Source organism: Seriola aureovittata, chromosome 6, assembly GCF_021018895.1.
Source record: "Seriola aureovittata isolate HTS-2021-v1 ecotype China chromosome 6, ASM2101889v1, whole genome shotgun sequence".
Taxonomy (NCBI): Eukaryota; Metazoa; Chordata; class Actinopteri; order Carangiformes; family Carangidae; genus Seriola; species Seriola aureovittata.
In genome coordinates, this window is record NC_079369.1 from 15153734 (window position 1) to 15292927 (window position 139194).

Below are 139194 nucleotides of genomic sequence, written 5' to 3' on the forward strand. Positions count from 1 at the left end.
TGTCACACCGTTATGCCTGATACTAATCTATATGTTTACATTGAGTATAAGAGTAGAATAAGCTTTTATTCTAAGTTGGTCAATATTAAAAGCAGCCAACAGGAAAGCGGTGAAGTGTCAGAGCCACAGCTGCCTGGCAGGGTGTGAGGTTACTGAAGTTATTAGTCTGCAGTCCATATTTTAACCCGGACCCTGCAGGAGGCTCTGCTTTGTCTTTCATAGCTGGAACACAATTCAGGCCATTTTGTTCACCTCAATTGGACAAAATTATTAATTCATGACCCCAGTTCACCCTTAATCTTGCATTGCAGTAGAAGAAATAGACCTATTTTTAATTTAAACAGATAGAGGCTCTCAGAGGTTGATATGCTTTGGTGTATTTTTAATAAGATGTATCACTAAATAAATGTATTTCTTTGACACGTGACTAGGGATGGGAAATCTGGATTCCGTTCCTTTCTGGATGGGCTTGGGTGCAGTGAATTAAATATTGAGCAGCAGCAGGTAGGGAAGGTGGAGCAGTGGAGCTGCTCTGTTCCAAGAAAATATCTCTTCTCTGCTCGCCAGGTCCTGGGTCTGTCACCCACAAAGGAAATCAATAGTAGCCAAGCCGCGGGGGAAACAAAGGATGCACACGTCCTCACCATTTGAGAGATACAGTATATTTGACAGATGATTTATCAGAAGCAGTTTCATTGGTTCTTTTCAAAACACATGTGATGGGTTTCCCTTCAAGAATCTTCATGAATGACATTTACTCAACGAGGTCAGGGCAGAGCTGGAAAAATACCATTATCGTTCAATAACATATCTCTTGTCCATATCAACTGGGGATAAAACATGTGACAATCAGCTTGCATGGCTACAGCAACCTTTGCCCCCTGAGAAAGGTCAGCATGGGAGATCAAAGGTGGTCCATCTGCACGGCCATTCAGTCTGCATGTGTTAGTCACAGCAGGACACACAATGAGGCAGTCTTTTCAGAGGCGTGTACCCCCCATCTGTGGAATTGATCAACGCTGCCATTGATCATGATTTCAACATGTAAATGTCACACACATGCAAATTAACTCTGAAAAGCACACACTCACACACATTTTTTCATATGAATACACGCGTAATATGGGAGGTATGCAAACACATAGTTATGACACACACACGCCTACACACATGTGTGCGCGTACACAGACATACACAAACAAGGTGAGCTTATGTAAACTGTTGATGGCAGTGGGTTAGTTTGCATTTGAATAGCGATGATGCGGCCAGATGAAGGGAGGAAGAAACAATACCAATAAGAAACCAGTTACCTCCTCTTCTGGCTTACTTGTTTACAATGATAATAAGAAGGGTATCTCAATGGATTTGATAATGATATATTTATTTGTTTTTAAAATACTGAGCTGCACTTTCAAAAGATTAATTAAATTCAGTTGAGTATGTGTCCAGAAATGTGTAGTAAAAGCTCTTCCTAAGTGACTCACCTACACTGGTATGGAACCCTGCCTGCCTTGTTGTTTCCTGTTCGTCCTTTTGGTTTGTAAACCTCCTTTTTCGCTTACTCTTTCCATAAAATGTGTGAGGAATGTCGATCATTCAACACCCACAATTTGTTTTTCTTAGAGAAGGTCAGTTACAGTAAAAAGACAAAAAAGTTCCTTTGATTTTATCTGCATTTATTCCCTTTAATTCTCTAAAGACCTTTCACTGTGCACTTTATTAATATATTTAACAGGGATCAACTTTTTGGGGGTAAAATCTGCATATTTAGTCTGTCCGGAAGGACAGCAACAAGCTACTCTACATGCAGTCCTGCTTACACTTGTAGCGTCGTATGATAATGTACAGAGTGGATATAAAGCCCCACTGTTCTTCACAGATGAATAGTCATGATTCATAGTGAAGGATGAAGTGAGTCTTACTCTGGACGATCATTTTCATGGCAGGATCAGTTTCACTCAAAGTCTCACTTAACGTTTTTTCTACTTTAAGATGTTTCTTAACATGATCTTAACTTTGTATAGGGTGTTTGATTCAGTATATTTGAATACAGGTAAAACATGTCTGTGTTTCTTATTGACAGAGCCATACAGGAAGACACACACACAAATAGTGAATTGAATAAAGAGGGGTGGTGTGTTTCACATGAGGCCTGTAAATGGAGATTTTTTTTCCATGTGCACAAAACACAAAATATGGCTAAAGTACCATTATACTTCCATGTAGCACAGCTTTCCCTGAAATGTTTAGATTCATGCCAACGGCCTGACTGTAACTTGTAGTGCAAACATACTGTATAACCTTGGAATCTACAGTGTGGTAGTGTGTATGTGGTCTAAATTCTTCTGGTTTTGTCTTGTTGCTTTGCATTGCGCTACAATGGAATCACCTGTCACTCGGTGTCTCTCAGCCAAACGGTGTGTTGTTGAAATTTCTGTTCTGATGAGTGGTGAGTTTCAGTAGGTGATACTGGTCTCTTTGTCTTTTGTGTTAACTACATGTATTCAAAAGAGTTTGGAAATATAAACTGCGTGACTTACAGGTTGAATCACTATTGTGCTGTGTCTGTCAGTGTTGAAGAAGCAAATGGGTGAAAATACACACCAAAAATATACTGCTGTGTTTGACTGTACATGAAACCTGAGATAAGAGATGAGTAAAATAAAATGAGATGGCCCTTTAAAGCCAATATGTGTGTAGCAAAATAAGTTTTGTTGTTGTTGTTTTCCAGTACATTCATCTCAGTTTCCCCAGGTTGGATCCAAGGGGTACAACTAAGAGACAGTCTGGCGCATTTGCTTTGTACAATCTGTGTAATCTGAAATATTTTGCACTGACAAGCAGCTAAACAACACTTCACAAACCTGTGTGCCTTCAGTGCTCAGAGGTTGGTAATGACACTTCTTTTACACTTTTTACTTCCCACATCTGACTGTAAAGGAACACAGTGAAATTCGCTGTTGCAGTTGTTGAAAATCAACCACTTAAAATGAAAAAAAAAAGACCTTTTAATATCAGTGAACTTCAGGGCAGCTCTTCAGCATTTTTTCCAGATGGTGAAAAAGAGAACCAGTTATGGGAAAAATCCTGGAAACCAAAACTGAGAGGCACCACTGCTGAGCCTTTGCCTTGTTTATTTTACTGCTCATTTGATTACCCTGGCAGTAAACATGCATCCGAATGCCTCCAGTCAAGTGTACATGACTCTGAAGGCGACCACTTGTGACAGGATAGCGCCCATCACGCCACTAGGCCAACGCTGTGGGTTTTTTTTTTTCCATTTACTACCCTCTGATGAACTCACTCATTAGGTGTGAGTCAACAGTTCAGCACCTGGTTGGACCTTTGACCACCACACCTACTGATATGGACACGTGTCTCCAGGTCATAAATGAAACCCAGTTAGAAAGTTCACACACACCCACTTGCCAACCGCCATCTCAGCACACACATATCTCGCAGCCATCACGAAAGTCTCAAAAGAGCATCTGTCATTTGCAAGTCAAAGGAATAATAAATTGGAAGTACAACTCCAATATACAGCAATTTGTGTGCTTGTGTCACCATTACATTGAACTGCTAAACTATATCTCATCTGATCATATATACTATATAATATATCATCATTTATTTATCATAGTGTTCTTTGTAGCAATGTGAATATCAGTTGTTTCTTAAAAAATGACTATACTTTGTAAACCTTGAACAGCTTAGATAGATAGATAGATAGATAGATAAATAGATAGATAGATAGATAGATAGATAGATAGATAGATAGATAGATAGATAGATAAATAGATAGATAGATAGATAGATAGATAGATAGATAGATATAGATAGATAGATAGATAGATAGATAGATAGATAGATAGATAGATAGATAGATAGATAGATAGATAGATAGATAGATAGATAGATAGATAGATAGATATCTGAAGTATTGTTTCACCGCTCAGTGACGACATCTTGTGGCTGTGATTGGTTACTGCAACTTTGATTTATGAGCTGGAGATGTACTGATTGGAGTCATGAGCACAGTGTGTGAACACAGATGGTGCACTACAGCCGCTGGTTAGTAAAAACTTGGCAGGTCAACACAATAACTCCTCAGGCAAGAGAAAAAAAAGGCTCAAAGCCTGATAGTTTTATGTCAGATCATATCAATGGATTCTTCAGAAGCTCATAACCTGGCAGGTTAAGGAAGTTCACTCAAAACTGTGTCAAGTACCTTTTGAGTGTTTCACTCGCAAGAGCAGTTCACAAATGACATAGCCATTCCGCCTTCATTTACCTATAAGATACCTCTCTCCTCTCAGCCTTAACAGACTTTCCTAAGTGAATTCACATCTACAATTAAAGTGCTGGTACTTGCTCTCTTCTTTTCACCAGCTTTGAAAGTCTTCTAGACCTTTTAAAGACATGGAAATGCATTAACACTGATACTGACTGAGAAGTATCATCATTTGACACTCAGTGTAATAGAGAAACAAACCAGTGGAATTAATGCTGGCAACAGGCAAATGTGGACGCATATTATTTTCTACAAGATTAATGCTTAGATTTCAATACTGGGATCTAAAGTCTATAAAGGAAGATTAAAAGATGTTATTTATAAAATGGACAATTTTCTAAACTTTCACTAAGCTCCTCAAACAAATTAGGATCTTTATACTAAATCTACCTAACAGCTTTTAAAGCGCTGTTTACAAAGCAAGTGTAAAAGAAAGCATCACAACAAAGACCAACATTTTCGCTTAAGAGATCATTTTCAAAAAGCTGAGTCAGCTTTTGCCCTTCAAAACATAATGCGGATGAAAAAATGGAACAATAAATTATGTGATTTCAAATTTTGTTTTATAAGTATGTGTATGGCTTCACATGGTGCATTTCACTGATGCCATGGGATAGCCTACATTTTTAATGGGAAACTCCAGCCGGTTAAAGAGGATTTGAAACAGAAGAGGCAGATTTATACTGATTTTGGGCCAAGCTCCAAAAATGCTAGATTATAACTTCTGTCATCACCATGTGTGTAGATGCACTCTGGTAACTAAAAATACTTTCTCCAAAGGTTAAAGACAAAGAGTTGGCCTTCAAAGTTTTTACTGCAGTGGTTCCCAACCTTTTCCAACTCATGGCCCACTTGAAAATCTCAAAAATGTTGGCAGCCCACATCCAACCCTGTAACAATATGGAGGCCAAATAATTACCTAAAGCACTTTTTATTTCAATGATGATGATGAAACATTCAGGATTGAACTGAGAGTGGGGGAAGCTGAATTTTCTTTTTTGTTATACAGGGTAGAGGTCACTAGTCAAATTCACCATCTGTCTCTTGACTCTCTTTCCTTTTAATTCTTCCTGTTGCTAACCAGCTATCCATTTTGATACACCTGCTCTTGCCATGCAATCTTTCAGCGCGCAATCAGACTGGTAGCAAACAAATATGTTGTCCAACGGCAAAGTGGTCCGGCCGTTGACAACACAAAACTTACCATTGGCTTAACACAGGGGTAGGTCTTAATACAAGAGAAAAAAAGCAATCTGGGGGGGGGGGGGGGGGATTCAACATTCTCTTTTTAAAACATTCAAAAACATTATTTATATTTTGAATTTTTAAAAAATAATTACATCTTTTCACATAAGCAAATGATTTGTCGGCCCACTTGCAATACCTTTGTGGCCCACCAGTGGGCCCTGGCTCACAAGTTGGGAACCACTGTTTTACTGGAAGCACTTGTGAAACTATGAGAACAGCACTGAACAACAAATCTAATGCTAATGATTAAAAATCAGAAAATTAGGAGATTCTATAAACAAGAGTAATACTAAAGGCAAAGCAAACTGCATTCATAAACGTGTGTGTGGTGTGGTGTAGAGCTGTCTTCGCATGAAGAAACGAAGCATAACCAGTGAAAACTCAACATTAAGCTCTCAGAGGAAGAACAAAACAGTACTTAGTCTAGTAAACATACACATCAAGTCAACAAAAGGAAAGGTCAAAAGACCAAAATACAGTTACCAACAGTGATTTAAATGTTGTATTAGCAACACATTAGCCTCAGACAGCAAGTACAATAGCTAGCTTGCTTAGCAGTCACAGGAAAACTAAATTCTACCAGGCAGGTGGGAAGAAAAGAATATATAGAAAAACATAGGGAATACTTATAATTCCCATAATTACACAAGTATAGTCTTTTCATGTTTTGCTGCATTTACACAATGTAGGCAGAATGGGAAGAACAAGAAAAACACCTGTTAGTCTGACTTGGGAGCGTTCACACACCATTCCAACGTACCTGTAGACACATGGGATAAATAGTCTAAATTAGCGCCTTTTTTGTGTTATGTATTTGTAATAATTTGTTACCAAGTGAAACAAGATACAAACAAAGAATGGGATGTAGTTCCTATAAAATTATCTGAATCACCTGTATTAGTGTTAACATTGAATTTTATTTTGATGTAACTGCCAGCGATTGTGCATTTGCAGCCATTCTGACGACAGTTTGTTGACATTTCTCTAGTTCTTTATGTGTAGTGGGAGATATTACTGGAGTCAGAAATGTAGTCAGATATCTCTGACCTGGAATTAATCAACATTTTTTTAAAGGTGATTATTTTTTTCAGACTTTGGAAAGCTCCTACAGAGCCACAAATGGCATTTTACAACTATTTTCACAGGCTGAGGGTACACCTGGTACATACTGTGCCCTTTGATCTAAAGATAGCCTAACTATAAACTGCAACAAATTTTAGGCCTCACATTCAGTTTAAATTGTGTTCTTCTTTCAATCAGCCTTTCTCTCTCTGCTCACCGGCCTTATGGACCCACAATACTTATGCCATTTGTTCATGCCCAGTGTCAGTTGGTCACTTTGACACACCCACCCACCTCTCAACCCACATTAAGCCTCCTCATGGCCCTTCTGGCCTCTGAGACTCCCATAAGAAATCATAATCCCCTCCAAGTCTGGCAATTAAGAAAATAAGTCGCTCAGGATTTGCAATAAGATGAGAAGATTAAAAGATGGAAGCACACCTGCTTGTATAAACAGTAAAAGATATTATGGTCTGTCAGGTTAAAGGTCATAGGAAGGAGTTAGATTCATAAGGCTGGTGGGAGGAAAGGGAGAGGGAAGGACAGGTGGATAACACAGTGAAGATGTAAGGATCTATTTCTGACATTGATGTAATTATATTTTGTGGTTTTAGGTCTATGAACTTAATCATAAGGACTGAGGTCATATATGGCTAAGTTATCAGTAACTGTTAGGGTGTACTGTCTTCAGTCATCATACACAGTCATTCAGGAGCAACAGCTATATTTACCACACACATTTCTTTATTTAGACCTGTTTTCTTTTTTGTCCTGCCTTTAAAGCAGAAATATTTTTTAATCTAGACTTTCTCATGCAAACCACTTTGTAACTTTGTTTTAAAAGGTGCTATTTAAGTTAGTAAATTTCAACAATATTATTCAATGTGCCAAATTAAAATTTTACTAAATGCACAGTAGAAATAAAATAATGCTGAAACTTATTCTACTGTAGCCGAACAGTAGTTAAATATCCTTAACCTACATCTTATTCTGAAAACTAGCTTTCAGAGACATATAAGCATTGTGTTTGAGGCAGAGCTTTGAGTCACCATGGGTGGTGATGACCCACATATCAACTGTAGGCATTTTTACGAGCAAACGATCAAGGTGGAATGAAATGAGCTGGAACGCATACTGCTTTGCTAGACTGCTTATTTTGGCAAACACTGTTACTATGGCTGCTGGCAAATACAGCTGAAAGTATTGATGCCAATTAAAAGAAATTAAATGACACTACAGTTTGCTGCTGCACAAATGACGATGAATAGTGGCAGCAACTCTGCAGCCATTTAGTCATTCAGAGTGTGTGTATACATTTTCTTTAGAAGGATAATAAAGCCAAATTACTTTCAATTATTTTTATAACACATAGCCGAAGTCAATAAACCACAAAGTTAATTTGACAATTTTTCATTTCAAATTTTAATTTGTGTTCTGAATCATCTGAATCAATAATGATCATATTAATGGTGCCAATTCATCCGACAGTTGTTGAGATACTTCAGTCTGGTAGACTGAACAGCTGACAGTCCAACATTGCCATGAAGCTTTGCTGCCACTGTGGCTAAAAATTCATGACTAAATATAAGTAACATGTTTTCTGTCACAGTATCGAATATTTGATGTTTTTTGTCAATCAGTCAATCAGACAAAGTAAACAAATATGAAAAATAACTTAAGGCTCCTGTAACTTATGATGGGGATTCTTATTTTTGCCATTTTTTATGTTAATAATGTGAACAACTAAAATAAAACAGATTAAAGGACCAGTGTGTAGGATTCAGTGGCATTTAGCGGTGAGGTTGCACATTGCAACAATGATGCCCCTCCCCTTATGCCTCCCTTTCCAAGTGTGTAGGAGAACCTGCGGTGGCCTTCAGGTTACATAAATATGCCAGTATTTGGTTTGTCCATTCTGGGCCACTGTAAAAACATGGTTGTGCAACATGTATCATTTGTAGAAGAGGACCTGCTCCCTATGTAGATATGAAGGGCTCATTCTAAGCTGATGAAAACACAATATTTTTTTGTTTCAAGTGATTACACACTAATGAAAATATAATTATGAAGATGACATTTCATTTCAATAGATCCCCCTGAATCCTACTAACTGGCCCATTAATTAACAATAAAAGTATTGTTGGTTACAGTTACAACCAGAGGATTCTGGTTGTGACACAGCCTCCAGTCTTGAATGGGATGACTTCAGACTTGAGTTGACAAAAACAAAAAAGACTCTTCTGACGTGCTTCTGAATGAATGATTGTAATTTCACAGCGGTGTTAATTTTGGACTTCATGGGGTCTGTAAATAGAGACTGCTTACAGTGAGATGAGGGCTTGAATTAAACATATTGCATAATATAATATTTTCTTAATAGAGAAATCCCAGTTTATCGATGTCTTATGGACCTGTGGTACATTGATTTCTTCTCGCATCATGCAAATCAGTGACCTGGTTCCAACCTTAGCTGCAGCCCTGCAGCATGTGCATCATATGAACACAATCACTGAGTTCTTTGGAGTCTGTGCTTGGGGGGGTAAAGGAGAAGATTAGTTACTGTTTCTACTGTCAGTGGAGTTATTAAAGTTCACCTTTTGACATTTAACAGTAAGTTGACCTGAGCCACTTAAAACCTTCCTGTTTCGCTGGAGACAAAGATGTTAGAAAACATATACACTGTTGCTAATAAAAGGTGGAATAAAACATTTTTTACCTCTTTCCATGAAATGAACCAATGTGATTTATTTCATTTCACCTGGTTAATTGGGACACATAATGTAATCATTGCACCTGGTTAAAAGTGATTACTGATGCATGTAAATAGGAATAAACAGAGGATTGTGTCTGAAAACAAAATTATTCCAACTTTATGGGCAACAGTATATATATTGGGTGCAAACATGCAGTGCCAGGTGAGGTGATCACAAACATTCATACACCAACATAAACACAGATAAATCTATTGCTTGGCCTATTTTGCATTTACTGCAGTTTGAGATTTGTTTGTACAGATATGAGGTGTTGCGAATGTGTGTACAGAGACATAATGACGCCCTTGTATGAAACATCACGCAGATGGACATGCACACACACACACACACACACACACACTCACTCAGGTAAAATGTGTCCATATGGGTGTTTTGTTTAGACGTCAAGGCTGTTTTTTTTTTGATGCAAATCATTTTCTTGGAACAAGATACTTTTGTCAAAACAAGTTACGCAAAATGAGTCTGCTCATTGATCAAGATAAACGGACGCAGAGTGGGAGTTAATCACGACAAATTCCACTGAAAATATTTCTTCCTCTCCACACCAATGCTTGTTTATACCCGCTCTGCTTGGGCAATAAGACCTCCTGCATTACGTCATGGAGCAGCTTCAATAAAATGCCAGAAATCCAAAGAGGAAACAGTTCAAGTGGATTTGATATTTGTTCTGTTATTGTTTCACCCTGGCTCTGAACCTTTCACATTCCTGCAAAAATATACACATTCAGTTATATTTGGGTGTGTAATCGTGCAGTATTGTTTCCATGCTTAGCAACACGTATCCACATTTATGAGTAACTACATTTCTGTCACACACCTACTCTGTGAAATAATCCTTTAGGCCAAGTGCTTGAATACGGGAAAATCTCCCTGTTGTTTTCTACTGTTGTTGCTAGTTTTACACAATGAAGCAATGACCCTGTCTCATACAGGATTATAGCTCAGATTCTGTCCTCTGCAGGAATGTTGTTTTACCTTCACTGTATTTATTTTCCCCAGTTTTCAGGGTAATAATTGGCATTATTCTTTGTGCTGTGAGGGTTTTAATGCTCCAAGGCTCTGAACTTTGAACTCCTTGTTTTTGGCAGCTTGTGATTTTGGTGATTTGGAAAATTTTTAACAAATCCTAATTTTGCCCTCATTAAAAATGGTCCAGAATAAGATTGCGCAGTGAAGTGTATGAAATGTAAAAGCAACATGTGATTTTGAGAAAATCACATTTCATACACTTGAATTTTTAATTTTAAAGAAAATTTTATCTGTGTTTAAAAAAGGGCAGATAAATCAAATAAAAGATCTAAATAAACAAGAAAATAAATACATGTACACATGTTAATATGTAAATAAGTAACAAAGTCATTAAATAAATTTCTTTATAGCTGCTGTCAAAACGGGGTTTATTTGGTGCACTAAAATACAAAATATGTAAAAAAATTTAGCAAAAGCCATTGGTTTTTGATGAACTAAATAATGCTTGTCATGAAATTTTCATATTTGCACGGATCAGATTGGCTGAGATGGTGGGGCTGTGTCGTTTGCCAGTTTCCAAAGTACATTGCTCTGTACGACTTAAAAGCTGTCTGAAGAAGTGCTTCAGACTAGCTGTCCAGGCCTTCTTTGTGTCTTTATGCTATTAAATGGCTGTTATTATGCAGATATTGATATTAATATTGCATTTTAATGCAATCACTCTTTTCTGTTTTCAGCAGCCTCCGCCTCTCTCCTTTTTTCTTTGTGTCAGTCTAAAATCTAAAATGACTAAATCAAAACGATAAATGGTGTCTTGAATCACTGTTTTCCCTCGTAATGCCAACAGTGCAACAGTGTTATACCGAAACTGTCTTTGTCTCTGAAGGCAAATTGAATAGAGCAGCACAAGCAGGTGTATCAGAAATGATGCACATCTGACGTTTACACGCCTGTTGACACATTATTAGTCAGAGTGTTCTCTGTTAGTCTCAACTGCAGTGCCATAAGTTTCAAAGGGAAAGAATGATACTTTGGTGGTCTTACATTCCTCTTTTAGTAATTATGTATCTTATATAATTGTAATATTATATAGACTGAGAATGTAAAAAGATGTTGCTGAGCATTCAAATATTTGTGTCTTTGTTGCAACAGTCTTTTCTCACTGTTAAATACAGGCAGACATTCTGTACATTACTGTACATTTTTTGGTTTAAACTTATGTTTAACTCACACATTCTGTTATGTAATCACAGGATATTGTGTAATAAGTGAAGCATGAATCCCCCAAAAGGCCACCGCTGTAGGTATTCATGGGGTAGTGAAAAATGTCAGGATGAACATGCATACCTCAACAGAAAAATACACCCAATGACCTCCAAGAATACACCAGACTTTAACTTTGAGTTTGCTCTGTGAACTGTGTATATTTTGAACTCACAGAGGCTTATGTGGACGAAAAGGAACAGAGCTGCACGTGACGGTAATTTAACTTTATTTAACACTTACTTTTATTAGCAGTCACACACTGAGAAATAAATGGTCCAGGTCAACACAAACTAGCCAATGTGTGTTTCTGTGGAAAAGCAGCCCAATAAACTCGAAAACATGCACAAGGTTCGCATGCATATTTCATTATGTCAGTTTCAGACTGGTCCATTTGCCCTGAACCAACCCCTTGTACCCTTTTCTCTGGGGAAGCCCTTTTTTTAGCAAGTGCTGAGTGATGTTTGGTCAGTCTGTTTGTTGATCGTGCACTCTCGGACCCCACATTGCTTTGCTAAAGGCCAGAGGGCTCCCAGGTTGGGCTGCTGAAAGTGACCACTGACCAGGACCCCAGGCCCCAAAATACAGACGACACAAGGCACATCTTGTTACTGCGGTGGTACACTGAAAGTGGACCCAGCACGTTGCACTGTGACGCGCCACAGCACAGCCTGGTAGTCTTCGCCCTCAGACCAGAGTAAATAAACACAACCAGCTACACAAACACTTTGGCTGGGGCTGGGAAAGCCCACGAACAGCTCGCTACTAAAGAGGGGCGTCTAAGTATAGCGGGCTTGTCGGGGCCGATGTTGCGACATTGTTTTTAGTGTGGGTTGTTTCTAGGTCCATTTAGAGAGGAGTAAGAATTACTGTTTGCCCAATAAAAAACACATCTAATCCTGAAACAATTTGAAGTCCACAGCTGTGTGCCTCTCAAACTCAAATTACATGTACTCTCATTACAGTAATGAATTCACACTGTGCTACTTTTTTGAATACATCCTCAAACTCATAAATAAGTTATTTTCCACAAAAGTACTGTTTCTCCTGCTTGTATGTTTATGTAAATCAAGTCATTATCCTTTTCTTTGACATTTCCACCTCTTATGAAATGCAGCAAGAAAAAAAACAAAAAGACAAATTGTGTATTTTATTACTGTGTGTCAACTCATATATTGAGTTGTTTTCCATCTCCTCTGTCTTATCTGAGGACTGCATGAAATTGTTTTTGTCAGACAGACCTTGTGAGCCGGCACCCGGACATTATGTAACCGTGTAATTCAATGATTAGTCAGTCGTGTCAGGGGAATAATATAGCAAAGCTATTTTCAACCTCACTGTTCATCACCCATGTAATAAACTTTATGAACAAAATACTATGGTTAGTGGTGTTGCCCTTTCTCACACACATACGTAGTTTTTGATGGGCAATAAAACTGCAATAAACAGAAGACAGGCAGTGGGAAAGTGACCTGTTGATCTAAGAGACGAGGGAGAGAGGTCACAGGTTTGATCCCTGGAGTCTCTGATCCTGACAAAGTGTCCTTGAGCAACACACTGAACCTAATATTACCACATCCTCCTTGGCACAGTTTGTATGGCCATTGTCCACACCTGCAAGTCTGTGTTTTGCTATGCAGGTCTTAAGGATGGAGGTGGTTTTTGTGAGTTGTGAAATTTTTTGGCAAATATGTGATTTTAAGCAATAAATTAAAATTTGACTTGACTTGACTGTATGTTGCCTTCAAAACCTGGCCACACTGTAGTTTTTACATTGTGATGTTACTGTTACTTAAGTCAAAAACCTTCCACTGCCGGTTTGAAATGTAACAGAATCCTTTTGCTGAAGTCAAACTGGATCCACAACTCCTCCGGTGAATTTCTAAGACCTCTGCTCCCAGTGTAACGGCAGGACAACGTGCCTGTACACTTTCCTCTGTATCTGGAGGTTAATTTGCATCCCAATTACATGCTCTTTAACACCAAGAGCACCAGGATGCCCTATAAAGTGAATGTGTTTTGGTTGAATCCAGAGCCACACTAAGAACTAATCATTCAGTTTTGACTCTTGGTCCAACTTTACATTACTTTTACTGCTAGCTAGCATGCTACCAGCTAGCACGTAGACAGACCTGAGACAGTAAAAACAAGGATCATATCTTTGTGATCAGAAATTGTGTCACTCAAACGTAGGACAACATCATGAGCCATTTATTTTTCCTTATGACATGTGTTGATCCTGTGACAGACTGTCCTGTAGTCAACCACAAGCCTCTGATGGCCTTTATTGTTGCAATACCCTCTAGTCATCAGTTCATCGCAAATGAGTCACTATCAGGGAATGATGTCAGTGACACAAATTGGATGAAATCAGGTAAGCAAGCAACTTTTGTGTCAAAATGTGATAAGTTGACTGCAGTTTATTGATGAAAACATCTCCTCTTATCCAAAAGGTTTCTCCTCCTGATAAGAGCTGCGTAACAGGCCACATCCACCTTTTTTTATTTTATTTCAAATGTCTGTTGTTTATGTCCAAAATGTGAAGATTACTCCCCTCAGAGGAGTAACCCCTGCCCTTTAAGGGGCGCTCTCAGACTATAACCTCAGCTTTAGTGTGTTAGTGTGTGTGCTGCTATTACCGGACCTTATTATTAAACAGCTACCATTCTTTCAGAATCTGATGGAAAAGCATGGTCACAGCGTAATGTGACCATCTATTAGGGATCTATTCCTCCCCCCTGTTGCCAAGTGCTTGCTCTTTGTGGCAACTTTTGGGTTTCTCCCTATAATAAAGTAAGGCCTTGCCCTTACATTGTAAAGCCAAAATGTGTATTATGATTTGTCACTATACAAATAAAACTGAATTGAATTTCCACTCTTCCAAAGCAGCACTGGGGGTGGACAGATGTCAAACGAAGAAATTCATTTGATAGAAGGTGCAGTAACCTTACAGGTTTGGTCTTTGGAGCAAGTCATTCTATTTATTGGGATGTACTTGGGAAATCAGAGCCATTTCTCAACAACACATTTGCTTCTCAGGAACATATTACAGTTTTGTGTTGTGTACACTGGCCTCTAATGGCAAAAGACATGCAAGAATGAAATATAATAATACAATCCGAATACAGTCCAAATTCTGAAATGCTGTAAATACTAAAACAGGGATAAGAGTGTATTTCTCTTAATCACTGAATGTGTTTGGTTTTGTGCTTTACCCTGAAGGGTCAACATAGTCATGGACCATATGCATGAAGAATTTCCTGCTTCTGGGACGTGACTGGATGCGAACACTGGCCACCAGCCAAATACTGGTATGCTTTACTGGAAAATGTGTCTATACTGGTGGTTGGTTTGGGAGATGACAGGCCTATGCTGAATCAAAGCTTGTTTGATAATGTCTTTCAGCCCCTTCAGGCTGAGTGCGCTGGTGACTACCATGCAGCTGAGAGGTGAAGTTGACTTTCACACAAAAGAATAGAGTTAAGTCTTTTTAAACATGGCAAATACTAAGTGTGTCAAGTCAATGTGTCATGCGTAAGGTTTAGACATTAGATTTTAATTTTCAAGAAACAGTAATGTGAGGTGCTTTTCTCTATTTCATATGATTTGGCTTAAAATTATAGCTTAGTTCATTTTCAATTAAAGATTGTTTTTATTATACTTTTTGTTATTTTAATTCTCATCTACCTTCTTGAGCATCCTTATGAGGTTTGTTTTATGATTAATGTGACTTGGTGATAAAATAATTTGTTACTAGTGTTAATGAACTAGGCCACCCATCTGTCTATATACAGTTATATCCAAAAGTTTAACAACCCCTGCCGCAAACAGGCATCGATAAATTAGAATTTCCATTAACTGTTTTTTATAGTGTCTAATATATATAGTACTAAGTCAGTACTTCATAAACACCCCTTTGCCCACTGTTTGGCATGGATGTGGAAATATTCTGCTCTGGGGTTGTGTGGTAACGAGTGGCACAGGAAACATTGCACAAATGGAGGGATGAATGGATTCCACTAAATATCAGTAATTTCTGGATGTAAATGTCAAGAAAGTAAAACTGAAAAGGAAGACTGGTCGCTACAACAGGACAATGGTCCACTATGAACTACTATAAGAAACACAAGCTGTGGTTTTGGAACGGCCTTCACTTGAATATTATTATAAATCTGTGAGTGGATCTAAAAGATGCTGTGTGTGCGAGACAGTCTAAAAATACCTTAGAATTTGAAATGATCTGCAGAATAATCAATGACTCAGGTGATATGAGTCACTGCGCTTTTATTACATGAATGTTTCAGACTTTAATCCCGGATAGAAACTGAATTTAGCAACAGAAGTCAGTTAAAAATATGCTTCTAAAATGGACAGCAGTTTCTGTCCGCAGTTTCTATTCATACGGTTTAAAAGGGCGTTGTTTCTTGTCATGGCTGTGGTGTGAATAACAGTCAATACATTTGTAGCCAATATTTGTTAAACTATATTTATAATTCGCGATCTTTCTCGAATGTATAATTGGCAAATTATTACCGAAATTAACATCTGTCAACAGCTGGTGAACTCTGTTCTGCTTTACCGGGTGGGACGTTAACCGGAAGTGATGTCGATGACGACGACAGCTTTTTTTTTTGTTGTTGCTTAAAAAAAAAATTTAATACCGAAATAGTGTCTAGCTACTGCCATCGGTCAGATCTGTTTTGCTACACAACTAATGAACAATATAGTCTGTATTTCACATGTTAATATTTTAAACTGGAAAGATCTGGAGCTAACCACATAAGTAGGCCTATCTAATAACTAATAAAGTAAATCTCTTTCAAGTTTTACACAATGTTTTCCACTCTGATCTACATTTAATAAGATTTAAAAGTGACACTGACGATAATTGTACCTTTTGTGCTTTGGTTACTGAATATGTTTTTCACTTGTTTTGAAAATACTCTCATGTTTAGGTCTAATATTAGTGCTTTAATTGTCGATCATGTCCCTCCTGATGTACATGTGCTGTTTGGTTTAATTGTTATTTTGGCTAAATTCCTTTGCAAGTGCAAATGTAATAAGGTTATGCCCCGTTTAAAAAAAACAAACCAAAAACTCAACAATACAGGCTTTTATTTATTTCAAATTTAATTTGAGGATAAACCCTTGTGATGCATCATCTCATTTTCAAGGGGGTTCATAGACACAAAAATATAGTAATAGTAACAAGCACATGTATAATAGTAACGATGATAAAGGTGCACAAAATAATCAACATAATAACAACAAATACATACACACAAGTGCTCTCCCACAACCCCAAACCACACGTACTACGTTACGAGCGGCATCAGCACATAACTAACAAGATATTAAATAAAAGAACACTACCAAACAACCTAATATTCTGTAGTAGTAGTGAGACTACCTCCTAAAAAGGAGGGTAAATTTAATCAAAAACAAGAGCAAGTACAATTGACTCAAACAAGTAAAGAAGTTTTGGTGCACCTTACTAAAGATAATGCAATCTAATCTTACTTACAATTTATAGAGAGATATTGCATTATACCGACAGGTGTTTTTTTTTTTTTTTTTTTTTTTTTTTGCCAACAGGCTAAATAACAGATCTGTATAATGCACTACAGTTCAACAGCATCAGAGACTACATCCTACAGAATGACCACAGTTAAATCGACACATCTCTAAAACTATTCAATAAACACGATATATAAACCTTAATAAAGGTAGGATTATTATTATTATTATTATTATTATTATTATTATTATTATTATTATTATTATTATTATTATTATACTATTTAAAAAATGTTGTCGGTTTTTCAAACAGTGTAGAACGTAAAAGTTTTTGGTTGTTTTTTAATTCATTTATTTATTTAACTAGTTTGACCTCCATACCCAGCATGCACTTCGCTCTTGCCATCTTGTCGGGTGGTAGAGGAGGAGAGTTAGCTGCCTGTTAGCTTACTGCCGCTGTGGTAAACTGGTTATCTGTCAGCTAGCTGCTAGTAGCAGCTGCCAAAAGTGAGCTGTCCATACGGCTGAGAGGCAAAACTTGACCGACTTTGAGACATTTTCTCTTTCTGCTGCTCGATTATATATTCTTTTTGAAACGCCGATGGATTTGTTTACATCATAATGCAGCACATGCTGGTACCGAGGCAGGGAAAACTAGCTAACATCAGCTAACTTAGCTAGTCGGCGAGATATACACATATATAGCAGAGAGAGAGGAGTGGGCTGAGAGACCGGGCCCGCCTCAGACTAAAGTGCCGGTGGCAGCTGCAGAGCAAGAAGTTTGACAAGGGCCTGTTTGCTACTCCGCTGCCGGGACACAAAAAGGCCGACCGGGTGTTAGAGAGGCCGGAGGAGGAGAGCAGCAGTGTGCTGTTACCGGAGACAGCGGAACGCATCGGGAGTTTCGGAGTATCTGGCCTCGGTTGTGACACTTTTCTCCGACAAGAGAGAGGAAGAGGAACGGTATGGAAATGAACTGTGACGGTACGTGTCTGTGTCATATCCCCCAGCTGTGAATTACTTCGTGAGACATTAGTCCAGCACTTAGTTTTATCTGGGAGCAGACAGGCTTGACGCAGATAGTCAACATGTCGAAAATGCCAGCAAAGAAGAAAAGTTGTTTCCAGATCACTAGTGTAACGCAGGCTCAGGTGGCGGCCAGCAGCATCACCGACGACACCGAGAGCCTGGACGATCCGGACGAGTCCCGCACAGAGGACGTGTCGTCGGAAATATTTGACGTTTCTCGGGCCGATCTGGGGGTGTGTGACAGGAGTTCATCCGAGGAAACCTTGAACAATGTTGGGGAGACGCAGGAGGGCCAGCCGCCCACCACGGGTCCTGTCAACGGGGGACTCTCTTATAAAAGTTTAGGCACTGGTCGTGTCACCCCACATAATTTAGGAGGAAGTGTGCCTGTGCCAGCTACAGCTCAACCCTTTGTTCCAAGCTCAGCCACCCATCCCTTGACAGTCATCAATACGGTCCCTGCTGCCACCATATCTACCAGTGTGGCTCCCACAGCTCCTGTTAATAGCTGTAGTTCCCGTTTCAGGGTCATTAAACTTGACCATGGTACCGGAGAGCCCTTCAGACGGGGCAGGTGGACATGCACTGACTTCTATGAGAGAGATTCAGATTCAAATGTTAATCGGACTGTGGATAGCATAAGACCATCTGTAACCCTTGATCACAGTATAGACAGGGACAGTGGGCTAGGGGCCACCAGTAACTCTGTAGTCACTAGTAGTGCTTTTTCCGCACATGCTTCAGAGAACACCGCTGATAGTGGCTACTCTGCCGGGCACACCGCCCATGCCCACCCTTCAGAGCTTCAGCAGCAAGGCTACAGCTTGGCTCCTCAGATAGGGAGTGGAGCAAGTGCCTTCCAGCCCACAGGGTACACAACTACAGCGTCACAGCAACCACAACAGGCTCAGGTCAATATGCAGCCTGTTGCTCCCCAAACCTTCCTCTCCAACAGCCTCAATGGTGTGCACCCAGGTGCCATGCAGAAGTCCCCCATTATGCCTCCTGCCACGCAGCCCCAGCAGTTTGCCTATTCTACTCATCCCACTGGCCTCTCAGCTGGCCAGCCGGACTATCGTCAGCAGCACTTTGGCTCAAGCACTCAGAACCTTCCCATGACAACCCTCCCTGTGGTGCCAAGCAGCCAGGTACCCCCGCCACTAATCACCCCCGCTGGTCCAGGAGTCCAGGGGCTGGGCGGAGAGGCAGCCTCAGCCCAGGGCCTCCTGCTACAAGTGAGCAATGCACAAGCCATTGCCTCCATCCATCCAACAAGTGGCCAACAGCAGCCTGTCAGCCAGACTCAGCCTTCAGGAGGGATAGGCATTGCCCCCGCACCTTCCGTCACCAACACAACCTCCCACAGCGGTGTTCAGAACGTGCCTGCCACAGTGCCCAGTACCACCAACACCCCTCCGGGTGTGCCAAGTCAGGCGCCTGGCACAGGAGGACTTGTCCACCCCCAGGGAGCCCATGGAGGAGCCACAACAGGCTTCAGTAACCAGGCAGAGGATGGTATCCAGAAGTCTGATGCCCTGCCTCAGCCCAGTGCTGGTGTGGTGCCAGGGAAAGATGGTGTAAAGCCTTTCATCAGTGATGGCCTCAACCTGCCCACTCCTGCTGTCAACAATCTATTTGGCATCCATATTACCATGGATGTGGATGAGGACAGGTAAGAGGGTATAATACTGAAAGGCTTATGTGAAATGAGTCCACTGCCCTTAAATATTGCTTACTGCTATGTGTGTTTAGCTGTGGGCAATCAGCAATGCAATATTATGATTACAGTGGATATCAGTTTGCCGGAATCTATGAAGAAAAAAAGCTAAGGTATATACCTGGTGTAGAACTGATAGATTGTCGGAGTTAGTATGTGTGTATCTGGAACTCTTCCCGCATATTAAACATTCTTGTGGCATTCTACAGCAGTGTGGTCATACTCTACACTGTGGAGAACGCCTCTCCCTTCACCAGTACCAAAATTAAACGCGCTCTAACTCGAAGGGTTTGCTTGTACTTAAAGAACAATAAAACAAAACACACATTTTTCTCAGTTCTATTTGTAACTGTAAAGTTGTAGATTTGGAGGAAGGAGGGATTAGAGGGGTAGTGAGCCAATGAAAACTGGCACAGACAGAAGGAATTTTCTGTCTTTGTCATTAATAGGCAACCCACAAAATGCTGGATGGTAACTTGCTTCTTTAGACATCCACAGCCCCCTCCCTCAAGCCTCCATTTAACCATTCAGACTTTTTGTTTGGTTTAGGGGGCGTTAACAAGCACTTGGATAAGTTACAACACACGCAGTAGCTGTGTTTTGTAGTTGAGAAGGGAATAACTCCCAAAACGTAGGCGGCTGGTTTTTATTCTCCTGTCTGTCTAGGAGAGATGGTTAGCATACTTGCCCTGGGCAGTGATCCCAGCCTCCCAACTTTAAATCTTGTAAATACTGGCTCTTCATGTTCCTACAGTACTCTCACAGTACTCCTCTAATGTACACACTGTAGCTATTTTGGGGGTCTGTCTGATGGCCCTCACACAGCTTGAGCTGTAGTGTTGCCACTCTTTGCCATTCCACGCAAGCAGAGGAGAGCTTGAGAGATGATGTCTGAGCCAAGAATGACCTAGTGTAGAGTCCACACACACACACACACACACACACACACACACACGCGCATAGTCTGTCCTGTATTTATGTAGGCCTCAGTGTTTATCTGTGTGCTCTGTTCTGTTCTTCAGTGCTTATTATGAATGGTACGGCCAGAGGAGGAGGTGTGTGTGTGTTTTTAGGAGGTTGTGGCTTGATTTTTATCATCCACAGTCCAGATATTCCTGAAGCTAATCATTGTTTACCAAGAGACTTAATCATAGCAGCATCACCCATGGGTTGATAATGTGCAGAGCGCAGAAACTGTGTGTGTTGTCCCTGATTTCATGAGAAAAACAGCTTGTGACCGCTTCCTCGTCATTTGTGTGTGTGTGTGTGTGTGTGTGTGTGTGTGTTTGTGAGAGAGAGAGACAGAGAGAAAAGAGGGGTGACATCAGTGGCTGGCTGAGTAGCTATGGTGATGTTGGCAGCAGGACAGGACAGAACATGTCAGGGAGGTGGAGGGGACAGACAGACGGCACACAGACACACCTGTGGCAATGATAGCAGGCACGTAAACCTCTGTCTGTGGTAGCGATGACTTGGACAGACTGAATCAGCAGGATGATGGCTGCTTACTGCTCTAGCTGTCAGACTCAAGTCCTCGTCAGGCGTGTCCATGTTGACACATCATCTTAACTAAGTGTTGACTTGTTGCTGACCTGTTAGGGGTTTAAGCTCCTTTTGTTCTTTTCTCACATTTCCTCATGTTCCCATGAGACTGTAGATTGACTTTACTTAAAATTGCCCACTTGTCATAATTTGAAAAAAAAATTAAAATGGGGTCTCACTTAACCACATAGGGCTCCTATGATAAAATGTTGAGTAAATAAAATCACATCTGACTGAACTGAACTGAAGTCCAGACAAACCACAATTTATTGGGACAGAGCTGAAGCATATTCAACACAACCATTAGGGGTCACTGCTTCTTCTAATCCTGTGGATTAGGATAATATATTACGCACAATTTCAGTTAATCTCCGGATTGTTATGGGATATGATATAATAACCATCTAAAGGCTTGTAATACACCTGCTTTTAGACAATAAGTATCAAATGCTGCAGACTTCTCTAGATAGGCAGTTTGGAAGTTTAATGTAATTTCAGCAATAGTGGCAATTTAAAAACTTTTTATCCATGACGCTTTGACTCGGGCATATAACACTATCACAGTCATACAAACAAAGTGTTGACCTTTTGTTCAGTTTTCACATACTTTTTGATAGTTATTTAGATTATAATTCAAAACGCACGATGAAAGATTTCATGTAGAATGTGACTGTTTTCACTAAAGATGTTTTTCTTATGTTCAATATGCACCACACCTGTTACATTTTATACCAGAGAATATGTAACAAATCTCAGCGCAAATGATTCACATTTTTTCAATCCTAGTGGACCACATGCAATACAACAAATACCGACTTAAATCCCCTTTGTGGCTGCTAGCACATGTATTCCTGTCGCTACTGTTGCTTTTCACAAATCGTTCTACATGGACCCTGCTTGCTTCATTTGTGCACATATATGCACACACGTTGAATTTTGGTTAACCTCAAAACTTGTGCAGTTTGCTGAGTGAGGCCCAAAGGCAAGTTGGCATCCAGAGGCATAATTTTAACTACAATCAGATGTAATTAAAATACCTTGTTAACTCATAACTCTCTTGTTAATCTCAGGGAGGACCAAAAAAGACATATTTCAAGGAACACACCCCAGTATAACGGGACACAGATTTCCAAACTTTCTCCTCTTGTCAGAGGTGCATTGTTCTGTGCACGAGATCAGCCTTGTAGAGGAATCTGTTCCAAGTTTCATTGTTTGGTTCTGTTTTGAATTAGAGTGCATCACAAAAGTGGAACAAAGCATTGTGGGGGTGGAGTTGTGAGATGAGAATGATTTCCCCTCAGCTTGGGATGGTTAGCGTCCCCACTCAGTAGGTTGCATCTCTGCCAAATAAAGTGATGAAGCTGCCCCTGGGACAAATTGGTTTCCTTCAGTAAGAGCACTTGGCCTTTAACTCAGTTACTCCTCCCAGGACAGACCACAAGACTCTTGTACTGTACTCTCTCAATTAGGAATGTTAATTATTAATCCATAATTGATTACATTTTTCTCCAGCAGAAAAACGATGGTAGCTTAAGTTCATAGAAGATGCAGTCTGAAGTAAGTTCTGTTACACAATTTACAGTTTATTATTTCATTTTAAAAACAAGGGAGCACAATAACTCCTTGAAATCAAATGGATTATTCTGATTGATAATGTGAATAGAGCTTAGGTATCTGTGTTCATCCCAAATACCTAAGCTTTTTGCAGGAAAGATTTAGGTCATGGGTCACAGGAGGGATATGTTATGTATTCATCTGTGTATATTGAGTCATGCTGCTCTTTTGATATCAGCACAAGTCACTCGAAGCTCCATTCACAAGTCCAGTCATGAGGTCTGGCAAAGGTGCACTTCAGAAGTAAAAGCCCTTTTGTCATAAATTGTGATATTGGTGGTAAGATTCCCCTTTTTGCTACCATACCATATACCTTTTACTGACACATTCTTGCTTTCATTTGGCTCTTCCTCTGCTGGTTTCTCCGACACACTCCTCTAAACTTTGCAAAACAGCCTGACACTGTTGGTTGTTATTTTTCTTGTGGCAGTCTCAGTGGCTCAGTCTTACTGAAAAACTGTTTGACATTTTTCCAGGGCTAAATATGTTGGTTCTTCCCAGAAGAAGCCTGCAAAATGTCATTTGGTGACAGATTAATTACAGTTTTTGTGTACTTTTGACATGGTCTGTTGTGTTGGTGTTGTAGCAGGTGACTGGCAAGTGTGAAATACAAGTGGCTGAGTGAAGGTTATTGCCAGTCAGTATGGGGATTTGAACCTGGCGCAATCTAGTTGCAAGCATGGTTTTTGTAAACTTTAGTTTGTTTCCTCCTGATTAAAAGACTGCCACTCATATCAGCAAACAAGCCGATGAACTTGGCCCAACAAAAGAAAAGTAAACCAGCTGCCAAACCTCCTCAACTTGTCTGATAGCCGACATGATGTCACTGAGCAATTTGTGGAAACTCAGATACACACAAGATTAATTTCTCCTCATACACACTAAATGTCACATAAGGTTATAATCTGATTGGAAGCTTTATGAAAGGTTATCTGCAAAGTGTGTATGAGTTCAACTTGATGGAAAATGTGAGTCGTCCACCTTCAGCTGTGGTGAGTGCAGCCTGTATGGCAGTCGGGAAATCTCTTCAATCAATGCTGGTTATAATGTGGGAAAATGTATATCTTTGCTGCTGCTACCGCCGGCAGTCTTTAAAGCAGCTGCCAGCTAATGTATGTTAACACAGGATTGATTTGGGAGTTTAGTAGGAGCTAAGCAGGTATCTTAATGATTAGCTCTTAATGGTTCTCAGCTGACTATGTTGTGAAAATATTGTTATACCTGTCACTCGGTCAAAAGTGGATGGCTCTGAGGTATAAAGATTAATCTTTCTGTGTATTTTGCTCTAAGTAAAACTCCTTTTCTGCAGCAAATATCTGCATTCTGAGTAGAGCAGCAAGATGCATTGACATTACATTGACAATGTAATTAGAGACTTAAGTGATTAATATAGAGCCATTTGTTATTGCCTTCATTATCCAGCCTTAAATTCAAGATGAATGTAGACAGTGTATTATGTTAAATTCATTTAAGGGTTAATTGTTATTTATACTTTCTCCTCATCTTCTTATTTTGTTTTTTTTTGCTGGCTCTCTTATCTATTTTCCTCAGAGGTAAGCAGAATGTCAAAACTTTTGTTAAAAAGTAAAATCTTTTAAGTTAATAACACATTTTATACAGTGTATAAGTGGTTACGACCTGCTCAGGGTGTATGTATATGTACCATTTTCTCATCATTTTATCGTTTTTATTTATTTTGACTTACTTGGAGCATGTGAGAAGCAGTTTTACTCTCAATGTAATTTAGTGTTGAATCATGGTGAAGGAATTAGAGTGTTTCCCCCATGGTTGCTCATGGCATTGAAAATTACAGCGTATTGTCAAAGGTCTTTGTTGTTAACTGGTACTTTTCAACAGCCACCAACACATGGCATTGTTTGGATAGAAATATATTAGGTTTTTAATAAGCTCTCCATAGAGGTTAGGAGAGAATTAACTTCTTCCCAGTTGTTCCACAGATCTACATGGGGACACTGAAAGCCTAAATGCGAGCATGTTCAGTACTTGTACGGTGGCACCTCCCTCCATTTTACCTCTTGGCAGTTTGACAGTTTAACACAAAGGGGGAGTGAGTGAGGACAGGGTGGGATGAAGAGTCAGGTTTGGGATGGGGCGTGTGTGTGTGTTCGGGGTTGTAGTTTGGTTGCCACGGTGCCTGGAAACAAGGCCGCAGCTTATTTTCCACAGATAGCTGACCTGCCTGAACTTCCAGGGGACACATTCCAGGAGCCCTGAATGGCAGTGGTTGTCGGACGCCCCGGGCTGCAGCCTGAGCGGATGGGTCTGCCCTCGCTCTGTTTTTGGGATGGGTGACCGGCCTGCCTCCTGTCTCCCTCTAATGTGGCTGCTCTGTCACTTTTTTTTTTTTTTTTTTTTGGCTCTATCCCTAACTGACCTGTTAACAAACTCTCTGTCTCTGCTTCCAAAGGGGGCTGTACCTTTCACCAGAAGCCTCATTTCATACTTTTTTACTTTTAAATTAGTGTGGAAGTCTTGGTGTTGAGCAATCATCAACAATTTTAACAAGCATAGTAACTGGCAATAGTTGCCTTTTAATGATGTCTCCTTGAACTTCTGTCATAGTGCTCATTAAGGATTTCATCTAATTTGGTCCTGCTTCCAAAGATAATAATCCTTTTGTGAAGCAGAGCAAACAATTCTCTCATTTTGCCATGGTACAGTGAATTGTGTTTGATTTTAAAACATGTAAAGTTTGTTATATTTTTTTCTAAAATGTAAGATCTAAAGGGGCCAGTGGTGTGAGGCAAAGTGGTTGAACAAGTTAGCATAGCAGGACCCACCCTGTTATCTCAGCAAGATGTGGTCAGGGGATCACTTCCAATTAGAGTGGACCTGCCAAAGCAAGTAAACAACCACGCTGCTGGCGGCGTACCATAACTAACTCAGTTTGTGCTGGAAGCAAGGCCATTGAATCAGCCGCAGAGTGTGTTGCAGGCTGTTCTAGGAATGAGGACAGTGTGTGCAAACTGTTTGTGTTTGTTGTCTTTTTCAGAATGGTCTCAGAAAAGAACAGGTTAGACCCCTCTTTCGAATGGTTTCAGTATGTTAAGTATGCACCCTAACCAAGGAGAACACCTGTTGACAAGTCCTTGTTACCTCTCTGTATTTCCTATGTGGAGAACAGGGCCATGTTGGGCTGAGGGATTGTGTAATAATCCAGTGTATGTGTCGTAACTTCTGGGATGGATGTTGACAATTTGTCAGTGATCGATCAACTTTTGAGAACATATTAACCATAAATATGCAAAGTTAGAGTGTCCGTATTGTACACACTTGCTCCATTAATTGCACAAAACATGGTTGCTCGGTCAACTATGTTTTGTAATTTGAAAAAAAATCTTCAATTACCCAGAATTCACAGAAAGTCAAGAACTAGACAGCTTTGTGCAGTAGGTGAAATACAGACATCTGTCTGTTAGTTTGATATAAGCCATAGTCAAAGTCTGCCTTAGTTATACCAACCTGTGTAGAGCTGCAACGATAAGTAGATAAATCATTTAGTGGACTTGCAGAAAATTCTTATCACTATTAACTATTTATATAATTAATTAATTGTTTAAGTAATCTTTCAAGCAAATATGCAAAATGTTTCCTTGTTCCAGCTTCTCAAGTGTAAGAATTTGCTACTGTTCGCTGTTTCACGTGAGTATCTTTGGGTTTTGGATTGTTGGCCAGAAAAAAACAAAACACAAGCAATCAAGAAAGATGCCATCTTGGTGTCGAGGATCTTCCAATGGGCGTAATGAATTATTATCTGACATTTTGTAGATAAAACATTCTGCAAATGAATCCATAATGAAAATAATCGTTAGCTGCAGACTGAGTGTGCAACAAGAATAACAGCAATGCAAGTTGTTTACGTACTACAAAACAGCACATTACTTACATCTTATTACTTGATGAAGTTCACCTAAACTCAGCACCTGTAGCCAGCAGCTCTTCATCTTACCAGCTCACTGTGCAGCTTTTTGTGACATTGACATATGGTTACTGCTGTTTCTGCTGACCTAAAACTGCAGAATAGTACACACCATGGTGGGTGATCTGTTCAAGGACTCGGGGCAATTTTACATCTTGTATGTATTTCAGCAATGGGAAGTGAAAAGCCATTCACCCACTGGACAACTTTGGTGCCTCGGAGTTTCCTCAGAGGTCATCTCATGCGTTTCCGATTTTGTTGTGTTTCACCCTGTTGGTTTACAGTAAAGTTAGATATGCATAGACAAAACTGGGAAGTGAAAGAGAGAAAAGTTTAGAGTCTATAAATGGGACCATTTCTTTGCAAGTGTCAGATGGTACAATTTCCAGACAGCTACCATGCACAACTAGCCACATACCAGAGTTTCTTGTTCCTGTTGTCTCCCTGATTTGTTCTAATGATAATGCATTAATGATAAGCAGTAACAAATTTCAAAGTGCAGGGGTGAAAAAAAAAAAGAAGATATTTCAGAGCAAGTAAAGCACGATAGGAAAAGGGGAGAAGAAAGAAAATGCAAATCAGTTGGGGTTAATGCAGTGGTTAGGTGATTCAGCAGTTCTAGGACAATGACTTTCTGTTGAGGAGAGCTTTTAAAGTCGACCACAGATCGTCTTTAGGCATGGAGTCGAAGATTTGACTGGATGTCTGTGGGATATAAATGTCTTCAGCTCTAAAAAAGCTAACTAGTTGCTGTAGAAAATGTGAAGCTATGTATTGCAGTCATTCATTCTCCCAGAGTGGGAAGCAAGGGCTGAACAACGAGGTTTCAGTGCTTAGGGCCTCCCAGAGCCCAAGATGTCTGAATAGTGAGTAATGAGGATGTGTGGAAAACATGGCAGGCAGCTGCATTTGAGTCATCCATCCTCTCTCTGTGTGCTCGCCTGCTTTCAATGGGTGTCGTCGACTGATCTGGTTCACTGGTGCCTGTGACTGTTCATCTGTTCTTTAGTCCTGTGTGTGTCTGTCTGTGTGTGTGTGTCTGTCTGTCTGTGTGTGTGACAGTATAGGATTGGCTGAGAGAGTTGAAGGAGAGATTTTAGAGGGTGCTCATGTTTGGCCTCTTCTCTGCGTCTCCAGGGTCAGGAAGCTTTTTTTTTTTTTTTTTTAATCTCCTTTTCAATAGCCAATCACTGCCTGTGTTGTTTTCCTCCAGACCCTTCAAGTCTTCTTCTGAAAGGGGTGAAAGTCTGTCTGTGGAAACAAGAGTCCACACACAGTGAAACAAATCACTGCTAAGACAAAATGCTAATTTGAAGCTGGTTTGGCCTGGCCTGTTTTGGCAGAGAGAATATTAAAGTTTAAGATTCCTCAATCACGACTAAAGAATAGTCCTTGAATTTGGTTTTTAAAGTTTTGAATTTATGGATGCCACATTTGTCGGTTGAAGACCTTTCTCAACTGATGAGCCAAGTGTATTGGATTGAGCCTAAGTGATATGTTTTTGAGGCTCATATTAATGTTTTATATTTGCTATATGGTAACAAAATACCTACAAATATTAATTTTTAACATAAACACATAACGTAAGTAAACATATTTGACAAGGATGCAAAATTTTGTACCAATCAGGACATTTTATGGTTGAAAATAAACTTGTCAGTCATGAATTTAAAATTCTCTCTTACCACGATATGTAACCTTGTCCCCCGAGGCAACAGGTCATTGCCCTGGTTTTTGCTTGTAAAGCTAAAAGATTTTGTATACTAGCATCTTGACAAAATATTCAAGCATTTCATGTGACAGCCAATGCCTGATGGAGCAGAAAATAGTCAACATATTGGTCTATGAAGTAAAATGGGCAACTGGTGATAATTTTCATTGTTGATTCATCTTAAGTATTTTCTTGGCGAATAGATTATCTATTAGTTTGTTTACTCGTTAATATTACAAATTTCTATCGCAGCCTCCTAAAACCCAAGGTGATGTCTTCAGATGACCATAGGGCGATTAAACGATGACGATGAAGACCTATGTTCTTATAGTTATACCCCCACTAAATGAATCAGTCTTGTCAAGTTGTGTAGGTTCAGCAGTGGATTCACTCTTGAGTGTTTTTTTCAAGTGAACATGAGCACAAACTGCTCTGAAGGCCAACTAAGGTCATATCTGTTCTGCAAGCTGAATCTAACATCCATGCAGGCAATGCAATTGTTTCAGGGTACAATCTTTTTTTCTGTCTTCAGCTGAGAAAGGCGAAGGTTTTGTAAGAACCTCAGTTTCCTGCTTTGCTTTGATGTCCGCTTTCATATTCTGTCAAACGCTTCCTCTGTTGTCTTCTTCCTCTCCTTTTTCTCAAGTCAACTTCGTCTCATGTGTCACCTCTCGTAAGCATTGAACCACTTTCTGCCCCCCCACCTCACCTCCTCCAGTGTCTTACAATGAGCAGGCTTCTGCAAGGAAACGGACGTGAGTCATTGTGACTGGGTAGACTGATAACGGTTTATTCACTCATTTGAAGCGACAGTGTTGAACAGATGGTACCTTGGTTTATCGCTGAATCAGAGTGGTTTTTTCATAGATGCCTAAACTTGTCCTATTTTTTTCTCCCAGTGAGACCATCCAGATGATAGCGTTTATCTCCTCGCTACCAACACAAAACTTCCTGTAATTATGTGATTATGTTTAGGTGTGCGTGTGTGTGTGTGTGTGTGTGTGTGTGTCAATGTGCCCCTTATGAAGTAATTATTTTCATAACACTTTGTTGAAATTATTGTGTCATGCTGTAGTGAATCAGACTCTTTTCACTTGATTTCATCATTAAAAAATGCTGATGCGTGTAAAAACCCAAACTCTCACTGTGATAATCACATGCCTCCTATCATCTTTGTTGCTGTACCGTTGTTTGTCTTTTTTTAGTCTCAAAGCATTTGAGAAGTATTTAACCAACACAACCCCTGTTGAACCTCCTGGTCAGCAGCATGGTGAGATGTGATAACTGGTTCATGCTGAACTTTCACACTATCATGCCTCTGTATTCTTCATCTGAGTCAGCCTCTAAGTTTAACATGTTACAACATTTCACCCTCCTTCTCATCTACCTTAGAGCTGTGAAACATGAACATGGGTTAAAAGTAACAACACATGTTCAGTGGAGTACTGCACTTAAAGGTCTAGCAATCATCATTTGATTTATACATTTAGTACTGCTGCTTTTTTCTTGTGCTGCTGTGCAATGCTCTGTCTGTCTGCCACTTTGCCACCATCAGAATGAGGTCAGCCAAAAAAACTCCATACCAAACAACGGAAAATATGCTGCTGCCACTTCCTGTGCTGTCAGTGAGTTAACCTCAGCTGACGGACAGCAGCTGAAATCAGGAAGGGCAGTGCATTGGCATTTTATCACTGAACTAGGATTGCAACAAATACATTTGACAGTGTGACAGTGTCCCTGAAAAGTTCGTTTCATGGGTGTTAGGTCACCAGAGACACTAAAACATAGGTCTGGTGTTATATTTGTTTGGATAGCTCTCGACAGTCAGCATCAGGGGATCTGCTCAGAAACTCCACAGAATAACTTTAGTACAGTTTTGAGGTGCTGGAACTTTCCATAGTCCGCTTGTGTGAATCACAGATAAACCTACAAGTAGATACAGGACACTTCTTGACCTCACGTTTGTACTGAAAGCTGATGTTTGTTGCTGTGACTTAAAATGTTGCAGTTTAACAGAGCTACAGCACTAGTACCTTGACCAAAGTTAGCAAACTTTGGTTTCGTTTTGCCAAGTCGCAGCGGTGACCTATTGCAAGTGTTATGTCACAAGGTACAATTCATTTATTTTCCTTTTTTCTTTTTCATTTGCCAAAGGTGTCACAGGGTTCTAAGGCCTAGATCATTGATATAAGAAAAACATTTACAGTAGAATCATATCTATTTTACAGACACTATTAAGGATTATATCTAGAAAGGTATACAATACCTTACAATGCGAACTATGATAGCTTTGTACTACATTTAGTATCAGCCTCTCTCAGCATGATTCCTTTTATTCTATACAAAGACCTGTAACAGGAACCTTAGCACTATGCTCTCTGTACTAGAGAAACCTTTAGATTGAGGAAAGTTTACCTTAGGGCAGCCAATGTAATGCCCACAAGACACACCCACTGTACGGTATGTAAAAGGAGTCGGTTGTGATTTGTCACAGGAATCTGCTAGTGCTTCGTCTGCATGGAGATATGAATGCCCAGGCGACCAGCAATACAACAGCTGAGGGGACTTTGCATCAAAGCCAGAGTATGGTACTGAACAGTTGCAATAACACTTGAATGGTTAGACGGGAAAACTCCTTATGGGACCATGCATAATAAATTGAAGGAGTGCATGGTAATGTTAGGTAGTTTGGATAAAAAGTATAAAAGGAGAACACCTGCACTGCCAAAAGTTACTAAGAAACCTGCCCATTCTCCCAGTCAGGCCAGTCATAAAATAAAAAATAATAAAAAACATATGTCATGTACTGTAACTTGTTTAGTGTTTACCAAATGGCTGTTTACTCTGTTACAGTTGCAGGTCAACAAAATTAGTTTATTCAAAAGTTCAACTAGAATAAATAAAACAGTGTTTTTCATCTGAAGCTTTGGCTATGCGCCCAGACCATAAGTAAACTATTAAGACTTAAAAACATTATTATTAACGACATTCAGAACATTTTGTGACCAGCTTTTTTTCTTCATCAAGAATTGTCATGACCGGTTGTCATGCTTCCTGTCCCACTGTATACATCCTTTGTACTTCTTTTCAGATCTGTGCTCCTCAGTTGCCTGGCCCTACCGCTTGTCCTCAGACAAAGTCACTGGAGAGTGACAGGCCAGTGTTGTTACAGAGCAGCCGACAAGCTGAGACAGAAACAGACCTGAAGACCAATATGGCAGAGTTCACTGGGCCAGTGTCACGCTTCAGGAACCAATTCTACACTTTATTTAACTGACTGAGTCAATGAACTTGAGCCCTGCTAAGTGAAATTGAGCAGATAGGGTGGCTTTGTAGCTCCAGGCTGATACGATGTGCTCCCTCCTAGCTGAATGAGCCAACCCAGATCCTGAATTATACTGACTCATCTGTACTCATGGTAACAATTATGTGTAACCTGAGCAGAAATTAGCACCCTCTGCTTACCAGAATGCTCATATCAGTGTGACATATTTTCACTCATCTTTCACTGACTTTACATATTTGCCAGTTTTTCGCTGATGTGTTGCAGTTTGCATTTAACATCACTAATGCTCGAGTTGTGATCTTACCTACTGAGGTTTTTCTAAACTTGAGTCACAAATACCCCAGACCTTATTCTCATTCCTATTGGCTGTATCCTCCCATAGGAGAGTGGGTGGGGTTGTGTTGTCAGCGTCGGTTAGCTGCACAGCTGGGACTAGCCTGACCCTGGTGTGGCTTCAGGCTTGGCCCCATGCAGAGGGTCACATCCCTGTTTGCCATGGAGCCTTTTCCTCTCTCTCCCACGGCATCTCCTAATCACTGCATTATGAGAGGAACTCCTCTGGTCACATCACATCCCACCCCACCATCCAGTTTATTCAGCCTCCCTCTGTGTCAGGCCTCAGCCAAAAAACAGTCTTGTGCTATATGAACAGGGCGAGAGTTTTGTATGCATGACATGAAACTAAATCTGTGTATGGATAAAGGCTGCTCAGTTCTGTGTGCATGCATAAACATCAAAGGGACAGCTTCAGGAAAACAACCTGCAGTTCAAAACCCAGTGTCAGAATGGTCCTTATGTTTGTTGACTGTATGGACTGAGGCCATCTTGTTTTTTATTTTGCAGGAAGGGAATTCAATTTTTGTGCTTTCTATTGAAAGCAGCAGCTTTCCTCAAGTGACCTGAGGGAGTATGTGTTCATTCAGGCCCATGCAGCAGCCTTTTCTGAGGCAGCTTAAGGATGGGGTTTACAGACAGAATCCCACTTGAGACTATTCTTCATCCTGTGTATGTTGTGCCATGATTCTTAACCTGTCAGAGCACAGGAATTTTTATGGGCATACTTGTTTTTTTATAAGTTCCTGTGCCACAGCGGGGAGTTGGAACACCATCAAACCATTATGGTTATGTAATTGTAATTATATCACATACAGTATTTGATTGACCTTTTTTTGTTCAAAGAAGACTCTCATCACTCATCAAAGCATGTAAGGTCCTAAAACTTGGATACTGCAAATACAGATGAGTGACAAATTAAAGGAAAACTTCAATATAAAGTGTCTTGGGCCAGCACAGTCCTCCAGAACAGCTTCTTTGGCAAAAACTTTGCAAGTCTTAGACTCTACTGCAGGGTTGAACACCATTATTCTAAAAGGTATTTACTCAATTGGTGTTTAGTGAGGAATACTGACTAACACGCTGGTCTAAAATCTCCCATAGGTGTTCAGCTGATTTGAGATCTGGGGACAAGCATAGGATTTACATCGTGGTCACACTCAAACTGTTTATCAACCCTCATGCTCTGTTTGAAAGCATCTGCATTCGTTATGTTTCTCCACTCATTAAGACAGGCTTTTCCTTTAACTTGTAACTCGTCTGCAGTTCTGTCTGTTTGAGTTGACAGATCCGTCATGTGAGATACAGAGCTTCTTTATTGACAGAAGTGCTGGCTGCTAAATCCCTTGTCAAGCACACATCATGAGACCAGGGAACAGTCTCTCTCATCTGACAGTATTGTGTGACTTTGCTTCAAGAATCTTGCCCAACCCATTTTTTTTGTAGGAACTCATAATGTCTTTAACCGCAAAGACATGTTTTTCAAATGAAGTAAAAACTACACTCCATAAAAGTACAGAATTAAGTATATCCTGGACACATAGTGGTATTTAATAATGCAAATACTGGGTTTATTAATTAAATTATAATAAAATTAAAATCACTGACCAGAACAGGTAATGTTAAAACCTAGAGAATTAAATCCAGCCTGAATGGGGCTTCTTACATCCATTTTACTGGCCTGTGTTTGCTTAAAATGATAGCCTAGTTCTGTAAACAGGCTGCAAGAGTATCATAATGTTTTGTTCCTGCATATGCTGTACTGTAATTTTTGGGACATCTTTATGAAAACCTGACAGAATTTCAGCTCCAAAGCAATTTTTAAAGTCATCCATTATGAGGATTCTACATGGTCAGTGAGGTAAATAGACCCCAGGGAAGCTATTGTACTTTGGTGGAAGGGCTCAGAAATGACCTCAAATACTCACTTAACATCCCATGGATTTTGATGCTCTTTCAGGAGTCACACAAACAGTGGACAAGCAGCGGCCTGAGCTGGAGGCACTGCAGGCCTTCTCTCAACAGCTAATGCAAGAAAAAACTGCAAATTCTAGTTCTGAGTGATAGAAACTCACCTTAAGGTTAAGTGTAGTCATGTGTGCATCAGTCAACTTGTAAGATAAGTGCCTTATTAATTAAATCTATGAAAGAAGCACAAGACTTCCCATCATGTCTTCTAGTATATTTCACTTGGGGCTGTAGTTCAACCAGATAAGAAGCTATGTTTATGAACTTGCATACCTGCCTAACAACATTCTGTCAAATTTATTAAGGTTGCAACGTGACAGGGCGTAAGCTGTGCTTTGTAAAGACAAGGTCCTGATTTATATTTGATTATGCCAACTAGAAGTTGGAAAATGAAAAATAACCAAAAGCCTAAGGTGATCTCTTCAGATATCTTGTTTTGTCCGACAAACAGTCCCCAATCATGTAGGACAAGGAAAGCATCAAATCCTTACAGTGGAAAAGTGGATTAGACTTTATGACTACATTGTTCATCATATTCATTTATTGGGTCCGATTAAGCTGCGGTTTTCAGTTGCCCATTGGACTGATGCACTTCAGTTTTATTCAGTGCAGCTGCCTACAACAGCTGCAACATGGCTCACCTTAACTCATGCTGTACATCTATGACTCCCAAAGCATCTCTTCACACTTCAGCTCTTTAGTTTTTTATATACAATTTTAAGCATGAGTGTATTGGGCTGTAGGCTCTGTCAAGTGATTCTTTGTGTACGGCAGTGCTTTGACTGAAGTATACACACTAATGAAGAACAGCAGCAGCTGCTGTTGTGATGACGGTGTTGTGTTTTTGCTGTGTTGCTGGTGTAGACAGGGTCTTTGTCATGTAATCTTTCTCCTTCTCCGATATTCAACCTTTATTCAAACCTCTGAAACACATTAGGCAAATTTAATGGGACAGAGAAACAAAGCAGTAAGAGCAAAAACTGAACAAATAGTATAAAGACCATACAACCACAAATGTCAGGCCTTTAAAATAGCTTTTACAGGGCTGTGTACAGCGCACTGCTGTGGCCTATATAAAGCACTGAAAGAGAGACTTAAGTACCTCAATAGTACGATTCCTGCTGCAGAGAGTGAGACTGCTGAAGGGGGTTCAGGTGAGGTATCGCACCATGCTTCCCTGTTTTCCCTGACTTTTCTCTGTCTCTGCTTCCTGGTTTTTAAATAGCAGCTTCTCACTCAGCTTCTTGTCAGACCCTCTCCCTGTCTTGTCTTTGACTCGTCGAGCATACAAAATTATTATAAAAGATAAATCAAAGGAGGAACTTATCTCAGGGCTTACTAACACACATTGTTAGATTTTACATGTACATTTAATAAAAAGTTTCTAGTGGTCCTTTAGGGGGTTATGGAGGTCCTCTAAAGAGGTTGTAGTGGTCAGTGAGGAAATTCTGGAGATCATGTAGGAGTTTCAAGGGATTTTTTGAGGTTTTAAAAGCCATTGAGAAGGTTCTGCGTGTAGTTTTGGAAGTTTTAGTGGTCAATGACAAGGCTGTAGAGGCCCCTCAGAAGGTTCAGGGGGATGTTAGGAGGTTTTAGTGGCCATACAAAGGTTCTTTGAAATGTCTTTTGGAAGAACACAGTTCATCCCTTCAGTAGAGTTCAATTCACTTGAAAAACATATGACAAGAAGCATTGAACTAACACCTTTTGGTTTCTGTTCCTTTATTCTGTCCACCATCTGTATGTTGGCATGTTCAGAGAGCCGAGCTCACAGCTACTGTGTTGATATATGTTGTTTGTGAGCTCTTTAAACTTACACCATCTAAATACCTCCCCAGTGCATAAGGAAACTCAGTCTTGAGCTGCTGTCCGTGGGGTGTGGCAGAGATAAATCTGTCATGTGCTCAGATATGGGAACTCATCTGTAAATCACTCTTGACAGTCAACCAGTATAGTAGTGGATGGTTAACCCCGCTTTTCTGGTTTCGTAAATGAATTCCTTTCCACCCCTTGCTTTTGTTTTTTGGTCTTCCAGTGAAAGCTGTCTACTTTACGATTTTGTTGACCACCCCTGCTCTTATTGTAAGACAAGCCTCCCATAGAAGGTTTTACAATTATTGTGCAGACAGCAGGGTGAGTGACATGAACTTGAACCCAGCAGGAGCATGCACTTGTCTGACTGTTACCACTGTTAACTTGCCCTTATCTCTTATAGTTTGTTTTGTTAACACTTTTTGTTAAAGTTGTTTTGGCATTTTTAAATATCATATTTCTTTCCACCTCAGTATGAGGCAATCTGAGGTTAGTCTAAATGTTTTTTTTAATTAAATGACTTCATTGTAGATAAATAAAAACATTTTAATTTTATAGCCCTAAAAATGTCTGCAGTCACAATATGTAAAAGCACTTTAATTAAACTTCTCTTACTTAGATATGGTGAACAATTTTAGTCAAAGTATATAGCACCTGTCTAGATCAAAATCTAGATGAAGCAGTGCTTCACAATAGAAGACGAAGCAAGAAATAAAATACAGAAACAGTACGGGAATTATTAATAAGAGATTAAAAAAACAATAGAGTCAAACATGAAAAGGCCACATGTTCAGTCTTTTATAGTCAAGATTCAGATATCCAGGACTGAGATTTGGAGTCAGGTTAAATTATGATCTTGGTGTATTATTAACACTGTGCTAGCAAATGCCCAAATGCTGATAAATATTTGATGTTGGTCGTAATTTTATCTACCCTCAGCTGCTGTGTCAGGAAAACTGCCTGTTTTGAAGTTCACTTTATTCTCTACAAATCAGAATGGCCAGGTGGTTGTAGAGTAATAGTAAATTCATGACTGTTAATAGCTGACGGTACACAAAAAAAAGTCCAGATAATCCCTGATCAGTGGCAACCTTTGACGTGTCAGTGAAGTGTCATCATATCCGAGTGTCCTTTTCTGCATTGTGTTATTAAATATTAAACTACACGAAAGTGCAAGGAGACAAGATTATCTAAACTGAAATTGATAACAAGACCACTTTTCTTTCTATTTTCAAGTCTTTCAGCATTTTGAGTTTTACACTGATTTTAAATACCAAACATTCTTTATTAGTTTTTTTTATATATATATAAAGGTTTTTTTATTTTAATAATGATAATATTTTTCCGTAACTATGGACAAGCAGTGCCTATGTTATTGTCACATCATACAAAACTGTCTGTGGCAACAGTTGTTGGTTTAGCACTGAAATGTTTCAGTGAAGGCTGTTATTTAAGAATTACAACGAACAATAAGGGGTGGCAGTAATTCAACTTGTCAGGGACAGTGTATGATAAGGTTTTTTACGACTTGGAAAAATGCACCCGTAATGCCCTTGGTCTTGCTACATCATGTAATTTCTGAATAGTGCTGGGCAATCTGGATTGTATCATCATTTCCTCTCAGTGTGATTCGGGGTCTTCCTCTACTCTCTCATTCACCTTTTTTCTCTCTCTCTCCCTCTCTCTCTCTCTCTGTCAAAGCATGCCTCTCTGTCAGTGTACATGTTTCTCTTCCTTTACTCATGTTTCTCCTGTCTCTGTTTCCTCGCCCATTAAAATGCAGGAACCCATCCACTGCTTTCTACCAGGCTTTCCGGCCTAGCAGATTACGAGGGTCAAAGCCTGTCAACGATAGGTATGAGCTCGGATGTGTTTACACGTGTGTGTGTGTGGGTGTGTGTGCGTGTGCGTATGTGTGTGCGTGTGTGTGGCCTGGACTGGCTGGCTAACCCAGACCCTGCACCCCTATAACGCAGCACACCTTGCAAGAAAATGTCCATGTTAACTTCAACCCCGAAGTGTCATTTTTCTGAAAATATGTCCGCAAGTGTTGTCAACGAAGTGACACTGTCATCAACTTTTTAAAACAAATGACACTATCGTTCAACAAAAATATATTTTACAGTTAATGAAAGATGACTTGCATTGCTGAGGTTCCTACCACACCACAACTGCCTTAAGTCTTAACATCCACAAAACATTGTAACACTCAAAATTGTATTGTGAGTGTATATTAAATTAGGTGAAAAAAAAAAAAAAGTATGATTATAGTTTTTGTCATTAGGTCTTCATCTTAAGCTTTTTGGTGGATAGGCCTAAATTTAAAATAATTTCCTTAGACTTGGTTTCAGTGACCAAGTTTAGTAGGTAAAAGCTATTTTAAAAGAAAATAAATATAAACATAAACTTCAAACAGACAAAAGAAAGACTAAGTGTCTCATTATGTTTTAAATACTGCTGTGTAAACATTTCTGACATTACTAGGGGGAAAAGGAACTGAATGTACTGCAAAATTATCACATGAAGATTGTAGGTACTGGTAGAAATTGTTATCAACCACTTCATTGTTGCATTCAAAAACCTACATGAATGAATCTTTATTTCACTTCTCTGGCAAACTTTTCTCCTTTTGTAAAATGAAAAATGGCACTTTGAGACCAACTACAGAAACAAAACGACTTGTCAAGCTGGACATTTCAGCAGCTGCGAGTGTGTAATGCATGGAGAGAGCATGGCACTGCAGGAAGCGTCCGAGTATGTTTTGTAACACTCTGGTCTGGCTCTGTTTCAGGGCTCTGTGACACTTTTGAGTATCTCCGTTCTGCCGGTCACGAGGATGTGGCGCTCAGGTTTCTCTTGCCCATACAACGTGTGCGGCACAGGGCCAGGGGGTTTTAGCACTGCAAATAGAAGATCACACTGAGATAGCATGACAGAGGTTGTGTTATATGACGTAATATTCTTATGTCATTTGTATGCTCAGATGAGAAGCTGGTGATTACCGACTTGAATTCATCGACTCAGGGAATTGAATTTTAAAATGAATTCTTATCTTTTAAGAACTTTTCCTAAAACCAAAGAAATTGACGATAGAGGTAGAGCTGGACTACTACATAACTTGTCTGGGCTATTGAGCCTCTGTGTGTGTAGTGCTGTCAGCTAAGTCAAATTAACTGAACATGCAAATGCATTTCACTTTATTGATCATGCCACAGGGAGAAACCCAAGAAGAAACTATTAGTGCTGAAATCATTAGTCGATTGATTTATTAGACTATCAAAATAAAATTAATAAGCAGCTTTTCTGATTAGTCAATTTTTTAACCAAAATTCTTCAATGTGAGAATTTACTCCATTTCTTTGATTTATATATTTCATATATATTATTGGATCTTGGATATTCTTCAGCTTTTGGAGAAATCAAGCAATTTTTTTCCTACATTTTGTAGACTAAACAGTAAATCAGTCATGAAAGCTGTCATTAGTTGCAGCCCTAGAGGGTATAACTGAATCACTTCCAGGTCTTGAAAATGTCGATTGTTAATTATTATAAAGCATGTAAGAACTTGTTGAGTAGCAGCGTTACTGTTGGACGATCAATGGCATTTGTTTGTAACTTAGAAGTAATTATGGTTTGCATTAGTCAAAACAACTTTTTGTTCCCATGTCCTGTCACATGGAGGCTGTTTGAGGTCCTGATTCTTTGCCATGGATATCTAATTGGCTGTCAACAACCACTGACAAGCAAACTCTGGGGTTAAGGTGGCAGCATGTTTGTATTCAAGCCTTTGATGTTGAGCCAGTGGTTGGCACCAGTGGTTGAAATTATATGACATTGTCTGAGCAAAGAGCTCTGGGGCTCAGTTCCTAGTTTGGGTCCAAGAACACAGGGATCCTTTAGAGAGTCTCAGGGAATCTTCAGGAAAATTAGTGTAATTTTCATCGTGACTTTTGCTTCATCTGCCAGATTTGAGCACAATAGTGTGGCATAGTGTGTGTAATGTGTGTTCTTACCCAGCTGTGTGTTGCCAAACAAATTATAACAAATATCTTTTCAGCCCATAGTTTTGGTCTCTGATCTTAATGTGTCAGATGATTATATTTTATATTTGGCAGTGCCTGGGGTAAAAGATTTGCAAAAACTCTGTTCTAAGGGAAATTATGCTAATATATGTTAAATCTTTTACATTTTTACTATGAATCATATTGAGACATTCAGTATAGTTTATATTTTTCTTTCCAATTATTATTACACAATAATGACAAAGGCATTAGTCACATGAAGCATTTGATTTACGCGAAATAAACTAAGACATAAGTGACATGGGAATATCCTCCTGTTGTATCTCCACTCCCATGATTCCTACCAGCTGTTGGCAAGTAATCAAAGACTATTAGTGAAATAAAACAGATGCAACTGTCATGAATGTGTGAGTAATCCAGTGCAGTGAGCATCAGATGTACCAGCGTCCATATTACTATAATCTTAAAAGCGAATCAGGTCCAGATAAACTGGATGTTTATGTATAACAACAGTAGCAGTTGAGCAAGTGTGTCGTTGCGGCAGACAAAAGATTCGACGCTTCTGTTTGTTCTCCGTCCAACTCATGTTTGCCCCTGGGCTCTTCAACTCACAGTGCAGCTTTATTCAAAACTTTTCAACTAACCGCAGGTGAACCTGAGGGAGCCACCTCATTCCATCTCTCTTTGTCCTGCGCCAGCTCTCCTGCAAGGTTGGGCTTGTACGTTGTGAAAGGGGGGTGGGGTTGATCACAAACTGTTTGAGGGCATAAAGGAGCATTCCTGAAAATGATTGCTTTGTGAAAAATGTAAAACCTCAGCAGGTCAGTGAACCCCCACATCACTTCTGCAGAAACAGCCATGATATTTTGCACAAGTTTCTACTTGTGGGCATCAGTGAAAATGTTCTGATTAAATTTTAAAATTAGTGACAAGGTTGTACTTGAGAAATTCAAGTTTGTGAATGTATAGTTTTTTTTAAATGGCAAAATAAAATTTGTGCAAAAATGATATCAACAATGAGGTTACATAAAGGCTGAGAGGAAAAAATATTTTGTGAACATCTGGGTATTGATTCAAAGCAGAAAACGCATTTTGTCAAAAGTAAATTTATATTGCAAATTTTGGCCCCGATGTTGACTATTAAAGCGGCGCTGAAATTAGTACCTGTAACGATTAAGTATTAGCATATAGTCTTGCATGTGTAACTTCAGTGACACACACAGTATGCGAACCTTTCCCATTTGTCTGTTTAGAATTTGTACTCATATGTTCACAAAAGTTTGCTTTTTTTATTCTTTGTGTAATCTCAGCGTTGATGTAATTTGTGCACAAATTTTATTTTGACATTCTCATTTTTTTCCTGCAACTCTTCACATTCACATCTTTCCACAGGGTTACCAGGCTGATAAACAACCATGGATTTTGAAATTATTTCTGAACATCATTTCACAAGCTCAAAATCTTGACCCTTATTTGATCCCATACAGCTCTCCTTAGATCTCGGGTTCACCACAGGAGATTCATTTATTTTAGACTAACTAAATTATAAGTTACACTCTGGGTTTGTAAACATTTCAGAAAAGCGATCTGTTGATCTGCTCAATGGATTCATTGTGAGGCTGTGATTAGTCCCAAGTAAAGCAGCAGCAGCAGCCCTTTTATTGCCCTGCATCCACAGTGACCAACTTTATGATTACAGACAATAAAGAAAAGACAGATTTATATTTGGACTGAGCACACCTGATCACTGGCCCTACGCTCAGCCATGGAGGGTGATATGCTCCAGATCAGGTATGCAGCCAGTGTTTATGACACAGAAACAAACATTTCATTATGAGGAAAATTGAACATGAGAAAGCTGCATTTTAACTCTTGATGTGCTGACAGGACACATCCATACTCCTTAATCAGTTTAGTTGATAAATTCACAGCAATCTGCCGTTATCGTTCCCCTATGAAGTCATGTATCTTTTAGAAACTGTTGCCAGTTTATTCAACATCTGTTAAAAATTGGATTTTCACCACATTTCTTGGTATTGAAATGATTGTGGTCACCCTGCCTCCATACAAATGAAAAACATACACACAAAAAAACACTTTGTAATTGCCAACACGCTGTGGGGCATATTCTAACAGAACCTAGCCCAATTTTGTTTCAAAGTCATTGTAAGAAGTGCACACAACAGTAAGTACATAATTTTGAACGGATTACTCAGCGTTTGTACAGGAGGTACCCCCCTCCAGCCAAATCACTAACTACAGGTCTTTGATAGACATGACATGACTTGACATTGTGCAGAGGTCTAGTCTCAAACCTAACGAGGCTTTTTTAGACGCAGGGAGAAACTAATGGCTGGAGATCATAACCATCAAAGACTCTTATACCACTTGCGTGTCTCAAAGACAGCAACGTATGGTGGCAACATTTTCATCCTGTCAACTTTATCTTTGGAAACTTTGCTGACGTTTGACTTTTTTATTTATCTAGAAAAAAGTTTGCTGAGCACACACGCAGCCTTTTCATCATCGCCTCGATGATGAAAAGCATAGCATGGTCGCCCATACAGTAGGTCATTATGGACAATAATGAATTATGCATTTAATTCCAACGTAATTGGGGCTGCAGCTAATGATTATTCTCATTATTGATTAATCAGATGATTATTTTCTCAATCAATTAATGGTTATGTCTCTAAAATGTTAGAACTCAAAAATGTACTATCAGTTATGGCAAAAAAAAAAAAATCATATCCTTACATTTGAGGTGCTTAGACCAGCAACCCATCAAAATAGTCGTTCTTTTTCTGTCAATCGACTAATTGACTTTTTATGGATCTTTAAAGACAATTTTCCCAGTTAATCTTTAAGATAACTTTTAAGCTGTATCTCTGTTGTGTAATGTCTCCCACACATTGATTTATTTATGACGGCCCATCACAATATCAGCATTGACCACATTGATTTTCCTTTTTTCTGTTTGTTTTTTTTGTTTGTTTTTTTTTACTATTTCAAATGGATAAAATCCTATTTCATTGCAGAGCTGTGGAAAGCGCATTGATTCACTCAGGCACTCCTTGCCCCGCTCTCTCCCTCTCTCTTCCCCTCTCCCTCTCTTTCACAAACATATTGACTATGACAGACCCATCTGTCATAGTCGGTCTGGCTAAAAACAACATTGCATTTGGTCTTCGCAAACAGAAATGATGTTCGTGTTTATTTGCACATAGATCGGGAAAATAAGAGTCGATCACAAATGGTAACTGGAGATGCATATGAAGACATATTCTAATGCCAGGTGTGAACTGACATGCTTAGAGCTGTCCACTTGGGATCAGATCACCCGAGACGCATATTAATGCCAGGCCTGAACACCGCCTAAGTCCTTGATCCTGTGATAAATGCTCTGCTGCATACAGAGGCTCGTTAACGGTGAGGTGCCAGGATTTTCCCATTAAAGCCTCAGGAGTAGCACTATTACTTTTAACACATTCCAGTGCGGTCTTAATCCACATTGAGCCAAACAAGTGGCACAGACCCAGATCACTCAGGGAGGCAAAGAAAAAGTAGTGAAATATGATATTGAAGCACATGGTGCGTGCTGAAGAGCTGGTTTAAGTTGAACACCATTTTGCCAGTGATTATTTAAGGCTGGAGTGACCCCCTGCCCTGGATCACCCCCTCTGTTTGCATATGGAGTTTGATGGTCACATTACACTGTGGCTCTTTATCACTTCTTCAGGAGCAGGACGGCTCTGCAACCATTAACAAACATCCCTGCTGGTAGTTATTTTAGCCTCTAGACAGGCTAAAATAACAAGGTCCTCCATAACCCGTTTAAATTAAGAGTGATGGCTAAAGCTCATCCGCTGTCTCAAGAATTCAGATCTTATCCTTGACTGTATTAAACCCTCGAGGACCTTTATTCCTGCTCATGCTCCCTGTCGCCGGTTCATCCACCAAGACATCTGCTAGAGGTGTCCATGTCTTAGCGGAGGACAGGCTGGGGGTCTCTGAGCATGTCACGTAGGGACATATGCAGAACAAGGCCATGTTTGTGCACAAGTCTAGGGATTATATAACAGGATAGGGTGAGAGTAGGACAGTTCCTTTGAGCTGTTTACTAGGAAGCTCGGTGGCAGCAGACACACCTACTCATGACTCTGATTTAGTGCTGGAAAAATAAAACTTCCATCTCCAGACAAGAGGTCCCTGAGGTCTGTCTTATGTTGTTTAGTCTCTATTGTGTCGGCATGGACCTCCCCTTATGTAGACCACACGTCCCGACAACACAGCATCTGAAAAATCCACCATGTTCAGAGGCACATATTAACATATTTCCAGCATCCTGCAATTGTCGTTATTGCTTGAAGCCTTTCAGGGCATTAAGGACAAAGGCAGCTAGTCACGATGCTTTCCTTTGTGACTACTGTAGTTCAAAATGCAAATTTTTTGTTTTGGGGGAATTTCAAGTATTCCCCGCGGTTTGTTTCCCCCCTTGCAATATTCAGGATATTTGTTTTTATCATGACAAGCATGTTGATGGCATTCCTAGTTTCACACATCTCTCAGTGCACATTATCATTTTACCCAGACTCCTCGGCGGTGGAAGAACTTAACAGAGAAAGATTACACAGCAAAAATGTTCACTTTGAATCCTTTGTCCAGTTTTAATTAATAATTAACAACAAAAAGGAAAGTTTTCGTGTGGTTTGACATAAGGTGTCGTCATGGAATCGTCCTGTTATACTTCAAATACTGCAAATTTGCACTTGAGGGACTTTCCTAAAATGGATTAGGAGTTTAAAAATGTTAGTCTTTTTAAGAAAGCTTAAGAAATGTTTGGTCAATTCATTGATAAGTTGATTGACAGATTATTCAACCACAATCAATCATTTCAGGTAAAAATGCCAAACATTTGCTAGTTACTAGTTACAGCTTCTCCCATGTGAGGATTTTATGTTTTTCTTTGTCACATATGATAGTAAGATGAAATATATAAATAGATTGGCTCATTTTCATTTGGAAAATCATCAGAGGATTAATCGATAATGAAAATAATTATTTTCAGCCCTAGAAATGTTAAAAAAAATTTTCTGGAGAGAAAGTATCTCAAGAAATGAAAAACATGACAGTCTTGACTGAGACATATTCTTAAAGTAACTGATCTCCATCAAAAACATTTTTATTTACAGTGGAGGTTTCCATGGAAAACTGGACGTGACCGCTGCCATGATCTGATTTATCTAACTAGATAGGTAAACATGAGAAGCTCAGAGTTCCCCTGTTGAGAAGGGTCTCTTGTAAAATACTGGTCTCTTTGTTTTCAGAGAGGGTGATCATTAGTGAAGCAGAGTGTTGAGGGGCCAGCTTGGTTGGTGGCAGGGTCGAGCAAGTAGTTGTTTTTTTTTTTTTATGTTTTCAGTAAGTGAAATGGAAGAAGCCACTTTCAGTTCTCTGTACATGTTACATGTGCAGGTTCACACTGCTGAGTGAATTGGGGATCGTGTTGAAAGTTTCAAATGTTAGAACTGTGATGTTTGAATGCTTTAGCCTCCTCAAAATGGAAGCCTCTAGCTGAATTCTGCCATAACAATGAGTTCATTGTGATCAATAAGAGAAGGCTGTGAGTTTTCCCTGAAGTTTTGTGCTCAAACTACTCGGAGCCTCTGCTGACCTCCTCTGATGCATCAGCTGAACTGCATCTTGAAAGACAAACAATGAGACCCAGGCTAAAGCAGGCCGCTGCATCTGAAAGAGGGCAACGGTGAGTCGTCAGTGAGCGCACTCCTCTGTTGTTACAGCCCCCACCCTCCAGCTATTGTTTTGAAATACACTCCCAGAGGGGGGGGGGTTATCACTGAGGTCTAATTTATTCAGCTGCCTCCCCCTACAGTGAGTGTTTGTATGTTTTGGGACCGGGACGTGTGCCGGTGCATCTGTGCCCCAATGGAGAACGCAGTGGATTTCGGACACTATAAAACATCATGTGACAAACTCAGAGAGATGGAAGAGACCACAGTTTGCTCCTGCACGTGTCTCATATGATACAGAGCCACACACAAAGTCAGACTCAAAAGCATATGAGTAACTTGTGGTGTGTGAGCAGGTAGGAGCTGTGTGTCAAACAGGAAACATGCCGATGATGGAAATCGGGCTGTAGCTGGTATCAAACCAAAACACCTTGTGGTTACAGGACTGTTTTGATAACCAGTCCTCACTGAGGAGCTCGACTGTGTGTTGTCCCAGCATGATGGTGGCTCTGACACAGATGTCTGGGTTTGGAGGCGCTGGCCTCGGGGCCGGAGGTGTCCAGAGCTGGAATGTGCTGCCATGTGGTCCTGCAGACTTTGTTGGGGGGGGACGAGTGCATGTGTGCTCTGCTACAGTCTGCGGGAAAGGCCCATGTTGAGGTTAACACAGCGAGTGGTCCTTATATAAACCGCCACATGTCCTCCTTGAATAAAATGTACAATTTACTTTATTTTGCTTGGACGCCGAATAGTAACAAATTAGTTTAGGCCTTGTTTTTATTCCCTAACATTTCTAAACATTTCAGTCTTTAAGGCCAGATCTCCCTGGCACATGAAGAGCTAATTTGTTCCAAACAAACTGCATGTCTTCTATTTTTTATTATTGATAAAAACATATTTCATCCTCAGCTCGTGGACATTAGTCTCTCTCTTTGTCGCATATGTGTAACTGCTCAGTTCAAAGGGAGGAATGTTTTCTCCTCGCGTTGTTTATCAGTGTTCAGATCACAAGTCCGAGAGAGACGCTCATTATGGAATGCAAACTCATTTACCCTGCTGTCACTGCGTCAGTGTGGATCTGTTATGCTGTACATCATCTCTGAACTACAGTTAAAGATTTTTAGCTTGCTCAGTAATTCGACAAGAATTCAGATGAGTAGGAAAATGAGCTGGAACTTTTTAAGTATTTCCTTTGCTCACATATTTTGTTCGTTGAGTTGCCCCAGGACAGACGGAGAGAAGACTGTAGAGATGTGGAACGTTGCATTAACAATGTGATCACTTGCAAAGCACATGAATTCACTCTGTAGATTTGGTGTGACGTGCCACCGCGATTCAATGCGCTGACATTAGTCTTAAGAGAATGCTGTAAGTTTTCATTGGTGTCACTGACATTAAGACTAATATCAGCAATACCAATAAAAACGTACAGTATTCTCATTTCGTATCACTATACAGTTCATGAAAAAATAACCCATCTCAATCAGCTTTTCACACTTATTTTTGATGGCTCCTACACAGATTTTCACAATGTAACTGCTTGAAATTATTTTCCTCAACACTTTAGATTTAAGAATAATCACATTAAATGGGCACTGAATGGTAAACGTGCTGAAACATGACAGGAAATTCAGGAAAACTGTTGTGGAGATCAACTTTGGCACAGTTTAAATTGCTCAATTGTTTGTAAAAACACAACATACTTTGGCATCAGTGCCAGCTGCTGTTATTATATACTCATCTCTTATTTCTCTTTAAGGGTGAACAGCACTGCACTTTTGTTATGCCGTGCAAAAAAAAAAAAAGTTATTTAATAAAATATGCCCTACTGTCAACTCAAGAGTTAAACATTTGTACTAAGAGAAAAGATCAGGGACATCAAGTACATGTATAAACACACTGCCTCCTATTTAATTAAGGCTTAATCTTTGAATAAGTCGTCCTCTGCCTCTGGAGTGGCGACGGTCCTGGCAGACAGTGGTAGAGAATAATGTAACTTATTCAAGAGTCTTCCCAGGAGTAAATTAAGTGGAGAGGGAGGGAGAGGTTGAGCTCCGCCCCTTTGTTTTCTCACCATGTGACCGAGCGGGGTTTTAAGACTCACTCGGCACCTAGTCAAACAAGAGTCATCCGTGTTTGAACACACAGTGGACTAGTATACCAGAAAACTTTAGCAGACTTTGGAGAGACGCTAAGATGCGCTGCAGAATGAGCTACACTCTGCCCTGCTCCCCGGGAACTTCACCCACATATTCTGGGCGATTGATGTCTTACAGAGCGAGATGCAGGTAACAGGCTTTTGTATACGGTCTCTGTCATGTGTTTTACTGTCGGATTAGTTTAAGTGGCGTGTAAGCTTGTTACAATCGGTGGGTATGTTGCCGTTCTTATGGTTTCAGTATGTAGTTTCATTTTTGCACATTTAGGTTTTACTGCCTCCTATATCTTTATGTGAACTTAGGATCTTTAACTCAGGTCTCAGTCAGGAGTGTGTTATCCCATCTTTGGCATAGTTGACATCCAATCTGCTAAATGGCCATTTGCTCTCACTGGGTGCCCCGCATGTTTTAAGTATTTGGCCATCAGCTGTTTGGTATGCACGCCTCTGTCCTCTCTGGTCTGGTTGTGGCACACCAGCATGTTTTCCCTCAAGTGTGGCATCTGTTGGGTTTGTGTTTGTAGCCCCCCCCCCCCGGCTGCCCACAGTGGGCTGTACGTGCGCTCCAGCATGTGTGGATGTAAACGCTGCATAGACTCCTGGAGCTCCACATGAAGCTGTGGCGCTGCACAGTTCTCACATTTGGTTTATAATGTTTAAAAAAAAAAAAAAAAAAAAAAAAAACCCACAGAAAGTTTGAGTGTAGTTACTGAAGTTAGTTTATTGTTGACTTTCCCCCTGCAGTTTTCCAAGTTCAATCTCCATCAGATTGACTCACAAGAGATATGGTTTCAGTATTGAAACGACTCAGAACGCGTGAATATATTTCATATAAACGTATATATGTTATATTTAGTTAATTCAGGGTTGTTTACCTCTGTTTATCTGTTTACATGTTTTTTCTCGCTATATTTATATCACATTTGACTTTAAACTACTTCCAAACTCTTTTAGTCTGTCTGCACATTATGTTCCCTCTCATGCCTCAGATTCTCGTCAGAGCACCTTCTAGCGGCACGAAAACGCCTCGGTCCTTTTTTTTTTTCCTTCTCTCCCATCCACATCCGAGCAGGGCGGTGATTGTGCAAGAGAGCGTTTCGGGAGAAAACCGTTATCTGTTTACACGGATAAAGATCCTATAAGGAGTTTATTTATTTCTTTCCGCGAGGTAAACTCTCGCGAAACTTGGAATCGTTTTGTTGTGTGCGGATCTGCAGCGTCGTTGAGTAAGTTGGTGGCCTTTTGTTTATAAAGTGGGATGCGTTGTTTCTTTCTCTCGGTGGAGGGGGGAGGGGCTGGAAAACGAGATGTTGCGCTGCCCTAAGTGGCTTTGATAACAGTTTTAAGAAAAGCTACTCACGAAGAAGCAACGTGGATGCTGGGTGTTTTACCACGACATGATAGAACATGTCCTCATACAGAGTCTACAGATGGAAACAATGACATTTAGCTGAGAATGTAAACTGATCCATGTCGGCGGCATCAGCCGCACCCGGAATACCACTCCTGCAGGATTGAAGCTACACTCCCTGTCTGTAATGTGCTTTCTCTGCACTGCTTTCATACATAGATACTGTGGCTGATGCACGCTGAAATGCTGGTATTTCAATACTTCCCCTGGAGCTTTGTTTTCCGACTCAGAAAGGTTGTGGTGAAATGTGTTGCATCCATCCTTTGTGCATTTCACATTTTAAAATCATTTTATACAAGTAATGTGTGGTGCTGGTTTCATTACCTGTTAATATGCACATCTGATTCATACGTGACACAGCCTTCACGGTATATTCCTATTCAGGCTCAAACACCTGGTTTTTACTGATGAAAGACATCAGGTGAGGTGACTCTCTGATTGGAAACTTACCCTTGAGGAAGTTTATAGCGTAGCCCCTGTCATGTTGATAAGGGCCACAAAGAACCCTCAAAATAAAAGACATAAGCAATTTAAAGTGCAATCTACTGTCTGCAATCATCTAGGACATGTTTGTTGGTGACAAGACACAGCAACAGCAGTGTTTAGGTTTATCATTTATTTAGTGTGGTGTCTGTGATGAAGGCCAACTGGTATCAGTATATTGGCGTTAGAGTTTGTTATTTTGGGACTTAATGCAGAAAGCTATGTAAAGTAAATGGTGCTGTAACAGAGGTAAGAGAAGAACCTGTGCTGAAAGTTTTTTTGTCATTTTAATCATGGTTTGTGAAGTGGTATTGAAATGTAGCTATTTTAAAGGACCTCCTCAGTTGTCAGATGACTGGCCACACAATGGAATAATAAGCATGAGACAAATTTCACCTCTCGCCCCCTCTCTCTCTGATGTTTTTCATGAAAGTCACTAGTTTGCCTGGTTTGTAACATCCCACTTTGCCTTTAATAACATCTTACATTGGCTCTATGTTGGTTTTGAAAACACTCATCTGTGACACTTTCTCTCTCGAGCACTAAAAATAGAATGTTTTTTTTATTTTTGGCGTGTGTGCGCGTGTTTGTTTCGGATGAGGAACCAGTTCTTCTCATTCTCCAGAAACTTTGTCAAAATTCTGTCAGAAAAATTTACAATGGGTTTTTTTTTTCTTTTCGTTTACACCTGAGAAATACCAGTGAACCATTTGAGGTCATGTTTGTCACTAACTTGGCAGTTAGTGAGTGTGTAAGAGCTGATGTCAATCGAAAGCACGTGGTAGACATGAGATTGGTATCTTGTGGTAACTTTAGCTCTTTCTCTCCACAGTGCATCCGGAGCCAGTGTCGTTGCCATCGATAACAAGATTGAGCAGGCAATGGTGAGTTTTCCCACAGATATGAAAGTTACAACAGAATGTGGTCTGGTGAAACACATTCTCTGCAGGCCTGTACAGGGACTGAATCATAATGAATGTTATGCTGCTGACATTAAAGTATCAACTGTGTCAGAGAGGATGAACATAAAACCCACTTGGAGGAAAATTTTATGTAATAATAATAATATGTGATAAATTCAACCAACATTTAGTTCAGTAATGCTTCTGCATTTCCTGGTCTGAACAATACAGCCCTCAGTAGGACCTTCGTAAAAAAAAAAAGAAAAAATCTCAATATCCACACAGTTTCATTGACAAGTCATCTCTTGGAAATGCAGCTGCAAAATCCCCATGGTAATGACGCCTCTGTGCTAAGATGTTGCACATTATCTTAAAGCTTAGATGATGTTTTTTCCCTTTTCTTTCTTTGAGGAAAAAAACCTGCAGTTTAAAAAAATGATTATGCCCATTTATATTTCTTGTCACTTTGTGTAGTAACTTTTGTCTCCCATTTCTTGTCTTCTCTCAGGACTTGGTGAAGAGCCACCTGATGTATGCTGTTCGTGAGGAGGTGGAGGTGTTGAAGGAGCAGATCAAGGAGCTGTACGAGAGGAACTCAGTGCTGGAGCGCGAGAACGCCGTGCTGAAGTCGCTGGCCAACACGGAGCAGCTCAACCAGCTGTCCAGTCAGCTCACCCAGGGCAGCAGCACATCGCCTCCGCTGCAGCAGCAGCAGCAGCACCCGCTCATCACCAGCAACAACACCCCCTTGGCGCACCACGACGGGAGTCAGAGCGTCCCTCATCAGCCCAACATCACCTCGGCGTGATCCCCCTTCCCTCAGTTCATACGCGCAAACACACCTTCCACGGACAGGAGTGGAAGATCCTGTTAGAAAAAGACAACAACTACTACCGTCCCCTTAGCTCCATAAAGCAAAAGGCTCGGCTCTGCGTTCAGTATGTTCCATTTTAGGAAAAATCAACAGCGACATCTTTGTTTGCCACCAAGAGCCATGCTTCAGTGTGTGCACGCTGCCGTCACCGGGCCTTCACATTATTAAGACATTTACCACCCCTTGAAACGTCTTATTCTGGCCCTGTGTTTGGCTGTAGGAAAGCTGAAGAAGGAAGGAGGGGCAGGGGAGCTGGTGCGCACCATAAAACTGCATGCCGTTCTTGTGCAGGAGATGGGGGTCAAAGGGCAGAGAGAGCTTGATTTGTTGGGGCAACAAGTGGTGGAAGAGGACGGTGCCTCTGTGAGGGGCCAGTGTGGCGACAAGGGTCCTGTAAAAAAAAAAACATCCAGCAGGGACTGTCCTCCCCAGTATCTCTACCCCACATCACTCCAGCGCTGGAAGAGGCCAGAGAACCGAGGGAGAAGTGGGGGAGAGGGTTCGGCTTCCCTGAGCGGAGGAGGACGTCAGCGGGCGCCTCAGCTTGAGCGGAGCGAGTCGAGCGCCTTGGCTTGTTATATGCTGCAACAAAAGCTTGTGTTGTTTTCTCAGAGCCACCGTACTTTGACATGAATCATAATACTTTTTCATTAGTTCAGTTTTAGTATTTGCATTTATTTATTTCAGGGCTGCTATTTTCATAATGTAAATGAACAATGTCATGGAGATACTTATTAAAAACAAAAAAGAAACCTTTCTCTTTGGTCTTTTGGTATTTTAGAATCTGTCAGGTATAAAATTTGGTAGTCTCTTGCAACAAGTAGATCTCAATAAGTAGGCAATAAGTTCCATAATAGAAATTTTTCTTTTCATGAAATAGTGCTAACACTAAAGCCGAGCTTGCATTAGGTGGGAGCCAGGTTGAATGTATATTTTGTAAAGTGTAAAGTATTAAGAGCGAGCGAGGAAGGTTTGTACAGGAGAACCAAGATATGAAATATGTGATGGGATGTTTCGATAAAGAAAACTATTAAATTACTTTCTAGACTTTCTTTGTCAAAACAAAAAATAGAAATGAATTTGGGGGTTTGGTTGTGGGGATGAAAAGCTGTGAAAATTGTTCGACCTACTTTATAACCAAAGACACAAAGCTGTGTAAGTTTTTTTTTTTTTTTTTTTTTTTTTTTTTTTTTTTTTTTTTTCTTTCTCCCATTTTTAAATGCACACTCGTATTTTTTTCTACTCTCTCCATCCCTATATTTTGTTGCTGTTTTGCATGTTCTGCATGATCTATAATCAAACCACTTTCTTACCTCATGTTTTTATCCAGCACTTATTTTTCTGTCAAGTTGTCAGTCTGTGAATGATTGTGAGAGGATTTATGAAAGCGAAAGAACAATGGGCAGAGAGGGTGGAGTAAGTAGTCGAGGGTGAGAATTAAAAGAAGAAAAAAAAGAAAGAATGGAAAGGCATTAGTGTTGGCTGGAGGAAGGGGCCTTCCATTAGTCAGAAAAGGAGCCATCTTTTGTTTTCATGTGTTGAATTTCATATGCAGAGGAAAGATTTGTTACATTGCAAATTTTAATGTATTTAATGAATGCAGCATTTAGATTTCGATTGTAGTGTACCAACACTTTGCTAACAAAGGAAAAAAAAATAACAACTAGACGACAATATCTTCAAAACAAAACAATGGAAACTATTAAATATTTCACACTTTAAAGCTGGAACCCAGTCGATTGTGTATGAGCATATTATGGGATGTCCTGTCTGTGTCACGTCTTTGTGCCTCCTGTGCCGTCGTCTGCTGTCGTCAGGCGATCCGGTTTCTTTCTCTGTGGCTTAGAACCAAACCAAAATGCTTGGTAATTGTACAATCAGTCATCTTTCTACAGGATGGACTCTTTAATTTCCCACTTTTTTCTGTTTGCAAATGGGCTCATTTCTTCTCTGTTTAGAGTTGTTTTCTTTCTGTTTTTCTTTTTGTTTTGAAGGAGATGCCGTGTACATGCCAAGTGTACTGTATGAAAGTGATCACTGAGCCTTGGAGAAAATATCTTAACAATGCCCTTGTAATGTGCTGTTCAGACGATTTTAGTTTTCAGTCAGAAATAAATTACTGTTTTATTAAGAGACTGTCTTTGTGTGTTTTTATTACCCCCTTTATTTATCACCCCTTTTTGTGACAAATGTCAAACCACTCTTAACGTTTTTATTACATTTTGTAAACCATAAAATCCAAAACATGGGTCTATAATATACTAAGCGTTTCAATTCGTCATATAATTCCTCTTTTAGAATTGTGAGATATTTTTTAACTCGATCAGAACAAACAAAGAAAATCTGCTGCTGTTCGTACAAACGCACAAAAAGATATACAAAAGCAATTACTTGAAGTGATCTGTTCAACACAATAAGCTGTTTTCACAGCAGACACTTTGATTTGTTTTACTAACAACAAGGCTCTACACTATTCACTAAAAAGGCCATGAAGCTGAAACAGCTAAATGTAATTCAGCCACTATTAATTTTACAATTTATACCTGTGGCTTTCCCACTGAATGTAAGACAAAAGATTTTTAAGCAACTTAACCTTTGAAGACTAGAGAGAAAGAGGTGGGAAAATCCACAGGATACAGACGAGAAGAACCAAAATAAAGATGTGACATTCAAATCTACAGTGAAAATATCACATCTTCAGTCTTACATTTAGAGCAGGTGTTAGACAATCCGAGGCTTATTTTATCACGTTTCACTGTAGTGATATGAAGACTAGTATGTGTGTGTTCATTGAAATGATCACCTTATTTATGAATCCACACGTTAAACAGACATGACAAGAACAATAAAGGATAAAAAAAGTATAGATAAATTAAACAAGTACAATAGAATAATTACATTTAATAACATTTAACTATGTGTATGCTCCGTTTGTTCTTCTACGGTTTAGAGAGTTTATCAAATGTGTAAAATCTTTATGGAAAAAGGGTCAATCTTGGATCTGGTATTCCTGTAGATATATGGTATTTGTTAATCAACATTTCCCCATTAAAATAATATTTGAAATAACATTACATTCAAAATATATTATGAAATCTTTAACAGAAAGACAACATAAAAACAACATGTCTGTGATGTGAATGCCTGTAATGTTTTCTATTCAGCCACAACAATGACTTTTAGAAATGAGGTCTCCAGCCAACTCTGTACCCCAGTCTCCGTCATCTAGAGAGACTCACATCCTCTTTCCACAATTCCTCAGAACTAGGAGACTGATAATGCAGAATGTGATGTTTCTTTGGAGGGATTTATTTTTGGGGGAAGTAGGCCTAAGTATTTCCTGCATGTTTGCGGGGGGGGGTTGGTTGGTTGGTTGGTTTACATGAAACAGAACAATCCGTGTCTTCTGAAAAAGGAAGGTGAAGCTGATACCTGCATAAACTCAGGCATGTGCAAATGAGGATTAGTCATCCCAGACATCAAGCAGCAGTGATTTTCAAACCAGTTCTGGCATGAAGCGCGATGTCCGTCAGAATTTCACCACTGAAAGTCACAATAATACTTTAATTGTCAGTGTTTATGAACTGAATAAGGAATTATTTGTTATACTTATTTCCCTCTTTGCCCCCTCTGTTTCTCAGTCTTTTTTTCTCTTTAATGAATAAATGAATGTTAAAAAAAACACACGTCTCTGCTCTTTGGTGCCCAAATATTTTCCGCTGTGCCCTTATTTGTCCACCACTATATAATATTTCTGTTATTTTTTCTCTCCGGATGCGGACTGACTCAGTGTTTTCTTTGGCAAAGGCTCCTGCACGTTCGTCACGTCTTATGTCAAACTGTGAATGCCATGCTTGCATATCAACAAAGAGAAAATACGCAATCTATAACAACTCCCCCTATGTCAGCAACCAAATGAGGTTGGCCCTGGTGTTCGGTTTCACTGCGCATATTCTGCATACAGTAGAGTCGCCAATGTGTCCATGCACTGATGAGGATAAAGTGACGTAAACCATGGCTTCGAGATGGTGATTGCGTTAAGGAATCATAGCCAATGGTGTTAAATAATGGCTTGTATTTTCAGAGAAAAAACATAAAATAATCTCAGTGATCTTCAGTGATCTCTTTATGTGACCAGAAGAAAATGCAATAATATATATGTGACCTCAATCACTCCCACCTTTCCTCTTTGAGGAGGAGGGCTCATTTGTTCCAAAACAGTGAGTCTTCGAAACGGGAAAAAAAAAGAGTTTTCAAGAGAAACAGACATCAGCAACTTTCCCAAGTAATTGAGTCACAATCTCCGATATCCTTCCTGCAAACAACTCCTGACTTATTCACCCTTTAAAATATACCGTCTTTCATTCCAGAAGCTTCTTTGTATAACCTGCTACGTATGTACTTTGAACATTTGTACCTGTATAAACAGCTAGTTATAAACTGCTATAGAGAACAAAACCAGAAGAAAATGAAGAGGAAGAGTCTGCTGGCCTTCCTCTGAATGTTTCAGACATTCATTAGGAAACAATGTGTTGCACTTATTTACACTTTGCTGCACAAATCACCAGCTTTCAAGATGCGTTGGTGTCTATATTTACAGGTGCCACGATGTGCGTCCAATTTCCCTTTTAGGCTTCAATCTCATTAACTGTTATTTATTTTCCACAGAAAGTTGGAATGGCTTGTTCTTAGTCCAGAATCTGGGTAGGTTTATCAGGTCAAAAATCTTGTTTAGAAAGTGTTTTCTCTCGGTCATTACATTAAAAAGTTAAACTCCCTGCCTGCAAATGATGACATATTGTGTTGTATAACATGAACAAAAGGCACTTCAGAAAAATTTGACACTAGTGAATAGATTTCATAAGACACAAATTAATCCTTTAGGCTACATAAGAGTTTTTCTGAGCATATTCTCCACCACACTTCTTTCTTGCTACCTGTCACATGTCTACAAAACCGTCTGAATACACATGGTTTTCTTGATGAATAGGACACACACACAAACACACACACACACAGACACACACACAAAAAACATAATTAATTTACTGACTTCTCCATGAAGGTACAACATAAAAGAGCAAACTACAAAAGCAACTGTAGGCTCCAACTGGCACATCATTGCAAACTAAAAAAACTGGATGAGCCGGGTTTTGCGTCACTGTGACAGATCTTCCTATTCACCTACTTTCCACTAATCGTTTGTGTTCAAGCCGCAGCAAGTTACAGCTGTGAGTCACAGCAGCTCAAACTGAGTTGTGGTATGAATGGGGTGTGTCTGCCTCGTCACTGTGAGCAAATAGCCTGCAGTTCAGCACTTTCAAAACCATGAATGAGGCATGACAACTAAAATCAACTCCCCCAACATATAACTTGATTATCAAGTTGTCCTGACGTGCCCTAACTCCTGTCACACAATGTAGTACGTGTCAGGAATCAGGGCACACATTAAACATGCTCAGCGTGACATACTGTGTGTGTTATACAGTGGTGGGAAGTAACTAAGTACATATACTCAAACACTCTACTTGAGTATTTCCATTTTATGCTACTTTACACTTTTACTCCACCACATTTCAGAGCGAGATATTGTTCTTTTTATATACAGTATATAAAATCTACAATTATATAACATTTTTAATAATGGTGAAAACATTTTTTATTTAAATTGCATATTTAATTGCAAGAAAACTTAATGTGCTTTATGTTAAAATGCATGTGCAAACAGCACCAAAAATCAAAATGCTATTTACACGTTAATACACCAATAACCATAATCCAATAACTGAATAATATTATATCCTCTGTATTTACATATTTCCAGAGAGTAAGGGAATGAGATCAGATTTCCCCCTACACTGAAAAACGTTGGCAAGTTACAATTGTGCAATGTTCTTGTACCAGAGTATCTCAAGTGTCATATAATGTCACACAGCACAGGGGAAGGAAGTGGGGACCTCAGTGGGGATTTGTGCTTTGCAGGAACTGCCCACAGTGTGTGTGTGTGTGTGTGTGTGTGTGTGTGTGTGTGCTTGTGTGTGTGTGCGCGTGTGCATGTGCATGTGCGTTTTTTATGTTCATTAGGCAAGCACAATTACTCACCATTCAGTCATCTGCGGCCACGCCTAGTTATTACTGGGGCTGTTACACTGTCTTGACTCACTACTGCCATCAATGGATAAATCTGATTCATGTGACTTAGTGTAGATGAAATCAACACATAGTTCAAGGCTGTGGTGCCATCATGTGGGTATGATATGAAAGTAGCTCCAAATGTACAACAGACAGCAGGGAAGAGCCTTGTAGGCAATATGAGTACTAAATCTGTGTACTGAAAAATAATATTATATGAACCATGATAGAAGATTTTATTCAGTTTTAAGATTTTATCTATTCCACACCTCTGCCTGTACTCTACCAATACCATGCCATGGCAAATGTCTGCCATGAGAAAGGCCTTTACGAACATGACATATTACCAAAGAAAGACCTTTCATTCAGCCCAGACTTACCATCTACAGTATGTGTGAATCCAAGCCATGAAGTACTGCATCGAGCTGCAGAGCTCAGTGTTATCTCTCACTTTGACTCCTCAGACAACTGAAGGTGAAGTTATTGGAATTAATGTAAACAGTGTGTCATTATGAGTATAAGTACATTTAACTACTGCACTTAAGTACAATTTTGAGGCACTTTATTTGAGTATTTCCATTTGATGCTACTTTATACTGAACTTCATCACATTTCAGAGGGAAAATATTGTACTTTGTACTCAACTACATTGATCTGACAGCAGGAAGCACTGGTTACTTTTCAGATAGAGATTTAAAATGAAAAACATGATAATCTTGCAAAATACAACACAATGTTAAAGATTAAATCAGTTGTTCCCAACATTTTTGGCTTGTGACCACTACCTAAAATAATGACATGTAGTCGTGTCTCCTTGTCATGTTTTGGATATTTAAGAGTTGTTAGCAGTTCCACCAAAGAGACATTTGTCAATTTCTTAGATAGTTTAATTTAAAATTTAAACTTTACAAGGCCCAACAAATTCATCGGTTAATCAGATTATTCAGCAAAATTACGTCCAAAGTCCAAAAACTGAAAACAAAATTGTGTATGAGAATTTCTTTCCTCTCCCATTAATCACCTCCTCATGAGGCTTGGTGACCTTTTGGAGGTCACTGTATATAGAGTAGTTAAAACTAGCTCGACCTTCAGCAGCAACAACAAATTTGGTCACATGGGTAAAACAAGTACTTTACTTTGGTAGTTTGGATAAATTTAGCTTAGATAATAAATTTGTACTTTTACTTGAGTAAGATAGTTCATACAAACTTTTAACAGTTGTATAGGTATTTTTAAGTATGTAAAGTATCAGAGTACTTCTTGGACATTATTCATCACCTTAAACATTGTCGTGAGACAGAGTTCAAACCAGGGGCAGCAGTCATAGTTGCAATATCAATTTGTAACAGCAGGTGGAAGCATCGACCAAAATCCATTCAACGGTTCTGTTAATCTAGAAAAGTCTTTCTTCATCAGCTACTTCTGTTGATAATTCACTTTACATACCTCATGCCTGGTAAAAGTACAGATGATACACAGGCTAAATAACGGGGGGGTGGGGGGGTGGGGTGAACTGTGAGTTTATTTAAAGTGAAAGCGTTATTAAGATTAAAAAGTGGGCAGAGCAGAGGACAACACCCCTGCCCACTCACTGATGAGAGCGGTCATGCGGCCTCTACTGTTTTGATCCACGGCTCGGGACAGGCAGGAGCAGACATGGCGGAACACTGGAGATCCGGGTGACTCTTTCAAGAGCAACCCTGCTACCGCGATAAAACTCCGTTGTACCAAGTAAGGCAGGGGGAAATATCGCTGAAGCTGGCAGCTTTGTACGGAGCTCTGTTCCTCCCGGAGGACATGGAGAGCACGGTGGAGGGAGAGGCGGAGGAGCGCAGGTGAGTGACAGCCTGGGCTGGTCTGATTATAGCCGGTTAGCTGGGCTAAGAGTGAATGTGGTGACATAAACAACAAAACTAGAAACTGTAACACCCAAAACCCATTCGGTAGTTAATCAAAGACGACCAAAAGGACCGGCAACTCACTTGAGTTGAGACACTAAAAATGTCGGGTAGCAGTGGTGGAGTACTGATGCTGGTTTATAACCTAGCAGCAATGCTAGGCTAAGATAACCTGACATGTTAAGGTTTGACAGCTTTGAGATAGCAACATCAGTTGTGCGGCTTCTATCTGTCAAATCCAATAGGTGAAGTGTTAGACTATCTACTCTTTTGTAAACGTTTTCAAAGCAGCATTTCTGTTTATTTTATCGCTAAGACATTCACTAGCCTAATAGTTATCTGTTAGCTACTCCTTAGCTAGGTTGTGCTAACAGCTAACTAGCTAGCTGTCAAATCAAGTTGACATTTTCTAGCTGTGCGCTGTCGCATGGTGTGTTGTGAAGAATTATTTTCACACATTAGTTATAGAGGTTAGTGGGCTAGAACAGGGGTTTAAATAATGGAATACGCAAGCTGGAGTGCTTGTTTTATTTCAGGCTGTTGACAATACGATTACTTTTTAAGTGTTTGGGAGTAGTGTCGTTAGTAAATTCTGCACAGTTTCACTAAGTTTTAACCCCGTGTGCTGTAACAGGAGCCTAATTTAATGTCCTTTCACTCTGAATAGTGAACATATTGTACTCATTGTTTTCATATCAGTAGTTTGAGTATTGCTTAGAAATACCCGCCTTGTTGGGACATGATAGGTACACAAGCCAAAAAGGTTGGGAACCACTGATTTTCCCTTGTGTTGTATTTTTTTAGGTTATCATGATTACTTTTAAATGTCAAATCTTAGTTTGAAAGTAACTATTACATCCTCCTGTCAGCTAAATATGATAAAAGTAAAAGGAACAATTATTCTCTTTGACATGTAGTGAAGTGCCTCAAATCTATTCTTATGAACAATACTTAGGTAGATGTACTTAGTTGTATTCCACTACTGGATGAGCAGGGTAAATCATGATAACTTTGAGATCCTCTTTGTCTAAGAATTAAAGGTCAGATTGTATAAACAAACAAATCTGTCTTGACCCTTGACACACACACGGACACTCACTCACTCACTCACTCACTCACTCACTCACTCACTCACTTACTCATAAACACAAACACACCCAAACAAGATGGAGAGTTGTGAGGTTAATCTATAACCTCAACAACCTCTTCGAGCCTTGTGGAATTTTACTCCTTAATGACCCACACACACATACACATACACATACACATACACATACACACACACACACACAAATCGCACAACACATAGACCTCTGTTGTTGAGTAAATGTATCATGCTCTATAATATGTGGAGAATGTTCTCTAAGATTCAATCAACCCTCTCTTCATGTTACATGATTGCATTTGATTAGTTAGCTCGGCAGCTGAACTCGTGATGCTGCTGCTCTTCTATAAAAAAAGACTTGTTTTCATAAGAGCCCCCTTCATAGATTTCATACCCTTTATTTTTTAACTAGGCATATATCTTATATGTATAATTCCACTGTCTTTGTCTGAGATGTCATTTTTAGTATTTTAGGAAACATACCATTTTCCTCGTGTCTTTGGACCTTCAAATGTTTTCAACTACAACCTAATGACATATTTTAGGGCTGACTGTTACATCTTTATGATGCATTTAAGGACACACCAAACAATAAAAACAAAAGCACGAGATGGCCGTTTAAATTATGCACTCTAGGTTCTTGGTAGCCTCTGGCTTTCAGTTTTACTGCTGACCTGTTGTTATAGAGTGTGACCTGATATCTTTTAGACACTCTATGAACAACAGCTCTCCATAGCTGTATCCTCAAGATAAGGATATAGACTTGCACATCGTGAGCGCAGGACTTCAAATTTCTTGTAATGGGAATTGATGCCAATATTTATGTATCTGTCTATGTAGGAAATGATGTGGTAATACTGTTGACACATGTATTCATGTTCAGCAGTTCTAGGTAATCACTGAGTTAAGTCAGGTTTTTGTAACTTAACTGCTGAAGATGCAGTTTTTTATTTCGGGAAGTGTTTTTGTTCTTGTGAGTAATGATTCAAGCCTAACACCAGCACTGCTAACACCAGCACTTCTTTACCCCGTTCCTCATTCCTAAACTTCCTGCCTCACTCCTTCCTGCTGCCATGTTTTCCTTTCAGGAGGGAGCACTGGAAGTTGCTGTCCAGCCTGAAGACCACAGTTGAGGGTCTCGTGTCCACCAACAACCCCAATGTGTGGTCACGTTATGGTGGCCTGCAGCGGCTCCACAAGGACATGAACAACATCCTCAGCCATGGACTGAAGAATGAGCAGGTCAGGAAATCTGACTGATACTACTCTCCCTTTTGTAATTATTTGTTTTTTGTGCAATTTGTAAACAAAGTAAAATACTGATCACTCTCACTGTGATCTCTGGACAACTTGGGCAGATTTGCAGGTCAAAGTTAGCATTTGTTAAACTTTAACCAGTGAATTTACATGGTTGGCCACACAAACAAAAAAACCACACTATCGGACAACAAACTGCAGCATTAGTTGGCTCAGTGTTCCCAGATTGCCCATGTTACACCTGTGACATCACATTGTACTTGGATGTGAAGTGTAGGGCAACACAGGACAAATGTCAGTGACAACCTACTGTATATACAGAAGTAATTAAAACTTAAGTTATATTACCAGTAAATATAGGCTTTACCTTTGCCACATAATGCCCCAATTTGAAAAATGAAGAAAAGGCATTAAAGACCTTCACATCATTAAAGATTATGTAACAGGAAAGTTTCTTACTTACACCACACGTTGCCAGGAATGCTGGTAGAAGGTTTTTTGTCATATGCTTTACCAATGTAGAAGGTCATTTTTTCTAAACGTTTTGACAGGAGACAGGTGTTAGCTTTCATCATCAGTTCACCTCCTCAAATTTAGATAAAATAACGAAATGTGGGACACATTCCCTCTCCCTGACGGCTTATTGTGTTTATTGACGCTCCTTTTCTCTGTGTCTGGGTCATGCTAACCGCTGGTTTTGTGTTGCAGGTGTACTACAAGCAGAGAGACTACTGGCCGTTTGTGTGGTGTGTTCGCTATATCAGCCCTCAACTCGCCTCACACGTTGAACAGGTATGGTCACTGCCAGGATGGCATTTAAACACTTTCAGTTGGCACACAAATATCTTGAATTTGTAACGAGAGGCAAGTTTATATGAACACACGCCCTAAACATTGCAAAGTTGCTCTTGAAATTTTTTAAAATACAGATTTTGACTGTTAGTTGTTATATCTAATTTAACAGTGTAAGGTTGTCTGACCCGCGTCCTTCCAGATTGTGAACTTTGCTGTACAGTTTTCATCATGTCCCTCAAAGAACGTGGTTATGTGTAAGAAATGGTATGCTTTACTGATTACACATTAATCTTGAGGATGTGAACATATAATTGTATAATGTATCATCAGCATTGTAGCATCACTGATGTTGCTGTTGAAGGAAAATGAGTCACTGACAAAACTTGTAATGCTGACTATGATGAGTTATTTACAGAGTAGTGTTATTTGTCTCCTAATCATAAGTCATCTTGTTGCTTGCTTTGTTTCGAAGTTCAAAACAGTGTTCGAAACCTTTTAGGTTCCACATTTACTGCAGGGCTGGTATGTTTCAGTTCTGTAATTTCATTTTCAGAAACAACAGGTGATGTGTACCCATGCATTTTTACTTTTTACTTCTACAGTGTTTAGCTCTTGTAGGAGGGTAAAAACGGGTGAATCTTTATATTTTGCCTGAGGCAGTTTTTTTTGTTGTTTTTTTTGTTTGCCCCACCAACCACTGTGACAAACTAATCCTCATTTAGCTAATGAATTGTCCTTGACTTTGCATGTTTGACAGTGAAAGTAGATTTTGGTTTTGATAACAAGTCTGCCTGAAAGACAAAAAACAATAGTTCCTACTTATGTAAAGCTGAAATGTTCAGTCTTAGTACCATGAAAAGATGACCTCAGCAAAGTCACTACACTTCCTGGATTACCTGTTGTGTTAAGTTTGTGTTGTGGAGAATAATCATCCTTCAACTCCAGTCCCCTCTGTCAAGTGATGACAATACTGTGCAACAGCAAACGGATCTGGAGTAGTTGGAATCTAATCTTCCTTACGCGGGTTACTGTCCAACAGGGCTTGCAGCTCGCTCAGCCATGATGCAATCATCATGTGACGATTTGTTGTTGATATCTCGCCTGCACTCTCCTGGATTTGTGCTGATATGTTTCTCTCACTCCTTGTTCCACTCATTGCTCACTCTGTTCAGACTGTCAAGCTGATCTCCTGCATCATACCATGTAGAGCCTGTTTTAGCCCAGGGTATCTGCTGGTATCTCTTAAAAAGTCTTAATAAGCATTGAATTCAGTTATCTCAAAAAAGGGCCTCAGAAGGTATTTAAGGAGACTGTCAGTTGAAGCAAAAACCTACATTTAAATTAACTATAATTAACTGGGTGGGAATTACTAAAAAAATTGTAAACCTTATTGTCCCTGCTGTCATTCTTTGATGGACATGGCAATGAAAATGATATTATACTGCATTCTATGTGATATCAAAAAAGGTATTTGAAAAACGTACATACAGACAGAGTATCATATAGACTGCCAGACTTTACTGGGCTACAAGAGTGCCGCCTACAGAAATGTGAACCACAGAAAACCCAGTGGAGATGATCCCATGATACTGGCTGCTGTGCGGTTTAATTAAAGGTGTGGACAACAAAAACAAAAGGAAGTAAAGCAGTATTAAAATTTTGTCTTTATATTGAAATGAAAAGCATTTTTTCTACCATTTCCCTTGCAGATCTGTTTCACATTTCTCTCTGACTCTTTCTCTCTCTCTCTCTCTCTCTCTTTCTCTGTCCTCAGTTCAGTCACCTGGAGCCGGTACTGAGCAGCGGGATGCAGAGTGCTGGTGAAAGCTACAAGGCCGAGCGCTGGCTGCTTCACAGCTTACAGGTTCACAAGCTGTCCGCTCAGCTCCGACCTCTGCTCAGGCATCTAGGACATAAACGTAAATACTATAATGGTGAGTTGTTCAGTCTCAGTTTAATATATAAGAAATTGTTGTGCACTGTAAGCTTAAATAAGTAAAAAATGGCTAAAATCACTTTCTGTTCTTCAATTCCCTTTGCGTTTGTTCCTGTCCTTCTGTACAAACTTCTCTTTTTCACTTTCTTTGTGTTTTCACTTATTGCCTACTGTTTATTGCTCTCCCTATCTTATCTCATTACCTCTCTTCGTCTCCTTCTCTGTTTTTGTCTCCTTGTATCTCTCTTATCTTTTAGACGATGCCTTTCTGCTGAGTGAGCCCCACGTGACCGCCATGTTTCAGTGTCTGGAAGCTGTGGAGCAGAACAACCCCAAACTGCTAGCCCAAGTAGACACTGTTGGGGTGGGTCTTGTGAAATTACTTAAATGCTTGAACGGTGCTTCAATAATGTCTCTCTGCTTTATTTGTTTTATCTTGAACCCCATAATTTTGTTGTTCATCACCTTCACTTTTATCTATTTGTTTCATTCAGTCCTAATGATGATGAGTTCAAAATAAGTGTTGTTTTAAGAAGAAGACCTGGGACATGGCTTTAAGTTTTTTATGCCCTTTTCATCCTCCAGCTGTCCCCTCTGAAGGGCCCACCATGTCTGGGTCTGTTGAAGAGCCAGAGCCTGTGTGTGTTGCCAGGGGCCGGTGGGGCCTGGAAGAACCGTGACTCGGCCCCCCGAGGAGAATCTCTAGACCGCAGACTCACCACCTCCAACTGCTCTCTGCGAGAAGCAGTCACCCCCAGCCACAAATCCGGGAACACTACGGGAGTCGAATCTCTAATCAGCAACAGCACAAGTGAGGAAAAGCTGAAGGGTGATAATGAAGGTTTTTAAATGGGTTTTTCATGGTTGGTGGGGGTTCATGTTGTGTTTTTTTGATGTGTAGGCTTAATGCTTACAAATTAGTACCATTTGTATTGTCAGCTCATAGGGCCAATTAAATGTTGGCAGGTAGGTGGCATTTCTTGTTCTTTATTTAATTGCTGTTAATTACTGTTAAATGGTTCACACTAATCAATAAATTTGACTGACAGATTTTTATATAATTTTTGACTTTTTAATGTAAGTGTAAATGTGGTGTGGTGATGTAACGGTCATCACGCAAAGCAATAGTACTTGATATGTTGATATCTGAAGTGCAGATGTGTGTCACCAGATGATTTGTTGTTACAATATTTGACCACATATGGGTTTGTGGTCAATTTTAAGGAAAAGAAATTTAGTGAGATAATCCCACAAGATCATTTTCACTTAACAGTCTCGCCAAAGAGGACCAGGCTTGTGAAATGACAGATTTTGAGGTTGCGCAATAAGTGAAGCAAACTAAAATGCTCACTATTCTGCAATCAGTATATAGACGGATACCGGGGGTTGTGTCAGGGCATCTATGAATGCCCTACAGTTTGTATGTGAATAGAGTGACTGACTTAACCATACAGAGGCCTGATTGTTTGTGAACAAGGCCAGTTATTGAACTGGCTCACTAAAATGGATAAAAACCAACTTGGACTGGTTCTCCTTAGCACATTTTAACATTATTGTTACTTTGCATTAAATACAAACTTAAATTCCAGTTATGTTTAAGATAACCTTGTCCATTCTACATGTGACCATAAGTTGTTCTTTTTTGGAAAATTTTGTTGTAAAAGCATGCTTCTTACTTGCTTTCTTCTGCTTGCTTTCTCCTACATTTTGTGTTACAGATACTACCTCTTCAGCTAGCAACCTGGGCGCTCCCTGGGTGTGTGTGTCCAGAACAGGGGAGAGCGAGTGTGGTGTGACCCCCCCTCCTGGCCCTGTCTCGGTCCCTTCTATCTCCCTAACAGAGTCTCCCACACCCAACTCCCTTCAGCCAGAGACCGCGGACTCTGGTGATGGCGACTATGATGATGGTCCAGAATACTTGGCTATCGGTAACCTGGGGCAACGCAGTCGCCGTGACTCCCAAAGCTCCACCCACAGTAGTGAGCATGGCGAGAACACGGACCAGTCCCTTGAACGGAGTTCCCAGGCCTTGCCCCCACCCAGACGCTCATCTTTTTCAGAGGGTCAGAGGGGGCCGGGCCGTGGGTCCCGAGGACACACCCGTTCCTTTTCCGACACTGGGATCAATCAGAAACTCAGGAATGGTGAGTTAACTTGGAGGTAACTCATTTGCAGGTGGGCTACACTCAATCTGTTGTTATGTTCGTTAAGGTTGAATTGAAATCGGAGTGTGGTTGACGAGCAACTGTATTTATGATGATCATGATGATGATGATTTTTATTATTCTTTTTATTTTTTTCCAATAAATTTAAGACTTAAAGGGTTAAATAGTTTTAGAATGAGCCTTGAGCTTTCTGCAGGTGATAGAAACATCTATTAAACAGTTCCCCTTTTGTACAGTGTCTGGATAAAATGAGAGTGTGATTTAGATGGAGTTATAGCTGAATAGTGTGTGTTCACTTGTAACTGTGTAAGATATGACGAGGCCACATTCGCCCTCAGAAGGTGCACACTTCCTGTCTGACGCTTAATAACATCTCTACTCTCTTTGCTCACTGTTTCCCCTTCTTGGCTTGAGGTAACTTTCTCTCTCTCTGCTCTATTTCTCTCGTGTCTTTTTCTACTTTTTGTGCGAAGGAGGGGGCCACCGAAAAATCACCATAATAATAGAAGATCCAGTTGCAGGTTGGCAGTGCAGTTTCACTGTACTCCATCTCTTGACCCCTCCCACCCTCCGCTTTATTTTTCTCTGCATGGTGATGAACTCTCTCCATCCCTCTCATTTTCAGTTTTGCCTTCAGCTTCATAATCTGTGCTTTTGGTTTTTGAGGTTATTTTTTTTTTTACTGTTTTGTTTTAGTCGTTGGTTTTATTCAAGTGAAATTGATGTGACAAAGCCATGAATGATCACTTTCATTGTTGTGTTGTTCATGCACACATTTTTCATGAATTATCAGAGTGTTTTGTTGAAAATTTCATGGCGTGTTCCTTTCAGTACAGTTATGCTGTATGCCAATATCTGTAATGTAATGTTAACAATTAATGTTTACATGTCAAAGATGAATTACAGCAGGAGTTTTCCTGTATTTACTGCCTGTACAGGAGGTAGTTATAAAGAATGATATAATTTAATATACATAAATCTTTCTTTTGTAAAAATAATAATTGGGTCACTATTGTGTACCAGCTTTTGCATAGATGTGTCTTCTGAACCTCTCTGAAATTTTTGTTAGCAGGGGAATTTGTGCAGTCCTAATTAAATTATACAGACTGACTCACATTATACTGACAAAGGTCAACACTCAGCAGCCCTATATGTGTTTCTGCAAGCGATTAAAATGAACCATCTCCATAGATTTCATTGATTGTTTGACACAAAAACGATGATACAATCAAAGCAGTGTTTAACCAGTCGCTGTCCCTGCGCTGTGTATAAATGGTGGTGCATGTTCCCATCAGTTTTTAAGAATTCATTATCGATTGTATTGACTCTGGCTTGTAGGGGATAAGAGTTCCGTTAACATGGACTGTTTGTCTCTTAGAGTCGGCAGGCGACGACTGCTGCATGAAGGACTACAGCCCCTTCTCAACTCAGTGCAGTGATTCCAGCACCCCCAGTTCCCTCTACATGGAGTCTCGTGAGTTTTCTGATATTCTGTTTGCAGTACCTGATAATGCATTTGTTTTTTTTTTTCATTTTTTAACTACTGTTTGCATTTGTTTGCATTTTACATTTATTCATGTTTCAACTCAGTTGGTCTTGTACCTGGTTTGAATCAAGAATAACATATTTTAATTATGTAAAATGCATAAACATAAAATCATAAATTGTCATAAACATAGATAAACTGTCTTTTGTAGTAACAGAATCCATGGGTTTTATTTGGTGATTGTTTAAAATGTAAGTGAGATGTGAACCAGAGAAAGTCCCCTGCAAACTTAAATACAGGAGGAAGTGGGACAGGAAAGCTGACATGAATGTTTCTTGGGGGGAAAAGAAGAGTCTTTAGTTCCTGTATATGAATGTAACAAGCATGTTAGCTGGTCCATTAACATGACACTCTGGATCCTGAGCAGGAAGGTCAAAGAAAAGTCATTAGGTATATTTGTCAGTATTAAATGTTTTATTCACCACAATATTGTGTGTTTTTTGGCAAGCGTAGAGTATTTTATTTAATTTTGTTCATACCAAATTGATAAAATGTAAAAATTCCAACATTGAACTGCACTTGTGTGCGTAACTGTAATGGTATTTGGTTGTGTATGTTTTGGGTGTTCAGATGGATCCCAGTACAGCAGTGTGTCAGATGGGATGTTCAGGAAGCCGTCGGAAGGCCAGAGCCTCATCAGCTACTTGTCAGAGCAGGACTTTGGCAGCTGTGCTGACCTCGAAAAGGTCAGGGCATTTGAACTCATGACTATTTAGAACTGGTGTCGGTGCTAATTGATCAGTCAGTTGGCCAATCATTGATTTAGCCAAACTCCATTTGTATACCCTTTTTATATAAAGTGCTTTACAAATAGTGGTTTGATTGGAAAAACTACAAAAATTCTGTAAATCCTGTGTGAAATAAAGGTTTAGAAAAAGTACAATGAAGTTAGTCTTCTCTCCTGGCTTATTTCTAATTTGCTCTGTGTTCTGTAGGAGAACGCTCATTTCAGCATTTCAGAGTCCCTTATTGCAGCGATCGAGCTGATGAAGTACAACCTGCGGCGTCAGGAGGAGGAGGGCGAGGAGGAGGGAGACAGTGACTGTGAGATTCAGCAGCTCAAGCAGAAGATCCGCCTGCGCAGGCAACAGATCCGTCGCAGCCGCCTGCCGCCCTGCACGACCTCCCAGCACAGTAAGTCAGCATTAGAAGTGGGGTGCAGTTAGATAAAAAGCATAATCATCTGTACAGGTGCACGATGTTTCCTTCATGTGATTCTTGGTCGACAAAAGACATTTCATTTTGATTATTTGCTATTCTGGTCATTTAATGGTGAGTAAGCTTTATTAGATATCTTTTGAAAATGACACCTCTGTTGTAACACGCTAAAAACAAAAATACATTGATCTTGGACTAGATTTTAACAACAAATCCTAACAAATGGGTGCATTCACCTACAGAGGAACAAAACCTCGACTAAAATCTTAGATGTATTCAACATATGTCTCATTCTCAAATCTTTCCTCTTGGCTCAATAAATTAGTCTCACTGGCATCATAGGGTATATATTGTATAATTGTCATCTGTTTCTATTGATTTCTGTCGTTCATTTGTCTCATTCTTTGTTTTGTCTCTCGTCTCCTTCCACTCCTGCAGTTTTTCACTCCACTGACAGTGGAGGCTCCAGGAGGAGCTCCCAGGATTCCTACCAGGGCCTGTCTGACTCCGGCTCAGCTGAGGAGGTGGAGGAGTGTGAACTGAGAGGTAGAGAGAGGGAATGAGGGAGCACCAGGGAAGCCTTTCACAGAGGGGGAAAAGAACAGACAACAAATTAGATTTTTCTTTTGGATTAGTTATTAAGTGTCACAACTGCTAAATCAGTGTGACCATGTGAACTTCTTCACTCATTTTGTGGATTTGTCATTTCAGCCAGCATCTTTTTATTTGATTATGAAAAGGCTACAGCTACAAACTTTAACTTTAATGTAGTGTTAACATCTATTTGGGAAAAAGTTTTCCATTTTAAAAGAAAAATGCTAAGAATTCATTATCTATCTGTGTGAATGAGTTTCTTTCTGTTCCAGTCATAATTCATACCCTCATCACCACACTGTCTTCATATTACTCACCAAGCATGTCATGTTTTACCATGGCCCATAAACTTGGACATCTGAGTACAAAGTCTGTAGTGTTTGGGACATTAAAATTTTTTATTAGTGTTGCTATTTATACAGACATTACAGTCATGAAATTATACATCTAGGATTATTTTGGTCACAACATTTAAAGGGTGTGACTGGTGTTGGAAAGCTACTTCTGTATTCCAGGCAGTCATTTCGAAACATTTCCTTCTGCGTTAGGGAAGCAGATGCCTGTTGCTGTTTTGTGTGACAAATAGTAACCACAAGAGACTAATCGCTAACATACAGAGGTGTCTGAACATGTAATACTTTGATGCTATTAACATGGGTTGTGGGATTTTATGTGTGCATGTACTTTGTGTTTGACTGTTTGTGTATAACTGCACGTCTCGGTACTGCAGTATGCATATACACAAGTGTGTTGTATCTTGGAGCTGTATAACTGCATGATTTCCACATGTACGGTATCGGTGCAGTATACTGTACAGTGTATTTTGCCTGTGACACTGACACACACCTCTGTGGGGTGTTAAAAATGTTTGTGTGTGGTGATAGTTGTGCTGAGTGTTAGTTTCTGTCTCTCAGATGGCTGTGAGGGTCAGTCCCTGCTGGCGGTGTCACAGAACGGCCTCTCCCTGTCACTCGCCTCCCTCTTCTCAGGTATCTGCAGGCTGGACGGGTGGGCGAGGCTCCACAGATACATACAGACTGTTTACTGAGGCGGTGCTCCTCTTAGAGGAAACTGATGGCTTCTTTCCAAACTGAGAATTTCTTTATTTAATTCCTCCTGCTAAACTGGGTGTGGTATGAAGCATAACTCTTGCCGTTGCCAGTTTATGGCCTATTTTCCATCTTTGTTTAGTCCTACTGATCAATTCTGTCCAAACAGTCAACCCCAAGATTTTCTATGCATATATTTTCCAGATATTTCACCTTGTAATGAGATGAGTGTGTATGTATGTATATATATATATATATACTTTTATATTTTCATATATATTTTTTTAAATCCCTGTCCTGCCAGCTTTCACTTAAGATTTTTCCATACTATCTGTACTTGCATGTGGTCATGCATTGCAATCTACACAAAGAAATTCAAGTACTCTAATGATAGCCAGGAAGTTCAGAAAAGGCATGACAAAAGATTTTTTTTTTAACTTGCATTACGTATTTTTCACAATATCTCATTGAGTTTTGATTTACATGTTTAGTTTTAATGCAAGTTAGTTCAGTCGTATTGTGTTGAAAACTCACAGCTGTTAAGTAAAAAAAAAAAGAAGATAATACACAATTTTGGACAGAAATAATCAGCATGATGGGAAAAAATATTGGCAAGTTGCAAACTGAGCTGATATCCAAGCATCAGGATACTTCACTAGATAATCACAATGATCAATAACAACGTCCAGTTCCTTTTCTCCTGATAACCAAACTTCTCACAGTTGGAATTAAAAACCATCCTGACTCCAGATATGTAAACTCCAAACTATTACTGGCTTGATTGTGCAGGTAATCAACTGTTAATAATTAGTTACTTTCCTTAGAATTAATAATGTTCTGCAAGTGAAAGAGTCACAGCAGCTGTTGTACTTAAGTGCCTGTGTTATTCAGATTCAAAACTTTATTCTCCTAGTACAGTTCTCCAATATCCTCCAAAAAACCTCGATGGGAATACTGTAAGTTTTCAGTTTGGAGGGGAGCCAGCTTCCTCCTCACATCTGCTGAATTGTGCACTTGGCTGTTTATGTTGGTGCTTGTTGCTCCAGGGTTTTGGTGGTGCAGGAGGACAAATGTGCCTGTGCATGTCAGAGTTTAGAGAGGTTCATGGGAGGAGATTAATGAAATAACAAGTGGCATTTTGTGGTGACTGTAACTACAGGCTTTTTTCACTCATTTATCCATCCATTCAACCACCCCATTATAATTATCTTCAAAGTGGTCCCAGTGAGATTGAGGTGTGAGTGCTGTCACATACATCTTTCCACCTTGTTGTTCCTTTTTAAAGTTTGAAGTCAACCCAGTACCAGCTGTCTCTCTTTGAAAAACTGGCATTCTTTTTTGTCTTGGATTGTGAAGGAACACAGGCTGTGTTGTCTGAAACCAATTATGAACATGACTGTACCTAATTAGAATTGGAAAATACATATCACAATATAAGATCACGTTATGATACAGGAGAAGACCAGATATTGCTTGGGATTTTCGCTATGGTAATATTGTGATATTAGTCAAAGTATATTGTTTTCTTGGTCTGTGTGAAGTGATAAATTTTTTATTCATATTAGGCTGTTTAAGTGTACTGGAATTAATGTTGAATGTCCCAGTCCAGTGTGGTATCCTCAAATGATTTATACTTATTGAATCCCTTAACCAAAATAACTAAATTGAACCTAAATCCAGTAACCCTAATCATAATCAAGAACAATTTCACTAAAACTGAAATCATTTGTTTGATGGCATTTTGCACTTGTTAAATGAAATTACAAATTAATAGAACCATATTGAAAAATAGGCTACATTATTTGTAGTTTATGCAAATAAACATAATTGTATATAATACAAAACCACAATTTCCCATGAGAACGCATTCTACCTCTAAATTAATAAATTTTCTGAGAGCAGCATTTGTCATCCCTAAAATAATATCACATTATTGGTATGAAGATATTTGGTAAAAAAAACAGTATATTGTTACTTGATTTAGTCATTATCCCCCGAGTCCTAAACCTAATCAGACGGACCAGCAGTTGGTTGGATGTCAAAATGTTCTGTTTAGCAAATCTCAGTAAATAGATTAATGAATTAATCTTGCCTAATGCCAGTGATAAAATATTTTGTCCTAATTTCACCCACTTTGTAATTATGCTGCAATTGCACCTCACTTATACGGACGCTGAATTACTGAAAGTCAATCACCACGCAAACATTGCTTTTTGTGCCACTGTGCCTGTACAGTAGTGTGACTTTGTAGTTGACAATCTTCCAAAACTTTCAGTACAAATGAGGCCAGAGAATTATTATGTGGTCAGCTGATTTTTCACTCATTATTTAGGCCAGTTGGATTAGTGCCTATGAAACTGTAACCTGATTTTTTTTGTTTAATCAGTCCAATAGAAAATGTCTGCACATGAACAACAAAAGCCATTTGTTGATTCCTGCTGATAACTTGCTAAATCTAACCATTGTTTTATGTCAGCAAACGATGTTGATCCTTTGATAGACAGAAGCTACTGTAGTTATACAACAATCCACACAGGCGGCCTCCTGTTCTGCCAAAGCTCTACTGCTTCATGTCTTTGCTTACTTCACATGTTTGTGCAGTGTTATCTCTACTCTACCATTAAATCTCTTTGGCTTTCCCGTATGCTACCTGCTAAAATAGATTTCAAATTTGCCTGAACTTAATCAGATGTGATTTAGATTTTTCAGTGGATTTCACTCCAGCAGGGAAAGGGAAATTGACTTCCTGGATTTGTCTTACATTTGTATCCCAGATCACATCTCTCTTAAGTCCTTTCTTCTCACAACATTGAACGCTGGTTAGCTGTAGCAAATGGTGCCTTTTTACCTGTTGTGAGAATTAAACACCATCCACCAGCCACCTGCTGGTACGTTTTTATCTAAACAAAATCATCCATCACGTGACAACTCTTCTTCACTCTAAAAATCACAAAATTTGGATTTTATTGCACAACTAATGATGATCATCTAGTCTCTGTGACTGGTGGATAAAAGGATTTTCTCATGTGTCTGTCTCTGCTCCTTAATGTTTAAGTCTCTGTTATTTTACTGTTGTTGTATCTTCCAGATGCAGACATAAAGCGCAGTGTGAGCTCCAGCACCAGGTCTTTTCTCAGCTCAGAGTCCATGTAAGTAACACAGACACTTCATTGATTAGATGCAAACAGAACAAACATAGGCATTTTTGGAAATCTGTTCTCTCCTCTGTGTGTTTTTCAGCTCTCCATCCTTCCTCCAGTCTAACTCTGCTGAGTCAGTAGCCATGGGTTTGCTCAGGCAGTTTGAGGGCATGCAGCTTCCTGCAGCCTCAGAGCTCGACTGGCTGGTCCCAGAACATGACGCTCCACAGAAGGTACAAAATTTTGCTCACATACTCTATAGTGCTTAGAATAATATCAGAATTCAGTTCTCCACACATGACACTTAACAAGCAATAACTGATGTCATCTAGAGAAGTCCGTAAGAGGACAAAACTGAACTCCCTCCTTTGCTGTGTCCCAGCTCCTGCCCATTCCTGACTCTCTGCCAATCTCACCTGATGACGGCGAACATGCGGACATCTACAAGTTGAGGATTCGTGTCCGAGGCAACCTCGAGTGGGCACCGCCTCGACCGCAAATCATCTTCAACATTCACCCTGCCCCTAAGTGAGTTCAGATCAGGTGTTACCTTCCCTTTTTTGGAAGTGGAGACAGCATGACTGTAATGTGACATGTTGTGAGCTCTGAAATAGGTTTGGTTTTCCAAGAAAGCTGCTTCCAGCTGTCTTTGTGTTGGTTTTGTCATAAAATCTAATTGGCCTTTAATTCTGTTGGCCATTTCTAAATTTGTCTATGTACATTAATTCATATTCCCATAAATAAAGGGCAGTCCGCTGTCCTCGCTCTTTGACCTACAAAATGTTTTGTTACTTACATGTTTTCTGTCTCTGTCAGGAGGAAGATAGTTGTGGCGAAACAGAACTACCGCTGTGCTGGCTGTGGTACCCGCATTGACCCAGGTGTGTCCAGCAATCCCAGACAGACCTCTGTAGAATCAGAAAATAAATGTTTTTGTTGTTCTTGAATTTTTTACTAGGGAAAAATGTGGTACTAGGGCCTCAAATGTGGTATTTTCCTTTATGTATAGAAATACACTGAGGAGATATTTTTACTCACTCAAATTTTTACCTCTACCGTGCTTTTGTTTCTGCTGCCTTCCCCCACCTCAGACTATATTAAGCGTCTGCGTTACTGTGAATACCTCGGCCGTTACTTCTGCCAGTGCTGTCATGAGAACTCCCAGGCGGTGGTTCCGGGCCGAGTGCTGAGGAAGTGGGACTTCAGCAAGTACTATGTCAGCAACTTTGCCCGGGACTTGCTGAGCAAGATCGCTGGAGACCCGCTGTTCAACCCCAATGACATCAACAGTGGCCTGTACAAGAAGAACAAAGCTCTGGAGGCTGTCAGGGTGAGTACACAGGCAGCAGTGGGATGGAGAATGAGGCATTGAACAGATGGTGGAAATGTCTCCTAATTGAAAAATAGCAAACTTGTGACAGATTTTGCTGCTTAAAATACACAAATTATCTGGGTGTGAAATCAGAATGAATCGAGCCATTCATGCCATTAACAACTGCCATTAAGATGATGCTAAAAAAAGCCTCACAGTTGGCCAGCAGTAGTCGAAACAGCTCGTACCTGCTTATAAATGGAAAGAGGAGAAATTTAATGCTTGCTCAGTCAGCTGGCAGGGACTCTGAATATGAAATGCCTTAAACTGCACAGATGCTATAATTAGGAACTGAAGGTGTCCTTTTTTTGTTATTGTCTGTCTAAGTAACCAGGTAATTTTTTTTCTCCGTTTTTGTTCAGGTTTTGAGAGTGCAGCTGTTTCACATGAAAAATCTCTTCAAGACCTGTCGTTTGGCTAAAGAGTAGGAATTCTGTTTGTTTCACAAGTTTCACACAAAATTATTCTCCCTGTAAGACGGGCATCACCAATGTCTGTGTGTGTGCATGTGTATGTGTGTCCCTCAGGGTGCTGGACCAGTTTGACAGCCTGCCAGGTCACCTGACTGAGGACCTTCACCTCTTCTCCCTCAATGACCTCACCGCTGTGCGCAACGGGGAACTGGCTCCCCGAATGAAAGAGCTGCTTAAACTTGGTACCATGCACGTAGCTGGCTGTGTGGTAAGATACAGTGATTAAACACTTTTAGGGAAGAGATCAGTCACATCAGGAACTTAAGTCAGTAAATAACCAGATATTTCTAAAACCCATTTCACCTTAATCCAGTATTTTGCTTTCTCTGTCACCTTTGCTTCGATCTTCCCCAGCTGTGCCAGGCGAAAGGTTTTGTGTGCGAGTTCTGCGGCAACGACAAAGACATCATCTTCCCCTTCCAGTTGAACAAGTGCCAGCGCTGTGAAGGTGAGCCCTCTCTGCTGGTGGCAGGCCTGGGCGGCTCGAGAGCCCCCTCCCCCCGCCCCTTCATTCCACTTTCTTGGAGAGACTGGAAGATCTCCAAACCTCGTAGGCTGGCAAGGGCCCTCTCCCAAGACAGGAGAGAGGGGGAGGGAGGGGAGGAGGTTTTAGAGCTAGCAGTGGATCATGGTGGAGAGCAAGGGGAGAGGGGAGAGATGGGAGAAGAGCCAAGTCATACAGCAAAAGAGAGACGAGGAATATTCCAGGCTTTCGCTCCTGGAAAGCTAGTTAACATTTTCTCTAGGAGTAAAGGTGATGAAGGAGAGCATGAGGAACAGGAGGAAGGGACAGAGTCGGAGAGGGAGGAAGAGAGAGAGCAGAAAGGAAATGATCACGGGAAGGTATGTAGCAAAGAGAGAGCAAAGAAAAAGGAAAAAGTTAACCTGTTGAAAGTTCTTCAAATAGACAGACTAAAGAAGAGCATCTCAAAAGGAGACGGATGTGACAGTGACAGTGAAACATGCAGCAGTATGGAGAGTTTAGATGGAGTCGGACAAGAGAGGAAAGGACGTTGGAAGGTATCAGGGTTACTGAATCTACCCAAGGGTTTCTCAAAAAGAGAGCAGGAATGTGAAGGGAAAACAGAAGTGAAAGGGGAAGAATCTGAAAATCAGTTTTTGGAGAAACCAACAGGAACTAAAGAGAAGGGGAAAGCCAAGTGGGTGGTTGAGGAGGGTAACGATAAGCAAGACAAAGGCAAGATGGAGGTAGCTGAAACGGTAAAATTCAAATCTGGTGCAGAAAAAGGGGAGAAAGTTACAGCTATGGAATTGCTGAAACCTCATCAGCTGTCCGGTGTTTTCTCAAGAGGGAAAAGCAGAGCGGAGGAGGATAAAAGCAGGGAAAGTGATGGAAAAAGAGAGGTAGAAACTGAGGAGAAAGGCCAAAAAGAGTCAACCACCATAACACGGAGTAACTGGAGAGGTCGTAAAACCCGCAAAGCCAGGAGAGTAACCAGAGGCAGGAAGACGAGGGAACGAACAGAAAAGGAGAGCAACACGGATGATGGGGAGAGTGCAGATATGAATGACACAGATGATAATACCGAGAGAGGTGGAGGACAAGAGTAAGAGCAGTAAAAAGCTTAGACATGTTCAAGCTACGAAGGGTAAGAAATGCCGGCTCCTGGAATGTAATCAGCCAAGTTACAGTTCACTACATAGCTGAAAAGGTAATATTTGATGGACGGTAAATTACATGTGTCCAGACACTGATGACTGATTATTGGTAAGAGTTAGCTGAGGACATATCAAGCAAAAGTCTATAGTTGTTTTACAGAGGTTATTTTCTTTTGGTCACAGTTCCCTAGATTTTATAATCTGTATATTTCAAATACTGTCTTGCCACAGCTGCACAATCGCAACTACATTGACAAGACTTTTTTGCCTTTACAATAATCCTGACATCAGTGTTAACAATATCAAATAATCAAGGATTATAGTAATTAAGTAACATTAAAGGAACATATCAGGAAATATCCTTATTGACTTTGTTGCTGAGTTAGATGAGAAGATCGATACCACACTCATGTCTCATAGCAGCTGGTTAGCTTTAGCTTAGCATAATGACTGGAAACAAGGGGAAACAGCTAGCCCGGCTCTGTCTGATGGTAGCAATATCTGCCTATCAGCAACTTTAAAGCAAACTAATTAACACATTATATCTTTGCTTAATCTGAGCAAAGTGACGAGTTGCAGTTTTGTGTCGCGGGTCAGGGGTCAGACTATTCTTTGGCCGGGTGCAGTGGCTTCCTTCTGGCTGTAGAGTCATTTAGCAGACATATAATGACAGTGGTATCGATTTCTCACCTAATTATCGGCAAGCAAGCAAACAAGCACATTTTCCCATCATGCCAAGCATATTTTTTGGCTTTCACTAAAATCTGATCATTCAGATTAAATGTGCAGTTCTACTTCTTCTACTTCTTTTTCACTCCCTCTTTCACCTTTCTCACCCTTTCAACTGTCTGGTGGTTTGAGTCTCACACTTTTCTACTACTGCTCCCATTTGTCACTGAGTTCCTGGTACTATGGTTGTGTCTGTTTCTTGGCTTTGCACAGGTGATGGAGGGAAGATATTTTGGCAGCTATTTGGTGATGGGTGTCTCTTGGCTTAGACTCTGGATGTGTTGGTGTCTCACCGGTGGTTTAGTTTTTTGTCTTTGGCTCTGAGCTCTGCATTGTTTTTATCTTGGCCTCAGCTTGTCACCAAGAGGTGGATTGCAGCTAAATTGGGATAATTTCTTGTGCTTGGGATGACAGATGATACCAAAGTGGTGTTTCACTCGTAAATGTTTACATTTCAGCTTAATTTGGTCATGAATTTCAGTTTGGATATTTGTAGTGGGGGTAGTCTGTTGCACATGTTGTCTCTGAGAGCCTGTGGAGGTTTTTTTAATCTAGCCAAACACTACTTAAGATAGATAAGAGAGTCCTTTATTAGTCCTGCAGTGGGGGAATTTGCATATTTACATGAGCTGATTTCTCTGTTTTCTCTTTGAAATCCGCAGAAGTAGTGTTTTATTTAGATGTGCACGCTTCCACCTCAGAGGAAGCATTATGCCTGTTGTTACGCTGCCTTATCTGTGATTGATTTTAAGCCATTTTGTCTTTATTTAGATTTTTGTTGAAGGAAGAATGTCTTATACGAGGTGACTACGTGTGTCAGAATGAATTGATGTGTAATTTATGCTTTTTAGTTTTTTTTTTTTTTTTTTTTTTTACATCTGCCTGCTATTATTTAAGTTCCATCTTAATGTGAACATGAAATAAACAATATTTTTGAATTTGCGTGGCTTGTCATTTCATCGATTTCTTTTAAACTTTTATTTTTATGTCATTTTTAAAAAAAAAAAATTTGGTGGAAAAAGAAACAAAATCACTTCAGACAGGGATTACAACTATCTGTGGAAGCAGATGAGTTGAGAGATTGAAGGGTTGTGAAGCACTCCTGGAAGCACAGATTGTGTCTGAACAGGTTTAGGGTGTGTGTGTGTGTGTGTGTGTGTGTGTGTGTGTGTGTGTGTGTGTGTGTGTGTGTGTGTGTGTGTGTGTTTCCCAGAATATCAGCTTTCCCACATACCTGCCTCCTCCTGCCTTCTGCCCCGCTGTCTATAACTCCTGTGCCTTTTATACTCCCCTGCTCACCCTTCCTCCCTCAGATCTGATCGTGATTGGCTGTTGTGTTGGGACAACATCTCATTGTCGACAAACTAGTTTAACTGGTTTACGTTCTCTATGTGAACACTGCTGCATTGTTTGGTTTAGGAGAATGGAGCAGCTCTCCGTCTTATCATGACACTGTAAATCCTTTGAAGTGTTATGTCACTGACCCTTATTTTTGTCTTGTTTCTCCCTTTGCAGAATGTCATGCATGTTACCATCGCAGCTGCTTCCGGACAGGTAAAGACTGCCCTCGGTGTCAGCGGCTGGCAGAGCGGAGAGAGAGGATGGCACGTAAAAACATGGAGGAACAAGAAGACGAGGGAGGTGGGACCTAGTGCTGGTAACAGAGGAAACTCGGAGACAAGAGATGAAGAAAGAAGAGCACAACGCGACCATGATTGTAGAGACTGACCACCTCTCTTTCCGTTCCACTCCTCTCAGGCCTGGGTGACAATAGTCGCTGCAAACAGCTGTTGTGATCTCAATAGACTCCAGATGTGCAGTTATTACCATCAGTTGTGCCAGTGTCATATGAGTTAAAGAGGAACACGGCAACTGCTGATTTTCAGATTATTTTTTTTCTGCAAGCTCTTTTCACACATGCTGTGAATGAATCCTGTTTGAACAAGAGTCATTTTAACATGAAAATCAAGCGACTTTAAAGAAAAAAAAAAGTCTCAATTCCCTCCACGGCTCTGCAATTTTCTAATTGAGTTTTCCTCAAAGAAACATAGCTTTAAAAATATTCGAACTTTTCTTCTACAAGTCGGCATTGGATCATCCACAGAATGTTGGTCCTAAAGTAATAATTTCATTTAATTTCCTTGTACATAAATAAAGATTAAAAGTCCTGTATGTAGGACTTAAAAATATTAATTTTGGCGACACCTATTGGTAGAAACAGAAGAGACAGACAGTAATCCTTGTTGCTACAAAAATGTGTTTTTAAAATCCATCATTTTGGCCTGTGAGAGAAGTGAGAACACAGTTTTTCTCCCCATTGTGTGCTGCACCTGTTTGCACAGTTCAGAAAGGTTGTATGGAAAAAAATCTACTTTGAATTGTTTTGTATGAGAAAGTTAAGTGTGGATGACAAAACCTGCTGCCTTACAGGGATGTCTGACCCCAGCCCTGTTGCAGTTACATGTTTGAAAAGGGCCTGAGATTCACTAAACTTCATGGCACTTTGTTCTTCTGTGGTAAAATCAATATATTTGACATTTAGGTGGATCAGAAAAACAAGTGTTTGCTCAGATTATTGTACCCAGGGTTGATATTCCTCCTTCCTACAACTGCAGCTTCTGGCAACTGCTTTGACTCTGGTGATTTTACTGGCTACTGGCTTAGCTGAACTTTGTTTTTGTAACCTAAATTGACATGGTCTATTTTTAAAATAAGAAAAATCATATAGCAAGTAAAAGTTTAGATCTGTTTTATGATTTGATTGATTTTCAGTGCAGATACTGTATTGAAGCTATCCTGCCCTTTATATTGAGGTTTTTTTTTTTTTGTTTGTTTGTTTTAATTTGAAAACACTGAAGACATTGAATTATTCCTTTCTGATCCCTGATCCTTATTGTCATGTTTTAAACTGTTTTAGCCACGCTTATGTGCCTCTGGGACCAATGAACTTAGACTGGCAGTGCTGGTGGAGTTACATTGGAATTTATAGAACTGCGCTTCAGGAAGAGGTTTCAGAGTCGGTGTTGCGAATATTTTTTAATGAAACTAAAATGCTCCATTTTTGTGCTGCTTTGTGTGTGAGTGTGGTTGCTAGAAAGTGCTGTGTGAATGTGAATGTGAGTGTGTGTGTGTGTGTGTGTGTGTGTGTGTGTGTGTGTGTGTGTGTGTACACACGTCTACCTGCTGTACATGCAGCCATGCACAAACGGTTTGCACCAGCCTAATCAGCACTTGCCTGTTTTCTAAAATCGTAGGTTTTGAAATAATAGAGAGAGTCCAGTTAATTGCACTGATCTTGTCTGTTTGTGTTGGAGGGGTGAGTCGGGACGGTCACTCTTTCGGGGGATTTTTCAGATGCTTGCTGTGAGAACACGAACCTTTACCATGAATTGTCCTTGTTTCTTTAATGAAGCTCCTGTCACCTGGGTTGCACTATATTGTCAAGGGTTTTAGTCCAAACTTAAAGAGGTCATCAGTTTATCATACTCTTAAAGTGAAGCAGAAGCATTAATCACCTCTTGGACTGAAATCTTTCATATTAAAGTGGGTTTTCTCCAACAGATTTTAGTAGTCTAGCATAGGTTCCTAACATTTTTGGTTTGTGACCCCTTAAAGGAATATTTTGACATTTTGGAAATATACTCCTTTACTCTTCTGGCAAAAGTGAAATGAGAAGATTGATACCACTCTCATGTCTGTATGCTTAATGTGTAGCTGGGTCCAGTTCAATGAAACAGTCATTTTCCATCTCTGATTGTTTTGTTTTATTTGAGGGAGAAGTTCAAAGAAGTGCCCAGTATCTAACAAGAAAAACTTGCATAATTTGAAATAACGGTGATGTTTTTTTTCTAGCTTTCTTGCCATTTCAATCATCAGGGGACCCCTCAGATGTTTCCTAGGACTTTTTGGTGGGTCCTAATCCCCAGGTCGGGAACCACTGATCTAATTACATTTTATTTATTTTATTTTTTTGTTTTGTTGTTTTTCCCGCAGAGTTAAAAAAAAAAAAAAAAAAAATCTTGTGACTGACTTTGCTTTTAGGGCTTCATATTAAATGTGCACAAGTGGTGTTTCTATAGTGAGTTAAAATATCCAGCAGCCTCAGGTGTTGAAAATGTTAGGTTGCTTCTTTTTATCCGATGAGTTTTTGAATGCATGTTCATACCATGGTTAATGATAGGAAGAAAGATGTGGGAAAACAAATTTGCACTCCACTGGTTGAACCAAACATTTCAACAATTAGATTTCTTTTTTTTTTTTTTTTTTTCCTGGATTTTTGTCCCAAATGAAATTTTATACGTATAAACCTTTTAACAGATTAGGCTCCAGGGTACATGCCATTCTCAACAGGCTTTGCTTTTATGTGTACAACTCCTGATGAGATGAACACCCTCATCCCTCACCCTCAATATATGTGATATTCATGCCCTTTAGCTCTCACAGATGAGCATTGAAGAGATAAACTTGCACCCATGTCTTTTCATTTTAAGCAGGCTGCTTTTAAAAGGAAACTCTGAACTCTTCACTTCATGACTCCTGAGTGACCAAACGACTCCACCGAAAAACCTCCTCAGATCAGCAGATTGTTTGTCCTTGGACTGCCTTTAACATGGAGGCGTGTGGAGGTTTAAAGTGCACTACAGATTAAAAAGTCTATCATTAAAAATGTTAATTATTGTTATTATGATTATTATTTGTGTTAATTTGCCTTTGTTCTGTACTTATGTTGACAATAAAAGACTGGCTAGACTGTTCATGAGAGTCTTTGTTTTTGTGTGTTGATAGAAAAGTTGGGTTTTTTTTGTTAATTAAAGCTAAACTGAAGTAACTAACAATTGTTTCCATAATCAGTTAATCTGCTGTTTATTCACTTAATTCTTTAGACAATAAAACATTAGAAAACAGTGAATCATAATTTCCTAGAGCTTAATATGACTTTTCAACCGACAGTCCAAAACTGAAGGGGTTCAGTTTATTGACTTTATGTTATAGTTGCAGGTAAACTGATAAAAACTTGATTGATAAGTTCAGCTCTAAACTAAAGCTGAGTGAAAAAGACGTTCTTTTAAACCTACATTTGAAGTTCTTTCTCTCAAGAGAGTAACACTACTTAGTACTTAAATCCACACTACAGATAAAACCTGATCAAATACTCCCTGAACTTTCAACAAGATTTGTAGAAAAAAAACTTCAGAATCACCCAAAATCATAAACATGCAATGTGTGCTACAATCAGAAAACGGTGAGGCAGCACTGACGTTATTTGTTGTCAAAGCATGCTGAACACAGGAAAAAGACAGATTTGGGCCTTCTTTGTATTTTGTACATAAACCTTTAGAAGAGCAGAAGCATCAAAATGTATTTATATAAAACTCATTATGTAGACTGGACCATTTCAGCACAATATTAAATTATAATGATTCATGCATTAATGTGTAAAAATCACTTCTCTGGACTATTCTTTTTGAAATACAGTTTTAACTATTTAACAGCCCACAGTTCACTTTACTGTGTCTAAAACCTTCAACAATTGACCAATAGCTCCATCTTGTGGATACAATCTGACATCAGTCAGTTCAGCAGAACTTCAACCTCAATAACATAATGTAAACTGTGGCCTGAGAGCATCTGGAGGATCTGGGAAATCTTTCTACTGGTGTCATAAAAAAATGATTATTGCCTGTAGCCTGTTGAAAATGAAATCTATACTTTGTAGATAATGATCTGGATTTGGGGTTTGTAGTAAACTGAATACAATAAAGAGTATCCGACAGTATACAGTAATAAGTTTAGACATTTTTTTAAAAAGAGTAAAAGTGGTTTTAACATTGTAGCTTTGTAACCAAAATATAGTCATAAAGTTCATAGACAGATAAATGTATAAAATTTTATAAGATTTCTTGAAATTAATTGAAACTTTCCCCTTGATTTAGTGTTGTACATGGACACAGACTGGAAACAAATGTGGATTTACTTCCTCCATTAAAACTATTAAGTTTGTTGGTGTAATTATAAATACATTAAATTAAATCAAATTTTATTTAGAGTGTAAAACACAGTTAAGCATTACAGGCTGAGGTTTTTATTTTCCCCTGAGGATGTTGATTGGCTTTTTAAAAAGAGGATTTATCTTTACCGCTTCACAGTGGTTAGCAACATTGGACTCTTCTGCTTCACTGGTTCACTGTTTATTCATTGTTTAAATAATTACACTTGGTATAAAACCTAGCTGTTTAAAATGAAAATATGACATTAAAAACAAATCAGAGGGGTTGATTGTATCATCAAAATTTAAAACCACAAATGTTACTAAATGATAAACACGCCTCTTCATTAGCATTACTCATTTTGCTTTTTATCAGTTGTTAAATATCAACAAACTATTGGAGGGATTGCCGTGACATTTTGTTCAGACATTCACGGTCCCCAGTGGATAAATCCCAGTGACTTCGGTGATCTCTTTACTTTTCCTCTCACACCATCACATTGACATTTGTGGTTTCGAGTAAAATTAAATGTCTTGACATTTATTGGATAGATTGACATGAAATTTGGGAGTGCATCATTAATGACCATATACCTGCTACTCTTATGGCAGTTGTGTACTCGCCATCAGACCAGGGCTCCATGCCAGTTACCCACACCTTGTCAGAGCTCACTGGGAGGCACATGATTAATGAGGACATCCTGTGGCTCTCGTTAATACAAACACGTCTTTATCAAGCTCAGATGTTTTGTTGGTTTTACTTAATTTCCACAAAGGGAGCAAGTATACAGGATTAACCATAGAGATTCTCCTTCATTATTTATATATACACTGACGTCAAATTTGTGATAATTCTTAGTCTCACAGCTAAACTAAAACCAGTGTAATGGTGGATTACCCCCAACAACTGGACTGGTGTGATGCAGGTGAATTGTGGGATAATCTTCTGCTTTGAAGCAATATTAAGAGACGTGTGCATGGGTGAAGTGCACTGTATGTTGGCATATTTCATACGTGAGACACTAACTGCTCAAGTCTACAAGAGCGGGTTGGACACTAGATTCGGCAGCTTTTGCCACTTTGTGGAAGTTGTTGATGCAAAGGGAATCTAAGTGAAATGCAGCATGAATATATATATATATAATATAATAAAACCTTTGAGTTTCTTTTTCAGAATTTTGGTACAAACCACTGCTTCACATAATCTTAAAAACAAAAAACAAATATAAGTCTACCAAACTTTGGCCTTGAGTTAACCAGCTAAGTACCACTCTAGCCCACAGCATGTGAGCTCCTTGTACATGTAACCTGCTGATTAATCATGTAGCATACGAGTTGTTCCAGATCCAGATAGCGATGATGGTGATGAAGCTGACAGAGATGAAAATAATGTACAGGCAGAACAGCAGGCGGTCAACTACTATCCCGATCATGTGCCATTCCTGCGAGGTGTTGCTCCCCTGGAAGTGTTTGTCCACCTGGAGACGGATGGCCACGAGATCTCTGCTCAGCTTCTTCAGCTCTTCCAGGGCCGGCTCCGGAGGAGCCGAGAGGGCCAGGTGGGGTTTCACTAGAGGTATATCATCGGACATGCCCTGAGGATCAATTACTGAGATGTTGCTGTTGTTTGTGTGGATTGCTGGGTCTGTCAAAAACAAAAAACAACATGTGTGAATTTATATAAATAGTGCTAATAATCATAAAGAAAATTATTAGTCTTGGCTGGTGTCGATCAAAATGTTACATCAGGACTCCTCCAATGTAGTTCAACTGTTCTACAACTGTTTGAAATCAGTGCATAAGTAACAGTCATTTCCAAAGAAACGTTATGCATGCAGTTACCAGTTACCCAGTAAGATTGTTGTGAAAGGAGAATTGTGATTTTAATGTAACATGTTTATATATCCATACATTTGTATTTAGGAGGAAAATAAACACATGAATACGATTGAAAATTCAAGTGATGCTGAACTAAGTTCTCCAGCAACTTCAGTCAGATGTAACAGCTCAACAACAAGTATTGTGAATGCCACTACTTTAAGTAGTAAAATCAATGGATGTTTCCAGTTAACTCTAAATGATGAAATACAACCCCTGTAACCATCAATTAAACTGGCAACAAATAACATTTAACCAGTCTTTAACTGGAATCTAAGAATCTTAGTTAAGTGTGATTGTTATTAGTATTTCAAGGCACTTTGTTGTGCGTTATTGAAAGGATAACTAACATGAGTAGAAGAAAGTCATTTGAAAGAAAGTGAAAAAGCAAATTTTATAGATCAGTGACAAACTTGAGAGGTTTCCGCAATTTTCATAGTTTGTATAAATTATTCAACAGATACTACAACAATAAACAAAGATGTTACATATTAGTTTTCCGTAACATGTAGTTCTATAAAATATTTTGTCCAAAATATACTGCAAAGGTTTCCCTAACCCAATCAATCCCTTGCAGCCGGGTCAAACTAAATCAAATATCTGGTTAAAGTTCTCAAGTCTTTTATTGTTAAAGTCAATACTACTAGTACTACCAATAATAATAATGATATACCTCTAGTAGATGGGTTGAAGAAGACTGTAGTTCGGTTGCTTTTTTTCTTTGGAGGGATGCAAACGACAACAGCCAGATATTGTAACACGAGGATGCTGAGCCACTGAGGCACTGCGCTGTACTGGCCGGAGCTGAACTGGATGTTAGTGATGAACACTGTCTCCAACAGGCTGGCCACCATCAGAGCGAGACTGATGCAGAAGAACACATCTGCAGGAAACAACAACAACAACAACAACAGCCACAGCGGCAGCGACAGGGAGGGTTAAGTACACTTTTCATTAAATATTGTTAATGTTTTACATGTTGCTATCCTGATTTTCAGTCTTATCTTGGTTATAATTGTGTACAGGAAATAATGTTTACATTAAAACTTGAGGAACCTGTTATTCATCTCCTTGAATACACAATTGCAGCGGTTTCTGATCATCTGCAATGAGGTGTGCCTTTGTAACAACGAAACCATAACCAGGATGCTAAAGCCAACACACTCATTAAGTCTTCTTATTCAGGGTGGAGCCCAGTGCCAGGCTGGCATTTAGGCTGTAAAGCTGCTGGGGATGATCCAGTTTTTTCAGAAGACAAGGTATTAACTACTGTTTCACAGATACTATGAAATAAAAATATCTTCTCTCTGGCTTCTACTGCAGGGGTCTGACACTGAAGATCTCCCCTGAAACAAAACTAAGACATCCATGTTCATGCACACCCCCATCACCCCACACAAATTTAACTTTTTTGTCAACAGGTTTTGAACACAGGGCACATTTGTATATTAATGGCTAGAGCAGAGTCAATGGGGCTTTCTGAGCCTTATTCCTGTCAAAAAAAAATAATTAAACTTTGCAACCTGAATGAATAATAATAATGGATTTTTATCACTCCTGTTATTATTCTTGGTCTTACTTTGATTTGGGGGCTAATTACGCTGTAAGTTTTGGAACTACACTTCCGATAATTTGGGGACTTGGGGGGACGTAAACAGGAAGTAGCTGTAACGTTGCCAGGAAGTCAGCTGTGGCACATATCTTGAATGTTTTTAACCGATATTTGTTCACAATTAACAAAATTAGCGCCATTAAAAGTATTCCGCATTAGCCACTAGCTGTTCCTGTTTGCAGTGTAGACGTGGACGTAAAGACAACTGTCACTAAAAGACTTTGATACTGAATAAAACTAAAAACTTGATGATTTTCAGGCAGGTTCTGGAGTTAAAAGGAGCGTCTTTTTTCTGTGATTTCAAAGCAGATTTTGCTCGCTTGTTTGCGAGGGACATTGAGCCTGATGACAGCTTCAGAAAACGTAAGTCACTCTGAATCAAAAACATATGTGGGACATGTATACATGTTCATGCTGTACCATTATATGACTCTGAGGGCAAGTATTATTTTTTTAAACGTAAATTAGCCAATTGGGCGCTAATGGTTTTAAAATATAATTGTCTCCATGAGTGTATGTTGAAAACTATAGTGGAAAACCACAGCTGGAGCTGCAACTGATGATGGGGCAGTTTTCTAATAACCCTGCAGAAAAGACTAATCATCAAATATAAACTGTAGTCAAGTCTCTGATTTCTCTGCCACGCCAATACATTGGAGGTTTGTGCTGCTTACAGAATTAAAAAATAACATTTAACAAATTAAACAAAATTTCTTTCCAGAAACAATATCCTAGTTCAGTTTTAATTATATCTACCTTCTACCAACAAATAGTCTCTATCCAGAAATTTAATAATAAACACTTTCCACCCATGTTCAGAGTTGTTCAGTTAGCAGTCAAAGAGTGTGTGGTTAAACTAAGCAGCTCTTAGTTTTGAATGCGCATGTGCAACAGTGAATTTAATAAATAAGCATGCATGTTCTTTCACCTCTGAAACAAAAATATCACAGGTGTCACTCACTGATGATAGGTGTTGTCTCCCCAGTGATAGGCAGCAGGTCGTTCATGATGAGCAGGAAGACAGTGTAGCCCAGGATGAGGGTCATCTTGAAGGAGGATCGGTCCACACTTTGCGGAGGCAGCAGGAAGCTGAAGAGGTCCAATGTGATGAGGAAGCAGCTAGGGATCAGCAGGTTCACCACATAGAGGAGTGGCCGACGTCTTAAAATGATCTTGGGAAGAGACACAGGGACAGTTGGTAAAATCAGACTAAGGACTTTCATTTCTTTCTGAATTTGCATGCAAAAGCATTTGCTTTAGGTCTCTCCTTCCACTGGAGGCTGATATTTTTAGAGTCATCTTCACATTTTTACTTCAGCAAATTATCACTGCATACATCCTGAAATACTGGTATAATTATTATGAAAAAGAAAGTTGCCAAGAGGTATTTCTGCATTACAACCATCAGACTGGTTAGGTCTGGGATAGGCAGCCTTGATACTCTGCTTGGTCTCAGTAGGTTAAACCTCTGTTCTTAAAATATAAAAAAAATAATAATATAATAATAGTCATATAATGGTCACAGAACAGTATGCTATGAACATTTGTATATAGTCTATGTATGCCTGCATTCAGAACCTATAATGTGTGATCAGCAATTATAACTCAAAATAGGTGATCATAGTGATGAGTAAAACATTCAAAAGTGCTTACAGAGTATTGGATTTCAGAATATTCTCCCTCACTTAACGCCAGGGCAACATTAGCTATAATGATGTCTGCCAGCTCCCACTCTCCATTGGTCTTCAGCACTTCTCTGGACTCCTGCAGGATCTCTTCAGCTGTGGCCCCTTGAACCATCCTTACATCCGAAGCTTGAATAACATTTAACAGCACAGTTCTGTTTTGAGTCATTAGATGCCCAAAGTGATGTTATCTGTGATTTGTGGCAGCTTTTGTTAAAGTAAATGTGGTTTTAGTTCAGTGTTTTGTAAGATATGCTCACCGTCTTCCTTCCTGATATTTAGATTAGAATGTCCATGCCACTCTCACATGTGTACAGTAAATCTAAAGCTACAGCAAGCAGCTGCTTATCTTAGCTTGGCATAAAGACTTGAAACCACATGGAAACAGCCAGCAATATTTGAGTAAAAAGGCTACACGTTGGACTTTTAAAATTTAAATGCAATCGGGCCAGTACTGAAAACACAGTCATTCATATAAATTTACATATATCCAGCCAAATGCACTGGGATATTTTGATACTAAAAAGGGCTTTTCACAGTTGAATTTGTCAAATTATTTAAATGTGAGGCATGCAAGTGTTTTAGTGTAACCTTGTATTATATTCATATTTCTTTACCAACACTTGTATGCCTCAAGTTAGATTAACAATTGACAAAAAAAAGACCAGAGTTAATCTCCAGTCAACATTTGTAGTATACAAATCTGGATTTTATCCTGTACTGTAAATTTAACAGTATGAGTCATGCAGTTCAAAGCTTACCAAAGTGGAGGTATGATCCAAAGGTCAGAGAGCAGTTTTGGATATCAAAGGGGAAAGTATAGATTTCTAATCTGCAGGAACTGACCACTCTGATTGGTTTATCATCAAAAACACGACCTGTGTTGTATAAGTAGACAAAGGGAGTTTTCGGAGAATTGTCCTCATCCATGCTGGAAAAGAATGCGATAGAATTACAACAGTTTAACTATTAAATGATTAATTGAACAATAATTTGAAAAAGATCACAAACTACTGAACATCCTTTTAACTCACAACTCTGCGACGTGGACGTCTGGGACCCAAAGCTTTTCCCGAGGTACAGAGACTCTTTTAGTTTCACATTCCTCTTCATCCCAGCTCAGTCCCTCTATATCCCATTCCTGCATTAAACAACACAATACCAATATCATAATATAATTTAATCATTTTAAACCAATAGGTGTGTAATTATCATTTTGAACTAAATCTCTTTGATTTATGAGAGAAAACAACTGGTAGAATCTGCAGATTTCAGCCCTGCCCCCCCCCCCCTGGTTTGGCTAACTTTGCTACAAACAACCACTAATACAATCAGATTAATTAGGAAGATGCTACAATATAAATACAATAGATAAAAGCTTCCAAATCTATAATGTTTTTGGGCTCTTAAAACTTACCAGGACTTGCCATAAGACTGTTGTCAGGGTTTGGGTCTTTGCGTCCTAAAGATGAAACATATTTTATGTTAATTATGACAATTGGCAATTAATTAATTTTGATAATGAGTCTAAATCAGTGACTGTTAAAAACTTATTTGAAAAAATTATGCATTCCTATGTGCAGGTATAATTGCGATAGGTGCTTGCGTAGACTCACCACTCCTACAATTCCCACCACAGTGATAGCGATGGATATGTTAACTGGATTCAAAAAGCTTTTTACAGGGCGAAGCAGATGTTTAGAGAATAATTCCTTCTCAAGGCCATTAAACAAGGATTCAGGAGTGGGGCTGGTGCAGTTCAATGCTGCTACAAAACCTGAGTTTAAAAAAAGACAGTATGAAACAAAAATCATACAGTTAATACAGTGCATGTGTTTTTTTTTCTCATCTGTGAAAACAGGTGAAATGTTTTTTTGGTTTTTTTTTTCAGGTTCATTTTTCTACATTCTGTGAAAATAGGTGAAAACTATTTCTAATTTCTCCATGCACTCTGATCTGTTCCTTCTTTTGGCTAGACATGTATTTTAATTGGTGAAGGCTTTCTGCAAGAAATGTTTTAAGAAGTCAGGTGACAGAGTATAAAGAGGGACAACGTCCACACAAGGGAAAAGCTGTAATGGAAGAATGACTCACACATAGGACATTCACCCAAGAGACCTTTGTCCATAAAACCTTGAAGGCCTCAAGCCATTTCACCTGTTTTCACAGATGAGAAAAACACAGACTTGAAAAAATGAGAAAAAGTTATCACTTGCCCGTCAGAACTTTCACAGAACACTGATGTGTTCAGTTAAGATATTTTTCCTGGTATGGGCACAGATCTTTCAGTTATGACTGCAGTTGAAATGTTTCTTTTCAACCTTTTATAATAAGATCAGTGAATTATCTTTTCATAACAAAGTTGTTTTCTCAAGATAACAGGATCATTAGCCTGAAGAACTGCCAGATAGATGCCATAATTGTTTGTGGGTGGGTGTCGGATCCAGGGCACAGAGCATTGGAAAATTAGATTTTTGGTTATGGGTCTGGAAATGATCATGGCCACCCCATTGACTCCTCTCGGCTTCTTATAATCCAGTATGACGATATAATTAACATAAGAGCCAAAGATAATAGGATGAAATTAAATGATTGCAGCTGCAGCTGTTTTTTGGCTTCCGTAGTGTGGTTGGAGAAAAACACATATTACTGGAAAACATCTGAAAACTCACATCCGCTTTTAGCGTCACATCAGTGTCTGTCAGACAAAAGGGTTTATAAGTTGTAACTAAAGGCTTTATTAATGCTTAATAAACACCAGCCAGAAGGTTTTTCCTCAACCTGGCAACCCAAAAGTTGTTCTTATTAATGGTTCATAAATTATTAGTAAATGACATATTCACTATTATATAGCTGTTAGTGTGGTGACATTTGGCTTAGGGGTTAAGATGGCCACCATGAACTGCAACAGTCAAGTCCAACCAGGGACCTTTGTTACATATCTGTCTTCTTCTTTTCCTGACATCACTCTACTGTCAATAAGAAAGACCTAAAAATGCTTCTCAAATACAAAATAAGTGATTAAGTTACAACTTATAAACCCGTTATAAAGGGTTCTTTGTTAGAAGATAGGTAAGTGTTTTTTTTGTTATATCTTTATATGTCATATCAGTGGCACCTGATTATTTAGCTAATCTTTTAATAACTAAATTAAACAGATACATGACTGATTTTCTTTAAAAACAATAAATGCTCGTAATAATGAATAAATGCCTCATAGAAACAAGGACTGAAACGGTTTTTATTAATGTAGCATGTAGTTCCTAAAATCATTTAGTCAAACCTGTATCATGTAATTTAAGAAAATAGTAGACATATATTAATCTGTACCCTGTTTGTTTTGTTGTATTTTATAGCTGCGTTTACTGTGTGTGTAGTATATCCGTGTTAAGTAGGAAAAAGCATTATTGTGTTTCACTTAAGTTTCTAGTTTAGCAGTTTCTGACAACAAACCATAAGTAAACTTTAGATAAAACTTTATTATTAGTATTATTATATTATTATTATTATTATTATACTATTATTTGAAGGAGGTTCCAGCTGTAAAGGACGAGAAGTAACCAAAGAAATACCAAATTCAGCTCTTAACGAATCTTCTTCTTTGCTTATTTTGTGGATAGTCAAAATGTTTTCCATCTTACCGTGAAGAAGCATGAAACAGAAGACGATGAGCTCAGCGGGCTTTACCTCTGTCATTTTCAGCCTCACTTAAACGTTTATTGTGTCAAGTGCCTGTGATTATAAAGCATAAAATTCAAGTCTGCTCCATCAGACTGAGACTATCTGCTGGAGCAACCTGAATTTGTTCATAGGTAGATTAAATGTGTAACCTCCTTTGAAGGCCAATATTGACTGTAGAGTATAGTGAATGGTAGCATAACCTACTCCCAGTTGCTTGCAGAGATCCACTCATGTGATAACTGTATTTGCACAATGAGTACTTGAATTGTACAACAGGTTTTTGAATCATCATCAGTTTGATTTGTATTTATATGCATCAACAACTTCACTAGAAGTAATGATAGCTAAGGCCAAGGCAAACACAGCAGCATGCAATTGGCTGGTTGTCATGTTAATTTGCTTCCTAAGGCACTGTATGAAAATGACGCTTTGCCTCTTTAATTATCAGTGGTGAAATTTGTTGTGCCAACTCAGAAATGAGTTGGCGGCACCGAAACAAAACAAACAGTCAGCAGCCGCACTGGCTGCTTTGTGAGACTGTACATTTCACCAGACACTAACATCAATATGCAGACATGCTCACAATGACGATAATAGGTCACTCAATAAAACAACAAAGGAATGAAAATGAAATGGCAATTCATTCTTATTATCATATCTATCATCTCACATAGCCAGCTGGTGAATAACAGAGAAGGTCAATCATATTATCATAAATTAAAGCAATAAGTTGAATAATAGAGGTCCAAGAATCAACCCCTGAAGGAACCCACTCATATGCAACAGCATAGTCCCTGCTTATGAGTGTACCAGATAATCATCCAACTCTAGAGATGGTAGGATAATCCTACTTTGGAAGTATTAATAGAAGTCGAAAAGGATGCACAAAGATTCAAAAGTACTTGAACAAATGTTTATGTAAACCCGTATTCATGTGTGTTATTTGATATCTCTGTCAGTACTGCTTGAATGCTATGTTGGTAGCTAGATCGAACTTTGTCCAAAAAGGCCATTTACATTAAGGAAGTTGTTGAGTTAAATAAAAACAACTTTCTCAATAATTTTCAGAAAAAAAATATAGTACAGTTCAGGTCATACATCCTTATCATTGATAACACTAAATATTGGTGGTAACAGTGATCATGATCTGTAGTTTGACATTGGTCACTTTGATATTTTAGATTTTTATTTTTCACAAAGAACTCATTACACTTACAGAGAAAAGATGATGTGCTACCGGTTAGCTTATCAACAACAGCAAATAACGCATGGGAATGGTAAATATTCTTGTTGATGATGATGAATATCATACAGTCATTGTCCCAACACTATTCCACTGCATTTACATATTGGTACATCATACAGGACATCGAAACCAGCAGTAGTGCATGTACATTGTATTTCCTTGCAAAATCATACCCAGAAAAATAAACTTTAACATTACAAAACAATAACTGATAAATGTTGGCAGAGGCTTTGTGTTGCCTTCTAGTTATACAGCTATTTGAATTGACAGTGAATTGATCCCTGCCCTTGTCTAGTTAGGACTGGCTGATCCAGACGCACCACATGGAGATGATGACCAGGGCGTAGCAGGAGATGAGCAGCAGATAGATGCGGAACAGCAGGAAGTCGAGGACATATCCTACGTGGCACCACTGGCCCTGCAGCTCGCTCTCCTTCTGCAGCGAGGTGAGGTGGGCGCGAAGGTCACCCAGGTATTGACAGATCTGTTGCAGTTCAGGCAGAGCCGCTATACCTGGCAAGAGAACAGTGATGGGAGAGATCACCAGAAACCTGTTGCATCTGCTGTTTGAACCTTCAAACTCAGCACAGTTAAAACAAATGTGTTTACCTTCCTGAGGATTATGTATCACTAAATTATAACAGAAATTACTTAAATATTTACACCCAGTAACATTTATGTATGCTTTTCGTGATTGCTTTTGAATGGACAGAATACAGATGTTAGCTTGCTAAGACGTTCCTTACGTTTTTTTAAGTCAGTCATTTGAAACCAGCAAGTAATTACTATGAACTTGGAGCTTGAAGGACTTCACACGCAAACTTAAAAATGGATTTACAAATAGCTGGAGTAAGATTCTGTAAGGTGGAGGTTGCTTTGAACTCAACTTATGAAGCCAAATTCATATATATATATATCTATATCTATATATATATATAGATATATATATATTAAACAATATAAACAATCGTGTTACTGGGTCTGTTTGAGTACCTCCGTTGTTGATTGGGTGCTGGGCAGGTGTCTGGCTGGCTGGTTGTACTGAGCTGCCATTTGAGCTTTCAGGTTTATCATTCTGTCGTACAGACGGGGGCTGGACGTCCTCCGGCCAGCGATAGCAAATGAGGGTGGCGATGTGTTTGAGGACAACCACCCTCACCCAGTTTGGAACCTCTTGATATTTCATGGTGCTGTGGTGGAGAACGTTGGTAATGATGACCGTCTCCAGTAGACTGATGACCATGAGAGCCAGACACACTGAGAAATAGATACCTACATCGAAGGACAGGTTGGAACATTGAAGGATACCGATTAGAGAGGTCATGTGTGAAACTTTTAAGATTTTTTATTAGAGTTGTTGGTCATTTCCATTGACTCAGCAATTTCTTTTGCAAGGTAATCAGATTTCCAGCTTTTAAAACTTACCATTAATCAAAAATACTATATTAACTCTTCAGTAAACGTTTATACAGTATATTCTCTTTTTTAACTAGCTAGCTTTTTTCTTTATTTTTGTTTTAATGGACCAGACATTTTGAGTTTCTCTCTCTGTGATGGAGCATCAAACAATATATTGATGTATTCAGAAAACTATCAACTTTATCACTGCAGGCTGTTTTGCAGTGCATTATTAATAAGCATTTGCAATGTTGCATGGCAGACCTGCAAAATTTCACCACCAGTTTTCAGCAGTGCATAAAAAAAAAAAGAATAAAATTTCTGATATACCAAAATATAAATAAAATTATAGAGTGATAAACAGTACAATAAACCGATTCAATTTGGGCGTTGCCTTTTCTCATTGAGAGCATCAGGATCTGTACAGAGACTGCTTCTTCTACTGAAGAAAAACTAAACTAGAGCAAAAGACCCCATGTAGAGTTGCTTCTGGACGTGTTGATACAACAAAATTAAACATCTTTGAAATATATTATATGTTCTATCTAAGCACTTTTTTTTTTTTTTACAACAGAACACCAAAAATATGCCAAAAATCCACACTTTACCATTGAGTTAAATATGTCATTGTTTGGTTCATGAGAATTTTTGGGATGTAAAAGTTTTGTTATTGACCAGAAAATGTTGGAACAACCCTGAGAAATGTTTTTTGTAATTTTTTGTGCAACCATTTTGATTCGTTTCAGTCGGCCGTTGAAACTAAGGCAGTCCGACAATTTTGTAGTTTGTCACAAAAAAACCCCAAAACTTAAAGCTCCATTGTTTGATTTTGTTTTGGTCACTATGGGACAGTAACTGTTGTTGGTGGTGGAACCAATAACCCAGGCTATTTAAACCCCCCGGTTATGTCACCTCTACATGTCATCACCTCTGACCTATGATGGGCGTGCCGTTTGCTGTGCTGGGCAGCAGGTCGTTCATGATGAGCAGGAAGACGGTGTAGCCCAGGATGAGGGTCATCTTGAAGGAGGCGCGGTCGACGCTGTGGGGGGGCAGGTAGAAAGACAGGATGTCGATGAGCATGAGGAAGGAGCTGGGAATGAGCAGGTTCACCACGTAGAGCACTGGACGCCGCTTGATGACCACCTAGTGGACAAGAAAGGTAGGTTCAGTTTAAATGCATCTTTGTGGACGTGTAATCCACAAATTTAAAACGTTTGTTTTTTGTATTTGACAGCAAGGATCTTAATGTATTGCAACACTGACATATCGTCACCTTTTTAGGGTTGATTTAGCAAACTTGTCTACAGTTGCTTATTTAAGCTAGTGTTATACTTTTCGCAGCCGCAAGTACACAAGGGTCCACTTGTCCAATTTTGTCACCAGGGAACTATCTGACTCTTTAGCTGCTAAATTTTACACTATGTTCACCAGCTAGTCTTTAACTGTGTCTGTCTGCTGTTTAGCACTCAGCAGGTAATTTGCTTTGAAGCTCCATAAAGTCAAGCGGAGGAGCAGGTTCATTACCGTGAGAGACGCCTGTCACGTTGTTACATTGTTTTCAATTTGTCATTTGATACGTTCTTATTGTAAGATTATTGATTATAGACGATTTAAATAATAATTTGACATTTTGAGAAATACAGTCGTTTGTTTTTTGATGAGAGTTAGATGAGAAGAGTGATACCACGCTACTGTCTGCATTTTACATATAAGGCTACAAATAAAGATGCACTTTGGCTTTTATACAGATTAAGCAAACAATATAAAATGTGACATGACTCGCCCACTGTTGTCTCTGATAGGCAGACGTTTTATTTACGGTTGTTATATTTGCTAGAGTAGTAAACACTGTGTAAACTGATTTCCCTCACCCAGAAGGTGATGATGTCCCACTCGTCGATCCCAAACTGGAGGATAGATGTCTCTCCCAGTATGTCCACCAGTTCCCACTCTCCACTGGCTTCCAGGTAACGCTTTGAGTTTCCAGACATCTCCTCAAAGGTCAGGGCTGGACTGACCCTTACATCTCGTACTGTGAGAAAGAAAAACACAATAAGCGAGAGGGAAAGCTAGAAGACAGTTCTATACTCCAATCTAAGATAACCTAAATGAACAAGATGGCTCAAGGCTGAGCCTGATTTATTACATAGTGATTTATATTTTTGTTCTCATTTTTTCTTTTGTATTTATTTTTGTTCCCTGCAAAAAAATCCCAAAAATATAAATTGCATTTTCTGACCCACTTTAGGTTCTATGTGTCTGAGTGTAGCCTCTGACTTGATGAGTTTATATTTGCGATTGTATAATTTTTAATAAGTCTTTTCTTACTGGTGTGCATGTAGGAGCCAAATGTAAATGTGCAGTTCTGCACATCGAACGGAAAACTGAAGATCTCCAGGTTACAGGCTGAGACGAGCCGCAACATCCTGTCCCAGCGGATGTGACCCGTGTGGTTGACGTACACGTAAGGACAAGCTTGGGAGACATCATCATCGACACTGGGAGGGTTGGAGGTGGAGGAGTCAGGAAGAAGTAAAACACAAAATGACAGAAAAAACACATTGAGATGGAATTTAAATGAGACCCATGGGGAATCAAAAATATGAGGTAAAATCACTTTCACAATTCATGCAAAGTTTTTGCTTGAACTAACTTTGCATGTTAAAATTTCAAACATGTTTTAAATATCTGACTGATTTGAGCAAGAAATATGTCCAATCCACATTTGATGGACATCACTGTCGCTCCCTAACATGACACCACCACTTGCAGCACTGATGCAGGACACAGCAGTTCTCGATTTAGTATCTCCAGATTGTTATACCAGGTTGTATCCAGTCAGGATTTATAACGAGACCAGAGAGCCTTTTGCCAGTTCCAGAACTATTCTCAGCTCTGAATCAAACAGGAGGTGTGATGTCCTCACATCCTGTTCTGTGTCAACACCTCTTACTTGCAGCTGATGGCTCACATGGGGTTTGTTGTTCCTTGTTGGGGCGAGGCATGGACCAGTGACACTTGCATATGCTCTATTCAGAATCTGCTCTTAATGCTTAAACTTCACTGGCACTTAACAAGATCTGAATGGGTGGTAAGTGCGCCCGTCTGCCTCAGGGCAGTAACTACTGTGTAATGAGCAATTTAGTTTGTGTATACAAGACCCTCAGATTTATCAAAGACAAAACAAAATTTACAGCTGAATTCAACTTACAACTCATACACGATAATGTCTGGAGACCAGAGCTGCCTCACAGGGAGAGAAATCCTGGTGACGCCGTCACACTCATCAGGCTGCCAAACCAGGAACTCATGTTGCCAGTACTGCAGTAAAATAATCCAAAAGAATGCATGATTACCTGTCCAACATAGAATTAAATTATCTGCTGTAATCTTAGTACTTGTTCCTGCTGTGGCTACAGGCACACGATAAATTGCGCAAAATCAGATTTAATGACGTTATTGTCTTTCCGTGCTACTTACCAGTCTCAGCCATAGGAAAGTAGTGAGTATCTGGGTCTTCTCATTCTAAAATGAAAGTAAACAACAGGTGAACCTGAAGCTGATTACTACCTCCAGGTTAGAGTTAAGTCAAAAATGCAATGATTTGAAACAATACACATGGCAATCAGTAATATGAATTGCAGTGATGACTGTATGTACATACAGTATGTAGACTGACTGGATTTAAGTGCTCTTGGTATTTTTCTTAGAGCATGAATTGACAGACTCACCACCCCCAGGACAGCATACAGGGTGAAGGAGATGTTGGTTATGGTGGGATTGCTGAGGTTCACTGCGGGCCTGAAGGGCTGTAGGTCAAACACAGCCTGCATGGACTCATAGGTTGGACCGCTGTGGCCTTCTTTACAAGTCAGTTTACAGTAACATAGAGACACTGACGAGAGGGGGGAGGTTTATAAAACAACACAGACTGCCACTTTGATTATACCTTAATTGCACTTTTAAACTTTCCCATCATTACTTTTTGAAGAGCTGATTTATAAATACAAAGCTATACTAAACCATGTAAACCTAATGCTGTACTTTGCACAATTTAAATACCATTAAACCACAATAATATATTTATTATATTACTCAATTGTATATTATTGCATATTTAATATATGAATTATTTATATGATCATATGTTCAAAAAGTCTGCCAGAATTATTTGGACACAGACAAGAAAATGAGCTTTGAATTAAGCTGGAATCCAAACAGCTGGATAACACTGAGTAATGTTGTGATATAGATACTATATGGCATAAGGTAAATAGTAGAAAGTCATTTTGTTCAACATAATGTGGCATGCATAGCTTGCAAGAGGATAAATAGTGAAATATGGTGCATAGTTAAATGTTTTCAGGGATTTTTCTCCTCGTATACAATGACAAGAGTCAATTCAAATCTACCTGTCCAAAACAGAAAAGATGACGTCACTTAAACCTGAAACAGCATAAACTACTACACTAATTATTATTAAAATAATAACTGTACTGCTTATTATTTGCATGAAGAGAAAGATACTTTGAGGTAAACATGCATCAGTTTAGAAAATAACACACACATAACTCTCTAATAAAGAGGTGAACAAAAGTAGGTCATCATTACCTGACATTAAGAGTAAACCTGAGATGATGGTGATCGTCTGCTGAGATGGACTCATGCTGGATGTTTCTGATGGACCAAATATCTTCCACAACCCCCGACTAAAGCAAAGAGAGCTGACTGCTGGCGGTCTACATACACACATACTTGTTTTTCTAACTTAAGGGGGGAGATTGTAATGAGTAACATTAATTCTCTGGAGACTTACCCTAACCATAACCACAACCACCACATGCCTAACACCAACCCATAACTTGACTCTAACTCTAACTCTAACTCTAACCCAAACCCTGGAAAAACCTGCAACAAAAACCTCATTCACATATGTGTAAACACACACAAACACATGCAGACTATACTCCAACAAAAAAAACCACACAACTTTACTAATTACAAATATGTCCAATTAATTGCCAACATTGTGGATATAATGTATTTTCATCCAATACAGTAGAAAATGGAGGCGTTCATACTATTGAGTGTAGAGTGTTGTGGATCCCAGGAAGACTAGAGACCACTTTGTGGAAGCTAATGCCATAGATTAGAAAAAAAAAAAAAAAAAAAAACTTTTCTAAAAATAAACAAATAGCCTCACAAATAGATAAAAATGAATAGATGCAAAACACAAAAAACTTTGATATGTGCAGATGGATCATAAACACACACAGGACAACATGGAACTTGTTGTTCCACACCTTCGGTAACCACTCACCCATTTTATTTTTCAACACCTCCACCTCTGGGAGTTGAGCTCTGTTCCATTCTCAGGTGCTGTGTTTCTGTGCTGTTGAAGCATGTACTTAGTTTTGGTTTTATTTTATGTTTTAGAAATCTGTGATTCTGTGTTACAAACCAGCTGTTTATGGATTTGGGTATTAATAGCAGGATTGATTGTTTATAAATAACAGGCAAAGAGACAAACTGCAGGAATAAATAAAACCAAGAGGATTCCTTTCCCAAAGTTTTCGGACTTACCTTATTTTAAATAAAAGAAAAGGAAAAGGAAACATAGGTTAACTGAATTTCCTACCAATTACCTATACAAATTAAAAAAGCATTTAAAGCAGCACCCCTCCTCCTAATGACTGTACAAGCAGTTTGGTCGATATGGTCTTCTAGATATAATCCTCAGACAGAAAGCATTATATGAAATTTCTCAAACCAAGAAAAATGTACTTTTAGAAACAAACCTTATATAGAAAACACAACAAAACAAAACTAAAACGCACAAAATGCAGCTCTCTGCATTTCATTTTGTTTCTCCTGCATTTTCCTCACAAACTACTGAGAAATACTACAACATTAATTAGTGAACTACCGTCCTGTCAAACTTTTGCTGATGAATATAATTGTTTGATTTAACACTCTCTCTCTCTTTAACGTCAATCTTCCAACGAATGATTCCAGATCCAGATAGATACGATGGTGAGAAAGCTGACCGAGATGAAGATAATGTACAAGCCGAACAGCAGACGGTCGATGACTACCCCGATCATTTGCCATTCCTGTGAGGTCTTGCTCCCCTGGAAGTGTTTGTCCATCTGGAGGCGAATGGCCATGAGATCTCTGCTCAGTTTCCTCACTTCATCCAGGGCCATATCTGGAGGCTTTTTTTCTAGAGGTGTATCACCAGAGATGCTCTGAAGAGCTCTTGAAGAAATCATACTTGTATTCACTGTTGGGTCTGTCAAAAATCAAGAGTAGTGATACTGAGAAACATAATGTGGCACATGCTTTCAAAAAAAGCCTGGTAGTAATCCCGATAATCAAAATGAAGGAAAACAAACCTAATTTGCAAAGTCTCCATTGCACTTTGATACAAAAACTTTTCGACCTCAGCCAAGGGTAAAAAACGTTTTTGAGATATTTAGATGTTTTTGCAAGACAGTAAGTGCACCTTGAGTGAAGATAATTTTGTCAAAGTACAATTCCCAAGATTAAATTGTACAATGAACTGTCACACTGAATTTACACTTTTTACATGGAACAATATGATTACAATAAGATGCAGCACTATTAGTAGAAGCAGAAATATTATGATTGTGATGTGATTATACCTGTAGCAGGTGGTGGAATGGAGATTTTGATGCAGTTCTTTGTTGAAGGGAGGCAAACGACAACAGATAGATACTGTAACACAAGGACACTGAGCCAGTGAGGCACCGCACTGTACTGGCTGGAGCTGAACTGGATATTAGTGATAAACACTGTCTCCAACAGGCTGGCCACCATCAGAGCGAGACTGAGAGAGAATAGAACATCTGCAGTAGACAAAAAAGGAAAGAAATTAAGAGATATTTTTTGTTCAGACTTTATGAGGGTAGAAGTTATCTCGTTATTAATTAGCCAATAATGGCGTTTGGTATAGAGGAAACACTAGTTTAAATATAAAAGAAATAGTTTGGCTTCCATTTTGATAGATAAGAGGTATAATCTGGTTAATTTTAAATGTACTTATATCAGTGGTATGCCATCAGGGCAAGCAAGGCAAGCAGTGCTTGACCGGTTAAGGCTAAAAATAGACATCAATTAGAACGATACCAAAATGGAAGTGATATGTCTCTTTATATCTGATCTCAAAACCGCATTCTGTCCCATAAAGGATCTAATACTACTAGTTTGCATCCATCATATAATTTAGTGCCTACTTGTGGCGGCAGCAGGCTATTATCTTTATTACCAGCCATTGTATCTCTTGTTTCTGTCATTTTCGTTGGTGTGACCGTGTCTTGTTGACAAAGGCTGAAGCTTGTCAATGCAGCGTTTTGAGTTTCCTCCATGGGGGGAATCAATAAAGGTACATCTTATATTATTATTTGGACATTTGAGCCTGTGCATCGAGGACAATCCGTGAATCTTTGATGAGTGATTAGCTATAGCCAGTGTGCTTGCCAAGCTGTCATTGACTCAGCTTCCACCGATCTGAGATCAGTTATGATACTGCACATGCATCAGCTTGTTGCACATTAGAAAAACACTCCCAGTCTTTTCCTCCTAAACATTATGAGGAAGCAGTAGCAAGTAAACGAACAAATTACACTGTGATTTATCATCTCTGTGCAAGATCTGCAGTACATTTGATTAGTTTAAAACGGCATATTCTTACACAAGTAGCACAGCTACTTTCAGGAATATCTCAGTACGTAGGTTGTGTGCATAGTGGGCTGGAGAGAGAGCGAGAGAGAGAGCAATGAGGCTGGCAACCAGAACAGAGCAGAAGTTAGCAGTATAGCTGTGAAGGTAGCAGTGAAATGTAGGCCTATGTGAACTTTAAGCTTTTGGGAAAGTAAATACATTCTACAACTCCTCAACCAAACCAAGTTCCTGTATTTCTCCTCGTTGTTTCCCAACTACAGGACTGGGCTGGTTGGGGATTGGGGGCTGTAACTGGTCGCTTGCCTATCTGTTAAAGTCACCGCACGGCACTGACTTACATCATAAGCGTCACTCACTCATGAGAGGTGTTGTCTCCCCAGTGACAGGCAACAGGTCGTTCATGATGAGCAGGAAGACAGTGTAGCCCAGGATTAAGGTCATCTTGAATGCGGATCGGTCCACACTTGCAGGAGGCAGCAGGAAGCTGAAGAGGTCCAGTGTGATAAGGAAGCAGCTTGGGATCAGTAGGTTCACCACATAGGTGAGTGGCCTGCGTCTCAAAATGATCTTGGGATGGGACACAAGTACAAAGTTTGAAGGTTTACGCCAGACTTAATGATGTTACCATTAATCAATGAAACCTTTGCCAGGAATATTGACCTCTTGCACAAATAAAACATAGACATAGAAGTTCTACACACAGTTTTGTTAAGATATTCTAAGGGGATTAAACTGATAAATAATCATAGTCATCATATGAACACAGAATGCAAAACAAAATAAATTAGTTGAAGGTGCTCACATAGAATATGATGTCTGAGTAGCTTCCTTCAGTTATCTCCAGGGTAGATGGAGTTATTTTGATATCTGCAAGCTCCCACTCTCCTTTGGTCTGTATCACTTTTCTGGACCCCGCCAGAATTTCTGCAGCTGCGTAACCTTGAATCATCCTTATGTCTGTAGCTGGGAGAAAATAATAAAAAAAAATTGTTCATATTTGATACCCAGTCTGTGAGAATGTTGCTTGTGGTCTTCTGCAAGTGAGTAGAGCTCAGCTGTCAATGCTAAAGGTAATGGAAGTTCAAGGCTGATAATATTTAAATGAATTAATTTTATTCTACTGATTTTGAATTTGTGTTAAATATTCAATTTACATTTACGGAATGCATAAATGCATACTTTCTGCAAAAATTGTAATTAAATTCAAGTGACAATTTTCATTGTACTCTTAGTGCAAACTGTCTTCATTGTAATGAAACTGAATTAGTGTTGTTTTCTGGGCAGACTTACCAAAGTGGAGGTATGATCCAAAGGTCAGAGAGCAGTTTTGAAAATCAAAGGGGAAAGTATAGATTTCTAATCTGCAGGAACTGACCACTCTTATTGGTTTATCATCAAAAACACGACCTGTGTTGTATAAGTAGACATAGGGAGCTTTCGGAGATCTGTCCTCGTCCATGCTGGAAAAAAATAAAAATAAAATAAATTTTAACTGCACATATATGCTTTAGAGGATACTGATGATGTTCCACTCAGATGGCTCTTTTTTAGTTTCTGTATCCAATACTTAATTAAACCACCAAATATTTAAAATTGGGTACGTTGCTGTGTTTGCAAAATGGTAGAAATTTGATTGAAAGAAGCATAAAAGATAAAACACTACGTGGTTTGATTCCTTTTATTTTTGTCTACTGAGCATCCTTTCAACTCACAACTCGGCGATGTGGACGTCTGGGACCCAAAGCTTTTCCCGGGGAACAGAGATTCTTTTAGTTCCACATTCCTTCTCATCCCAGCTCAGTCCCTCTATATCCCACTCCTACATTGAACAGAACAATAGTTTGATGCACAGCTAAGAAAATGGCAAACATTTGAACTAAGTCTCTGGACTTAGTTATTCTATATTTCTTTTATTGTCTGATGTCTTGACTACAGGGCCCTGTGTGGCCCTTGTAGTAAAAAGTCTGTCCTTTTAAAATTCAAGTTGGAGGGAGTTCCAGGGTGAACTCTTTGATCAAGTAGGGGGAATTTGTTGCGATTAGCCAGTGAGTGCAACGCGCTATCAAGGGCACCCCAAATAACAGGCACAGAAAAAGAGCTGGTAAAAAACACACAGGGCCAGTCCAAAACCTTTGTGGATTCAATTTTTGAAAAAGGACTTTCGCTTTGTGTGATGATTTGAGGAGAGTGGCTTCTCTCTCTTTTCTTTGTGTCTGTTCTCTCTTGCTATCTGTTCAGACAAAACTGACAAATATGAGGAATGAGTATTTTAACTCGCTTGACATTTGTATGAAACTGCCAATAAGACTTATTTACTTACTAATTAATTAAAGTGCTGGAGGTGCTGTTGAATCTGTTGGTGCAGATTGTTCATGCCCACTTCAACCCCCTGCGTGAGACCCTCTGTCAACGTGGTCAGATTTGAGTAAATTTTTTTCTGAGTATGCTAGCATTCGTAGCATGTTGTTTCCACACCCGTGTGGTGAAGAACCACGTTCATTCTATCCCATCCCACACATTCTTTAGATGCTTTGCCCTTCCCATTCTATGGTGACCAGTGGGCTCGTGACTGAGAGCCACGGTCAATAGAGAAGTTGAAAAGAACTGAGAGACAAACTGATCCATGGTTTGATGGCAAAATACCAAATATCGACAGACGGCAGCAGTTTTATTCCAAAATAACATCTGGCAGTTTAATAAAACATTTGTCACCTGATGTTGAAAAACTTAGAATACATAATCATAATTAGACATTGTAATGTTTAGGCTGTGTTTCAACACTTTTCCATTGTCAGAATGAATTGAATGAACTGTTAGAAAAATGTCTTAATTAATTAATGTTTGTTAGCGCTCTGAAAACTTACCAAGATTTGCCATATGAATGTTGTCATTGACTGGGTCTTTTCATTCTATAGATGAGACATATTCACATTTCTTAATGATAAATAAAATTCAGTCACATTATACTTACTTGAAAAAGCTATGTGCAGGTATGAATAGATGTTTGTTTGGCTCATGGACTCACCACTCCTAAAATTCCCACCAGAGCAATATTGATGGTTACGTTAAGTGTATCTGAAAACCTTTTTACAGGTCGCAGTAGTCTTTTAGGAAATAATTCCTTCTCAAGGGCATTAAACAGAGATTCAGGAGTTGGGCTGGTGCAGTTCAATGCTGCAACAAAACCTGAGTTCAAAAAGAGAAAAGTATGAATTCATGAGATAGCTCAAATAAATGTAGGATTTTTTTGAATTTATTTGCTTATATGCTTGGCATATAAATTGACATATTTTCTCTTATGACTTATTGTTATTAGTACTTTTTTACTACTACTATTTTTCTTGATAATATTTATCTCTTGTTGATGATGTTTCAATAATTGCTATATAATAAGGGTCATACTCATGTGTTTCAGAAAGACTGAAGAAGGTCAAGAGCTGAAATGCATTTGTTTCTATTTGCTGCTGTGCACTTTAAAAGTGACTTACACTTATCTGTGAGTGCCGACAACTTTTTTGTCCTCGGGGGCAAAACCCTAATAAGAGAAAAGATAGCCAATTCACTGATACAGTCTCGTAATATACTATCAATTTGGAACCCTGTTTAATAATTAATTTAATAACTACAACCAAAATTACCATTAATACTTAGTAAGAGTTGAAGGATTTGGAGCTCTGTAAAATAGAGGTTGGCAACATTCCCTCCTGAGCAACAGTAAATAGACCTATCTTAATAATGCACCCTAAATAGTGTAATACTATGCCACTGACCTCACACCAGGTTTTTGCTGGTCATTAGGGGCACTTGCTTTCCGCTGCCTCAAGGTAGCAATGCGCCATACCAGACCAATACACACACACACGGCGCTCAGATAGGCGCAAGTGCATTTGATATTTAAACAACATGGGCACCACTAGTTCTAACCTATGTTGTACTTCTCTCAGCTTTATAACATAACATACTGGTTACATATTTTAGTTTGTTGAAAGTTGTTTATTTTTTGTAAAGAAACAAGCAAAACAAACAAACAAAAGCATCCTATGTGTTACCCACAAGTCTTTCTTTTTTTTGGTCTAAGATTTTACTTAAATTATTAAAATTTTAATTTTGAAAGTTCATAAACATGCCACAGCAGTATTCATTAATGTGCCACAAAACTACTATCATTATTATTATAAAATCATCATTATAAAACACATACATTTCCAAGTTTTTTTGTTTAGCTTGTAGTTTCTTCCAAATAATCTTTAAAATTTCATAAAGCATTAGCATATGAATAGGTTTCAACCAGCCAGCTGTCTTCCAGCTTCCAACAGATCATCTTCCATTTATTTTTTCCTCATCAAAATTGACCAATTTCCTAACTAAATAATTTAAATAATTTAAAAATTATTTTGTCCTTACCATGAAGCAGTGAAAAACAGATGAACATAAGCCCAGCAGTTTTTACCTCTGTCATCTTCTGTTTAAGCCCAAACATTTTCCTAACAAAGGAAAATGTCAAGTCTGAACAAATGGTGCATCTTGTTTCTGATTGGTTAAATTCAGTCTCAACTCATATATTTTGCACCTGAAATATTCGCTTGCGTGTCTTGTTTGTCAAAACATCAGCACTGCATAATTTTTTGACAAGTAATCAAACAAGAATGTCTGTGGTTTTCCAGTACTGAACAAATATTGTGAGCACACACACCTCAACATGCAATGAGTCTGAATCAGCACTCACATTTGCATCAAACACAATACACGTCAAAACAAAGTCACAGAAATTGTATGTAAAAACTTACACGTATGAAGGCTGAAAAATAGTAGTGATGCATGAAAGTCTTAGCAGTGTTTATCCATACATACAGTCTAATTAGCAAAAAATTCAGTTTGAAGTGTTATTCTGATCTGCACACTTGGAAAAAAAGCCAATTACCGTCAATTTAGTTTAATTTCATTACAATTACATAAATGCAGGCTTTAGTGAAAATAGTTGGCAACACTGCTTCTGAGATGTTGTTGCAAATCGTCCCTTGGTTGTTTAAGGGATGGGAGCTGCATTTTGAGACATTGCTGTTGAGTAAAGTTTCTCAGCCCTAGGGGCCCCCCTAACAGCCCCAAGCAATCGCCTGCCTAGCTTGTTCACAATGTGGAACACCTTGTGCTCTTCGCTTCTCTTGTCCTGATTGGTCTTTGCTGATTGTCTGAATTACTTAGAATTATATGGTCTGTAAACTGTGTCGACGATAGTCCTTTAACCGAAATGTTTAGTTTTTTCCTGTGTTACTTTTTACACGTGAAATAAAGTCACTCTTTTTGCATCTTTAGAGTCACTTTTATAGTTTTTCTGTGAATGGGATGAATTTCACTTGTTTTACTACTCTTGAAATTAATATTTTCCCACAATGGCAGACACAATTCAACTGTATTAAATGTTAATATGAATATTAAATGCAAAGGAAGAACTGAGACAGTTAATGTCTTCTTCTTAGTCCTAGTCCCATTTATTAGAGAAGTACAGTCCTGCATTCGATTTTCTTATACACTTAGGAAAAAAGCAAACAGAAGAACTTAAAAGACACACAAACAGTATTGTGCTGGTTACAGCAAACTTCCAGGTAAAAGAGATTATTGTAGGGCCAATGGTTTGTTGAAACATGTAAATATTTGTTGCGTAGACAATGCAAGAGAAATGTTAACAGGACTTTCCAGACATAAAAGGTGCAAGCACCCAACTGGCTTCAGGGCGTCAGTGCCCTAGAGCATATGTAGGATTTTGTGTTACATTTCTTGTATGGAAGGTGCAAAGTGTAAATGAGATCATTTTAAAGGAAAATAAGTGGTGAAAAGGGAATTTAACTCAGGTGATATATATATGATAGGTGATATAACACGTAACATGCTGTGCTTAGGATTGTGCTTGGGACCATGATATTGAGAATGCATGTTAACAAATAAAAATACACAAAATCCCTCAAAATATACATGACTAGATTTAGCTGTTTCTTTAGTGACGTTTATTTCATGAAGCACCGAACAACAAATTTAGTGACTTTTTGAACAAACCTTGGAAATGGAAATGCATAAATAAATAAATGAATAAATAAATGTAGAAATACATAAATTAATAAATAGCATTAATAGTTTGTCTTTTGCATTTATTTATGTATTTAATTATTTATTTCATTGTTTATTTATTTATACTTATGTATACTTCATATAAACCTGGTACATGATTGGACAGCATATGGATGCTGAACAGGGTTTTAGGGGCTACACCTCATTATGGGCAGTCTACCGAGCTGATCTGGTTTCCCGGATGCTCAGGAACTGCAACTGAACTTGAGGAACGCTCCCAGTACACTGAGCCTCACCTCCATCACAGCAATTAAAATACTTTCAATACACATATCATTATTACTAAAGGAGGTAGAGAAATAATTAAACACACCAGAGACACAATGAATTTTCAAACATGTTTTAACAGAGTGAAAAAAATACTGACCCTGAAGAAAGGAGTTCAAAATATCCCAAACCGGTCTGAGCAGGAACTTACTAGGATCAACTAATTCCTTTATGACCCAGCCTGGGGGGACACCGGCCAAACACATGAAACTTCCCCTTTCCAAGCTCCCAAGAGCAGAGAATGGTTTTGAGAAATTTAATTTTGACCTTTGTAATAATGAAGATATACAAAAACATGTAAAACACAATGGCAGATATTAAATGTATTTATGGGATAGTCTACATAGATCAATCATTTAATATCTGTAGTCAAAACCTACTTAGCAGAATATTTTTGCAGGCTACTTTTGGTATTGCTACATAGCCAATGCTAGTAACAGCTGTTTACTTACCAGTCTAGAATAAGTTTTGGCAGTTCATCATCAAACTTTGTTCCTTTACTCGCCAAGAGTTAGCATGTTAATCCACTAGCCTTGGCCTGGTCTTGACTCTTTCTTCACTTTCTGATACTGAGTCACTTTAGCATCCAGTCTGTCATGAAGAATTTGTGCTGCTCAGAGGCCATATTATAACCTGTTGTCTTGTCAACACAACGGTGGCTGAAGCTCTTATCAAGACTAGTAACTATATAGCTGTTAATGCTAACGCTCGCTATGTAGCAATAGCAAAAGTTACAAATAGCACCTTTAAATGTCATAAAATATCAGATTAGGACATGGAAGAGAAAATGTGGCATACAAAAATATTTTATCATTAAACCCAGGAGTAAATAGTTAACTACATGTTGTTAATGTCAGTATGTTAATAATGTATACCCCAGGGCAAATGCTATTCGACAATCAACAAACATGGACACACTTTACTTACTTAAACAAGTTTCTGTCCCCAAAATTTGAGATGAGTCCCTTTGGTCCTGTTTTAAGATAGAAAAAAACTCAATCACCGAATCCATGGCAACATAGAGTGGGGATGAGGTAAGCCTAAAGGGGATCCACAGTCTTAGGCTTTGAAAACCCCTGACCTATACCACAAAGGCACAGAGGAAACACAGGACCCGTTGTTCCACACCTTCAGCAATCACTGACCCATTTTATTTTTCAGCACCTGCACCTATGGGAGTTAAGATGTGTTACATTTTCCAGAGCTGTTTGCTGTGCAGTTGAACCATGTGACTTTTGGTAGACATATATTTACTGCTCAGTGTTAAGATCCATAGCTGAAACATTCCTTGGATGAGAAGTGTACGGAGCATTTAAAACACAGGGTCTGTATCAAGCAGCTAAGAATCGCTCTTAGGAATCATCCTGAAGCTTTAATTGGGATTTAACTTTTGACCTCAGAGTGCTGGCAATAATAGATGTTGATTAAAGGATAGGTTGGCAACAGTCAGGTTTCTTGCTGTAATCATTTTTCCTGTTCATACTGGCTGCTAAAAAATCACTTTCTAATGTATTTCCATTGTAAATGATGGGTGACAAAATCCACAGTCCTCATAACCTACAAAAATTCCAGTTCTTTGAGGTTTACCTGGAGCTAATATGAGGCTGGCCTGAATGGGGATAATTCATCATGAGAAGTGATACAAAGTATTGTCTGAAATCTCTGAAAGTAATAAATTATAACCTTTAAAAACATGTTTTTATGCAGAAAAAACAAAAATCAAACAAAACAGTGCCATGTCCAGTCAAACTTGACATAACTCTCCCGCCAAGTCAATCTTCCAACGAATGATTCCAGATCCAGATAGATACGATGGTGATAAAGCTGACTGAGATGAAGATAATGTACAAGCCGAACAGCAGGCGGTCGATGACTACCCCAATCATTTGCCATTCCTGTGAGGTTTTTGTCCCTTGAAAGTGGTGGTCCATCTGTAGGCGGATGGACATGAGATCTCTGCTCAGTTTCCTCAGTTCATCCAGGGCCATATCTGGAGGGGGTTTGTCTAGAGGTGTATCACCAGAGATGCTCTCAAGATTCCTTGAGGAGATGATGCTGTTATTCATTGCATTGTCTGTCAGAAAGCAACAGATGTTTAAAAGTACACATTTACATGGGTTTAAATGGAACAGATCTTAAACAAGGACCTTTAAGCACAACACAACTGACTGTTGCTAAGTTATGACTCTGTTCAGGATCGAGGTTCAGTGATCAATCAAACTCGACTGTTTCAGAACTTTGGCTGTAATTTCCTTATAGCCTACTCAATCTAAGTGTCTACATAGGCGTTGTACCACGGACATTAACACTAATGTCACACTACATGGACATTAATGCAATCCAAATTGCATTTTCATGCTATTTTCTTCTGTTTTACAAGAGTAACTACAGTGATTGTTCACTGTTCTCTAGGCTTTGCCAAAACATGGTAACCTACAACTCAATGCTGTGCCAGAACAAATCTTGAGTATGAAAAAAGACTTGGAGCATAAAAATATGCTTCAAAAATGCATGCTGTTATGTTGCCTGTGTATGCAGTTGGATTGATTAAAGAAGTGTATTTTTGCCATTATATATGCATGAGACAGATGACTGAAACAGCTGATTGCTTTCTGAATAGACGTACTGCTTGTCTAAAATGACATAGTTAATTGCAGGAAATGTATTAGAAAACTATGTGAAAATCATGTGCCAAAATCCTCTTGCCAGCTTTTATTCCAGCACTTTCAATTGCATCTTACTGAAAACTGAGTGAACTGTTGAAAAGTATGAGATGCAATTACAAGCTTTGGAAAAAGCTACTAAATGGAGTTATGATTATTTTGTCAAACTGCTATTTACAAGATTAAGGAAGAAGAATGAACTGTCTTAGTCAATTTCCTTTTCTATTCTAGACCATTTTTCAAATGAGTTGCATACAAAATTATTTCAATAAGATGTAGCACCATTAGTAGTGCAAAATGTAATTAGTTATAATATACCTGTAGCAAGTGGGCGAAGGGAGACTGTGACACGGTTGCTCTTTTCTCGTGGAGGGAGACAAACAGCAATGGCTAGATATCGTAACACAAGGACGCTGAGCCAGTGAGGCACCGCATTATACTGGCTGGAGCTGAACTGGATGTTGGTGATAAACACTGTCTCCAACAGGCTGGCCACCATCAGAGCGAGACTGACTGAGAATAGGACATCTGCAGTAGACAAAAAAACAGAACGGTTAAGAAATGAAGAGATACTTTTCAATCAGACTTTATTAATTTTTAAATCTACTTATATCATAGGTGTCACTCACTCATGAGAGGTGTTGTGTCCCCAGTGACAGGCAACAGGTCGTTCATGATGAGTAGGAAGACAGTGTAGCCCAGGATGAGGGTCATCTTGAAGGCAGATCGGTCCACACTCGCAGGAGGCAGCAGGAAGCTGAAGAGGTCCAATGTCATGAGGAAGCAGCTAGGGATCAGCAGGTTCACCACATAGAGGATTGGTCTGCGTCTCAAAATGATCTTGGGATGGGATGCAATTACAAAGCTTGAAGGTTAAAGCCAGCCAGATATTACCATTAATAAATGAAACCTTTGTTTGTGGCACCTTTGATGTTCCCCAAGGGTCCATTCTCAGTGCCTTTAGTATTGCTGTTTACATGCTTCCACTATACTGACAGATTATCCACAAAAACAACATCTACTACAATCACTTTTTAAAACGTAATTCTATATCCAAAACCCACAACCAAACTTTAAACTTTTTAATTTAACTTTTAATGACTTGATTGTGACTTGTCTTATTGTGTCGCTTGTTACTCCATGAATCAGTTATAACATTTAGCACTGTGGTTGTGAGCGCTGGAATGTTGTGATCTATATCAAGTTTTAGTCTTTAGTATTGCAGTACTAAAAAGATAACATTGAGCTGCATCCTGGGATACTGAGATGACTGGGTTGAAAAAAACTACACAAGATTGTTTCATTTTTCTATAAACAAAATCTTCAGAAGAATAATTTCAAAGATTAATCACATAAATAAAACCGACATATGAGTTTTACACACAGTTTCTTTACGATATTTCAACTGTTTTAAAGGGGATGTTTAACATATAAATACTGATATTCATCATATGAATACAGAATGCAGAATAAAATAAAAAAGTTAAAGGTGCTCACATAGAATGTTATGTCAGAATAGCTTCCTTCAGTTATCTCCAGGGTATTTGGAGTTACTTTGATATCCGCAAGCTCCCACTCCCCTTTGGTCTGCATCACTTTCCTGGACTCAGCCAGAACTGCTTCAGCTGTGTCACCTTGAATCATCTTTATGTCTGAAGCTGGAAAAAAAAAAAAAGTTGTTCATATTTGATTCCCAGTTTTTTCCACATCTTTTTAATCCACAATAATCAGTGTACAATAATTAGCAATCACCAATGAATGAACCTACAAACATAAAAGTACACTAAGTATCTTCATATTCCTCATTCCTTCCTTCCACCCCTATGCACCCAGGTAAACTAAATGAAAGAGATACATATGCACAAACACCAACATATACATACATTTAGATACAGTGCATGTATGTATATATATATATATATATATATAAATTTATTTACAATGAATTCATTTTTAATTTACACTTAATACATACTAACCGAAGTGACAATTTTTTGTTGTACTCTGAGTACAAACCTGTCACAATTTAAACAAAACTGTAAGGTGGACTTGTGGCTCTGAGATCAGTTTTTGATATGTTGTGTTGTTTTCTTGGCAGACTTACCATGGTGTAGATGTGGTCCAAAGGTCAGAGAGCAGTTTTGAATATCAAAGGGGAAAGTGTAGATTTCTAATTGGCAGGAACTGACCACTCTGACTGGTTTATCATCAAAAACACGACCTGTGTTGTATAAGTAGACAAAGGGAGTTTTCGGAGATTTATCCTCGTCCATGCTGGAAAAGAATATGATATAAAACATTTCAATTGCACATATATGCTTTAAATGGATACTGGGATATTCCACTCAGATTACTCTTATCCTTAGTTTTTGTAACTAAACCACCAAATATTTAAATTTGGGTACAGTTTTTTTGTTTGCTGTTGACAACATTTCTAAAATGGTACCAATTTGATCAAAAGAAGCATAAAAGATAAAACACTATGTGGTCTGATTCCTTTTGTTTTTGTCGAAGGTTAAATAAGTTCAAAGACTACTGAAGATCCTTTTAACTTACAACTCTGAGATGCTGACGTCTGGGACCCAAAGCTTTTCCCGGGGGACAGAGACTCTTTTAGTTCCACATTCCTTCTCATCCCAGCTCAGTCCCTCTATATCCCACTCCTACATTGAACAGAACAATAGTGTGATGCACAGCTAAGAAAATGGCAAACACTTGAACTGAGACTCTGCTTACTTTAATTTAAAGGACAAATCTGGAAATATTCTATATTTTGTTGTTGTCAACAAATCCTATGAACAAGTATGGTTCCATAACATAGTTGAGTTCAAGACAAGTGTGAGGGCCATGGTTAGATGTATTTTGACTTCACTTGGATTGACCCTAAGAGGCCCAGCCTGCTGTCTATTCAAACATGCCTCCTCCTCTATGCTTTTCTTTCCTCATCCGACACTTTGAATAACATTAAGTTTCCACCATTATCAATTCATCACTTCAGTGCAGGCACCTTATGTCCCTGGGGATGGCATATGGTTTCCTATCTGCATAAAATAAATCAGCCACATTTATTAGTGAGAGTTGTTATATTGTTACAAACCCCTTCGACCCTTTTAGATTTTTTAATTGACTGAATCTGGTTAAGCAAGTAGCTTAATTTATTCTACAGCTTTGGTAAATGCATTTATTTCATCTACCCCAGGTAATTAGAAAAACTATTTGAATTTGATTTGCTGTGTTTTTTCTATGGAGCTCACAGTTTACACTAAGTGGGATTTTTCTTTCACCCTTACTTTGTGTGGTCAGGCACGGTGAGTGGGAGGTTTTACATTTCATGTGTAAGTTCCCAGGCCCCTGTAATTTAGGTATAAAACTCGAGAAGGTTAATTAGATATTTCTTAGTGTCTCAGATATTGACGTGATGGCTGATGGAGTTTGACTGCTGACTGAGATACATAAGAAAAGTTGCCTTGCTGTAGATCTGTGTGCTCATGCAATGTGCCACTGCACAGGCACTGCAGTGTCTGCTGACAGTGCAAGACTGTAATCTGACTTTTCGGCCCACTTGCCCTTTTAGAGACACATTCTCCATTCCCTGGAACATATTGGTTTCTTTTGATGGATATTGAGCCATTCAAAAGAAAATGGTACCATATTTGTGACCCAGTCGGTCAGTACTAACCAATGAGCCTTTGAGATCCATTAGACAGTAGGGAAGTTAGAAAGTATTAAAAGATGGACAAATGCATTGTTGGATGCTACTGTCAAGATCACGGTATTAAAATCAGGCGTGGGCAGTAATTGCTTGGCATCAATGGGCAAAAATTCCATAATCACCTTTCAGCATATTGTGATTGTAGTGAAGCTGTCTGAGAGCAAACTAAACGTCTGCATCTCCTCGCGATTTTGTTTTCAGGCTTTAGAAAATGCAGCCTGTGACGGGAGACTTTGATCATTCACAGGTCTTTTTTGAGAGAGACTGTTCCTATTGGCATGTTCTCCAAATGCAGATGCGTGTGCAGATTAAAATTCTGGCATGTGGGGCAAAGTTTCTCATTTTGATTTAGCCTCTTCATCTATGTTTCCATTTTTCAGAAAGAAACTCTACAACTCTACAATAAGGATAGTATAGAAATAATTCTGAAGAAAGTTGAGTTTTGTCAGTGCTCTGAAAACTTACCAAGATTTGCCATATGAATGTTGTCAAGGACTGGGCTTTTTCATTCTATGGAGGAGACATACTTATGATTATTAATGAATGAAATCAGTTACAGTATACTTAGCTTTGCATGTGTATATGCGGACATGAATAGATGTTTGTGTACATCATGGACTCACCACTCCTAAAATTCCCACCAAAGTAATATCGACAGTTATGTTAAGTGTATCTGAAAACGTTTTTACAGGTCGAAGTAGTTTTTTAGGAAATAATTCCCTCTCAAGGGCATCAAACAGGGATTCAGGAGTTGGGCTGGTGCAGTTCAATGCTGCAACATAACCTGCGTTCAAAAAGAGAAAAAATTATAAGATAGTTCAAATAAATATATAATTCTTTAATTATTATTTTGATTTGCTCAGTGGCTTGGCAGGTCTTTCTTTGTATGCTGTAAAGTGGGGTAACCCTTCATGAAGGGATGCCAGTAAAACCACCACCACCAGTTTGCTTTACTCACTTTCTGGTGCGACACAGAAGCATGTTATTGTGTCAGCTTAGTGAGCCAGTTTTTATTATTTTTTAATTATTTTTCTTTTGGTTGTAGCTATTTACAGCTCAAGCATTTTGAGCCTTAATGATGATGGATTACCATGAAATTTAGTGCACACATTCTTCCGCCCCTCAGGAGGAATTCTAATACATTCAGTGATCTTTAAACTTTTCATCTAGCGCCATCATATCGGGTCATAATTTTAATTGGTGCATGACCTAATACCTGCAAACTAATCACGTAATCACAGAATATTATCATGCTGGCATTAAGATTTGGCTCACAGCACTACTTTACCTTCATACTGCATCACAGAGCTTTGCTATGCTAAACTAGCTGTACACTCTTGGTCTTAACATATGTTGTACTTCTCTCTATTTGCTAAATAATTTGGTTTGTGAACAGGAATTTATTTGCTGTATTCTTTTCCCCAGTTTAAGATTTTACTTCTTAAGATTTCTATTTTTTACTTCAGTTTTTTTTCACACAGTTCATAAATATCTCATGACAGTATGTATTAATGTGGCACAAAACTCTTGTAAATTATAAATACCCAGTCATACATGCTGTAAATTCAAAGCTATCATCATGAACTATCATCATCACTAAAAACACAAACATTTCACTGTATTCCAGTTCTTTTGTATAGCTTGTATTTTCTTCCAAATCATTTTGAAAGTTTAAGCTTCATAAAGCTTTACATGTGGATGGGTTTCTGTCTTACAGCTTTCAACAGATCATCTTCCTTTTTTGTTTTCCTTTCTTAGTAAATTGTCAAAATTCTTTAGTCCTTACCGTGCAGCAGTGAAAAACAGATGAAGATAAGCCCAGCAGTCTTTACCTCTGTCATCTTTTCTGTGTGAGTGCAAACATTTCCATAAGTTAAAGGAAAGTGTCAACAGTCTTAACAAATGTTGCATCTTGTTTCTGATTGGCTAAATTTAGCCTGACCTCACTCATTTTGCTCTGAGTTATTGCTTGCATGTCTAGTTTGTCTAAACATAAGTGCTGCACAAATTAAGTAAAACTAATCAAACAAGGGTGTGACCGGTTTTCTTTACATCATTAAATTATATTGTAGTTTTGTATAAGTCTTTTTATTTTGGCAGTTTTCCAGTCCTGAACAACTATTGTAAGCACACACAGCTCAACATGAGTCTTAATCAGCACTCACATTTGCATCAAACACAAGGGTCAAGAAAAACCCATAGAAATTGTTTTTGAAAACCTAAATATGTGAAGATTTAAAAATTCTCAGCTACGTATATCTATACAGTCTAGTTAGCAGTTTTTAAAATATTCAGTGTGAAGTGTTACTCTCCTCTGCACTCATATTAACTCATTTATCTGAATGTAATCAGATATAAATATGTAAAGAAACACACAAGAAACAATTTTCATAAAGTTCACAGCAGCTTCTTATACCATGAAATTGATTTTTTCCTACAATGGCAGACACAGTTTAACTTTATTACATATTAATATGAATATTAAGCGCAATGGAGGCAGTTTATGTCTTCTGTTGTGTCAGTGTTTCACATTACAGAGATGTGCAGTCCTGCACTTAATTTGCTTTTAGATTTGGGAAAACTGAAGAACTGTAAAGACACATAAACAGCTTTGTGCTGGGTACTACAAACCTCTGGGCAGGAGAGATTGTTGTAGGTCCAGTTGTTTGAAAAAAAATGCAAATATTTGTTGCTTAACCGACAATGCAAGAGACTAGTTAGGACCTTCAAGAACTAAAGGTTCACAATCCACACTGGGGGTGTTGGAAGAAGGTGATATAACTAAATAGAAACACAATGATAGTAAAACATACCAAGATAGTTTTTAACACCTTGAAAATGAAAATGAAAATAAAACTCATTTTTTTGTTGTCACTGAAACAGTTCTATAAATATCAAACCTCCAGGTACAAAAACTCATCATACAAACACTAATAAATAAGCTTATTTGCAATCAACAGTTTTGCAGCCCTGATTTCAGAGCAAAAAGTGGGGCGAGAATATAGTGCATCTTATCCTTGATTGGTCTTTCCCTCCTTCTGAACTATTTGGAGAGTCTAACAAACAACCCTGTTTGTTGTTTTATTTACATGTCATTAAAGTGTTAATGAGAAGTTGGTTACATTTACAAAGTCCGTTAATTTTGTCAGTTTTCCTGTCCTGAGCAAATATTGTCAGCATACACATCAAATCAACATGCGATGAGCTTGAATCGACACGCGCACACACACACACACACACACACACACACACACACACACGAGACAAAGCCACTGAAATTGTATTGAAGAACTTTAATGTATGAAGGTCGTGGTTATGCATGAAATTCTTTCCAGTGTATTTTTAGTGTTATCAGCATTACTTTGCATTCCACTCATATTCACTCATTCATCTGAATGTAATCGATATAATCATAAAAAGACACGCAAGAGACGACTTTCATAAAGGCATGGCAGCTTATTTTATTACTCTCAAAATGAATTTTTTTTCTAAAATGGCAGACACACTTTTACTGTTTTACATATTTATATAAATAATACATGCAAAGGAGGAACTTGTGTTTATAAGTTTCATGAATATGTACATCGCCCACTGTGAATGTCACCATTCCTAGATCAATAAAAGTGTGGCAAACAACATCAGAAAAAGAGAAGATATAGAACCTGAAAATGTACAAACAGGAATGCCAGACAACATTAATATGATAGGTTTCAGGGGGGAGAGGAAGATGATGATGATATGAACTGGCAGATCACTCGTACAAATAATAATTCACAAATGCCTCCAAAATATGAAAAACAAACAAACTTACTGACTAAAAAGGATAATCAGGCTATGTTGTGTGACTGTCTCCAGATAATGATGATGGTAATGAAGCTGACTAATATGAAGAGGATGTAGAGGGCGAACAGCAGGCGGTCTATGATCAAACCCACCTGGATCCACTCCTCCGAGCCCTGGTTTCCACTCTGCTGCTGCTCCAACTGAAGGCAGAGAGCCTGAAGCTCCTTACCCAGGCTCCTCAGCTCCTCCAGGGCCTTGTCCTCATTCAGTGATCTTTTCTGCACTGGAGCGCCGCTGTCCTCTTCCACCAGAGAAGAGACTTTCATTTCTGTTGCAGAGGAGACACAGGAGGAGGGTGATGGCAACTTCGACTGTTTATATCAACATGTCCAAAAATGTCTGAAGCTAGTTGAAATGCACATGACTGCATGAATAATTTTGCCTGTGTAAAATCACATCCCAGGTCTGATATACTACCTTGTGCTGCAGGATTTTGGATGACTGTGTTGTCTTTTACATCTCTGGGCTTTGGAGGAAGCCGTACCAGTCGGCCCAGGATATGAAGAACAAACACACTGATCCAGTGAGGAACTGGAGAGTAGTTAGCGGAGCCAAACAGCAGGTTGGTAATGAGGATAGTCTCCAGTAGACTAGCCACCATCAGAGCCAGGCACAGAGACAGAAAAACATCTGGGATGATAATAATAAGTCCCTTTTAAAATGAATTATTAAGTGATTTTATAGGCACTTAGGTCAGTGGAAACAAGCTGAAAACACAATACAATCACATACAATATCATCACCTTTTAATCTGATATGGTGAACGTGGCATTGTGTTTTACACATCAGGCAGATACAGAGTAACATTAACATTCATTTAGAGTCGTGATTCTGCCTTTCCTGATGAATCAAAGTCCAATATTTATCCTCCTTTTATTTCCGATTTTGGTCTCCACTATATCCTGAGGGAAATTGTGCTGTTTAGCTGCTAAATGCTCCATTACACTCATGAGCTAGTCGCCAACAAAAACAAGCACATATGCTAAACACATAAGCCTAATAGGAACATCAAAAGTAAGAGGATACATTCTGGTTAATGCAATATTTGTATAAAAGGGAATTTAAAAAGATGAGTATTTTGAAAAAAAAAGAAGCGCCGCAATCTAGGTGCAATTCTGGATATACAGTATAAACAGGAGCCAGCACTTTTAAAAATGACCAATGACAATATGAAATGTCGCAGTGAAGTTTAGATGTGATAACATTAAACTATGAATAATGCATTTTCTGTGGTCTTGAACACTGGAATGAAAGAATGGAATCAGAAAATGGTCAAATTATGTAATGAGCCAACAATGCATTTACTCAGTTACGATAATAGTACTTATTTCATTTCATTTTCAGCAGGTTTTATCCATCTTGTGATAGCAATTTTCAAATATGTGTTCTTTTTGTAATATACTTATTAGCAATGTGAGGTTTGCATTTCTTTTTTTCACATTTAGGATTTTGTTGTGGCCAGATTGACTACCAACAACAAGAAATAAATATTAATGAAGGAATTAGCAACTGACTTATGAGAGGTATGGTGTTTCCAGTGACAGGCAGCAGGTCGTTCATGATGAGGAGGAACACGGTGTAGCCCAGGATGAGAGTCATCTTGAACAAGGACCGGTCGACTTGCTTGGGAGGCAGCAAGAAGCTGAAGAGGTCCACTGTGATGAGGAAGCAGCTGGGGATCAGCAGGTTCACCACATACAGGGTGGCCCGGCGCCTCACTGATACCTGCGGCACAGTCGACATACACAGCAGCGGGTAAACATGACTTTTCTCGAAATGTCTCTGATGCTGGTGGTATACTGCGTTAAGAGTTACAAAAAGCTGACTACAGCATGATATATTTTACATGACTTTATATGATAATAGTCATGCATCCTCAGTATGGTAAATGCAGTTTATATTATGCTCTGTGATGGACTCATATTTTATTTAACCATAATATTTAATACCTTATACTGTATATAAACTATACACAGTAAAACATTTAGAGGCATAAAATAGATAAAACAGTACAATATGGGATTAAATAGTTACAGTATAGTATAGTATGTAATATTTCCTTACATAGAAACGAAGCTCCTCGTACAGGTCGCCATCCCCAGATGGAAAAACGAATTTCTTCATCTTGATTCCCACTAGTTCCCACTCACCCATAGTTGTCATCACTTTTTTAGAGTTTTCTAATAGTTTCTCTGGATTTTCTATGAGGCCGATCTCCATGGCAGTAACTGAAAGGAAGATATAATACAGTTTGTGACATTTAATCCATTTTATAATTACATAAATTAAAAAAATACTAATTTACCAATCTATTAAAACAACAACAGAAAGAAAATACAGAATCAGTTTCTTACTGCGGTGTAAGTAGGAGTTGAAGCTTAAGCTGCAGTTCTGGATGTCAAATGGAAACGTGTAGATGTCAAGCCTGCATGAGCTGACCACTTTGACAGGCTTGCCATCAATAACGAAACCATCAGACATCAGATAGCTGTATGGGGTAAATGGAGCTGAATTCTTCTCCATACTGCAGAATGAGAAAAGACGCAAAACCCAGTAAATGTGATAATATACTTTCTCTCTATATACTGTATATTCTGCTCATGACTCATTGGCATGAATGAGGTTAAAGTGTGGACAGTCTTGTGTTGTACTGAAGCCTTGAACATGTATTCCCACATTCCCATACACAGAAGAGCTTTGGTGAGGTGTTAATTAATGTATAGTATTTGTCAACAACTACAATTTGTCCTCTGAAGACATATTTTATGTTATGGATATATAACTGTGTTTTACCATATTCGCATTTATTACTTATGGGTGCCTGCACCAGGAATTAAACTAAATTATAGTGTTATAAGCCATGTAAATGAACTCATGATAAATGCTAAATGGGGGGGTGTTTCCCCACTCTTAATAACCTGTTTCCAGCTGTATTAGGCAATTATTATCATCAAAAAACATCTAAAGAACCCACTGTACGCAACCTGCCCACCATCAAATGGCTGCTGATTGCGTAAATAATATGTATATATGTTTTGACTCGCTTTTGGAGCCAGCCTCAAGTGTTCATTCAAGGAACTACAGTTTTTGGCACTTGCATGTTGGCTTCATTTTTCGGTCCTGGAGGTCGCTGCTTGGTGGGGATCAATGGAGATCAGGTTAGTGAAGTGTATAAAGCTACCCCACAGTTCAGGCTAAGCACAACAGATGGTACTTACAATTCATTGATGACTATGTCTGGTACCCAGAGCAGTTTTCTTGGAACTGTAATCCATGAAGAACCGCACTGTTCTGTGTCCCAACTGATAAACTCATTTCTCCACATCTGTAACACGAATAATACAGATGCAACAAATACATACCTGACTACATACAATATAAAACTAGAGCTTTCAGGTGATGTCTGGTGGGAATAATGTAGCCCAGGTGGTTGCAGGTATGACCAGCCTGTTATATTTTGAAATGTCATATGTTCCCATTTTAAAAGATGAAAAAATTGAAAAGCAGCAGTGTTGTCTTAATTATTTCTTACTGAAAACTTTTTATTTTGCCATTAATAAGTTACAGTATATGATTAGTTTTGTGGTAGATTACAGTTCTCTGTTGTTGGTACACAGTAGAATGGGCCCATCAGGTTACACTGTTTTCTGATTCCCAAGCCTGGAGAGAGATGAACAACCCTATCATTGCTTGTAAACTGTGAAATCGCTTGCAAAGTACTTACTAAAGATTGCCAGATAAACGTTGTCAAGATTTGGGCCTTTTCATCCTGAAAAAGAACGAGCATTTGGTCAAATGTATTCCTTCCTTACAGATGTTTTCTTGTATGGAAAGTTGTTATGATCATTGTGGTTTTTAGATTTTAGAACCAGTGACATTTCGATGAACTCATTATTATAAAGTTGACTTTACACTTAAAAGCAACTGAATATGGCTGAATACTGAATTGATTTTAGTGTCCCTTACCACCCCCAAAATGCCAAACATGGTGAAGCTAATGCTGACATTGGTAATGGTTGACATATTCATGACAGGTCGAATGGAGCTCAGTTTGAAGACTGGTTGAAGAGCCTCCAGCAGGGAAAGCGTGTTAGGTTGAGAGCAGTTCAGCATGGTCGGGCTGCACCTAGCTACAGTGGAAAGAAGAAATCGGTCATCATTAAAGGAAACCTCACATTGGCTGCACCGAATTACAGCTAATGTCAAAGGCTACTAATTGTAATGTAAGTTATAAATGAAGTAACCTTCACAAAGCAGGAGTCCTTAAACAGCACCAGAGGGGCAAAAGATGTAATGATGGTGGGTCAGCATGGTTTAGAAATATCCTATGGCCAATTTTGTTTTTTAATTTAAATTTAAATTTTTAGATTTTTTTTTTTTTTTTTTTTTCAGTGACCGATCCCTGCAGAAGGCCCGGTCTCATTGTTCTCCCTCTGTCCTGAAGAATGAATGCTCACAAATCGAACTAGTTAACTTAGATTTCCCTGTGTCATTTTGTTTTAAATGTTTTTACAACATTACAACAGGCAATCAGGTGAAGTTAGCAGCACTACAGACTGAAAAATGAGTGATATGAAATATAGTTAGGCCCAGAAATATTTGGACAGTGACACAAGTTTTGTTATTTTAGCTGTTTACCAAAACATATTTGGGATTCAATTATATAAAGTTAAAGTGGACAATTGACTCAGAAGGCTGCAAAAAAAAAAAAAAACAAGGCTGCATGGGCTCTTCCCTCGTTAACCTGTCATCAATTAAGCAGTTAAAAGGTCTGGAGTTGATTCCAGGTGTGGCGTTTGCATTTGGAAGCTGTTGCTGTGAACACACAACATGAACAAGGAGCTCTCAATGGAGGTGAAACAGACCATCCTGAGGCTGAAAAAACAGAAGAAATCCATCAGAGAGATAGCAGAAATGTTGGCCTAAATAATGGCCAAATCAACAGTTTGGTACATTCTGAGAAAAAAAGAGTGCACTGGTGAGCTTGGGAACTCAAAAAGGCCTGGACATCCACGGAAGACAACAGTGGTGGATGATCGCAGAATCCTTTCCATGGTGAAGAAAAACCCCTTCACAACATCCACTCAAGTGAAGAACACTCTCCAGGAAGTAGGTGTATCAGTATCTAAGTCTACCATGAAGAGAAGACTTCATGAGAGTAAATACAAAGGATTCACCACAAGGTGCAAACCATTAATCAGCCTCAAAAATAGAAAGGCCAGAATTGACTTTGCCAAAAACCACCTGGAGAAGCCAGCCCAGTTCTGGAACTGCATTCTTTGGACCGATGCGACTAAGATCAACCTGTACCAGAATGATGGGAAGAAGAAAGTTTGGAGAAGAATTGGAACAGCTCATGATCCAAAGCGCACCACATCTTCTGTAAAACATGGTGGAGGCAGTGTGATGGCATGGGCATGCATGGCTTCCAATGGCACTGGGTCACTTGTGTTTATTGATGATGTGACAAAAGACAGAAGCAGCCGGATGAATTCTGAAGTGTATAGGGATATATTTTCTGCTCAGAATCAGCCAAATGCAGCAAAGTTGATTGGACGGCGCTTCACAGTACAGATGGACAATGATCCAAAACATACTGCAAAAGCAACCCAGGAGTTTTTTAAAGCAAAGAAGTGGAATATTCTGCAATGGCCTAGTCAATCACCAGATCTCAACCCAATTGAGCATGCATTTCACTTGCTCAAGACAAAACTTAAGGCAGAAAGACCCACAAACAAGCAACAACTGAAGACAGCTGCAGTAAAGGCCTGGCAAAGCATCACAAAGGAGGATACCCAGCGTTTGGTCATGTCCATGGGTTCCAGACTTCAGGCAGTCATTGCCTGCAAAGGATTCTCAACAAAATATTGAAAAGTAACATTTTACTTAGGGTTATGTTTATTTGTCCAATTACTTTTGAGCCCCTGAAATGAGGAGCGTTTATATAAAAATAGCTACAATTCCTACATGTTTAATCATATATTTTTGTTCAACCCCTTGAATTAAACCTTAAAGTCTGCACTTCAATTCCGTTGTAGTTGTTTCATTTCAAATCCAATGTGGTGGCATGCAGAGCCCAAATCATGAAGATTGTGTCACTGTCCAAATATTTCTGGGCCTAACTGTAGTTAGTGATACAACCCTCAACTAGTTGCCATATATCACAGCGGAACAACTCAGACTTCCTATAAACTTACCTCAAGCAGGTGTTAAAATCAGTGACACTGAGGTTGGACTTTGCAATCTTGGCCATTTTTTCTTCTGCAGCTTATCTTTGTCGACAACACAGGTGTATTTTTCATATAAACCTGGCTTTAATAAATATGTTTTTTTACTTGATTGCACACAGTAGCCTCAGTTTTCTAAGGTGTACTGGACACTTTACATACTCTAAGTGACTTGAATTATAACTGTGACATAGTTAAGTTTTGAACATCACTAAAAAGCAGGATCTCTAAATATATGACTGTATAATAGGAGCTATACTTACCATGCAAGAGCACAGAGATGAGGATGAATAGAAGCTTAGAGGGCTTGACTTTCAGTCGGCGGCGCTAAAAACATTAACATTGGGTTAAAAGTGGTTGTTAGTGTGAGTGGTGAGCCGGTTGTGAGAGCTGTTCTGTTAAGTTGTCTTCACAGATCTAAGTGGCAACTGTCATTGAAAAATATATAATAAATATATATTTATTGGTTGATGTAAGTGCACTTTAGACCTACATCTACATGTAGATATGAGTTATTGTAAAATGCAACATGCTTGAAAAGACCTGAATTCCACAAAGTCACAACAGTAGGAAACCATTACATAACATCCTGATGTAAATTTAAAACCAAAACGAGAAAGTGTGAGTGTTTAAGGTTTCCAATATTGAAGGTAATTCTGTGTGATTTTTGCTGGTGCAAATGCAAAAGTAAAAATTGTGATCTCTTTATTTGTCTTTCTGAAAACAAAATCCTGAAGTGTGATCCAACAAAATGACAGACAGAGATGCTCTTTATGTTCCATTAAATACAGTATGTTTACTCTTACTCTAACTATACCGACTATTAGTTCTAATTAAAATACACATTAATCTTTTTAAGTGTAGAGTTGGCTTATTATGTTATTGCAAGTGTGTACATATATTTAATGGAATTTGATAACCACGTATGTTTGGCCAGCACAGAGAGATATTTTAGACGGCAATGCACTTCAAGCTTTGGGGCGTAGAACCCTGACCTCTACTACATCCACAGAAAACCAATTGTAAGCGAGGCCATATTGCTAAACATCAGTGCGAGTGGAGTGAAGCCAGGTTTCCAAAGCTTGTAATTGGATGTCCACATACTTTTGGGCATGTAGTAACTTTATTATTTCCTTATTTCCTATTGTTAAAAGTTTTGTTAAAATTATGATCACATTCTATATGATCAAAATAAAGCAGCTATTTATCATTTATTTGACTGCTAGATTTAGATTTAGCTTTGGTGGAGCCACTGATAGCAGGTAACTACATTTTCTAATTATGTTAGCTTATCTTAGTTTAGGTTATTTTTCTGTGCAGTGTTAGCACTGCTAATGTTAGGATTCAACACTCACCAACAATATAAATATTGAAATTAAAAAAAATAATTAAAAATAAAAAAATTAAAAATTGGAACATTATTATTATACTCAAAATAAATGTCCATCAAAAACTGAAAGAAATTTTTCCAAGTAATTTTATTTTGCACACAATGGTTTCCTCCATTTTGAAATTGCACAATAAAACACAAAAGGCTAAAACTACATCTTGTTATTGTAGTGGAGCTAATTTAATGTCCAATAGTAATGATATGACCATTTGTTATTATAACAGTAATACATTAACTGTAGAATATACAGTATGTATTGCATAAATGTAAGACAGTCATCTAAAACATTACAAGATTATGACATATTGATCAAAAGTTGAGTGAAACATTTATGTGACAAGCCACATAAATGGAGTGCTTCAAAGCAGACAGCAGTTGTCTACTGACTGTATGAGGTCACCCAGATAATGATGATGGTAATGAAGCTGATTGATATGAAGAGGATGTAGAGGCCGAACAGCAGGCGGTCTATGATGAAACCCACCTGGATCCATTCCTCCGAGCCTTGGCTTCCACCATCCCGCTGCTCCACCTGGAGGCGCAGAGCCTGGAGGTCCTTGCACATGCTCCTCAGCTCCTGCAGGGCCTTGTCCTCCACCACTGGGCCCTTCTCCTCTGGAGGCTCCTCATCAGCTTTACTCTTTGCCACCACAACATTTTGCTCCATGTCTGTTTGGCATTTTTAAAATAACAGTCCAGACAATATCCATTATATCTACCTCTTAAATGTGGTTGCTTTTATTCTTTTTTCAATTGACATTTTAGTGCAAACAATCACATTGATCTCATTTTCTTAAATCTTACATTTCTACATTTCTTATGCACTGTATTTAACCACTGTAAAACTGCCAATAATCTACAGTATATACCTGAACCTTGAATCTTCTGAGACAGACAGACAAGACGGCCCAGAATTTGCAGAACAAGCACTTGAATCCAGCAGGGGACGGGGGAGAAGTCACCAGAGCCACACAGCAGGTGGGTGACGAGGATAGTCTCCAGTAGACTGGCCACCATCAGAGCCAGGCAGATAGAGAAGAACACGTCTGACACAGGTACACAAGAGAGAGAGTGTGTGTAAAGTGAGACCAGAACCACTGAAAGTTTTACCCTGTAAAAATGTGACTTATTATTTACATATTCAGCAGTTGCCTATGTTGGTCAAAAATGTAAACCTCTTTATACACCTTCTGGAAAAGCACATGTAAATTACACTTGACTCTAAACACATTCTGCCCACAATATCTGTTTATGGATAAGGGCATGGAAATCAAGCTGTAACACTTGCCTGACTAACTGCCCCAAATGTTTATGTGTAAGAGCAGCATAGTTTTTTTAAGAAAGAAAACCTGTAGCTCTTTAAATATGATGGAAAAAAGGTTGACTGATAAGACTTTGAACACTCTCTTCACCATTTTCAGGGTCAGAGACTTTGCTGCATTATTGTATAGAAATTCTACAGAACATCGGCTTTGCTATCAATTTAGTTCTCTCAATCAAACGTCAAGGGAAATGGTTCAAATTTAAAGGTGACAAACACTGCTGCTGTACCAGGTTTCAATAAAACAGTAATGAGAGCATTTACTTAATGTAAATAACACTGACTTATAAGGGGTATTGTGTTTCCAGTGATAGGCAGCAAGTCATTCATGATGAGCAGGAAGACGGTGTAGCCCAGGATGAGGGTCATCTTGAAGGAGGATCGGTCTACACTCTGGGGAGGCAGCAGGAAGCTGAACATGTCCACTGTGATGAGGAAGCAGCTGGGGATCAGCAAGTTCACTACATATAGGGTGGCACGACGTCTCACTCTGATCTGCAGAAGGAAGAATGAAAAAAAACCAAAAAAGACCAAACAAGCACTTTGTCAGGTACTTTTGCTGTTCACATTTGTAAACTTGACTTCTTTTTAACTTAATTCAGCTTTGCTGCTCATTTCTCTGACAGAATGCCACAAAGATGTTCAAGATGGCTACTGTTCTGGGTGTTTTTAAGTCCTCTTTATAACTTTATATTATTCAAAATGACATGAAATTTGATTGGCATGCAGGGAGTCTGTACTACAATAATAAAAGAATTGCAATTTTGCTTGAGATAAAGCCTACATTCATTCAATACAGTGTGATCCTTATTATTCTGGAGTAAAACTGAGCAGAACAAATGTGTGAGGTTTGAGTTCAAAGTCCTGCATGACATACTTCAGGTTTGAGTCTGGGTTTAACAGACCAGACTAAATATTGCATGTTGGAATTATGCCAATTAGGTCAAACATTTTGGATGGAATAATGAATAAAGAAATTGCATAACATAAGTTTGCTTGCTTGGAACCCAGATAAATACTGGACAGACAGTACAATCAACGTACATGAAATGCGAGCTCATCAATTTGACCAACATCAGTATTTATGCTGTATTTGTGGTAGGTGATATCCAGCAACTCCCATTCCCCCATTGTCGTCATAACATCCTTGGAGTGCTCTGTGATGTGATCTACAGGTTTGTTTAGGACAATCCTTATGTCTGTTGCTGAAGAGAGAAGAGTAAAGAAATATGTTATCCTGCAAATTCAAAGCTCATCACTGTAAGCAATTTTCCAATCAATTTTCAATAACCCTGAGAGGCCAGTTCATCAGGACCCCTTGGTCGCCATGCCCCGGATATGCAGGTTGGCCAGTCTGATTGGATTAGAAACTTAATGTGCTATGTTTCGGCTCTCCAGAGCTCTGTCCGGACGCCCTGTTTGCACATACCAACCATCTTGCTGAAGCTTTCTTGCTCCACTTCTGTTCATATCTCATCCTGCACCAACTGGAGCTTCTCCTTTACACAGGTTTTGTTGTAGCATGGTTTGGGAAACTGCCTGCCCCACCTCCACACTGCCCACCAAGATGTTAAGCCATGCCTCTGCTCTGTCTACAGCTTCCTGTGGCCACCACTTCCTCTCAGTCCTTACCAGGATACTGACTTTGACATCAGAGGAATTGCGATATATCATCACCTCCCTGGCTTGAATGACTTGTTCTGATAGGTTGCTAATTTGGAGTTTCAGCTTGGTGGAATGGCTGTACATGACGATGCTGCTGAAGGACCAGGGGAGCCCCAACCATCTCCTGAGATACTGGGGGATGGTGTTATCTAGTGCCTCCGCTGTTGAAAAAAATCTTTAAAGGAAGGAAATGAACATACAGTGAAGTGTCTTACCAAGGTGGAGGTATGAGTTGAAAGTCAAAGTGCAATTCTGTATGTCGAAGGGGAAGGTGTAGATATCGAGGTTACAGGAGCTGACAACTTTGGCCGGTAGAGCATCGCGCACTGTACCATTGCTATGCAGGTACACGTACGGGACAGTTGGGGCTGTGTTTTCATCCATACTTCAAGACAAGACCGAGAAGAGGAGTCATGAGTAAAAAAGTATGGCACCTTTAATAAAAGCAATAGTGTTAAAGAGTGGAAATTTCTCTGCTGTTTAGGAAACTGTTTGCATTTCAGAGTTTGGATTTATGGACAAAAGTTTGAATTTGAAACAAAGCTGAGTCTATAATCAGTCTATAATCATATCATTTACTTGTAACCTCATACTGGCTTCTTTTGCTTTGAGAATTCTCTGTCTCATGTAGGACAGCAAAAACATATTCATAACTTTTGCTCTCTTGAAGGATAACGCTGTAAATATTCTGGATTTTCCTATTGTCCACAAATCCCATGAAAAGACCAAGAAAAAAATAATGCTGCAAATGCTCACAAGAGCATCTAAAATATATTATTCCACAGCTAAAAATAGTAAAATGCAGTTTGAGCAATATTTGCTAAATACTACAGTGCCCAGCTGTTTTGGGGAAACTACTGTCCCCTTTAAAACAAGTTAGTGAACAGTTTTTCAAGATTTACATCTTCAGTAGGAATGAATGGACTTGGACTTTATATATAAATGGTCTGGTATGACGCAACTCACAATTCATTGATAACGATGTCTGGCAACCAAAATTTCTTTCTGGGGAGAGTAATCTTGTCGGTGCCGCACTGGATTGGATCCCAACTGACAAACTCATTTTCCCACCGCTAAATAAACAAAACTTATGTCAGTGCACAGAGCAGGTACACTCTAAGTTAGTACTATTACACAGTATATCACACAGTTTTTCCTATAGCACACAACTGACTGAGAAATTAAGATGGATCATTGCAATACTTACATAATTTAGCCACAGGTAAGTGATCAAGAGTTGAGACTTTTCATCCTGAAAGATAAAGGGGAGTTGCTTTAAGACAGGAAAACACTGTCAGTCTTTCCTAAATTCCTAATGCGTTCTTTAGGGACCACACAGATCCTCAAAGAAGTCTCAGTGGAGCTCAGCATCTGGCTTAATTCAGGTTAGGGAATTTGGTTGAATACAAAAGCAGAATTATAGAGAGTATAGCTTTTCTAGAGAATCTTTATTGCTTATCAATATAAAATATATGATCTTAAACTATACACTTAAAAAGCTCAACACGCTATGCAAATTACTTGTTGGTGATTTTGCAGCTGTACTGTACACCTGAAGAGTTTTACTCAGAGAGAGTGCCATAAAATAATAAATGGTACAATTGATATACAACTCAGTATACTGTCTAATATACAATACTCATTGTGGTTATCTACTGAGAGCTAAACATACCACTCCTAGAATTCCATACAAGGTGAAGGCGGTGTGGACCCTGGTTATGGTTGCCATGTTCATGACGGGTCGTATGGCGCTCAGGTTAAAGAATGGTGTCAGAGCCTCCAGCAGGGCAGGTTGGTTTGGCTGAGAGCAGTTCACCATGATGGCACTGCACGGAGCTGATGGATTCAAAGATAACAAGTCTAGTTGTGTTAACAAACTTCAGCTGATGTGATTTTCAGTAAAACAAATCCAACAAAAGTGGATTTTTACAATCTGGGTGTGGTTTTAGCTTTCCAAGCTACTGCACAATATTCAGGAATTTAAATCCCTCTGTAGCTTACAATATTGCAGAGATATATGATACATACTGTTTACATTCTTCTGCACCATTTCTTTTTGTGGCTAATGCTACCCTGTTGGTGATATTTCTTTTGGGCAAAGCAGGACTCTATTTAAATTGTGCTGACCAAAAAGCTTACCTGGCAGTGAAACAATTAGCATAAGCAGAGTGGGCATGTATAATGGAAGAAGCCACTAGAATGAAGACAGATTAAAAACTGTTATAGATTCTATGGGAAAAGATAAAAGGAGATTTATTATAGCTGATGCTGTAGTCAACCTCAGAAATAACACTTTATTACATACAGAATATGCAATAGGAAATTATACTTTACCTTCAGTGTAGTATCCTTGGATGCCATGATGTCCACAGTTAAATCTTTGTCTTTCTTCAGGATTACTGGGGAACACAGAATAATCATCATATTGCTTTACGGGAACATTTGGTTTAAGTTGTATGAACAGAAGAGTCTAAAAAAGCTGAGTTGATCTATAAATAACCACTACCAGACAGAAAATGCATACCTGATACTTACCTGGGAGACCAACTCTTGCAAGACTAAATTCATCCTTAGCGGCCAAGATATAAATCGTGCCACTGGCAAATGATGTGGGAAATGGAAAACTTTGCAAGGTACTTTTCATGTAGGTGGTTTCATACAAAACAAAGCAAAACCGCAGTTAATGTTTGGTACATCAGAGCGTGACTTGCAGATGGTGAAGACTGACCACAGTGGCATCATTGTCACACCTGTTGGCTGAATGCAAATAAACGTGTGTTTGTTCTGTGAGAAACAGGTGTCCTCTGGTATCAGCGCCTACCTCCTGCCAGCCAACTGTTTTTCATGTTGTGTTATTGTTGTCCATCAAAATTAAACAGCTTGCACAACTCTGATCCAACTCATGATGCTTTAATCGCCAAACCTCTAGCAAAATTTCATTATGTTTCAGCAGAGTGTATAGTGCTGACTACAAATGTACATAAATAGTCCATTTAAGCAAGGGCGTAGGTTTGGGTTCAGCATTGGTAGGGACACAACAATCCCTCCAAAACAAAGAGGACTTTTTAATGCTCTCAACAGAATGGTTTATTAACATGTGATCTGCATTTACCTGTATTTATTTACATTTGAATCAGAATCTACACACGGTAACAGATCAAGGATTAAAAGAAATTTCCTTAAAAAAACTGTGAACGGAAAAGAGAGAAAAAACAAACAACAGTTTTGCATCAACATTTTTATATTCATTTGGCCTGCCAATGTTGCAGTTCCCCCCTTCCCCTCTTGATTTCACATTTAAAACCACAGTAAAATGCTGCTCATCCAGTGATGCATCAGTATCAACTTTATATTAATTATCTAATAATGAAAGGCTGGTGAGGTCAGGTAGCTAGCAGGTTTTCATTTTAAATCAGTGGCTGTGTGTTCACCTATTATTATTATATTATAATATTATTATTATTATCACTTATTATTATGCCCTGGATGGTGAAAAAGCTATAATGTCTCTTTTTGGTGGCATGGACAAAATGTTGGCAATAGCTAATCTAAATTACAATATTTTTGCCCATGCTCAAGGTCTGGACTGACAATGATAACTTAACGTTGTCAGCACATTAATGTGCTCTCGCCTCCTCTGTGTTTGCAGTAAGTGAAATATTTGTACATGACATGAGCCTCCAGATAGTCCCTGACCTTTCAGCCAATCAAATGCTTCCATGCCTAAATCGTTTGTGGAGAAGTAACCTCTGGGAAGACACATATGACGTCACTGCAAACAGTGAGTTCTCTCAAATATTGGTAGGAACAATTATGTCCTCCCAAAATATTGGTATAGGACACATCCCAACCGTACATATACAAACCTACGCGCTTGTATTTAAGCCTGCCACATCGAAATTGTAACTTTTAATAAGAACACTGCTGAATTTGTTGAAACTGTGAGGCTATTAAGTGCTCATGGCAGCAGCGATGTTTGCGTGAAATAGAGGGAGCAGTTAGAGATAATGTGTGTGGGTTATTTTCTTTGTGTCTTCCACCTTGCTGTTTTTGCTGGCTGTGTCAGCTGTGCAGGTCTTGTATTTATATGTGTGTTTGTGCCTTCCAGCACAAAGGAAGTAATGTGGCAAGTATCATGTTTTTGGATCCTCAGTCCCATTTTCCTCTTTGCAATTGATTAATGAAATACAACTAATAAAAGCTGAATAGTGAGTATTCAAGTATTCGGTGGAAAATGAGAATAATGTTCTTTACAGATCAATTTAGTTTTTAAAGTGGCGGTCTTGAAGACTTTCATTTAAAAAAGTGACTTTTAAGTCACTATCTATTGTCAATTGAGGTGATTGAGACTATGAACCACTCATGAAATTATATAGATGCCCTTGCATGTTACAGTTTTATGAACTATATGTCTGGTAGGACTCGAACGTGAGTCACTAACACAAAGTTAATGACGTGTGTTCCGTCGCCCAGGAATTCTGACAGAACTCCTAGTGGACATGTCATACATATTTTATTCTGTCTTTTGCAGTCTAGAATGCACATGCATCCACTGAAGCATTGTGGGCTGGTAAACACACAAGTGTTATGTAGGCTATGTCTTTGATGTGTCTGTGACTCGCATCTTAAATGTTTTTAATGCTGTCACAGTATGTTTCTTTTTATGCTCAGATTGCAAATAAATTTTTCCTTGGAGATATGTTTAATCAGCTGACAGCACATACATCACCATTACATTTTGATTAGTATTATAAAGAAATTATGAAGAAAAAAGAAGCTATGTGGTTAGAGAAAGCATTACAGTGAAGCGGGTCATCAGCTGGGAAAACTGTTGCTTTTGTCAATAAGAGTCGAAGTATGAGCATAAAACACAAAAAAAACAAACAAACTGAAGAATCAGAAAGCTCAGCTCAATCTCTTGTACACACGCCATTAATACATCCCTCACAATGTTCAGGCTCATGAGGACTCTTGACATCCATCTTGTGATGATTATGGTGGCCTTGATCCAGCTTTTCATAGTAGCACTTGATTCTAATCTTCTTCACCAGATTCCTCATGAGGATGATGATGTTCTCTGGAGGGATACTGGGATCTACCATTGGGGCTGCAATGCAATTCTTGCAGTTCTGACGGAAGCGCCTCACTTTGACAATGCCCTTCCCGTCCATCAGGCGCATGTGGAAGACCACCATCACTCGGTTGGAAGGCCAGCCTCTTGGACACTCAGTGCACTCAAACCTTCAAATGACAGTTGGCACATATTTCTAAATTATAGCAAACATGGAGATTAAACATACAATATACGTCAATCAACAGGCCTAGCCTCTTTGTCTTACTCAATCACTACTTAAACACATACTATATTCTTTACAATTCCTTACCTATTTCTAATTCAAACCTTAACAGTGTAGGACTATGCTATGGATTTACCACCCTCCATAACAACAAAACTATTTGCAAGATTTTAACTAGGCTATTACATGTGTGTGTACTGGTTTTATTGGTTCACAATCTGTGATCAGTCACTATTATTGCAAGAAAACATCCTGACAACATCCTGTTGTTTATGTTTACCAGCTAACTTTGAATTGAACCACAGGTTTCTCACAAACACACACACACACACACACACACACACACACACACACACACACACACACACACACACACACACACACACACACACACACACACACACAAACACACACACACACACACACACACACACACACCTTAATACTTTAATACATTTTATGGACATAGTGCTTATTTATATCTTAAAGTCTTTAAGTCCCTTTTCTTATTAACTTTCTATATTTCTGTCATTTCTGTGTGACAGTGTCACACACACACACACACACACACATATATATATATATATATATATATATGTATGTATATATCTTAAGTATTCCAACACTTATAGCCAGTTCTATAATGCTTACACTGAGCATAATATTTATCATCAACTGAAAACATCTGTATTGTAGATGTGTTGTGTATCGTGTTTGTAAACTTTGATCAGTATTTAAATAAAAGGTCTACGTTTGTAGACAGGGGTCCATCAATTTTTTTATGTTAACCTACACTATATCAGACTGTCTGTATAAAAATAATTTACAATGATCACCAGTAGTCCAGCACACTGACCTTGCACTTGTGTTCCTGATGTATTGCTGCCATCCATACTGGGGTTGCTCGGGTACAATTGAGGAATCAAACTCCAGATCCCAGGAGTCTCCATGCAAGAGATTTTCTGCTTCATTCTGGAAGATGAGTGTCCACTCTGATAGTGCCATCCTGGTAGTGCCAATGGTGCTGGTGTGTGAGTGTGTGTCTGTGTGTCTGTGTGTCTAACAGCTGATCTGTACAGTAAATAAACAGGTTGTGGCATGACACAACAGCCTCTCAACTGAAACTTAGAGGAAAACGAAACTTAAAATTTGTTTCCTTAAGTTTCAGATCTAATTTCACTATTAAGGAAATGACCAAGATGGGGGAAAGGCTTGTGTTGCTCAGTCAGATGTTGAAAAATACAATTAGTCACTGAATAGTCTACTTGTGAGAAAGATAAGTATACACAGAAAAGTAGTATGTGCTAGGCAGTCTGAAGAAAATGTAACTACTCTTTGTTTATGTGGGTCATTGTGGTCTTGTATGCCTGGAGGTCAGAGTCTATTTTTTAGATTCATCACAACATCACAAGATCACGCTCTCAATTGTTTTTACGTGTGTGTATTTACTGACTAGTCAGGAGGAGGCAGGCTGCAAGAGAAATGGAAACTTATAGTTTTCCATAGTTGTGTTTGTGAAATACTGCCACCTGCTGAAGGTTTTCTGCCTCACATCCAACAGTGCACCTATATACAGTTGTATGTAAAAATGTCAATAGTATGGGTCCCCCCAGGGGGACCCATACTATTGACATGGTGCTTAAAATTAAACATTAAACTCGTAAACCTGAATTTCTTCCAGGAGAACAATGCATGTAGACACCTGTTGTTAGCAGCTCATTGTAACAAACCAATAAAAAAACATCATTTGCAGGTTTAATGTCTGAAGGGCGAGTAATTCGATTCATGTAATTTGAAATTTGTACCTCATGAAGGACCTGTACATAATGATGATTAGTACTGAATGTCATGAACTACAGCATTCAGCCATTAGCTTCAATATTATCAGACATGTAAAGCCTTTTTGTTTACCCCTTTGGCTGTTTGACACAAGCATGATTGATTTGAAATTCACACAAGCAACTTTAATTTTTCTAATAGAGCTTCATGTAGATTTGTAAGAGAATCGTTGGATTTGTGTTGTTTAATTGACTAGTATTTTCTAGCATTGCATTTAGCTTATGCAGATGTTGGATGGTGCAGCCAGGGGAACCCTTGTTATTATGCAGATATTTGACCTATACTGTATGTGATACATACTAAAGAATATATCTGGATTGAAATAAAAAGAAACACCAATTTTAATATGTACGGTGTAATGTGGAAAAATCTATAAACATTTTTTTTCAATTAGTATGTGGGAGATTTGAAATTTGAGAAATGGGAGATATGGATGGTGTAAAGTTCCCAGTATCCCTATTGCTGTAAAAGTCAGACACTGATCTTTAGATCCAAACAGTAGTCTTAATTTGCTCCTGAAATCATTGCACTTTGTGCTCCTTTCGTCAGGCAAGTGAATCCAAATGAGACATGTTCAGATTTGACTGCAGCTGAAGAGGCCTTGAAAGCAGAAGAGTTCAGAACTCATGATGAAAACCTCAGTTAATTGGAAGCACCATGTTACCTCTTTGAATACCACCCTGCTCATACTGATTCATGTAGGAGTAAAAGGAGGGGGTTGAAATGAAAGAGATGGGGAGGTTATAGTAACATTTTAGAAGACTATTATATCAAGTAAGGCTTTCCTTGTCATTGACAGAAAATTGTGACTAAAGATAAAAAGAAGGCATATTGATTCCTCTTAAACATTACTGATAAAAGACAGAAATACATATAGTAGAAGACAGAAGCAGTTTGGTTTAGGGCAGATGTTTAGGCAACATCTTTGAGTTGAAGAGTTGATATTTGCAAAACATATAGCAGAAACTGAGGTGCCCTTGGATCTTAACCCCAAACTGCTACAGTGGAG

At 38.9% G+C, this 139194-nt stretch overlaps 9 protein-coding genes across 12 annotated transcripts; 2 read left to right on the forward strand and 7 right to left on the reverse strand.

The window, feature by feature from the left end:
* Window positions 1-17527: 17527 nt before the first annotated feature.
* tsc22d2 (TSC22 domain family 2) lies at window positions 17528-53809 on the forward strand. Of its 2 annotated transcripts, XM_056378489.1 has the most exons (4): window positions 17528-19825; window positions 37860-37931; window positions 50733-50784; window positions 51311-53809. In XM_056378489.1, exons 1-4 carry the CDS (start codon window positions 18213-18215, stop codon window positions 51608-51610), a joined length of 2037 nt encoding a protein of 678 aa, XP_056234464.1. In that variant the 5' UTR covers window positions 17528-18212; the 3' UTR covers window positions 51611-53809. The 2 variants fall into 2 exon arrangements, with proteins under 2 accessions (XP_056234464.1, XP_056234465.1); XM_056378490.1 differs by lacking the exon at window positions 37860-37931 and having other exon boundaries at window positions 17529-19825.
* Window positions 53810-59342: 5533 nt separating this feature from the next.
* rubcn (rubicon autophagy regulator) lies at window positions 59343-83399 on the forward strand. 3 transcript variants are annotated; one of them, XM_056377820.1, is made up of 22 exons: window positions 59343-59643; window positions 61900-62053; window positions 62777-62860; window positions 64638-64797; window positions 65057-65163; window positions 65385-65610; window positions 66518-66943; window positions 67438-67485; window positions 68343-68438; window positions 69081-69196; window positions 69446-69644; window positions 70107-70214; window positions 71177-71251; window positions 74400-74460; window positions 74552-74684; window positions 74834-74979; window positions 75268-75332; window positions 75543-75781; window positions 76186-76247; window positions 76351-76504; window positions 76651-76744; window positions 80161-83399. In XM_056377820.1, the coding sequence occupies exons 1-22, from the start codon at window positions 59606-59608 to the stop codon at window positions 80295-80297; spliced, it is 2928 nt and encodes a 975-aa protein (XP_056233795.1). In that variant the 5' UTR covers window positions 59343-59605; the 3' UTR covers window positions 80298-83399. The 3 variants fall into 3 exon arrangements, with proteins under 3 accessions (XP_056233795.1, XP_056233797.1, XP_056233796.1); XM_056377822.1 differs by lacking the exon at window positions 71177-71251 and having other exon boundaries at window positions 59344-59643; XM_056377821.1 differs by lacking the exon at window positions 67438-67485 and having other exon boundaries at window positions 59345-59643.
* A 255-nt stretch (window positions 83400-83654) lies between these two features.
* LOC130170504 (5-hydroxytryptamine receptor 3A-like) lies at window positions 83655-94053 on the reverse strand. Its single transcript, XM_056377823.1, has 9 exons — window positions 93448-94053; window positions 91423-91583; window positions 91224-91268; window positions 90841-90947; window positions 90568-90737; window positions 89775-89935; window positions 89083-89293; window positions 87183-87392; window positions 83655-86276 (listed from the first exon to the last, which is right to left on the reverse strand). Exons 1-9 carry the CDS (start codon window positions 93500-93502, stop codon window positions 85951-85953), a joined length of 1446 nt encoding a protein of 481 aa, XP_056233798.1. The 5' UTR covers window positions 93503-94053; the 3' UTR covers window positions 83655-85950.
* Window positions 94054-95028: 975 nt separating this feature from the next.
* Window positions 95029-100177, reverse strand: LOC130170911 (5-hydroxytryptamine receptor 3A). Its single transcript, XM_056378614.1, has 8 exons — window positions 99866-100177; window positions 99615-99659; window positions 99346-99455; window positions 98463-98632; window positions 98006-98166; window positions 97067-97277; window positions 95727-96005; window positions 95029-95246 (listed from the first exon to the last, which is right to left on the reverse strand). Exons 1-8 carry the CDS (start codon window positions 99965-99967, stop codon window positions 95029-95031), a joined length of 1296 nt encoding a protein of 431 aa, XP_056234589.1. The 5' UTR covers window positions 99968-100177.
* Window positions 100178-100305: 128 nt separating this feature from the next.
* LOC130170912 (5-hydroxytryptamine receptor 3A-like) lies at window positions 100306-107677 on the reverse strand. The gene is made up of 9 exons (XM_056378615.1): window positions 107647-107677; window positions 106864-107024; window positions 106703-106747; window positions 105551-105657; window positions 105129-105298; window positions 104641-104801; window positions 104195-104405; window positions 102800-103003; window positions 100306-102426 (listed from the first exon to the last, which is right to left on the reverse strand). The coding sequence occupies exons 1-9, from the start codon at window positions 107675-107677 to the stop codon at window positions 102125-102127; spliced, it is 1392 nt and encodes a 463-aa protein (XP_056234590.1). The 3' UTR covers window positions 100306-102124.
* A 4323-nt stretch (window positions 107678-112000) lies between these two features.
* Window positions 112001-118444, reverse strand: LOC130170916 (5-hydroxytryptamine receptor 3A-like). Its single transcript, XM_056378620.1, has 9 exons — window positions 118390-118444; window positions 117227-117387; window positions 117069-117113; window positions 115448-115554; window positions 114996-115165; window positions 114389-114549; window positions 113521-113731; window positions 113210-113419; window positions 112001-112302 (listed from the first exon to the last, which is right to left on the reverse strand). Exons 1-9 carry the CDS (start codon window positions 118442-118444, stop codon window positions 112001-112003), a joined length of 1422 nt encoding a protein of 473 aa, XP_056234595.1.
* Window positions 118445-120105: 1661 nt separating this feature from the next.
* Window positions 120106-121002, reverse strand: LOC130170505 (5-hydroxytryptamine receptor 3A). Its single transcript, XM_056377824.1, has one exon. It carries the CDS (start codon window positions 120710-120712, stop codon window positions 120431-120433), a length of 282 nt encoding a protein of 93 aa, XP_056233799.1. The 5' UTR covers window positions 120713-121002; the 3' UTR covers window positions 120106-120430.
* A 6410-nt stretch (window positions 121003-127412) lies between these two features.
* Window positions 127413-133874, reverse strand: LOC130170917 (5-hydroxytryptamine receptor 3C-like). The gene is made up of 10 exons (XM_056378621.1): window positions 133384-133874; window positions 133189-133243; window positions 132722-132885; window positions 132257-132301; window positions 132016-132122; window positions 131250-131434; window positions 130429-130589; window positions 129669-129879; window positions 128933-129109; window positions 127413-128732 (listed from the first exon to the last, which is right to left on the reverse strand). The coding sequence occupies exons 1-10, from the start codon at window positions 133471-133473 to the stop codon at window positions 128443-128445; spliced, it is 1485 nt and encodes a 494-aa protein (XP_056234596.1). The 5' UTR covers window positions 133474-133874; the 3' UTR covers window positions 127413-128442.
* A 1858-nt stretch (window positions 133875-135732) lies between these two features.
* LOC130170987 (receptor-transporting protein 3-like) lies at window positions 135733-137466 on the reverse strand. The gene is made up of 2 exons (XM_056378737.1): window positions 137203-137466; window positions 135733-136290 (listed from the first exon to the last, which is right to left on the reverse strand). The coding sequence occupies exons 1-2, from the start codon at window positions 137349-137351 to the stop codon at window positions 135960-135962; spliced, it is 480 nt and encodes a 159-aa protein (XP_056234712.1). The 5' UTR covers window positions 137352-137466; the 3' UTR covers window positions 135733-135959.
* Window positions 137467-139194: the final 1728 nt, after the last annotated feature.

Coding starts and splice junctions, on each gene's coding strand:
- LOC130170987 (XM_056378737.1), bottom strand. CDS start 137,351: ATGGCACTATCAGAGTGGACACTCATCTTCCAGAATGAAGCAGAAAAT. Junction 136,291..137,202: donor ATCAGGAACACAAGTGCAAG/GTCAGTGTGCTG, acceptor TGTCATTTGAAG/GTTTGAGTGCACTGAGTGTC.
- LOC130170912 (XM_056378615.1), bottom strand. CDS start 107,677: ATGGCGCATTGCTACCTTGAGGCAGCGGAAA. Junction 105,658..106,702: donor CATTCATATGGCAAATCTTG/GTAAGTTTTCAG, acceptor TGTTCAATGTAG/GAGTGGGATATAGAGGGACT. Junction 102,427..102,799: donor CATTCCACCACCTGCTACAG/GTATAATCACAT, acceptor GATTTTTGACAG/ACCCAACAGTGAATACAAGT.
- rubcn (XM_056377820.1), top strand. CDS start 59,606: ATGGAGAGCACGGTGGAGGGAGAGGCGGAGGAGCGCAG. Junction 65,611..66,517: donor TCTAATCAGCAACAGCACAA/GTGAGGAAAAGC, acceptor TTTGTGTTACAG/ATACTACCTCTTCAGCTAGC. Junction 70,215..71,176: donor GGAGGAGTGTGAACTGAGAG/GTAGAGAGAGGG, acceptor TCTGTCTCTCAG/ATGGCTGTGAGGGTCAGTCC.
- LOC130170916 (XM_056378620.1), bottom strand. CDS start 118,444: ATGACAGAGGTAAAGACTGCTGGGCTTATCTTCATCTGTTTTTCACTG. Junction 117,114..117,226: donor TGGTGGGAATTTTAGGAGTG/GTGAGTCCATGA, acceptor TCTCCTCCATAG/AATGAAAAAGCCCAGTCCTT. Junction 113,420..113,520: donor GGACACAACACCTCTCATGA/GTGAGTGACACC, acceptor TGTCTACTGCAG/ATGTCCTATTCTCAGTCAGT.
- LOC130170917 (XM_056378621.1), bottom strand. CDS start 133,473: ATGATGATTATTCTGTGTTCCCCAGTAATCCTGAAGAAAGACAAAGAT. Junction 132,886..133,188: donor GCTAATTGTTTCACTGCCAG/GTAAGCTTTTTG, acceptor TGAATCCATCAG/CTCCGTGCAGTGCCATCATG. Junction 129,880..130,428: donor TTGATGAGCTCGCATTTCAT/GTACGTTGATTG, acceptor TTCCTTCTGCAG/ATCAGAGTGAGACGTCGTGC.
- LOC130170504 (XM_056377823.1), bottom strand. CDS start 93,502: ATGACAGAGGTAAAGCCCGCTGAGCTCATCGTCTTCTGTTTCATGCTT. Junction 89,936..90,567: donor TGGATCATACCTCCACTTTG/GTAAGCTTTGAA, acceptor ATGTTATTCAAG/CTTCGGATGTAAGGATGGTT. Junction 89,294..89,774: donor ATTCTGAAATCCAATACTCT/GTAAGCACTTTT, acceptor TCTCTTCCCAAG/ATCATTTTAAGACGTCGGCC.
- LOC130170505 (XM_056377824.1), bottom strand. CDS start 120,712: ATGAAAGTCTCTTCTCTGGTGGAAGAGGACAGCGGCGCTCCAGTGCAG.
- tsc22d2 (XM_056378489.1), top strand. CDS start 18,213: ATGTCGAAAATGCCAGCAAAGAAGAAAAGTTGTTTCCAGATCACTAGT. Junction 19,826..37,859: donor ATGGATGTGGATGAGGACAG/GTAAGAGGGTAT, acceptor ATTAAAATGCAG/GAACCCATCCACTGCTTTCT. Junction 37,932..50,732: donor TCAAAGCCTGTCAACGATAG/GTATGAGCTCGG, acceptor TTCTCTCCACAG/TGCATCCGGAGCCAGTGTCG.
- LOC130170911 (XM_056378614.1), bottom strand. CDS start 99,967: ATGCAGGCTGTGTTTGACCTACAGCCCTTCAGGCCCGCAGTGAACCTC. Junction 99,660..99,865: donor TGTATGCTGTCCTGGGGGTG/GTGAGTCTGTCA, acceptor CTTTCATTTTAG/AATGAGAAGACCCAGATACT. Junction 95,247..95,726: donor GCACCCAATCAACAACGGAG/GTACTCAAACAG, acceptor TTCTCTTGCCAG/GTATAGCGGCTCTGCCTGAA.